Source organism: Oryctolagus cuniculus, chromosome 2 (genome assembly GCF_051225735.1).
Source record: "Oryctolagus cuniculus isolate XC-2025 breed Fujian yellow rabbit chromosome 2, ASM5122573v1, whole genome shotgun sequence".
NCBI lineage: Eukaryota > Metazoa > Chordata > Mammalia > Lagomorpha > Leporidae > Oryctolagus > Oryctolagus cuniculus.
The window spans coordinates 85474808-85617673 of NC_142868.1; the positions used below are offsets into that span (position 1 = coordinate 85474808).

The 142866-nt window shown below is 45.2% G+C and overlaps 3 protein-coding genes, 1 long non-coding RNA gene and 1 other non-coding gene across 11 annotated transcripts in view; 3 read left to right on the top strand and 2 right to left on the bottom strand.

Annotated features, from left to right (window-relative positions):
* Positions 1-7247: 7247 nt before the first annotated feature.
* POFUT3 (protein O-fucosyltransferase 3) lies at positions 7248-111046 on the bottom strand. 3 transcript variants are annotated; one of them, XM_051842612.3, is made up of 5 exons: positions 110904-111039; positions 99626-99976; positions 92248-92542; positions 51160-51995; positions 7248-11891 (listed from the first exon to the last, which is right to left on the bottom strand). In XM_051842612.3, the coding sequence occupies exons 2-5, from the start codon at positions 99704-99706 to the stop codon at positions 11838-11840; spliced, it is 1266 nt and encodes a 421-aa protein (XP_051698572.2). In that variant the 5' UTR covers positions 99707-99976; positions 110904-111039; the 3' UTR covers positions 7248-11837. The 3 variants fall into 3 exon arrangements, with proteins under 3 accessions (XP_051698572.2, XP_002709589.3, XP_051698573.2); XM_002709543.6 differs by lacking the exon at positions 7248-11891 and adding an exon at positions 20979-23362 and having other exon boundaries at positions 110904-111046; XM_051842613.3 differs by lacking the exon at positions 7248-11891 and adding an exon at positions 36458-36532.
* A 9377-nt stretch (positions 111047-120423) lies between these two features.
* On the top strand, positions 120424-133232 carry MAK16 (MAK16 homolog). Of its 2 annotated transcripts, XM_089327346.1 has the most exons (11): positions 120464-120566; positions 121034-121201; positions 122534-122583; positions 122674-122783; positions 122891-122955; positions 123148-123299; positions 125505-125559; positions 128782-128856; positions 129643-129756; positions 130144-130209; positions 130357-133232. In XM_089327346.1, exons 5-11 carry the CDS (start codon positions 122908-122910, stop codon positions 130549-130551), a joined length of 705 nt encoding a protein of 234 aa, XP_089183472.1. In that variant the 5' UTR covers positions 120464-120566; positions 121034-121201; positions 122534-122583; positions 122674-122783; positions 122891-122907; the 3' UTR covers positions 130552-133232. The 2 variants fall into 2 exon arrangements, with proteins under 2 accessions (XP_002709588.1, XP_089183472.1); XM_002709542.6 differs by lacking the exon at positions 121034-121201 and having other exon boundaries at positions 120424-120566.
* On the bottom strand, positions 129236-141447 carry TTI2 (TELO2 interacting protein 2). Of its 3 annotated transcripts, XR_007918141.2 has the most exons (8): positions 140426-141432; positions 138890-139076; positions 137312-137404; positions 135212-135399; positions 134992-135135; positions 131948-132110; positions 130966-131142; positions 129236-129687 (listed from the first exon to the last, which is right to left on the bottom strand). XR_007918141.2 is itself a non-coding variant. In XM_002709536.5 (7 exons), the coding sequence occupies exons 1-7, from the start codon at positions 141019-141021 to the stop codon at positions 131038-131040; spliced, it is 1476 nt and encodes a 491-aa protein (XP_002709582.1). In that variant the 5' UTR covers positions 141022-141447; the 3' UTR covers positions 129236-131037. The 3 variants fall into 3 exon arrangements, 1 of the variants encoding a protein (XP_002709582.1); XM_002709536.5 differs by having other exon boundaries at positions 129236-131142; positions 140426-141447; XR_007918142.2 differs by lacking the exons at positions 129236-129687; positions 130966-131142 and adding an exon at positions 134386-134567 and having other exon boundaries at positions 131910-132110.
* Positions 141371-142866, top strand: part of LOC138848507 (uncharacterized) — a 1953-nt gene continuing 457 nt past the window's right edge. The window contains exon 1 of one of the 2 annotated variants that reach the window (XR_011386359.2): positions 141371-141508. This is a non-coding gene — a long non-coding RNA (uncharacterized LOC138848507). Of the gene's footprint in view, positions 141624-142866 lie in introns of both variants that reach the window. The other variant, XR_016230015.1, reaches the window with a different exon arrangement.
* Positions 141734-141840, top strand: LOC127490471 (small nucleolar RNA U13). The gene has a single exon (XR_007918418.1). It is a non-coding gene; the product is annotated as a small nucleolar RNA U13 (small nucleolar RNA).

Here is a 142866-nt window from a genome sequence, read left to right on the forward strand (position 1 = left end):
TCCCTTGCTCAGTAAAAGTTAGCAGTACAATTTACCTTCCTACATGGATAAGTTGCTCTGTACCTAAAGATAATTTCATTCATGGCCTGGTTTTATGACATTTTTATAGCCATGACACTCTATATGGGTCCCAGAAATAAATAGAGCTGAATAATAAGAGGCATCAAAGTAGAGATTTAATGTGCAAGTGTCTAATGCAATTGGGACTCATGATACAACCAACAGGACATATTGTTGATGCGTATTCTGTTGCTCCAGTAGGTTTCTTAAGAACAAATGCAGTTTGTATTAAAAACACATTAGCAGTTGATTCAAGAGAGACGACGCTCGTGACATCAACCTATTTTATTTAAACAGATACAATTAAAAACATATATGGGGTAGCTTCATCTTTTCATTAAATTACCCTGGAGAGGAGAGCCATGCTACCATAAGGTGATTAAGACAGTAAAGCACAAAGATATTTCAGAGTGAGACAAATTGGACTAACACCACAGGTCTGTGATCAAGTCCCTGAGTGATTTTTGTGTGTGTGGATGACAGTTAATGATCAGGTCTGACATACTTTAATGTTTTTATACTCCGTTTCCACAGGATGGAATCTGTGACAATCTCAAAGAGGTACAATTACCTCTTTGAGTAGGGAGTAGAAAGAGGGAAGAAGACAGTAATAAGGCAATTACAGAACTTGTTATTTACTAAAATTTTAAACAATGGCCCTCCATTTAGGGCAGGATAAAGGAAAACAGAAAACTGAGAGGCACACAGGTTGCCTAAGGGTAAACTAAATTCTTTGGACAAACTTGTAGATCAATGCATACTCAATCGTCTTCTACCATCTGAGAGTTTCATTCACACTGTCAGGAAACAAGCCCTTCTCGACCCTGAACCAATTAACAGTGGAGCCTTAAATTACATATTTCATGGATGACCACAGTACAATTGATATAGTATCAAATGACATGAAAAAAATAAACCAAGTCCATGGCTCAAAATGCTGGCTCCCCACTTCATTTTGTCAGCTAAAAGGCCACAAGGTATATCCTTTGGAATAAATATTTTACAAAAACTATACTGCAGAATGGCCATGAACTTTGCTCTAAATCTGGACTCTGCCACTTATTTGGCACATAAATTTGGATGTTACATGATACTCTGCATCTGTTTTCTGACTGCAGAAAATCATAAAGATAATATTTCTACCTTGCAGGGTTGTTCTGAGGCTCAAGTCACATCACAGCCATATGTAAAAGTGTTTGGAACATAGCATAGATATATTAGCTACAGAGAATTAAAAGAAAGGCATGAAACCCCAGGACAAGATAATCTAGTAGGTGAGATAAAATTTGGGATTATCCAAAGGCATCATATAAAGGTGTAATATAAATATAGAGAATAGAAATGTCCCACCTGAATGTTACAGTTAGTCACAGCAAGCAAAGGGTCATCATGGGGAGGTCATTCAGACAACGTATCCCAGAGACTTTAGCCCCTGAAGGAAGCACGATGTCTCCATAAAATCTTAAATTATAGTACACTGTTGCCATTTGTAAGGTGCATGTGTCTCCCAAGGACTTCCTAAATGCTCTACCTGCTCCTGACACTTAGCAATACCCATTGCTCAAAATGTTGATCAGAAACCTCCAGCTGTTCCCTCTCCTGTGCCTGTCACCATCTGCACAGAAACAAGAGAACCTCTCCAGCCTCTTCCCTCCCAGAGGAAAACAAGCAGCCCCACCTTGCTCTGCAGTCAGGCTCCTAGCTGACACTTAGCTTCCTTTTGCAGGGCTCATGAAAAAAGGCATGTGTGGTTTCACTGCATTGTCTCTGTTAGTTTACTGTCTTTCCTTTCAGTGTACCAGAGGTTCTCCAATTATTCTTGTACCAATGCATTACACCACCAGCAAAGGTTGTCTTTAAACTCTATTTTAAAACATATTGCATTGAATTATAGCCATTAGCACGTGAAAATATTGCCTGTGCTTATTACAAATTTTATTTTTAAGACATATTTATTTATTTGAAAGAGGGTGGAGACAGAGATAGTGTGCAAGCAATATCTTCTATCTACTGGGTGACTCCCTAAATGACTGCAACAGCCAGGTTTGTGCCAGGGCAAACCCAGAAGCCAGGAACTCCATTCTGATCTCCCACATGGGTGGAAGGGAACTAATTGAGCTATTTTCTGATGCCTTTCCAAGAGCATTAGCATGAAGCTGGGTCAGAAGCCAGGATTCCAAACAGCACACTGATAGGGGAAGCCACCCAGTGCCACAAGTGTCGACAACCCACTGTGCCAATACAATGTCCCCTATCACCAATTTTAAATGGGAAAATGTTTTTAAAAATTTTTTTGACAGGCAGAGTTATAGACAGTGAGAGAGAGAGACAGAGAGAAAGGTCTTCCTTCCGTTGGTTCACCCCCAAAATGGCCGCTACGGCAGGCGCTCTGCACCGATCCGAAGCCAGGAGCCAGGTGCTTCTTCCTGGTCTCCCATGCAGGTGCAGGGCCCAAGCACTTGGGCCATCCTCCACTGCACTACTGGGCCACAGCAGAGAGCTGGACTGGAAGAGGGGCAACCGGGACAGAATCAGGCGCCCCAACCGGGACTAGAACCCGGGGTGTCGGCACCGCAGGCAGAGGGTTAGTCAAGTGAGCTGTGGTGCCGGCCTTTAAATTTTCATTTAGTTATTTATTTGAGAGGTAGTGTTACAGACAGAGAGAAAGAGAGACAGAAAGGTTTTCCATCTGCTGGTTCCCTCCCCCAATGGCCTCAATGGCCGGAGCTGGGCCAGTCCAAAGCCAGGAGCCAGGAGCTTCTTCTGGGTCTTCCATGTGTGTATAGGGGCCCAAGCACCTGTGCCATCTTTTACTGCTTTCCCAGGCCATGCCAGAGAGCTAGATCAGAAGAGGAACAGCTGGGACATGAACCAGTGCCTTTATAGGATACTGGCACTACAGGCAGAGGCTTAGCCTCCTACGCCCCAGCCCCAACCCTGAAAAAATGAATTAAATTCAAACATATTTGTAGATATACAAACATATTTTCATTTACTCAGGAGCAGGTTTTTAGCTAAGACAAAATATGCTATTAATATTAACCAATAACTTTGCTAATAAAAGTATAGGCAGGGGGCCGGCACCGTGGTGCAGTAGGTTAATCTTCCGCCTGCTGCACTGGCATCCCATATGGGCGCCGGTTCTAGTCCTGGCTGCTCTTCTTCTAATCCAGCTCTCTGCTATGGCCTGGGAAAGCAGTAGAGGATGGTCCAAGTCCTTGGGCCCCTGCACTCACGTGGGCGACCTGGAAGAAGCTCCTGGCTCCTGGCTTTGGATCGGTGCAGCTCCGGCCGTTGCAGCCATCTGAGGAGTGAACCAACGGAAGGAAGACCTCTCTCTCTTTCTCTGCCTCTCACTGTCTGTAACTCTACCTCTCAAATAAATAAAATCTTAAAAAAAAAAAGTATAGGCAGGACTCAAATTCATATATTCACTCATTGATTAATTCTGGAAGGCTTGTGATAGACACTGAGGGTGAACAGAAAAGAAGATACCATCCAATCTCCAAGGAGCCCAGTTTGTAGGAGACAAACATAAACAGAGTCTAAATATTACAACATGATGAATTATTTTATAGACATTACAGGATCAGTTTTCCTTATCACACCTTTCTCCAGATGCCAGGTGCATATTAGACTAGCATAAGAGGGGAAAACAGGAGACAGACGATATTTTAGTGAAGATAATCTATAGAACATGCCTATGGTATTACAGATGCTCCCTAGTCCAAAATTCTGGGGACAATGAACCTACTGGTACAGAATGAACAAAAGAAACCAAATAAAGAGAAATGAGTGGAATTTCTAAAAATTCCTGAATTTCCAACTCCTTGTTAAAATTCTTAAAGAGGGGCGGGTGCTCTGGCTTAGCCGGAAAAAAATCTGCCGCCTGCAATGCCAGCATCCTGTATGTTTTGAGTCCCAGCTGCTCCACTTCTAATCCAGCTCCCTGCTAACAGCCTGGGGAAACAGTGGAGGATGGCCTAAGTGTTTGGGCCCTGCACCCACGTGGGAGACCCACAAGAGGCTCCTGGTTCCTGGCTGCAGCTAGGCCCATCTCTGAGTGTTATGGCCATTTGAGGAGTGAACTAGTAGATAGAAGATCTCTCTCTCCCTCTCTCTCTCTCTCTCTCTTTCAAATAAATAAATATTTTTTTAAAAATGTGGAAAATGAGCCTGTGCTGCGGCTCACTAGGTTAATCCTCCGCCTGCGGTGCCAGCACCCCAGGTTCCAGTCCCGGTCGGGGTGCCGGATTCTGTCCCGGTTGCTCCTCTTCCAGTCCAGCTCTCTGCTGTGGCCCGTGAAGGTAGTGGAGGATGGCTCAAGTGCTTGGGCCCTGCACCCGCATAGGAGACCAGGGGAAGCACCTGGCTCCTGGCTTCGGATCAGCGCAGTACGCTGGCCGCAGTGCGCCGGCCACAGCGCACTGGCCGCAGCGGCCCAATATTGTGGGGTGAACCAACGGAAACAGGAAGACCTTTCTCTCTCTCTCTCTCTCTCACTGTCCACTCTGCCTGTCAAAAAAAAATGTGGAAAATGCAATTAAAAATAAATACATTTAGAAAAAAAAATTCCTAAAGAGCCAGAATGCAGAATCGTAACCAAAAGTCAAAGGGCGTTGCTATGGTTTTCCCCCTCCCTAAAGGTTCATGTGCTGCAAGCTTGATTCTCATTGTGGTGATGTTGAAGTAGAGGAACCTCTAAGAGGTGGAGCCTTGTGGGAGGTGATTACATCATGGGCACTGCCCTGGATGGGATTCATTCTGGTCTCACAAGAGCAGGTTGTTGTTAAAAGAGTGATCTTGGCCCCTCCCTGATCTCACCACCCTGCTTGCACGTGTCACTTCTGCACATGGCCATTTCCCTTTCAACCTCTTTACTAAGGTTGTGATGCAGCCCAGGGGGTCCTCAGCAGAACATCAGCACCAGGCATTGGAAACTTCAAGTCACCAGAATCGTGAGCCAGACCAACCTCTTTACTTATAAAGCATCAAGCCTTCGGTATTTTTTTTTTTTTTGACAGGCAGAGTGGACAGTGAGAGAGAGAGACAGAGAGAAAGGTCTTTCTTTGCCGTTGGTTCACCCCACAATGGCCACTGCGGCCGGCGCATCGCGCTGATCCAAAGCCAGGAGCCAGGTGCTTCTCCTGGTCTCCCATGCAGGTGCAGGGCCCAAGCACTTGGGCCATCCTCCACTGCACTCCCAGGCTACAGCAGAGAGCTGGACTGGAAGAGGAGCAGCCGGGACAGAATCCGGCACCCCAACCCAACTGGGACTAGAACCCGGGGTGCAGGTGCCACAGGTGGAGGATTAGCCTTTTGAGCCGAGGCGCCAGCCGCCTCCTGTATTTTTTTATAGCAACACAAAGCAGACTAAGGCATGTGTTTATGCTCTTCCTTGTTCCTTGTGTGTGGATGTACACATGAGTGAGGATGAACACATGCACTTTGCCGTTAATTGGTAAGACCATTTGGGGATTGGATTGTACAGCTCCCTGCTTTTCTCAAATGGAGAATAACTGGGTGATCACAACAGAAAAATATGGAAAAATGTGCAATGCAAGAGAAGAGCGAGTATTAGGGCAAACATCATCAAGAAAATCATTTATTTTGTTTAAGTTTGTATTTATTTATTTATTTATTTGAGAAGCAGAGAGAGAGAGAGACAGAGAGTGAGCATCCGGTGGTTCACCCTCCAAATGCCCAATGGCTCCGTCTAGGCCAGGCTGACATTGGGAATGCATCCAGTTCTCCCATATGGCAGGAAGCACTTACTGCTGCTTCCCTGTGTGAACATCAGCAAAAAGCCGGAACTGGGAATAGAGCAGAGGTTGTGACATTGGATGTAGGCATCTTAAACACTAGACTAATCACTCCTCAGAAAACTATTTGAAGTGAGTGTTATGGGTTAAATAGAGATCATTAAGCTGCTGTTCTAGGGGCCGGCTGTGGTGCAGCGGGTTAACGCCCTGGCCTGAAGCACCGGCATCCCATAAGGACTCCAGTTCTGGTCCCAGCTGCTCCACTTCCAATCCAGCTCTCTGCTATGGCCTGGGAAAGCAGTGGAAGATAGCGTAAGTCCTTGGACCCCTGCATCCCTGTAGGAGACCCAGAGGAAGCTCCTGGCTCCTGGCTTCGGATTGGCGCAGCTCCAGCTGTTGCGGCCAATTGGAGAGTGAACCAGCGGATGGAAGACCTCTCTCTCTCTTTCTGCCTCTCCTCTCTATATGTAACTCTGACTCTCAAGTAGAAAATAAATAAATCTTTAAAAAAAAACTGCAGTTCTAGGCAGAGGAAATAAAATTGCATATGCAAGGATGTAGAGGTATGAAGAAATCATCACTAGTTCAGACCACATGTCATTTTGTCCAGCCAAAGCACAGGGGCAGCCTAACAGGGAGAAGTAGCAGATGAGCTGGGAAAGTCAAATAAGGGCTGCATTAAAACATCTTTCTCCTACAAGGGATGAGTGGTTCTTGAAGATTATTAACCTAGGAGGTGTTTAATTTGCAAAAGAGAAGTCCTGTTGAAAGCAAGGCTCTGAAGTGAGCAGAATAGAAGGGATATTAAAAAAGTTCATGGGAAATATTTATTATGAAAAAAAGCTGCATGGATTTCAGCGTTTTTTACCAAAATAAACTTCTCTTTTAATTCTAGTTTTCCACAAACACTTTGAAATATCTTTGTAGGAAATGTATACTGTTTTAGTGCATTGAGAAAAGGCTATACAAAGGTCACCTGTGCTGGGAGCCAGAAGGGTGTGGACATGACCTTGGAAGAGATCTGTGGAGCTTTATGCATAGACTGTGCATTGAGGGAAACCCAAGGAAAGGAACAGCTCAGTGTCAAGAGACCACCCACTGCATGGGCCACCAGTGCCAAGTCACCGAAAGATGAGCCAGTGGGTGCACACCACTTGTCACCACTCGTGAATGTGCCCCTTCCCCTGGGCAGGTGCCACACCAGCCTCTCTTCCCCTTGGGCCTTCCTTTGACTGCTCCTTGCATGCTACTTCTGGATCATTCTGTAAATGTGGGATTCATCTGGGTCTGAGGGTTTACTGAGCCTCATCTGAAATGATCCAGGTGGCCACACCGTTTTCTAAAGCCCTGAGTTCTCATACACTCCTGGAAACAGAAGGGACTCAAAAGCTACTATGTGAGAATTGGGTTTTTTTGTTGTTACGATTTTTTTTAAATGTATACATGACAGCATTTATTGCTCACAGTTCTGGAGTTAGAAAGTGCCCTTGTCCCTTTGAAAGAAACAAGATGTGCACCACTAAGCCTGAGAATGAGGAAGCCACTTTGTGGTCGTGATCATTTGGCCTGGTGGTTAAGAATGCCTGCACCCCAGATCCAGCTCCTGGGTTCGATTCCCAGTTCTGGCTCCTGATTCCAGATGCCTGCCAACACAGACCTTGGGAGGCAGAGGTGATGGCTCAAGAAATCATGTTCCTGCCATCCATGTGGGAGACTGGATTGCATTTCTGACTCCCAGCTTCTGCCCCTGCCCAAACCAGGTATTGTGAGCATTTGAAGATTGAACTAGTGGATAGGAGTTCTCTGTCTCTGTCTCTGGTTTTTCTTTCTCTTTCCTTCTCAAAGAAAGAAAGAAGAATTTTCAAAATAAACATCAACAAAGCAGGGCATTTTTCCTGCTGTGATGAAGACATGTCCCGCATATTTCCCAGGGACTTTCTGACAAATCAAACAAATGAACTTGTTTGCAAGCCAGTGAAAATTAAGAAAGAAGAAATGTTGGAGAAGGTATTTCACAATTTATTAAGCCAAGTTTCCATTTTTTAAATGAACTCACATAAGTGTGCTTCTACTTACAGTGAGGAAAAAAATGAAAAGTTGACTCCATCAGTGAATATCTAACAGATGGAACCAGAAACATGTAGAGGAGAGGAAATAGAGACAAATATGGTTGTCATGGTTTCTTCAAGAGGCAGTAAACACAGGGGCCCAAATGGACAATGAAATCCCCCACCAGGAAAAGCCACATGTCACTCCTTGCTTTCTTAGTGAGATAATTGCCAAGCTCACTTTGAAAGTCTGGAGTCAGTGGGAGATGAGCAAGTAGAGACATTGTCACTCACCCCTGGCTATTCTCAAACTAGATTTACCCAGGGGTCATCCCATCCTCCTTATGACAGACATCAAACAATTAATGACCACCTCAGATTAATCGGTTATCCCAGTGGGCAGTGCCCGGAGGAATATGGGACACATGTGAACACCAGAGAGACTGAGGCAGAACTCGGTGATTCTCGGGGAAGCGGCAAGCACACAGAAGGAGAGTGACGTTTCAGAAGATTTGTAATCCTGATGAACACATGCAAACTCTGAGTCCCTAGTCATCTTCCCAGTCATCTCTGAATTCATCCAACTCTACCCTACTGCATCCCGGTTAATCTGTGAATGGTATCACCGTGTGACATATCTGCACTGTGGAACGTTTGCTCATAATTGGTTTGAATGGTGTTAGGAGAGGAGGGGGTAGGAGTCGGGCAGGACTCCTCCATAACAGCTTTTTTTTAAGAGTAAAACTGAAGCCCAGTGCTGCAAAGAATGTGCCTGCATGATGTCAAACAGGCAAATGTTGGAAACACTCAGTTTGGCTGAACCTGCGTGTTTTGTCTGGAGGTTCTGATCAAGTTGACACAGACTAAAAAGTCTTTTCCAAGGTCATCCAGAGGCTGCCAGGGCTGAGATCACTGTGGAAACCCTGAGTTCTCCAGCATCCCTGCCCCCTGCTACCACGGACACAGATTCCCTGCCGTCCACAGAGGCGAGGGCGTGCTTGCTCCTTGTTCTCTGTGCCCTTCCTGAATGGTCCTCCAGGTTGCTGAAGCGCTGTACACCTGCAGCAGCGGTCCTTCAAGGACACGGATGGGGAAGCTGATTGTGTTGATGTAAGCACGACAGGCAGTTAGCTCCCGGGCAGTGGAACCAGCTGCACTCAGAGGGAGAGAGGAAGGGTGGCTCCACCCTGGCTCCACTACATGTCCTCAGAAGCCAAGAAATCATCCAATAATTTTTTTAGGTTGTTGAAATTTATCTCTCTCATGAGTCTATCCCCAAAGCCCAAAGCTTGCAACATCTTATTTCCTGTTTGGGGATTTCCTGAAACCGAAACTCAGACTTTGGCCTCTGTAAAGAACCCCATGGAAACCCTCCTCTCCGGAAGCAAGACTGTATGCACCAGCTTCACCAGACAGCTCTGCCTCAGCGTGTTGGCACTATTTTTATGTCTGCTCAGAGGCTCATTTCTCACTCTTTTTTCTCCACTACCAGTACCTCTGTACTCCCTGCTATTGTCATGGTCGCTTCTAATTTTTTGAACATATGAAAGCCTGTTACTATACAGATAGTCTCTGATTTTTGATGGTTCCCACCTACAATTTTTCAACTTTACAATGGCATGAAAGCAATACTTATCCAGAAGAAAAGTGTATTTCCAGTTCTGATGTTCGCTGTTTTCCCAGGCTAGCGCTGTGCAGCCCAATCCTTTCTTGTGATGCTAAGCAGCAAGTGCAACTCCCAGCTGGGCCCATGATCATGAGGAGGAAAGAATTGATTCTCTACAGTGTGCTGTGTTGCTGAGTATATTAGCTGTAGTCAATGCATTTTTGATTAATGATGCCTTAAACTAAATATGAATATATTTTATATAACCCCATTCTAAATTGAGGGGTAGCTGTATAAGAAAGACAGGGCAGAATAAAAAATTTTTGGAAAAATCAAGGTCATAGAGTAGAGTTCTCCAGAAAAACAGAACCAACAGGTGATAAATGAAACAGAGCTAGAAAAAAGCAAGTGAGTGAGAGAGAGAGAGAGAGAGAGAGATAAATGGAGAGAGAGAAAGAGAGATAGATGGAGAGAGAAAGAGACATAGATAGTGATAGATGGAAAGAGAAAGAGGAGGAAATTTTTTATGAAAATTGGTTCATGTGATTAACAGAAGCCAGGAAGTTCTGCCGTCTGTCAGCTGCAAGCTGGAGAACCAGGGAGCTGATGCTGCAAATCCTGATCCAAATCCAAGGACCTGGGAAAGGTGACCCCAAGTCTAAGTCCAGAGGCTCAAGTACCCATGTACAAGGTCAGGAGAAGCAGAGGCCTTCAGTCAAGAAAAGAGAGAAGTGTTCCCTCCTTGGTTTTGTTTGCTGGTTTGTTTTTGGTTTTGTAGTTTTTGGGAACACACAATTGAATGTGCCTGCCCACATTGGTGACAGTGATCTTTGTTATTCAGTGAACTGATTCAAATGCTAATCTCTTCTGGAAATGTCCTCATAGACATGTCCAGAAACAACATTTTACCAGCTATTTAGCTCTCCCTTATCCTACTCAAGTTGACAAATAAAATTAACCCTCACACATTATTGTAAACAATCTTGTTGTTGAGAATTGGACCTGTCACTCATTAATTGCCTAACACTGAATAAATTATATATATATAATTCATATGTCCTACTTCATTAGGTTACATGATAAAGTCACAGTTCTTCTAATATAAGCTTCTGCCTTTCCTGTCTCAAAAAGGTTTTCGTCTTCCTTTTTAACACTCCTGATAAATCTTAGCACTTAGGGGCCTATTAAAGCAAGGAGTTGTTCTTGGTTATAATAACCTCACAGGAAGAAAACTGGAAAAATTAAATTGTGTACTAGAAGGCCCCATTCACTATCAGCATTACTTTCTTGATATCATATATCTGTTTTTTTCAGTACCTTCTTCACTAGCTTTGTTTCTTCCCTGTACTCCTTTTCCTCCTAATTCTTACCTTCTCAGTCTCAAAACATAACACACACACACACACACACACACACACACACACACACACGACTACAGAGAGCTAGCATTCTTCCAGACGAAGGTCAAGCCTGAGTTGCAATCCCAGACTCCCTTTCACCACATCGGGACTCTCCTCTTGGGGGCCACAGCCGTGTTCTCTGACAGGTGGCCTCAATCAGAGTCTTTTCGATCCATCAGAGTTTTCCTGCTAGGGTTAACTCTCCAAAGAGAAGGAGTCCCTGAATCTAATCAGACAAATCTATGGTATATTCCACTAAATAAATGGTTTGACTCTTCACAAACGTCAGGATCTACTGCTCAGCAAACAAGGCAATCAACAGAGCAAAAAAATCTACAGAATGGGAGAAAATATTTGCATGCAATACACCTAACAAAAAGTTAATCACCAGAGTGTATAAGGAATTCAACTCAATAACAACAACAACCATACACCCAATTTTAAAATCAGTGATAGATCAGTGGATGTAAACAGAAATTTCTCAAAGGAAAGACAAAGAAAAAGAATGGCAAATAAGTACATGAGAAAATGCTCAACAGGACTAGGGGCTGGCATCGTGGTACAGCAGTTTAAGCCACTGCCTGTGACCCCAGCATTCCATGCTGGAGTTGAGATTTCAGATCCCAAAAGCAGGAAGCAGAAGGCCTCTGCGATGAAACGTTGGTGCTTATGGACGCTCATCTAAACGACCCACGTCCTCTCACCCGAGCCGATTACTTCAGTGGTGAAATGAGCCCTCTTACTAATGATGTGTGCACTGCAGACACAGTGATTGAGTGCAGCTCCTAAGAGGAAGCTCCTCACCCTTTCTGAGGCACCGTGGCTAAGTAAATATTGACTCACTCCAGGCTCTCGACTTCAGGTGAACAGATGTCCATGGACCAGAGCGGAACCCCTTGCCCCAGTGGCTCACGGCCCTTCTTTCCGCTCCCCACGTTGCATTTCTTATTGTTGCCAGAAATCACCCACCGATGACAGCAGAAACGTCCCCTCTCCCAGGGAACAGGAATAAACCCTGGAGAAAGAACACAAGAGCAGAGAAAGGCTTTGCTTCCAGACTTGCCAACTCACTTCAAGTTTGAACTTTTAGTACTTTAAAAACATCTTGTTATTAGTACAGCCCATTTCATACACTCTATAAATATAATTCTTGTAGATCACATTTCATGTTCCAAAACAGAGTGGTGGGGATTCAGAAGGTAAGTTCCATCTCACGGGGCTCCTACAGAATAAAGAAGTCAAAGCTTCCTCAAAGCGGCTGGAGTTTTGCTAAAGCATTTTAGATTGTAAACTCTGATATCAGAGGTTTGGTCAGCTCCATTCATGGCTGTATCCTGGTCCATATTTAACTTCTCAATAAAAATGTGCGAAATACATGGATAAAGTCCAGGCTGTGTGACATTCTGAGTGACCCAAAATAATGATCATTTATTTGATCTTTTTTAAAGATGTATTTATTTATTTGAAAGTCAGAGAGAGAGAGAGAATCTTCCATCTGCTGCTTCCCTCCCCAGATGGCTGTCCAGGAGCTCAATCTGCATCTCCCTGTAGGTGACGGGGGTCCAAACACTGGGCTGTCTTCTACTGCTTTTCCCAAGCCATTAGCAGGGAACTGGATCTGAAGTGGAGCAGCTGGGACACTAACTGGTGCCTATATGGGATGTTAACATCACAGGTGGCAGCTTTACCCAATATGCCGCATGTTTTCCTTATTTATCAATTAAAAAAACAAAAAGATTATTTCCCCTCATGTATCCGCAAAAGTGACCTTAGCTCTGATTATCTCTTTTCTTATCCCAATTTCTAAATAACCAATAATGTTTAATTTTTTTATTTTTGATATAACCTGTCTTTAAATTTACATTAACAGGCTGGCGCCGCAGCTCACTAGGCTAATCCTCCACCAGCGGCACCGGTACCCCAGGTTCTAGTCCTGGTTGGGGTGCTAGGTACTAGTCCCAGTTGCTCCTCTTCCAGTCCAGCTCTCTGCTGTGGCCCAGGAAGGCAGTGAAGGAGGCCCAAGTCCTTGGGCCCTGCACCCGCATGGGAGACCAGGAGGAAGCACCTGGCTCCTGGCTTTGGATTGGCACAGTGCACCGGCCGTAGCAGCCATCTGGGGAGTGAACCAATGGAAGGAAGACTTTTCTCTCTGTCTCTCTCTCACTGTCTAACTCTGCCTGTCAAAAAAAAAAAAAAGTTACATTACAGTGAAAGCCTTAATGCTCCACTAAATAGAGTTCAACAAATGAAAACCAAAAAACCCTAGCATAGCAGGAATATAGGCAAGGATGAAAACATGTCAATTTCACTCATATACAGCACATTTTAAAATGGTCACAGATCATTAAAACTATAGCACTATATCATTTTTAACAATTCTTTGACAAAGGGTTAAGAGAAAGTTGGATAAACACTATATTTGCAGCAAAATTGATAAGCCTTCACTTACAGAACTCTTCAACTAAAATAACATTATTTCGTTTTTAAAAATTGTTCTTTTCGGCCGCCGCTGCGGCTCACTAGGCTAATCCTCTGCCTTGTGGCGCCGGCACACCGGGTTCTAGTCCCGGTCGGGGCACCGGATTCTGTCCCGGTTGCCCCTCTTCCAGGCCAGCTCTCTGCTGTGGCCAGGAGTGCAGTGGAGGATGGCCCAAGTCCTTGGGCCCTGCACCCCATGGGAGACCAGGAGAAGAACCTGGCTCCTGCCATCGGATCAGCGCTGTGCGCCAGCCGCAGCGCGCAGGCTGTGGCGGCCATTGGAGGGTGAACCAATGGCAAAAGGAAGACCTTTCTCTCTGTCTCTCTCTCTCACTGTCCACTCTGCCTGTCAAAAAATAAAAAAAAAAATTTAAAAAAATTGTTCTTTCCCTAGTACATAACACTATTTCTTCGTTCTTTAGAATTATAAAAACAAATGGTAATGCTACAACCATCCTGACACAGTGCCCCTACTTTGATTCAGTGTCAAAAGTAACACTCGTTAATATCATCACCAATTGTATCAGGAAAGTCTCTAAGTATTGGAAAGTTGTCAAGCCCAAAGTGGGGGATATTAGCTTTCAAAAACGTAATTTTCACTTGGAAGTTAAAAATTTATCACTGGCAGTGGATTCTACCAGTGACAGGCTCATTTTGTTTGTTTCCATGAAAATAATTGACAAAAATCCAAGACTGAATCATAGCAATTTGCCAGATGTTCTTTTGAGTAAAAAATGGTGTTCCATAGAAAAAGCAGCTAGTTAGCTCAAAACTCAGTCACACAAGTGCTTTCCCCAAATTCCTGTTATACTTCGGTGTGTAGCAGCAGTGTTTTGTGTGTTGTCACAGAATATTAAAAAGATATATATTGTGGGGTGGGCATTTGCCTGTGTTAAGCTCCAGCTGGGACACCCACATCCCATGTCGGAGTTCCTGTGCTCAGTTCCCCTTCCCTTCCTGCTCCTAATTCCAATTTCCTGATAATGCAGACCCTTGGTGATTAGGTTCCTGCCATTCCTATGGGAGTCCTGGACTGGGTTCTGGCTCCCAGCTTTGACCCCAGGACCATCTGGAGCGTTTGAGCGTGAAACAGCTGATGAGATGTCTCTGTGTGTGTGTGTGTGTGTGTGTGTGTCTTTCTCTACTTTTTTTTTGACAGGCAGAGTGGACAGTGAGAGAGAGAGAGAGACAGAGAGAAAGGTCTTCCTTTGCCGTTGGTTCATCCCCCAATGCCCGCTGCGGCCGGCGCACCGTGCTGATCTGAAGCCAGAAGCCAGAAGCCAGGTGCTTCTCCTGGTCTCCCATGGGTTGCAGGGCCCAAGGACCTGGGCAATCCTCCACTGCACTCTTGGGCCATAGCAGAGAGCTGGACTGGAAGAGGAGCAACCAGGACAGAATCCGGCACCCCGACCGGGACTAGAACCCGGGGTGCCGGCGCCGCAGGCGGAGGATTAGCCTATTGAGCCGCAGCGTCAGCCTCAAATGAATTTTTGAAACCCTACAAAACATACTCAAAGATCAAGAATTAATCAAACTAATCATTTTACCAAGGATACCCTTGCATGAAACTGGCTTCTTTTCCTTTTTTCTGTGGGTGGACTCATCACACAAATTTACTCTACATGTACTCATATAAAAAACAGCTTATGTTAGTTTCATTCCAAAATCTATTAGGCTAACTCCTCTAACTCACCCTTCACCCACAGGGATGGTCCTTAAATTTCTTAAATTATCAACCTATTTTGAATATTCATAATAACCTATTTAGACTTGTATAATCTCTCCCGGTAGGCTAGGTTAAATGAGGTGATCACAGTTTGAGTGGGAAATGTATTAAGGAATGAATTCTTGACCTAACGCCCTTGAAAGCATTAATCACCGTCTAGTTCTGATTCATTTGAGAAGACTCAGAGCTAATAATTAAACTGCAAATGTCACTACTGCAGAGGTACACAAAGGCACAAGGGGCGATACCAGGAAAGGAGCCCCCAGAAAGAAGACAGGAATATTTGCTGAGTAGGTTGGTGAGATCCTTTCATGGATACAGCCACATTTCTGACTGAACTCAGGCTCAGCTGTTGCACTCAATGAGTTAAGAGAAGAAAAACACTGGGCGGTCACATCTGCCTCTCCCACACCTCTGCCTCTTTCCAATAAACCGAGTAAGCTCTACCTCCAGCACAAGCAGCTTGCTGATTTAACAGGCAGGAGCCCAGCACATTGACGTAGTCTCATTTTTTGTCATAGAGGTACGATGATAAAAGCTTCTAAACATTTTATTCCATATTCTTGCATTCATATCCTATGAAAAGTAGGGGAGAGCTTCTCTCCTGGGAGAAGGCATGGTCAGGTTTCTCTTCTTTTTACTTTGAGCTTCAGTTAATGAATGAGCATGCTTAGTCATTTTTCTCTCCTTTCTCACTAAAGGCACATTGAACTGGCAGGTCTCAAGATTCATATCAGGGAAAAGTAAAGGCAACAAAAGGTCCTACATAGACTTCAAATCAAAATCCATGCTCAAATCACACTTTTATCGTAGATCAGTGCAGTCTCCCTTTCAAGTAAACTATGCATCAGTTAGAGTTTGCACAGATACTACCAACAGGTTGAGTGTGATATTAAGAACTTTATGCAAAATTCCAACAGAAATCTCACGGAGGGAGAGACAGAGAATGATTTAAACATTTCTCAATCCTTGGTTTTAATATCATAGTATCCCAGCACCCTTCACACCTTTCTCTCCCATATCTTATTCACATAAGCTATGGTATCTAAAATGATGCCTATGGAGCCAGCATTGTGGTGCAGAAGGTTAAGCCGGGATCCCATTTGGGAGCACTAGTTTGGGGTCTGGCTGCTCCACTTCTGATCCAGTTCCCTCCCTACATGGGAGACCTGGACGGAGTTCCTGACTCCTGGCTTCAGCCTGGCCCAGCCCTGTCCATTGCAGGCATTTTGGGAGTGAACCAGCAGATGGGCACTCTTTTCTCTCTGCCACTCTGCCTTTCAGATAAATGCTTTTAAATCCTTACATAAATATTTAAAAAGTTAAAACAATGCTTATCTTATAATACTCACTACATATGTATCAAATAAGTAGGGAACAAAAAGATATAACCCATGGTACTATCATTAATCTTTCCCCCTTTTCCCAGATAAATCTCAGTTAAGGTCTTTGAAAACAGAAGGAAAATGGAGACAAAAAAAACTATAACCACTACAGTCAGCATTTATTGAGCTTAGAATGAACATTAGCCTATTTAATCATCACAACCACCTCATGAGGTAGTTGAATATAAGTAATGTAATATTCATTTTACAGATAAGCAAAATTCCAAACGACTAAATAATTTGAAAAATATTAAAGACAGTACAAAGGGGCTTCAAAACAGTTCATGTAAAATGAGTATTCTTTTATTTAAACAATTCATGGATTTCAAAAATATTTTGCACTAAAATAAATTTACTGTTTAATTCTATTGTTCAACTTTTATTTTTAACAGACATAAAAATGTGCATATTTATGGGACAATATGTGATGTTTCATTACATGTATACATTATATAATATCCAATCAGTATAAATTTATTAATCCTTTCAAGCATTTAAAATTTTTATAGGGAAAACATCCAAAATCCTATCTTATAAGGCTTTTTAAATAGGGAAATACATTGTACACCATTATCTATAGCAACCCTAACTGTGAAATAGAATCCCAGAACTTTTTACTCCTATCTAGCTATAACTTAATACCTGTCAATCAATCTTCCTCCTTCTTTCCCTCTCCACCTACCACTCCAGACTCTGGTAACTACCATAATGCTTTTAATGTCTGAGATAACCTGTTTTTTGGACTCCATATGGGAGTGAGGTCATGTGATACTTGTCATTGTGTGATTGGCTTTCTTTACATAACAGAATGACCTCCATTTCCACCCATGGTGTTGCAAATGACAATATTTCATCTTTTTAATGGCTAATATTCCATTGTATATATGTACCACATTTTCTTCATCCATTCACTGGTGATGGACATCTAGGTTGTTCCATTTCTTGCTGTTGTGCATAGTGCTGCAATAAACATGGGAGTGCAGTTATCTCCTTAACATATAGATTTCATTTCCCTTGGGTGTATACCCAGTAATGTGATTATGGCTGGATCATACTGTAGATCTATTTTTAGCTTTTTGAAGGATCTCATATTGTTTCCCAAAACTGCTGTACTAGCTTAACTAAGAATGTAAAAAGATTTCTTTTTCTCCACATTCGTGACAACACTTTTTATTTGCTGTCTTTTGTTAACAGCAAATCTTAAAGGAGTAAAGTAATATCTCATTGTGCTTTTGATTTGCATTTCCTGATGATTGGTTATGCTGAGCATTTTTTGTGTACCTGTTGGCAATCTGTATTTCTATCTTTGAGAAATGTCTCTTTAGATCTAGTGTCCATTTTAAATTGAATTATCTGGAGGGGCTTTTTGATATTAAGTTGAAATCCTTATATATTCTCAATATTAATCTCTTGTCAGATGTGTAGCTTGCAAATGTTTTCTCCCATTTCATAGGTTTTGTCTTCATTCTGATCATTCTGATAATTGTTGTCTTTGCTGTGCAGAAGCTCCTTAATTTGGTGAAATCCCATTTCTTTATTTTTTTACTTTGATTTCCTGTGTTTTGGGGGTCTGATCTAGAAAATTCTTGCCAATTTCAATGTCCTGAAATGTTTGTCCTATATTTTCTTCTAATAGTCTCAGTTTCAGGTCTCATACTGAGGTCTTTAATCCATTTTTAGTTGATTTTTGCATATGGTGAGATATACAGGTCTGCTTTCATTCTTCTGTATGTGGCTAACCAATCTTCCCAGGATCACTTATTAAAAGGGCTTTCCTTTTTCCAGTGGATGTTCATAGCATGTTTGTCAAAGATCATTAGCTATTAATGTGTTAGTTTACCTGTAGGGTCTCTATTCTGCTCCATTTGTCTATGGGTCTATTTCTATACCAAACTACACTGTTTTAGTTACTGTAGCTTTGTAATATATTTTAAAGGTAGGTAATAAAATGCCTCCTTTGTTCTTTCTGTTCAAGATCACTTTGGCTACTTGGGCTCTTTTGTGGCTCCATACTACTTTTTGCAGTATTTCTCCTAGTTCTGTGAAAAATGCCTTTGGGATTTGATAGGATTACATTAAATCTGTAAATCACTTTGGATAGTGTGTGCATTTTAACAACACTGATTTTTCCAATCCATGAACAGAAGGTGTCTTTTCCATTTCTTTGTGTCCTCTTTGATTTCTTTTATCAATGACTTACAGCTTTTATTAGAGTGATCATTCACTTTTTTGGTTAAATTTATTTCCAAGTATTTTATTTGTGTGTTTGGGGGGGGGGGTATGGCAAATGACATTACTTTCTTGATTTCCTTTTCAGATGATTCACTATTGGTGTATAACTATGCAATCAATTTTTGTACATCAAATTTTGTTTGCCGAAACTGTGTTGAATTTGCTTATTAGTTCTAACACCTTTTTAGTGGAGTCTTTGGGGTTTTCTATGTAAAATATTATGTCATCTGCAAAGAGTGCCAATTTGACTAGCTCTTTACCAATTCAGAAGCCCTTCATTTCTTTCCCTTTCCTAGTTGCTCTGGCTAAGACCACCAGTTCTATGCTGAATAGAAGTGGTGAAAATGAGCATCCTTGCCTTGTTTTAGTTCTTGCAGAGAAAACTTTAAGTTTTCTACATTCAATATAATGTTAACTGTTTGCTTGTTAAATATGGTTATTATGTTGAAGTATGTTCTTTCTGTACATAAGGTGCTCAGAGTTTTTTAAATCATGAATGGATGCTTTATCTTATCAAATGTCTTTTCTGCATCTGTTGAGATGATCATATGATTTTTTTCCTTTGTTCTTTTGGTGTTGTATATCACATTTATTGATCTCAGTATGTTGAACCATCCTTGCATTCTTGTAAGAATCCCATTTGATCACATTAAATGATCTTTTTAACCTGATGTTGGATTCAGTTTGCTAGTGAAGCTCCAGTGACTTTTTTAGGAGGCATAATATTGTACCCAGCATTTCAAGATCAGGTCTATAGTGTGGCTGGATTCATACAGTACCCTATAGGTGCCGACTGGATTCTCTGATGGGCACTACACAGTGTGACAAGATAAATGATGCTCATTTGTGCCCACATATCTTGTTTTTGAGTAGTGTAGGGCACACTAAATGCATTCAGTAACTAACAAGTATAATGATTTCAGTTGATATTATAGTTGTTAGAATCTAGTCCTTAAGAGCAACAAATAAGCCAGGCAGCATTCAGATTCTGAAATGCAGTTGCTGTATGATCAAAGGTCAAAACTACCTCCATTTTCTGGTGAAGAAGTGAGGACTGTTGATGAGTACTGCTAATTACTTTCTCCCAACATTTCTGAAAATGTTTTTTGTTCATTTTATCATTGTTTGAAAATTAGTCTTGAAGAACAAAGCAAAGTGTACTGATGCACTAATGAGAATGTTGCATTGTACCAAGTCCTTCACAGCCATAGTCATTCCTCACAACAGTTCTGGGAAGTAGGTTACTTTTTTTATGATAATGGGAAAAGTGCAGAATGATGGAATCAACATTAGCCAAGTGGTATTATAGAAATATATGCTATGCAAAAAATAAATAAATTCACAAATCTGTGAGTACTAAGAGTTCCAAGGAACTCTAATTTATTTTCTTTGAAATCCACTCAATTTCCCTACCAGGGAATTCCCCCTTCTCCAGCCTCCTCTGCACACACAAAACCTTCACAGTGCATTAAACCTGCAATGATTTTAGTTCATGAATATATCCTTCAGAAAAGTTTAGGGAGAATGCTACCTGTGTGCTCTTGATTAAGAACTCAGAACAAGATCACATGGTACTTTGAGGATTTCTTTTAAAAAAATATTTATTTATTTATTTATTTGAGAGCAGTTATAGACAGAGGCAGAGAGAGAGAGGTCTTCCATTCACTGACTTGCTCCCCAAATGGCTGCAACAGCTGGAGGTGGGCCGATCCAAAGCCAGGAGCCAGGAGATTCTTCTGGGTCTCCCACGTGGATACAGGGGCCCAAGCACTTGAGGCATCTTTCACTGCTTTCCCAGGCCATTAACAGGGAGCTGGATTGGAAGTGGAGCAGACGGGACTGGAACTGGCACCCATATGGGATGCCGACACCACATGCAGTGGCTTAGCCTAGTATGCCACAGCACCAGCCCCCACATACGAGGTTTAGGACATACAGGCAGCATAATAAGCAGTGGGCATCTGTTTCAGGCATTTAGGCAGAAGAACCAAAGCTCACATGACATCTTACCAGTGGCAAAATCAATCTCTTGGGCTTTATTTTGAGGGTTCAAAAAAAATCCCACTTCATTTAGTATATAATTTAAAACATTGCCTTTAACAAACAAACTTCTTACTACTTGAATAGTATCAGATAAAATGGCAGAAAGACCAAGTTCCCTCTGCCTCGATACTATCCAAAAAGAATGCTCTTCCTTCCAGAGAACATACTTCCCTGAATAACACAGTAGCTCTCAAAGAGTTTGTTACTGCCTTGATAAAAACACTTATAAAAGTAAACGTTTTCTTTAAAGATTTATTTTTATTTATTTGAAAATCAGGGTTTCAAAAGAGGGAAAGAAAAAGAGAAAGATCTTCCATTCACTGGTACATTCCCCAGATGGCTGCCATAGCCAGGGCTGGGTCAAGCCAAAGCCAAGAGTCAGGAGTTTCATTCAGGTCTCCCACATGGGTGGCAGGGACCCAAGCACTTGGGCCACCATCTGCTGCTTTTCCCAAGCCATTAGCAGGGAGCTGGATCGAAAGTGGAAGAGCCAGGACTCCCAGCAGCACCCATATGGTAAGCATAATGGCATCATGGGTGACAGCTTTACCTGCTTTACCACAGCCCAGCCCCAAAAGTCAACTTCTTAATTTTTGATAAATAATCAATGTTACATAGAAAACAGCCCCCAAGACCAGCTCAATCACTTTTTTTAGATGGAAAAATAATGCTCAAAGAGGGTGGGAGATTTGTCCTCATTTCTCAAACACTGGCTGCCACTGCCAGAGAGAGTGCTCTGTGAAGAGGACATTGATTTATTTTTAAGACTTATTTATTTATTTGAAAGTCAGAGTTACACAGAGAGAGGAGAGGCAGAGAGAGAGAGAGAGAGAGGTCTTTCATCTGATGGTTCACTCCCCAGATGGCCGCAACAGCTGGGGCTGTGCCCATCCAAAGCCAGGAGCCAGGAGCCTCTTCCTGGTCTCCCACGTGGGTGCAGGGGCCCAAGGACCTCAGCCATCCTCCACTGCTTTCCCAGGCCAGAGCAGAGAGCTGGACAGGAAGTGGAGCAGCCAGGTCTCGAACTGTGGTGCTGGCACTTCAGACCAGGGCGTTAGCCCACTGTGCCACAGTGCCAGCCCTGAAGAAGGCATTGATTTCTGCCAGACACAATGGCACTGCAATAAGAGGGGCACTGATACCATAGGAGCTCTCTAAGTTTCCACTTTGCACCACATCATGGACTTGAATGTCAGACTCTTCCTGGACACTGGTACCAATAAAGAATTCAGAAGCCACCCCACCCTTACATGGAAATAAAATGTTAGCCGGCCTTGTTTCCTCCTCCTTTTGTGGAGCTCCAAGAGACACCCTAGACAAGATAGCTGAACCTACTCTGTGACCAGAGCACAAAGGACAGGCAGTGCTGACAAACCAAATGCCTGTGGTTGCCCAGCACAACAGGCTGTATATCACCCCAAGACATTTCAGCTGCAGCACAGCTGGAGGGGCTGGGGGTGTTCATTTTTGCAGTCATGTTGTTCAGTCTGAATCACACAAGTCTCATTGTTATTCTGTTCAGCAGTTAAGGAGCAATAACTTCATCTGATCAAAACACACAAGGAAGAGTCACATCTTTGCAAGACATTTCACTTTGAAGGGGCAATGTGGGAAGGCCACTAGCAAGCTGAAGACTTAAAAAGATTGGAGAGGTGATGGAGATTACAGAGAAGGTAAACATGCCTGTGTTCTTGTTTTTTTTTTTTTTTTTAAGATTTATTTATTTATTTGAAAGGCAGAGTGAGGTCTTCCATCCACTGGTTCACTCCCCAGATGGCCACAACTGCTAGAGATGTGATGATCCGAAGCCAGGAGCCAGGAGTCAGGAGCTTCCTCCAGGTCTCCCACGCAGGTGCAGGGGTCCAAGAGCTTGGGCCATCTTCTACTGCTTTCCCAGGCCATAGCAGAGAGCAGGATCGGAATAGGAGCAGCCAGGACTAGAACCGGCGCCCATGCCTGTGTTCTTTTGAAGAGTGGTGGACAGCAGATAAACTTGGCACAGTGTTTAGTATTTACATCCCTGGAAGCGAACAGATGGTCTGTCTCATTGCCAAGTTCCGATGTGTTTCATGCCCACATTGAGCATCAGTCCACTCATGTACATCGGAGGAGTCACTACCAAGGAACTGAGTATGGGTCCAGATGAGGGAACTGAAGAGGACCAGAGTCTGTGAGATGCACTGACTTTCTTAGTATAAAAAATACGGCGGCAACCCCTAAGGGAGGTTCAAATCTATGACTCGACTGAGCTCATGATGAGTACAGCAGCAATTAATTCTTCCCCTTAATGATAGTCAACATGATAGCTATCATACCCAACTATTAAGGCAACCTAGAAAAGAAACCCCAACAAGGCTCTGTTCTGTGTCATTCCGACACTTTCTGAAATTAGTCCTTGAACACTAAGGCCCAAAACTCTTGAGTTGAAAAGTTTTGATTCCTATCCACCAGCCACCGCAATGCCTGGGCTTCTCTCTTCGACTGCCGGAAGCTTGGGATCCACATCTCCCGCAAAGAGCGCCGCCGCGGAGCCTGAGGAGTCACAGGCGAGAAGGCAAACACGGTAGGCTCTGGGCAGCTCAGGTGGCTGACTTCTGCCTTCCAGCTTTTGGGTGGCAAGCCCTGTATCAAGAGAAAGGAGAAAAGGAATTAAAAACGTGTGATTTTTATTCAGGCGGCCTGGAAGATGGCGGCTACTCAGACTGAGCATGCGTACCAGAAGCAGCCGGGCAGCTTTCCAAACCAGAGAAGTTGGCAAGGAGAAGCTCCTGCGCTCCCAGTAGAACATCAGTCTGGATTCCAGACACCGGAAGAGGCTACTGAGGGCGCTACGAGGAATGCTCCTTCACCGGAAACGTCTCCATCCGAGGGAGGGTCCTGTCTGGCAAGGTGACCAAGATGAACATGCAGAAACTCATCGTCATCTGCCAGGACTACCTCTACTACAGACGCAAGTGCAGCAGCTTTGAGAAGCAACACAAGAGCGTGTGCACCTGGCCCCCTGCTTCAGCGATGTCCAGATTCGAGGCATAGTCACCCTGAGCAAGCAGGCAGCTTCAACGTGTTCAAGGTCACCAAGCAAAACTGGCACCAGACAGCATTTCCAGAAATTCTGACACTCGGTGCCTACCCACTCCCCAGAATGAAATAGTTACTTCGCCATTCACAAACAAACAAAAATTAGGACTAGAAAGCCTCATTCCCAATATGCCACTTCACAATAATAGAACCCAGTACAGACTTCCCCTGTAGCAAATACCTTAACTCCACAGAGTATCAATAGTTATGTTGTGGGATAGTTGAAAGGCTAAGAAAGCATGTAACATATATTGAGAATATTCTTCGTATCAGACAATGCTAGGCGTTTTGCTTTGTCTCACTGAATTCTTATGTCAAGCATAAGTAGGCACTGTCCCCCACACACACTTCTTACAGAGATTCTCAAGTTTTCTTCTTGCTGTTTGTTGGTTCAATCATTTATTTGCTCCTGTATCCCACTATTCCTGCCCTCAACCTGAAAGGAAAACTTGTTTTTTAAGATTTATTTTATTTATTTGAAAGACAGAGTTACAAAGAGAGGTAGAGACACAGAGAGAGGCCTTCCATCCACTAGTTCACTCCCCAGATGGCCACAACAGCCAAAGCTGTGCCAATCCGAAGCCAGGATCCAGGAGCTTCTTCAGGTCTCCCACATGGGTGCAGGGGCCTAAGGACTTGGGCCATCTTCTACTGCTTTCCCAGGCCATAGCAGAGAGCTGGGTTAATAGTGGAGCAGCTGAGAATCAAATTGGCACCCATATGGGATGCCGGCGCTTGAGGCCAGGGCTTTAACCCGCTGCACCACAGTGCCGGTCCCAAAAGGAAAACTTTAACGCGTTTAATATAGTTCTTGGTATTTAAGTATCTTGTTGAAAAGATATCTTCCCATTTCCTGGGCACTTATTTTTAATTTGCTTTTATGTTATTATCTTATATATCTATTCCCATTTGCTAACTTTTACACCAAGCATCATCATTTTACAACTACCCACACTGTCACATATACATTCAATTCCTTGTTTTTCATTGAGTCTAAGCACTGCACTCAGTTGTCCCTGACACTGGCAGGTTTCCACCAAACAATGACTCCTGCCATTAGTGTACTACATCCAAGTTTCAATTCCATGGACCTCATGCTCAGTCCATGCTCTCTTTGTGTCCATGGTCTCTAATTAGTCCTCCAATTCCACTCTTGATCCACTGCAAGCTATACTCAGCATCTCCTCTCATTCCAGGTTACAATCCAACATCAGAACGTGGCCCTTTAATAATTTCTAAGAGAGGTAGGAAGGAAGGGAAGGAGAAAGGAAAGAAAGAGAGCAACAGACAGATTTCAGAATGGCAAACTGAACACACACACCTAATTTTTTTCCCTCCTGAAATGCCATTAAAATGAGAGTAAAAAAGATTGCTCTCAAAACGTAGGAATTGAGAGAATGGGAGGGGCTGGAAAAACAGGAAAGTGCTAGAGCCTGGAAATCAGGTGTAAAAGCAATAAAGCATTTTTAGAAAATAAACTGAATGATAAGGTAGCAGTGGGGTGAACTGAGAGGTCATCTATTTTATATTGCTGAACTCCAGGGATTGATAGGCACCAGATACTCCTGGAAGTGAGAGAGGGGAGACAAAATGAGACAATTTAATAGAAAGTCTATTTAAGGAACTGTTTCCCAGATCTCTTCTACTCTTCATGGCCAGGTGTCAGCCTCTTCTGCAACTAAAAAAAGGCTTATTCTCTGCCGAAGTGAAACACAAGATTTTTTTTTTTTAATTTATTTGACAGGCAGTTAGACAGTGAGAGAGATAGACAGAGAGAAAGGTCTTCCTTCCATTGGTTCACTCCCCAAATGGTTGCTACGGCCAGCGCGCTGCACCGATCCGAAGCCAGGAGCCAGGAGCCAGGTGCTTCCTCCTGGTCTCCCATGGGGTGCAGGGGCCCAAGCACCTGGGCCATCCTCCACTTCCCTGGGCCACAGCAGAGAGCTGGACTGGAAGAAGAGCAACTGGGACTAGAACCCGGCACCCATATGGGATGCCAGTGCTGCAGGCAGAGGATTAACCAAGTGAGCCACGGCGCCGGTCCCAACAGAAGATTTCTGACCCAGAGAACAAGAGTCAAAGTTGGAGGCAGAAGTGCAGCACCAAGCACAGAAAATTCAGTGAGTTCATGAATGTTGAGGGTTGGGATTCTTGCCATCTTCCTGCAATCCATGCCTACAACACTGGAAGCTAGAGCCTCAGCACACAGGCAAAAGAGGTGTCTACATAAAAAGAAAAAGGAAAGTGTCTCACAGGAACGGGGAAGGGAGAGCTCAGGCTGATGGTCCATGCCAAGTGAAGAGGGAAACCAGCATGCACAGGAGAGGGTGAGGCTCCAGGAGAGAGCTCTCTGGCAAGATGAAATCAACTGGATGCCTCAGATACCTGCCTTTGAAGGAGATTTATTTGTATTTGTTAGCCTTAATTTGCAATGAGTTTTTAACAGATTCAATGTGCTTTGTAGACACAACTCTAAGAATATGATGATAATCCCTCCTTCCCTGCCTCCCTCCTCCTCTCTCCCTACCACTCTCTTTCCTTCTCCCTTTTTTTGTTTTTGATATAACATATTTTAAATTTATATTACAGTAAAAAGATGTTTAATGAGTAAAAAGCAAAAAGAATCTAGTTTAATGGGAATATACACAATGGCTATAAACAATAATTGAATGGAAAAATGACCATTTCACCCATATACAGTAAATTCTAAACTAATCACAGATCATTAAAACTCTAGTAGTAAAACATTCTTAACCATTTGTTTGACAAAGGTATAAAATAAGGGTCTTGGAAAATTCTATTTGCAGCAATACTGATCCACAGACATGTCTTCTTTTTTTGCTTTTTAAATTTTAGCCCCCAGAAATAAGGGAAAATATGTGTTATTTCTCTTTCTGGGTCTGGCTTATTTGACTCAATAAGATGTCCTCCAGTTGCATCCATTTTGCTGCAGCTAATATCCCATTGTGTATATATACCACATTTTCTTTATCAATTCATCTGATGATGGACACTTGGTTGATTCCAAATCAGTGCTACTATGAACATGGTGGTGCAGGTATCTCTTCAATACATTGTGTTCAAGTCTTTGGGGTATATACCCAGCAGCGGGATTATTGGATCATATGGCAAGAATATTTCTAGTTCTTAAAGAAATCCCCACACTGTTTTCCGCAGTGGCTGCACTAATTTACATTCCCACCAACAGTGTGCAAGTGTTCCCCATTGTCCACATCCTTGCCAGCATTTGTTACTCTCTGTGTTTTGTATTTTAGCCATTCTGACAGGAGTGAGGTGATATCTCATTTTGGTTTTGATTTGCATTTCTCTGATGGCTAGTGATGTTGAGCATTTTTTCATATATTTGTTGGCAATTTGTATTTCTCCTTTTGAGAACTATTAAAGTCCTGTGCCCATTTCTCAACTGGATTGTTTGTGTTGTTGTTGAGTTTTTTGAGTTGCTGATATGTTTGGGATATTAATCCTTTGTCAGATAGATGGTTTGCAAATATTTTCTCCCATCCTATTGGATGTTTTTTCACTACTGATCATTTCCTTTGCTATAAAAAGTTTCTGAGTTTGATATAGTCCCATTTGTTTAGTTTTGCTTTTTTTGCCTAAGCTTTGGTGGTATTGTCCCAGAAGTCATCCCCTCCACCAATGTCTTGGAGTACTTCCTCAACATTTTCTTCCAGCAAATTCGTAGTCTGAGTTTTTAAATTTAGGTCAGGTCTTTGATCCATCGTGAGTTGTTTTTTGTATATGGTGAGAGATATGGACCTAATTTCTTATTTTTTTTTCAGGAGCATACACATTAGCAGGGAGTTGGATCAGAAGTGGAGCAGCTAAGACTCAAACCAGCATCCATATGGGATGCCAGCATTACAGGCAATGGCTTTAACCAGCTGAACCACAGTGCTGGTCCTGGCATGGATATAATTTCATTTTTCTACATATACAAATCCAGTTTTGCCAGCACCATTTGTTGAAGAGACTATCCTTACTCCACTGTATGGTCTGAGCTCTTTTGTAAAAAATCATGTATGTTCATGGATTAATATCTGGGTTCTCTATTCAGTTCCACTGATCTATTTATTGGTTTTTAAGCCAGTACCATGCTGTTTTAATTAGTATTGTTTTGTAGCATATCTTTGAAATCAAGTATTGTGATGTCTACAGCTTTATTTTTCCTGTTCAGGATTGCTTTGGCTATTCTGGGTCTTTTGCAATTCCATATGAATTTTACAATTGCTTTTTATAGTTCTGTAAGGAATGCCATTGGTATTTTGATAGGGATTACACTGACTCTGTAGATTGCTTTTGGTAGTAAAGACATTTAATGATATTGATTTTTTCAATCCAAGAGCAAGGAATACCTTTCCATTTTTTGTGTCCTTGATGAGCTCTTTCAGAATATTTGATAATTTTCATTGTAGAGATCCTTCATTCTTTGGTTAAATTTATTCTTAAAAATTTGATTTTTCTGTGGCTATTATGAATAGGATTTCTTTCTTCATTCCTCCTTCTGTGATTTCATATTAGCATACAAAAAAAGCTACTGGTTTTTGTGTGTTTATCTTGTAACCTGCAACTTTAGTCAACTGATTTATCAATTCTAGCAGCTTTGGGGGATTTTCAATGTACAACATCATGTCATCTGCCAACATGGATAATTTGACTTCCTCTTTTCTAATTTGATGTCCTTACTTTCTCCTACCTAAATGCTCTCACTAAAACTTCAGTACTATATTGAATAAGAGTGGTGAAAGTGGACATCCTTTTCTTGTTCCAGATCTGAGGGGTAATGCTTTCAGTTTTTCCCCATTCAGTATAATATTGGCTGTTGGTTTGCTATATATAACCTTTATAATTTGGAGGAATGTTCCTTCAATACCTAATTTCTGGAAGGTTTTTATCATGAAGGGGTGTTGAATAGTCAAATGCTTTCTCTGCATTTATTGAGAGCTTGTTTGGAGGTTCTAGCAGGGGAGTGCAGCTGCTCGTATACCCTTGACCGAAGACCAGTCCTCCTCTAGTGGGGAAGGTCATCCTCTTCAACCAAGAGTGCAACTTTGGGAGGGACGCACATGGAGCGGTAAGGGAGGAAGGGGACACCTGCCTAGGCAGCCAGATAAGCCGAATCAACCCTGGAGATCAATGGGGTGACAGATGTCGCAGCCAGATCACCCTCACATCCTCTCTGTATTTATTGAGATGACCATATGGCTTTTGTTCAGTCTATTGATGGGATTTAGGACATTTATTGGTTTGCTAATGTTGAGCCTCTCTTGAATTTCTGGGATGAATCTCATTTGATCATGATGAATGCCCTTTTTGATAAGATTTTATATTTGATTTGCTAGTATTTTGTTGAGAATATTTGCACCTGTGTTCATTAAAGATATAGGTCTGTAATGTTCTTTTCATGCCTTGTCTGTGTTTGGTTTTGGGATCAAAGTAATGCTGACCTCATAAAAAGAGTTTGGCAGAGTTCCATCCTTTACAATATTTTGGAATTATCTAAAGAGTACTGGAGTTACTTCCTCTTGTAATGTTTTGTAGAATTCAACAGTAAAGCCATTAGGTCCCAGACTTTTCTTTGGTGGAAGATGTTTGATTACTGTTCAATCATTGCTTCTTATGAGTCTCTTTAGGTTGCCTTGAGTTAATCTTGGTAGGTTATCTGTATCCAGGAATTTATCCACTTCTTTGAGGTGTTCCAGTTTATTAGCATACAGTTCTTCATAGTAGTTTCTTATGATCTTTTGTGTATTTCAGTGGTGTCAGCTGTAATGTCTCCTTTTACATCTCTAATTTTATTTTGGTTTTTATCTCTTTTTTTCTTTGTTAGTCTGGCTAGAGGTTTATCTATTTTGTCTTCTCTAAAAGCTAACTTTTTGCTTTGTTGATCTTTTGTATTTTTTTTTAGTTTGAATTTCATTTATTTCTGCTCTGATCCTTATTATTTCTTGTCTACTGCTGATTGTGGGGTTTGGCTTGTTCTTGTTTTTCTAAGTCTTCAAGATGCTTCATTAGATCTTTAATTTGAGACATTTCTCTTTTTTATTATAAGTTCAATGATATAAACTTCCCTCTTAATGCTGCTTTTGCTGTATCCCACAGGTTTTGATATGTTGTGTTTTCATTTTCATTTCTTTCAACAAAGTTTTTGACTTCCTTTTTAATCTCTTCAACGACCTAGTGATTATTTGGTAACATGTTGTTTAATTTTGAAGTATTTTACGAGTGTTCTATTTCCCTAATTGTTGATTTCTAGTTTTATTCCTTTATGGTCTGAGAAGATACATGATGTGACTTCAATCTTTTTTAAATTTGCTGAGACTTGATTTGTGCCCTAATATGTAGTCTATCCTAGAAAGTGTTCTATGTGGTAATGAGAATGTGTATTCTGTAGCTGCTGAAATGTCCTGTAAATGTCTGTTAGGTCCATTTGCTCTATAGTATGTTTCAACTTCAATGTATCTTTATTGATTTTCTGCCTGCCCATTAATGAGAGGGAGGTGTTGAAGTCACCTACTATTATTATATTGGAGTTTATCTCTCTCCTTAGGTCTAAAAGTATTTTCTGTATATGTCTGGATAGTCTTTCACTGGGGTATGTGTGTGTGTGTGTTTATATATATATATATATATATACATATATATGGTGAATATATATATATGGTGAATATATATATATATGGTGAATATATATATGGTGAATATATATATGGTGAATATATATATATTGGTAAATAGAAACTTTTATCAAAGTATAATGTCCTGCTTTATTTCTTTTTACAGTTTTTGATTTAAAGTCTGTTTTATCTGATATCAGTATAGCTACGCTTGCTCACTTTTGGTTTCCATTTGTCTGGTATATCTTTCCAACCTTTCACTTTCAGTCTGTGTGTATCTTTGTGAAGTGGGCTTCTTGAGGGCAGCATATAGTGAGGTCATGGTTTTTTATCCATTAAGCCAATTTAAGTCTTTTGGTTGTTAAATTTAATCCATTTACATTCAAGGTTAGTATTGATAGATAAGAACTAAGACCTGTCATTTTGTTGATCAGATAATAATTCTACCTGTTCTGTTACTGAGTTTGGTGGTGATGTCATGTGCTGCATGTTTTCTTCTCATGCAGGACACCCTTCAGAATTTCTTGTAAAGCTTGGTCTGGTGCTGGTGAATTCTTTGTTTTTGTTTAACTGGAAAATATTTCTTTCTCCTTCACTTTTTTTTTTTTTTTTGGACAGGCAGAGTTAGACAGTGAGAGAGAGAGAGACAGAGAGAAAGGTCTTCCTTCCACTGGTTCACCCCCCAAATGGTCGCTATGGCTGGTGCGCTGCTCCGATCCGAAGCCAGGAGCCAGGTGCTTCCTCCTGGTCTCCCATGCGGGTGCAAAGCCCAAGGACCTGAGCCATCCTCCACTGCCTTCCCAGGCCACAGCAGAGAGCTGGACTGGAAGAGGAGCAACCGGGACAGAATCCGGCACCCCAACCGGGACTAGAACCTGGGGTGCTGGCACTGCAGGTGGAGGATTAGCCAAGTGAGCCGTGGCACCAGCCAGAAATAATATTCTTGCTTAGAAGTTTTTATTTTTCTTTTAAGATCTTGAATATATCATACCACTCTCTTATGGCCTATAGGGGTCCACTGAGAAGTCTGATGCTTTCCTTTATATGTAACTTGATGTTTTTCTTTATTATCTTTAGGCTAATTTTTTTGTTTTTAACTTTTGACAATTTGACAGCCATATGTCTTGGAGAAGACCTTTTTGGGTTGAATCTCCTTGGGGTTCCATGAGTTTTTGCATCTGGATGTCGATGTCTCTTCTAAGACCTGGGAAGTTTTCAACTATAATTTCATTTAGCAGGTTCTCAACACTTTTTTCCATTTCTTCTCCTTCAGGAATACCTATAATATAAATATTTGGTCATTTAATGGTACCCCATGTTTCACATAGACCTTCTTCATTCTTTTTTTTTTAATTCTTTCCTCTTTATTTTTGTCTGACTGGGCTATTTCAAAATTCTTGTCCCTCAAGGTCAGAAATTCTTTCTTCCACTTTGTCTTTTCTGTTGTTAAAGTTCTCAATTACATTTTTATTTAACTGATTGAGGATTTCATCTCCAAAATTTCTATTTAGTTCTTCTTAATGAGTTCTAGCTCCTTAGTAATGATTTAATTCATGTCACTCATTGACTTCCTCATTTCTTTAAATCTGTCCATATAATCTTGCATCTTGTTGAGTTTCCTTACACTCAGTATTTTGAATTCTATATCTGTCACTTCATAGACTTCCTTCAATTCAGGGAATTCTGGAGGAGTATTATATTATTTTGGAGGCATCAAGCTACCTTGCTTCTTCATGTCTCCTGCATCCCTACATTGATGTCTATCCATCTGGTGTATTTGTCCCTACTTTTGTATGGAGTGGGTTTTATTGTAAAAGAGTTTATAGTTGAGCTGGACTGCAGGGTATCACTTGGCTTGTTGCTTTGGCTTTAGTTTTAGATGAGCCCAGGAGTGTAGCCTCTGAGTGATTTCTTTTGTCTTAGTCAATGTCAGCTGTGTCTAAAAGTAACACAGTGGTTATAGGGATAGAAGTGTGGCTTTGAGATGAGTAAGTGTTTCCTTGGGTTGAGTATCTTTTTCCCACAGAGAGTTCATTGTCAGTCTCCCTGGTGACTGTGTTAGCCAGGGCCTTGTTCTTGGTGCTGAGGGAGACAAGCATAGCTGCCCCCTTGTCCTATTGGCAAGCCTGAATGATGCTGGGGTTCTGGCACCAACTGCTGTGGCTCTAGGACTGTGTGATTTGGATGAACCCTTCCTTAGGTCCTGCTAGAAGACTATGTGATACAGAAGGACCTTTCCTCAGGTCCAGCTGATGCTGTGGCTTATAATACCAAGATCCTTAGTCCTAAGACTAGGCTATGTGAAGAGAATCCTGTTCCAATCCTACAGGGTGACTACAAGGTATACAAGGAAATTTTACTGTGGAGGATATGAGTCCAGAGAGGGGGAATGTGGGTAAGTTCTTCCCTATGTCCACTGGGTAGATGCCAGTGGCAATGAGAAATTTAGAATGAATTGCTACAGTCCTGGTATTGCAGGGTATAGTGGAGTCATTACCCAGATCTTCCAGGTGGGAGTGGATTTTTTTTATGGGCTGCTTCTGGTGTTAACCCCCAGAAGCTTAGGTGAATGGCCCAGCTCCCATGGAGTGCATGAGCATAGCCTTGAGGCTAATGCGTAAAACTGCCACAGTTAAAGGATGTAGGGATCTGTCCTTTGCCCCACACATTGCCCTGACTATAACTACAATGCTGGTAGAAGTAGAATAGAGGTATATTGCTTGGCTTTTTGCAGCTGAGTATGGCATTCTGTTTGGATGGTGAGGGGGAGGGAAGGAAAGCAAAGTGGCTTCCATGCTCTAAGCCGGGCAGTTGCTCAGATCCCAGTCAGCTCTCCAGGCTGAAAGTAAGTCAGTGTGTGACTGTGGAATTCCCTCTCAGTTAAAACTGCAAGAGGCAGGGCACATGGCAGTTTCTTCCTACCTTAGGGTGGTAAGATGGTAGCTCACAGCCAGCAGCTGGCTGTGTCACATGGCTGGCTGTGCAATGTCTCTGTATTCTCTCCTCTTGTTTCACAGAGTCTTCGAGTCCTAGTTGGTTTTTGTTTTTTCACTTCTTTACCAAAGGTTTCTGTCATTCAGACCCCTGGAGATGAAATCTTTTCTTTGTTCTTTCCATATTCCAAAGCAGCTTGTTGGTGAGGCTATGCCCTATTTAGCATTTTGGATCCTCCTTAAAGGAGATATAAATCATCAACAAAGACTGAATGAATTATGTAGGGAAAGAATCAAATATGGTTATTAACTAGGCGAGAACAAAAGGTTGTATAGGTAAAAGAAAAACTCAGTATACTACAAGGCTCAATAAGTTACAGAGCCACAACTACATAAACATTGAGCATTAAGAAACAGTGTATGAACATGTTATTTAGAAATATCAAGTATGTATAAACATCTAAATTACTAAATAGTTAGCTACACACTGTGGTTGCACCTGGGGAGGAGGGAAAGGAAGCAGAAGATGACTGATTCATTAACTGAGTAGAACTATTTGAGGCCGGCGCCGTGGCTCACTAGGCTAATCCTCCGCCTTGCGGCGCCGGCACACCGGGTTCTAGTCCCGGTCGGGGCGCCGGATTCTGTCCCGGTTGCCCCTCTTCCAGGCCAGCTCTCTGCTGTGGCCAGGGAGTACAGTGGAGGATGGCCCCAGTGCTTGGGCCCTGCACCCCATGGGAGACCAGGAGAAGCACCTGGAAGACCTTTCTGTCTATCTCTATCACTGTCCACTCTGCCTGTCAAAAAAAAAAAAAAAAAGAACTATTTGATTCTTTAATGTATAAAGTCTGGCTTCCAAAGGTCTAGAAAAAGTACAGGGATTTTTTTTTAATTCAAGATAACATTGAGCACAGAAAACCAGGATACAAATCCAAACTGAAACTTTTGAGTCAACTGCTCACTTTTCTTGGCTGTTAGGTACAGATGCCAAACTGTACCCTGCTGAACAGAATATCAGAAGCAGATAGCTACAGACTATAGATAGGGAAGTCTGGAATCAATATAAAGAACTATGTAACTAAGGCTGGCACTGTGGTTTAGAAGCCTCCACCTGCAGTGCTGGCATCCAACATGGGTGTCAGTTCGAGTCCCAGCTGCTCCACTTTCGATCTAGCACTCAGCTATGGCCTGGGAAAGCAGTAGAAGATGGCCCAAGTCCTTGGGCCCCTGCACCTGCGTGGGAGACCCAGAAGAAGCTCCTGGCTCCTGGCTTCAGATCAGCCCAGCTCCAGCCATTGTGGCCATTTGGGGAATGAATCAGCTGATGGAAGACTTTGCTCTCTCTCTACCTCTGCCTCTTGTAACTCTGCCTTTCAAGTAAATAAATAAATCTTTAAAAAAAAAGAGATGGTATGCCTGTTTATAATACCATACACTGTCATGTGCTAACATGAAGGATCTTGCTTTAAAAAAATTTAATTGCCAGTACTGTAAATGTCCTGGCACAAATTAAGGACAACTTCTTCATGATACTTAATTACCAATCATCTGGTAGCTATATTGATCCCTTAACTTTCAATGACCTGCCCAACTCTGACTGTTTTATATGAGAAAAATCAGTAATCAAGCCTATTTCCTTGCCTACCAGCTGTAGAGTCCATTCAACAGTCTGAAAGTGACATCACAGAGAAAAGAACCTTGCAAAATAGAATCTTTTAACTGTAATGTTCCACCAGAAGTACTTCAGAGTATAATCTGAGGAAAGTGTGTCTGATGAAATAGTTATGGCTTTTTTAGAAATAACTAAGTTTCAGCGTCCCGTTCTAATTTGAAGTATTGGGCGGAAAAAAAAAGAAAAAAAAAAAAACAAGCTATTTCTGACCTATGGTTTCAAAATATTTTGCTTCCAAAGACAACATGGCTCCAGTTTAACAATGAGGAAAAAACAGGTAATCTTTACATTGACAACTTTTCTTGAGTCTGACAGGGAACTGAATTCTAATGAGTGACAAGCCTTTTGAAGCAGAGGTTGACACCTGATCTATTTTACTCTTGGCAGAACTCAGGAGAAAGGTGGCCACCACACAAACACATAACAAGAAATCAGTTAATACCTTAACAAAGTCTTGAAGGTGAAGTATGGACTTACTATGTCAGCTTGGAGCAGCTGGGAATGTCAGGTATGAAAGGGGAGTTCAAATTCACCCAACAGCTCTACCATGTACCACCACTGGAGGCCCAAAAAGAAGACTGAGGGCAGCACAGGGAACGAGAAAGAGTCCCCAGCCTTGGTGCTGAGTGAAGGAGGTGGGGCTGGTGATCAGCTTCTGCTGCGGGACATTCATGAAGACCCTCCACCGTCCACAGACCCTTACCTTATAAAGAGCAGAAGCCTTAAACCACCATAGGGGCAACTGCAAACCCTTCCCCCCAAATCCAAGAAAAAAAAATCTATTAATTCTGGGAGTAAAAGGAGCAGCACACTCATCTTTTTCATTATGGAGGGCAGCCTGGAAAGGATTTTGAGTCTTGGATCCAACAACCAAAGTTCACCTACCGCTGGTGGGAGACACTAAACTCTCTCCTATTCAAATCAACCACAAATACAAGGCAGAGTTTGGCTACCCTGGGAAGGAAACACAAGAACACTGGAAAAGCCTCCCCCAAGATCCAGAAATTCAGAACCTGTCTAAGCCTGAGGCTGCCAAGAAAACAAAGAACCCACCCTACACTCAACTTGGGACTACTGCTAAGCAACAAGCAAGAGAAGTTTACAGATGGAAGAGGAGCAAGGACATGGAGAAGACACAATATCTGTGGCATTATAATGCAGGAGAAATACCAAGCAAAACTCTTTAGCATACTGCTCTAAGCATAACAGTGCTTATATACTGAATAATTATTATTAATGGAAAAACTTGAAGGCTAGGGAGCACAGAACATAGCAACAGCCACACAAAACCCAAAGCTAGTTCAACTTCTGATGAGTCTGACTCAATGCACACAGATTAGCAGTCTGACAGAAAAAGAGGTATGTCCATTTCCACATGTAAATGCTATTTACCTCAGGCTCTGTGGCTTTGCACAGCATGTCCACCAATCCATCAAAAATCATAAGACACATAAAAAGCAGGGAAGGGATTCTGTCAGGAGATAAAGAAATCAACAGAATCAGACTCAGAAATGACTCAGATAATGGAAATACCGGGTGAGAACTTTAAAAACAACTACCACTATCATGTTAAAGTATGCTGTGGAAAAGTTAGGCAATGTGCATGATCATAAGGAAAGTTTCAGCAGAAAGCTGTAATATGAAACAAGAGTCAAATGGAAATGCTGGGCTTCAGTAGCTTAGCAGATGTTGAATTAGGTGAGTGCTAAATTCACTTCCAACTCTGATATTCTGTGATTCTAATACCACCACTTTAAGAAGCTAAGAGAAAGAAGCTAACTGATAGAATTAAAAAGCAGAGAATGATCCAACATGGGAAGCGAGATACACAGCAGACTTATAGAATGGCAGATGTCCTAAACAGCACTCTGGCCTCAGAATCAGCCAATAAGGCATTCGGATCCAGCTAAAAAGCCCATGAGAGTATTTCAGGCTTGGAAAGCCAAAACACTCTTGCAAAAAAAAAAAAAAAAAAAAAAAAAAAAACTAAATGAAAGATCTCTGTGAGTGAGATCCCAGCAGAAAGAACAGGCCATCAAAGGAGGTACCTTTATCTGAAGGGAGGAGAGAACTTCCACTTTGACTATGACCTTGTCTAAATAGGATCGGAGTTGGCAAACTCAAGAGGCTTCCATAGTCTTGGCAATTCATGACAAGAGCCTCGGGTGATTACTGACGCCATAAATGAGAGTGTCAATTTGTTAAATCAACAACAGGAGTCACTGTGCACTTACCCCCCATGTAGGATCTCTGTCCTTAATGTGTTATACTATGTGAATTAACATTATAACTAGTACTCAAACAGCACTTTATACTTTGTGTTTCTGTGTGGGTGCAAACTGTTGAAATCTTTACTTAGTATATACTAAATTGATCTTCTGTATATGAAGAGAATTGAAAATGAATCTTGATGTGAAAGGGATGGGAGAGGAAGTGGGAGATGGGATGGTTGCGGTTGGGAGGGAGGTTAGGGGGGAAAGCCGCAATAATCCAAAAGTTGTACTTTAGAAATTTATATTTATTAAATAAAAGTTAAAAATAAAGAAGCTAAGAGAAGAAAACTCAAAATAAGGACATGAAGGGCTTATATGTAGGAAACATAAGGTAACAAATTATCTCCCACTTGGAATTATCCCCTCATACTTTTCATTTAAAACAGAAAAAGCAAGGAAAAATTAACACAGGCATCTTGGCTTAGAAAATAAATTCTGGGCCGGCGCCGCGGCTCACTAGGCTAATCCTCCACCTTGCGGCGCTGGCACACTGGGTTCTAGTCCCGGTCGGGGCGCCGGATTCTGTCCCGGTTGCCCCTCTTCCAGGCCAGCTCTCTGCTATGGCCCGGGAGTGCAGTGGAGGATGGCCCAAGTGCTTGGGCCCTGCACCCCATGGGAGACCAGGAGAAGCACCTGGCTCCTGCCTTCGGATCAGCGCGGTGTGCCAGCCGCAGCGCGCCAGTCACAACGGCCATTGGAGGGTGAACCAACGGCAAAGGAAGACCTTTCTCTCTGTCTCTCTCACTGTCCACTCTGCCTGTCAAAAATAAATAAAGAAAAAAAAAGAAAATAAATTCTATTAACCATAAAACAGATTGTCAGCTTTGTTCAGTTTAAACTTAAATAAGACATCTCTAAATTGCCTTATCTTTTTAGGGTCTTGGCATACTGAATCCTTTTTTCCAAGAAATCTTTCCCATTTTCAGACCTTATTTATCATCCTAATCTCAAAAATTCATCCAAACTATTTGCAACATCATCTCTAATCTTTTTTTAAGATTTTGAGAGTTAGTTATAGACAGTGAGAGGAAGAGACAGAAAGAAAGGTCTTCCTTCCATTGGTTCACTCCCCAAATGGCCTCAACAGCTGGAACTGTGCCGATCCGAAGCTAGGAGCCAGGTGCTTCCTCCTTGTCTCCCATGCAGGTGCAGGGGACAAGCACTTGGGCCATCCTCCACTGCACTCCCGGGCCAAAGCAGAGAGCTGGACTGGAAGAGGGGCAACCGGGACAGTATCCAGTGCCCCGACCGGGACTAGAACCTGGTGTGCCAGTGCCGCAGCGAAGGATTAGCCTAGTGAGCCGTGGCGCCGGCCATGTTGGGTAACTTTTAACAACTGATTTCTGTGACACAGCATAAAGTCTTACATTTAGTAGTTATCAGGTTAAAAAAAAAGTTCAAAGGAAGAAAATATAAAGCAATTCATTCTCTCCTGGCAATGTTCCATTTGATGATTCAAGACTTTCCCAGTGGCAATTCAATACCAAAGGGAACACTATGCCAGAACACTTTAAGATGAGAAAGCATTTATAAGCATCTTGGTTACCACCGTCATAACTTGGTAGCTTATGGAACCACTGTAACAGCCATAGCCCTCAACACTCTGCAGCAGTACTGACAACTGGCTCTCCATGACTGGGAATCTTTGGAAGATTGTCGTAGAATTTTTACTATAAACATTCAGGTCTCCAATTTTAGAGAACCCTTCCTTCACAGTGCACATCAGTGTTTCTATCTATGGTTATTGATTACTGTCTATCTCAATCATAAGCTCTATGATAAAGGACCATGTCTCATTGTTCACCACTGCCTGGTTCAATCATATCAGAAACAATGTACACCCTGTATTAAAAAATTTTCAATAAATTTGTTCAATATATAAAATGAATGGAGACTTCCAGATTAAAATTATTGACTAGAAAGAAAATTTTATTCCCTCTTGGAACTCCACAAAGTGACTTCATTATTAAGACAAAGATTCACAAGGGAACCAAAATCAATAAAACAGCAATGAAAGTTTGGGAGTTGCAGAAGTTAAGAGACAGGTGGCAAGTGACTTAGTTGACCTGAGAAAGCTGAGTTTGAAGAAGTGGTGGCAAAGCAGAAAAGCAACTCAACGTACACTGTAGAGTGCCCAACACATCCAGACATCTGGTGGCATAAAGAATCCGTGAGGCCGGTGCCACGACTCACTAGGCTAATCCTCTGCCTGCGGCGCTGGCACACCGGGTACTAGTCCCAGTCGGGGCACCGGATTCTGTCCCGGTTGCCCCTCTTCCAGGCCAGCTCTCTGCTGTGGCCAGGGAGTGCAGTGGAGGATGGCCCAAGTGCTGGGGCCCTGCACCCCATGGGAGACCAGGAGAAGCACCTGGCTCCTGCCTTCGGATCAGCGTGGTGCGCTGGCCGCGGCACACCGGCCGCGGCGGCCACTGGAGGGTGAACCAACGGCAAAAGGAAGACCTTTCTCTCTGTCTCTCTCTCACTGTCCACTCTGCCTGTCAAAAAAAATTTAAATTAAAAAAAAATCTGTGGGGGCACCAGAGCTGTGGCATCACAGGTAGAGCTGCCACCTGCAGTGCCAGCATCCCATATAGGTGCTGGTTCAAGTCCCAGCTGCTCCATTTCCAATCAAGCTCTCTGTTATGGCTTGGGAAAGCAGTAGAAGATGGCCCAAGGTCTTGGACCCCTGAACTGACCTGGGACACCTAGAAGAAGCTCCTGGCTCTTGGCTTCAGATCAGCTCAGTTCTGGCTATTGCAGTCCATTGGAGATTGAACCAGCAGATAGAAGATTCAATCAATCTCTCTCTCTCTCTCTCTCTCTGTCTCTCACTCTCCCCCCTCTCTCTCTGTCTCTTCCTCTGTCTCTCTCTCTCTCTCCCCCTCCCTCCCTTCCTCTGCCTCTCTGTAATTCTGTCTTTCAAATAAATAAATGATTCTTTAAAAAAAATCTGTGGAAGTAGGCATAAAGATGGTGCTAAAAACAAGAGTTTCTTCTCATTTTAGTAGGAAGCAGCTGAAACCCCAGATAACTATTCTGCACAAATGGAAGACATACTCTCCCATCCCAGCAAAAATTAAGGTGTGTCCTTTAAAGAAACTTGAGGGCCGGCGCCGCGGCTCAATAGGCTAATCCTCCACCTTGCGGCGCCGGCACACCGGGTTCTAGTCCCGGTCGGGGCGCCGGATTCTGTCCCGGTTGCCCCTCTTCCAGGCCAGCTCTCTGCTATGGCCAGGGAGTGCAGTGGAGGATGGCCCAAGTGCTTGGGCCCTGCACCCCATGGGAGACCAGGAAAAGCACCTGGATCCTGGCTCCTGCCATCGGATCAGCGCGGTGCGCCCGGCTGCAGCGGCGGCCATTGGAGGGTGAACCAGCGGCAAAAGGAAGACCTTTCTCTCTCTGTCTCTCTCTCACTGTCCACTCTGCCTGCCAAAAAAAAAAAAAAAAAAAAGAAACTTGAATGGTCTTTTTGTTAAAAATTTTTATTTAAGGTATACAAATTTCGATTCAGGAATATAGTGATACTTTTCACCCTACCCTCCCTCCTGCCCACACTCCCAACCTTTTTCCTTTTCCCTCTACAATTCCCATTCTTATTTTTTATAAAGATATATTTTCAGTTAACTTTATAATCCTACACTAAGTAGAGAGTTCAACAAATAGTATGAAAGAGAAAAAATATGTTCCTCAACAGTTGAGATAAGGGCTGTTAAAAATCATTGCATCTCAATTGTTGAAATCTTTACTTAGTATATACTAAGTTGATCTTCTGTATTTAAAGATAATAAAAATGAAACTTAATGAAGAATGGGATGGGAGAGGGAGTAGGAGATGGGATGGTTTGAGGGTGGGAGGGTGGTTATGGGGGAGAAACTGCTATAATCCAAAAGTTGTACTTTTCTAAAAAAAAAAAAAATCATTGCATCTCAAAGTGTCAATTTCACTCCTATAGAGTATCTTTTAGGTACTCTTATTAGTTACCACACATCAGGGAGATCATATGGTATCTGTCTTTTGGGGACTGGCTTATTCCACTAAGTATAATAGTTTCCAGTTGCATCCATTTTGTTGCAAAAGACAGGGTTTTTGTTTTGTTTTTTTTTTACCACTGTGTAATATTTCACAGTGTATATATATCATAATTTCTTTATCCAGTCAGTTGATAGATATCTGTGTTGATCATATATCTTAGCTATTGTGAGTTGAGCTACAGTGAATGGGGTGGGGGATGATGGGGGTACAGAGAACTCTTTCATATGCTGATTTCTTTTGGCTTAGGTAAATTCCCAGAAGTGGGATAGCTGGAACATATGGTAGGTCTATATTCAGATTTCTGAGGTATCTCCATACTGTCTTCCACAGTGGCTGTACCAGTTTACATTCCCACCAACATGGATTAGGGTACCTTTTTGCCCACATCCTTGCCAGTATTTGTTGTTTGTTGATTTCTGTATGAGAGCCATTCTAACTAGGGTGAGGAGAAAACTCATTGTGGTTTTGATTTGCATTTCCCTGATTGCTAGTGATCCTAAGCATTTTTTCAAGTGTCTGTTGGCCATCTGAATTTCTTCTCTTGAAAAATGTCTGTTCAAGTCCTTTGCCCATTTCTTAATTGGATTGTTTGTTGAACAGTATTTAGACTCAGAGAGCATAGGCATAGGGGAGGGTAAAGGTAATGTACCCTAACAGAAGCCTCTCAACCTCACCTATGTCTTATTCCAGCTATGTAGGGCTGTGGCCAAGTAAACATCTCACCTCCTTCCATGTGATTCTCTCTTCCTGCCCTAGAATTCAACTGTTGATGTCACTGTGGAACTCTTCTCAGGATCTACATCACACATGTACAAGCAGAAAATGAGGTGGGGGTGGGGTTTGTTTTAACCCAGTGGGGCAAATTTTTGACCAAAAAGAGAATAAAGCCAATGGATAAATTCTCTCCCTTTCCTTATCCTGAAAGAATGGGATATGTGTATGTGTCTCAGGGGTAACATCCTAAGGAGTCCCACTTAGAAGCACTTAGCTCAATGACATCCTCATGGTTTCCTTCCTTTCTATATTGTTTCATTTATCTGTCCCTCTATCCTCCCCCTCAGATTCTTCTCCCTAAAAATATCATAGCACATATGCCTCTGCTTCCATTTCTGTTTTCTATGGGACCTAGGTTAAGATCATTGGTATCAGGAGTCACCCTAAAAATATTAGTCATACGATGGCAATAAAGTCCCCATCTTTAAAATGAGCAAGGTAATCATCTGTTTATCACCAGCATTTAGCATGTAAGTGAGAAAGCAGAGTCCCTGCCCTGAGAGGAAATAGTTCATGTACCAAAAGATGCATCTGGAGGACCCAGATGGGATGTGCTGGAGGACCAGGGGAAGCGTGTGTAGGAGTGTGTCACCAAGGAGGAACATGAGGTTAAAACCAGAAGATTTTATTGACCTGGAGGGACTTGCTTATGGTATTGTACCTGAAAATGGTCCTAATGATTTGTCAAATGGCTCCATGAACATGTGAGATGGTTTTGGACATTGTGATAGTCCATTGTAAATATAACAGGGATGAAGCTGGCATGGATTTACCATGAAAGATCTAGAACCACCTTCCCAGCAATGTTTCCAAGAGGGCCAAGAGCACACTTCCTTTACAGTATCAACACAGACAGCACTGGCAAATGAAGGAGGAACACAGATTATAGGTACTCCTGTAGAACTAGGGTCCCTAAAGTAACAGCAACTACAAAATGGGTAAAGATCAGATATCAGCACTTAAAGGCAAGGAGGAATTAACTACCAGAATGGGTAGCAATGCCAAACAGGTAGAGCCTCAACTCTCAGGAATCACAGCATTTCTACAAGTGAGATAGATGAGCAAGATAAGTAGACTGCTGCTCAACCGTACAACTGAAAGGGAGAGGCTGCAAAGAGAAAAGTCATGGCAATTGCCATAGTGGACATTCCAGCCCTCACTCTAAAATTAAATCAGTGCACACTGCAGACCTCATTAATTAAGGGGGCCATTTTGATTGAATTGTTCACTGGATAAGGAAAACAAAACATTCAGATTTTTCAAATACTATAAGACAGAGGGTCCGAGTTGACATAGTTAACAGGGGCTCAAAACTCCACCGCAGTCCTCTGGGTAGAGTGGGAGTACACGTGACAAATGGTGTGTTCACCTATTTCTAGTGCCTTTAATGTGTCTACAAAGCCACCAGTGTCTCCTTGGTTTGCAGCTAGGAGAAGCCTTATAAAGTTCCCTGATCTCTTGCCTAAGAAAAATCAAGTCAGATCCCTTAAAACCTAACCCTCAGCCAGATAGTAAGTCTGAGTCAACATCAGAGCCTTAAAACATTGCAAAGATCAATGCCCCTATCAGACTGGGAGCTTTCTGATTCAAAACCCCACCACCAAACTAATTTTATTAACGTGTTTGCCCCTGACACAAACAAGATCAATCGTGACAGAAGATGGGGGATTACCATGAACTTAACTTGACAGTAGACCCAACTGCAGCTGCCTTACTGAATATGGAATCAGCACTGCTCCAGTTAACATCTAACCTCTGATGGCAATATCCGCTAATAGGTCCCTACAGAGAGGAAGCTCACAACATGCAGGTATGTAGTATGATTTGTTCTTGAATGTCAGCCAGCCTCTCCCCTCTGTCACCTCACTGCTAATTCCATGGGCTCATGAACAGAGAAGACATTATAGCAAAGGCAGAGGCTACGCATGAACCACAAAGCCTTGTCACCTATTCATAAAGGCAGAATCCATTACTGCCACTCCTGAATACTGAACATACCAGCAATGAAGATAAGTCTGAGCCTTTTGCTATGGCCCCATTCCTTAAGGAGATCACCTAGTCTCTAAATGAGAGACTAACATCCATTCACTCTAGAAAGACCAGAGATTTGTCCTTGCTGGACAGACGTTTGACTTCCTCATCCTCCATTCCTCTGTCATGACTTAACATTCAGGGGTCACACAACACTTTCCTCAGCAACATAACATCCTACACCACATTAACACACACCTGTGGACTCACTGCACGGTGAAGGAAACATCAAAATGGACACATGACACTGTGACAACAGATAATGTAATCGTGGACACAGGATTTACTGGTTTTTTTATGTACCCCATCACTCAGAAGAAGCTAGCCTTAAAGAATTGTGGAATATCGTATGAGTGGCCCAGTTCAAGTACCAATGCAAGGACAATGTTCTACGGGTTTATTAAATCAGTAAACCATATTCGGGACTGTACTCTCATAAACAACTAGACTAGTTACAGCAACTAAGCATTAAAGTAGGATTGACTAATCTCACCATCATGCCCACTGATCCTGTTGCTTATTTTGTGTTTCTCATCCATGAAACCTTAAGCTTTCCTAGGTTCCTGGGCAGTAGAAAAGTACCCACAGAGAGGAAGCTCATAACAAGCAGGTGCAAGGCATGACTTGTTCTCCAATGTCAGCCAGCAGGACTCTTTTCCACCAGGAGCCCAGGAAGATTCCCAATAAACTTAATCTACACAACTACAGCTGTTACCTAGTCACTTTGAGTTCTTCATGCCAGTAGATGAACAGGAAGATAAAGGACTAATGAAGAGTTAACATTACTGCTGCACAGTAGATTCAAATTGGGTATGTCAGGGACTACGCAACATGCACGCAGGAATCACAGCCTGAGGTGGGCGAGGCAATACTGACTCCCAAGAGGAGAAGATGTGGCTTGCCCGACCAAGAAGCAACCAAGACCAAGCCACTGACCAAGAGTGATGGGAATGAAGAACAGGTTGAAAAGTGGGAAAACAATGTGTGTCAGTCACTGCTTTTACACCAGCAGCAGTGGGGTCAGGAACATGTGTTGTCAGCCCTCTTATAGGAAGTTGTTCAGAGACTTGGGCTGACCACATTTTCGAGAAAATTCTGTGACTAACTGGACTTGGGGGAACAAAACAATGGCATCTCCTCTCATAACTATTAAATACTGGAGCCTAAGACCTGGATATAATGGGAAAGTGGGAATCTGGGTGCATCAGCATAGATGGCCTCTTGTCTAGCTCTGCATGGGGTCTGACAGACATCACACAAACATAACCTGACACAACATCACCTCCTGGCTGCACCCGTGCCTTCCATCTCCTGCCCTAAGGTTTCCATATGCAACATGTTTCTTGCACTCTTGCTAGGACCTTGTATATTAAACTGTCTTGCACATTTTGTGTTACCCAGGCTTAAACAATTAGAAGCCATCAAACTCCAAGCAGTACTTCAGAGAACACCTCTGAAAAAACCCACATTCTACCGGGACCCTTAGATTGACCTCTAGAAGAACACCCTGCTTCTGTTTCCCCAGCGACTCCCCTTTTCAGAATAAAGCAGCCAGAGCAGTCATCTTCCAGTCCCCCCAACAGAAGTTAGGGTTCCATTCTTCTTTGTGGGGAATCTGAGGCGTCAAAGGGTTAATGGGGGCCGGCGCCGCGGCTCACTAGGCTAATCCTCCACCTGCAGCACCAGCACACTGGGTTCTAGTCCTGGTTGGGGCGCCGGATTCTGTCCTGGTTGTTCCTCTTGCAGTCCAGCTCTGCTGTGGCCTGGAAGTGCAGTGGAGGATGGCCCAAGTGCTTGGGCCCTGCACTCCATGGGAGACCAGGAGAAGCACCTGGCTCCTGCCTTCGGATCAGCACGGTGCGCCGGCCGTGGCGGCCATTGGAGGGTGAACCAACGGCAAAGGAAGACCTTTCTCTCTGTCTCTCTCTCACTATCCACTCTGCCTGTCAAAAAAAAGGGGGGGTTATTGGGGGGAACCCGACATACTGGAGGAAAGAGGCAAAGAAGGAAAAGAGAGAGAAGGAGAACATAAGAGAGAGAGACAGAGGTCAGGAGACAGAGAGAAAGAGAGAGAGAGAGAGAAACACGTGTTCAGTAACAGGTCCTTTTAAAATTTGCCAGGGCAGGCAGGGAAGTAGGAGCAGCGAATCCCATTAGGACGGGGGTGGGGCTCACACCGGTGGTTGGGCCATGTGGCCACCTGGCTTCCAGCAATGGCGGCGGGGGCTAGAGCCTAGGATGGTGTCAGGGTGTAGATGGAGCCATAGATAAGACTACGCCATTTTACTAACAATCTATATAATAGCCCCAAACAGGAAACAACTCCAATGTCTATCAACAGGCAGGCAGATAAACAAATTTTGAACATTTAAATCTGTTCATAAATGAAACACCGATACACAAAGCATTGTGGATAAGTGTCAACACTATCATAGCATTGCATGCTATACTTGGATGACTCTATTTATGAAAAGTTCTAGAAAACTGTCTGGGCTTCTTGGTAAAAAGCAGCACAGGGCAGATGGGTGGTTGCTTGACAAAAGGGAGGGAGGGGGGCCAGCACTGAGGTGCAGTAGGCTAAGCCTCTGTCTGTGGTGCCAGCACCCAAATGGGTACCAGTTCATGTCCCAGCTGCCCCTGTCCAATCCAGCTCTTTGCTATGGCCTGGGAAAGCAGCATAAGTTGGCCCAAGCGCTTGGGCCCCTGTACCCATGTGGAATACTCAGATGAAGCTCCTGGCTCCTGACTTTGGATCAGTCCAGCTAAGGCTGTTGTGGTCATTTGGGGAGTGAACCAGCAGATGGAAGACCTTTCTCTCTGTCTCTCCCTCTCTCTGTCTGTAACTCTACTTCTCAAATAAATAAATAAAATCTTTTAAAAAAGGGGTGGGGTGGGGTGGAAAGGGATTGTATTACAAAGGAACCTGAGGAAGTTTGGGGGCAGGGGATAGAAATGTGGTGATGCTTTCACAGATGTATTCTTATGTCATAACCAATCAAAATGGGCAGTTATTATATACCAGTTACACTTCAATAAAGCTAATTTTTTTGTTTATCCCAATAACATAAGGTTAGATTTCTGATCATTACATGATATCTCCCCTATTATAGCCTCTTTGAAGACAGGATTACTTATCAAAAATACTCTTTAACTAACTAAAATGGGTGGCCTCTTCAATACTGAAAGACTTTGTGGAGCTGGTGCAGTGGCATATGGAGGCATCAATATCCCATATTGGGGTGCCAGTTCCAAACCTGGCTGCTCTATTTCTGATCCAGTGCCTGCTAATGTGCCTAGGAAAGTAGCGGAAGATGGCCCAAGTGCTTGGGTCCCTGCCACCCATGTGTGAGACCTGGATGGAGTTCCAAGCTCCTGCCTTGAGTAGGGCCCAACCTTGGCTATTGTGGCCATTGGGGTAGTCAACCAGTGGATGGAAGATCTGTGTGTGTGTGTGTGTGTGTGTGTGTGTGTATCCTCTCTCTGAAACTCTGCCTTTCAAAAAAATAAATATTAGCAGACACTAGTCTTGTTTATGTGATCCCTTTGACTCTTAATCCTTTCATTATGGTCAATTATGAACTGAAACTGATCACTTTGACTAGTGAGATGGCATTGGTACATGCCACCTTGATGGGATTGTATTGGAATCCCTGGCACGTTTCTAACTCTACCGTTTGGGGCAAATCCGGTTGAGCATGTGCTAAACTGTACATCTCCTCTCTCTCTCTCTTATTCCCAATGTTATATTTAACAGGGATCACTTTTCAGTTAAATTTAAACACCTAAGAATAATTGTGTGTTAATTAAAGAGTTCAACTAATGGTATTAAGTAGAACAAAAAATACTAAAAGGAGCTGTGAGGTGAGAAATGTATGTCATTGGAGGCCACGATTATTGCGGTAATATTGTTACACAGCAACAGATAACTAATACACTAGATCCATGATTTATGAGAGAGAGAGGAGGGGAGAAGTAGAGAAATGGGAAGCACACTTGATGTTCTAACAGGATTTTCTATATCCAAATATAACAACTTAAACTATTGTCAACTGCAAGATAAAAATAATCAGATTTAGAGGGAGTGGATTGTTTTTTTATTCTTTGACTAAAACTGAAAAAAGTCCATGTTTAAGTATCATACGTAGGATACAGTAAGTACCACATACATGCATATTTAATTGCCACATATAAGTTATAACAACTCTTGTAAAATAAATGCAAATGAAAACAACTGGTCTAATACCAGTTACTTGCATGGTATCTCCTATTCTATGAGCACATTAGCATACGCACATTAGCATGTTGGATTGTGACTGGTCACTGAAGTGGAAGCACCCTGGAGGAAGGCCTGCTCTGCCTACCCTGTCCTGTTTCCTCGGAGAAGAGACTCAGTCACACTGCACTAAGGCACTCCGGACTACCACAGTCAGGGAGCGCTTTCTGCTGGAAACATAGGGATGGATGTGTCCTGCATCTTCTGAAGTTGTTGACCAGTGCCATTCATTACACCCTCTCTCTAGTCCCCCATTATCATTCCAATAGGGTTTCTGTGAATATAATCTCCAAGCCAAGAAAGGATCTTGAAAGAACAGCCAGGAAAATCTTCACTCTGAGAAATTCTGCTCTCTATCTTGACATATTTCGAGAATAAACAGCCAAAGGGCCATAACAGGGTCTCTGTACTCTCATGTGGTGTGTCTGTGATGTGGATTTTACTTTCTGCTGTAAGTTGCCCTATAACTTAGATCATAGAGGAGGTTATATAAAAGCAAATAAAAGAATTTAAATTTTCACAATTGTTTGTTTTAAGTGTTATAAACTTATCTAAACGTAAAATATTTAGTATATGAAAGCCCAATGGAGCCCAATATAGGATACACATAATACACAAACACAAAATTTCACATATTGTTCAGGCTTATAATTAACCTGAAATTAATGATAGCTAAAATAGGCATTTAAATATTTAACAAAAATTGCCTGCCTTCAGAGAATTTAGACAAAATATTTTGTATATATGGATTCAGGCAAAGGCATGATGGGTGACAGGTATGGGTCACCTCGGTTTTCTAAAAATCTCAGGAAGTTGAAACTAATCTTTCTTTTTCTTTCAATAAACTTCCTTTTAACAAAGCCAGTTATACATAAAGTGGGACCATTGCCATTATCAATTAACAAACAAACACATCAAGAGAAATCTAGAGATTGAGAACCATTGCTGGGGCCAGCGCCATGGCTCACTTGGTTAATCCTCCACCTGTGGCACTAGCATCCCATATGGGCACCAGGTTCTAGTCTCGGCTGCTCCTCTTCCAGTCCAGCTCTCTGCTGTGGCCCAGGAAGGCAGTAGAGGATGGCCCAAGTGCTTGGGCCCCTGCACCTGCATGGGAGACCAGGAAGAAGCACCTGGCTCCTGGCTTCAGATGGGCACAGCGCCGGCCGTAGCATCCATTTGGGGAGTGAACCAATGGGAAAAAGACCTTTCTCTCTGTCTCTCTCTCTCTCACTGTCAAATAAATTTAAAAAAAGAGAGAGAGAAACAGTGCTAAGAAATTTAATGAAAATAATTCAAAAAAGTTTTTTAAGGATTTTCCCCATCATGATTTGAACAGTCTCTGTACATACAGGCTCAGCATCCCTAATCCAAAAATTGGAAAAGTCCAAAATCCACATTTTTTGAGCACTGACACGATGTGCTCAAAACACACGCAGGTTTTGGAAGATTTTGGATTTCAGATTTTCAGATTAGGAATGCTCAATTAGAAAGTCTGTGAATATTCTAAAATCTTAAAAACTCCAAAATGTGAAATATTTTGGTTCCAAGTATTTTGCATAAAGGATAATCGACCTTTATCAACAAGCAGTGTATGTGCCACCGAGAGAAAGAGCAAGAATGAGAGGGGCTGGTGTTGTGGCACAGACTGAGCTGTGCTCTGCAATGCCATCATCCCATACTGCAGCACTAGCGTCCTGGCTGCTCTGCTTCAGATCTAACTCCCTGCTGATGCACCTGGGAAACCAGCAGGTGATAGCCCAAGTGCGTGGCACCCTGACCCTCACACAGAAACCCAGATGGAGTTTCAGGTTCCTGGCTTCAGCCTGGCCCAAACCTGACGGCTGCAGCCATTTGGGGAGTGAATCAGTGGCTGGAGGATCTTTCCTGTCCCCCACCCCCATCACTCTGCCTTTCAAATAAATCTTTAAAAAGAGAAAGGAATGAGAGAGAGTATGTGTGTGTGTGTGTTCTGTACATGAAATGAAAATGAGCTTCAAAATGTGGGCCTGACCGTAAAGGGCCTGGAAGAATTGACCTTACTCCTTTGCCACAGCATTGATGGAGAGATTAAATGGCTGCCCGTAGTGTAATGGGTAAAGTTTCTACCTACGACACCGGTATCCCATATGGGTGCCTGTTGGAGTCCTGGCTATTCTACTTTCGATCCAGCTCCCTGCTAATGGCCTGGGAAAAGTAGCAGCAGATGGCCCAAGTGCTTGGGCCCCTGTCAGCCATGTGGGAGACACACAAGAAGCTCCTGGCTTCGGCCTGGCCTAGCCCTGGTCGTCACAGCCACCTGGGGAGTGAACCAGCGGATGGAAGATCTCTCTCTCTCTCTCTCCCCATCTCTCCCTCTCTCTCCCATCTAAGTACTAATCAGGCAGGGTAGTATGGAAATAGTCTCCCTCTCCCTCTCTCTGTAACTCTTTCAAATAAATAAATACATCTTAACCCAAAAAAGGGGTGCAGATGATACGCAGAACTCTTAGATTTTGATCCTGGGGCCTTCTTCTGTCCTTCTGCAGCACAGGTGTTCCCCAGAGGAAGCAGAGCAGGAGCACCGAAGCACTCACTGATGTGTACACTTCATGACCATCCAGGAGACGCTAACAAAAAGTCTGGCCTCTGACAGGACAGCGATGGAGAGGTAGCAGCCACAGAGCACAGCGGAGAGCAGCAGGCCGACAGCCGGGCAGACCCCGACCTGCTTACCTTTTGCTGAAGCCTCATGTTGTCCCACACCTTGCTGCACACCATGCACTCAAAGGCTTCGATGTAATTGTCCTGGGTGACGTCCTGCACGCCCCACTGCCGCTCCCTGAGGGCTGCCAGGAGCCGCTGGTTAGAGATCTCCCCCTTGAGCTTCCACTCTGTGTAGGCCGTGTACAACCCGTCATCAGAATCCAGCCGCCTGATGTAACTCGCCAGCTCTCTGGGGTGAGGAAACTCGGAGACGAGAACAGCGCTGCGGCTGCTGGGGAGCCAGTCCGCGATGCTGGGGGAGCCGTAATACACGGGGACCACTCCCAGTTTCAGGGGTCTCCAGAGCTTCTCTGTGATGTAGTCGTCGCAGACCGCATTCTCAAAGGCAAGGATAAACTTGTACTGCGCGATGATCCTGTAAAAGCCGTCCGCGTCCATGGAAGCTGGGTTTCCCAGGGACTGAGGGAGATGCTGGTTTCGTAAACATTCGCCATAGGAGTCGACCTCGATGTAGGTCATCAGCTCGCGGACATAGCTGTCCCTGTCGGATGGCGGGTCGCAGTCCGACTGCACGTAGGCCAGGGGAGCAAGTCTCTTCCGAAGGTCGTTCTTGGTCTGCAGAGGAACGAGGAAACGGAGTGACGTCAGGGCTTCTACGCCCTCCAGGTACTGGGTTGTCAGCGGCAGGTGGGAGTGCCGGCTGAAGGTGGCGGTGTAGTTGAATAAGGTGATGACTGGCTTATGAAACAGTTTGTAGTTGTTTTTCGGGGACTCTTCGTGGAAAAGGGCCCAGTCGTGGTGGGCTTTCCGAGGCAGAGGTAGGCTGTCTATGTTAAAGTCGGTACCTAGGAAAAGAAAGTGAAATGTTGTTACGGGAATTTGAGTTGGCTCTTTGTCTCGCAGCGATCAACTATGATGCAGCCAAAAGCAAGAGAGGAGATTTTATTGAAAAAAAAAAAAAAAAACATAGACTCCTGCTACCCAAGAGGAGACCCAAAGAGCGTTCCATCAAGGTCTGGGTATAGGGAGCTGATTTGGGGAGTGCATATCGACTGATCAATAAATTCTACATGGTTTCGACAGTCAGGGGTCCGCTTTGGGTTTTTTTTTTTTTTTTTTTTTTTTTTTTTTTGACAGGCAGAGTGGACAGTGAGAGAGAGAGAGACAGAGAGAAAGGTCTTCCTTTGCCGTTGGTTCACCCTCCAATGGCCGCCGCGGCCAGCGCACCGCGCTGATCCGATGGCAGGAGCCAGGAGCCAGGTGCTTCTCCTGGTCTCCCATGGGATGCAGGGCCCAAGCACCTGGGCCATCCTCCACTGCACTCCCGGGCCACAGCAGAGAGCTGGCCTGGAAGAGGGGCAACCGGGACAGAATCCGGCGCCCCGACCGGGACTAGAACCCGCTGTGCCGGCGCCGCTAGGTGGAGGATTAGCCTAGTGAGCCGCGGCGCCGGCCCCGCTTTGTTTTTTCTGTCTCTCAGAGGTGGACATGGCTCCTGACCAGTTAACAAATACTACCTTGCCGACCACTTGAGAAATGTGACAGCTGAAAACCCTGCTTTGCAGTGTGTTCTGGTCAATTGCCTATGGGAATGAGACACCCTATCTTTTTATTTTCTTGGGGCAATGTCTTTTGTCTAATCAGTGGGATGACAGGTTTCATACAAACACCTGCTTCCTTATTCCCACTGCCGATTAACCCATGCAACTCCTTGCAATATTAATTAGTAAGTCCAAGAGAACTTAAGTGTCTAAGTTTGAGTCCACCTGTAAGCTTAGCACACCAGTGTCTGTTGCTGTAAATAAGAAGCAGGTTAGAGTCCTGCAAAGCATCAGGCTTTCACCCCAGAAACTTCTCAGGGACAGGACTGCCAAGTGGGAGGACCACCCTTTTCATTTTATGAAAAAGGAGACAGGAGTATGTCTGGCCAGGTCTAAAGGAAAATTTATTCCACTGCCTCCTGCAATCGGCTTTCCTTCTCGGAGGTGCTGTGCTTGAGACAGGGCAAGAGAAATAAAGAGGTCAAGATCGACAGTTTAAAAAGAAAAGAAGGAAAGGAAAGGAAACAGTAAGCAAAAGGAAACCAAAATGGGAAATGCAACTGGGTTGGCAGATTAATTGGGAAATATTTTTTAAAAAAGCAAAATCATGCAAAAGTAGCTGGAAGAAATATATGGGATAGATTTTTAAAAAATACAAAAAGTTCGATTTCAACAAAGTGCAGTTCATCAATCTTAGTCAAAGTGGTAGACAAGAGGCTCTTAAAGACGAAAGAGCTGGTAATAGCACAATATCACAGACCACGGCAGGGTGGACATGAATTAACAAGCACATCAAGAAATAAAGGAGGCTTAACAGGATTATAATCATGAGTGATTCTAGCTTCCTCGGGATTAACTGGAAAACCTTTGAAACATGATAATGTGCAGACAGAAGTGATGGATGTGGGTGGGGAGCCGACCAGGAAGAATTTATTTCTGTAACTGAGAAGGAAGAATTAAGAAAACACCACCATAGGTGAAACAGAATTGCTGAAGTGCTCCTGACAATGATGATTTTGCGAACCCTGATTGAGTTTGTGAGAACTGGGGCAGGCATTTGGCACAGCAGGTTAAACTGCTGCTTGAGACACCTACATCCCATCAGAGTACTTGGGTTCAAGTCCCAGCTCTGCTCTCCATTCCAGCTTTCCGGTAATGCACACCCTGGGAGGCAGCAGCTGATGGGTCCCTGACACCTCCATGGAGACCCGGATGGAGTTCTGAGATCCTGGTTTCCACTGGCCCAGACGTGGTAATGTGGGCATTTGAGAAGTGAAAGACATTTGAGAGACATTGTGTGTGTGTGTGGGTGGGTGTGTGCAAGCATGTCATTTAAATAAATTTTTAAATTTAAGAAAATAAAAATAAATAAGAAAATGGGAGGAAAAAATGCATTTTTACCACCTACTGGAAAAAGATAAATACCTACAGCAGAGTAAAACACATTCTCTGGAATAGCTCATGAAAATTAATCTTGCCAGTGCACATTCTCTCAAATAAATATAAACTCTTTGGTGCCAACAATACATCAATGAGAAATGAATTGATCAAACAAGGCTTTTAAACAATTAAAGATCAGATATGATCGTGTCAGAGGATATGTAGGAAGCAAAGAGAAATTGCAGAAGAAAGTTCCTCTGTCTTGATAACAGGCTTTTACTCCCAATCATCAGCAATGAACACACTAAAAAATGGGCATACACTGTACTCCTTGGCTGGGCATTTGCTGTCTTTGACCTTGAACATCAATAAAGAATCCTTACACACCTGACACTGAATGGCACATAGAGCTGGATGGCTGGCAAAGGTTAATAATTAATAATCCTTACAGAGAAACGTAAGGACATCAAATAGAATATGAGAAGAAAGGCAATTTATCACACTGAAGTAGCTGCTGCTCAGAAAGTGTCCCGGCTGGTCTGGTGGCCAAAGATGGGAACTGGAACTCATGAGTTGGAACATAAAGCTTCCAGCCGAGGCATAGCAGAGAACCCAGGCCCTTTACCTGAGAGAGGAAAGACCAAGGGCCAATCCACAGGATCACAGGCAAGGACCAGAGCTGCAGGAAGACAGAGACTGGAGAAGACACAACTAAACAAAGATAGGCCCAAGATTAACTGGGGGATTAGGCACAGGAGTTTTGAGGCGGTGACTCAAACACCATTGCTGGAATGCACACTGGCGACTCTTACTCTGGCTCATGGCTCTGCACCACAGCAAAGACTAAAGTGCAGAGCCATGAAGCAGAAAGACATAGAGCCTACTTCAGGGCCTCAGAGAGTGGACAGGGCCTGTGTTGTACTTCTGCTCATCTCCATCGGTAAAGGAGGAACGACCAATGGCTGTGTCTAGACTCTTCATGGCCACTAGGTAGGTCTGTGCAGGTGGTGAGAAATGGCCTTATAACCTGCATCAGGGCTGGTGCTGTGGCATAGTAGGTTAAGCCTCCACCTGTGACACTGGCATCCCATATGGGTGCCAGCTCGAGTCCTGGAAAGCAGTGGAAGATGGCCACTTGGCTTGGGCCACTGTACTCAAGTAGGAGACCCAGACAAAGCTCCTGGCTCCTGGCTTCAAATCAGATCAACCCACCTCCCATCACTGTGGCCATTTGGAGAGTGAACCAGCTAATGGAAGATCTCTCTCCATTCTTTCTCTCTCTCTCTCTCTCTGTAACTCTGCCTCTCAAATAAATAAATCTTAAAAAAAAAAAAAAAACTGCACCAGTTAGAATGAGCCTGTCACTCTTAATAGCTGTAACACAGTAGTTACAGGGTCATTCTACCCCCAGACATACTGCAACTAGGAATCTGATGTAGGAAGAAAAGGGAGGAGGACCGGGTCCCTCACACATGCAATCTATGCAGTAAAAAAGTCTGCAGAATCTAAACAAGAAATATTTATATTTGTGTATTATAAAGCACACACCTGCGGCAGGCACTTGATGCAGCAGTACCTGAGGGGCTGGCATGGCACAGAGGGTTAGGTTGTAGCCTGCAATGCCAGGCATCCCATACAGGCACTGGTTCAAGTCCTGCCTGTTCCATTTCCGATCCAAGTCCCTGCTAACGTGCCTGGTAAAGCAGCAGAACATACTCTCAAGTATTTGGGAACCTGCGATCCATATGGGAGACCCAGATGAAGTTCCTGGCTCCTGGCTTTGACATGGCCCAGCCCCAGCCATTGCAGCCACCTGGGGAGTAAATCCCTGGATGGAAGATCTCTCTCTCTCTCTCTCTCTCTGTAATTGTACTTTTCAAATAAATTAATAAATAAATCTTTAAAAAAAAAAAAAAAAGATCCCTTTTGGAACACTCACATCCCCTGCAGGGTGATAGGTTCAAGTCTTGGCTCTACTTTGATTCCAGCTTCCTGCTAATGTGCATCCTGAGAGGTGATGGTTTAAGTACTTGGGTCTCTGTCACACATGTGAGAGACCTAGACTGAATTCCAAGCTCCTGGCTTGGGTCTGGCCCAACCTTGGCCATTATAAGTATTTGGGAAGTGAAACTACAGATAATAGATTTCTCTCTCTCTCTCTCTCTCTCTCTCTCTCTTTCTCTCTCTCTCTTCAAATAACTAGATAAGGGTTTAGAAATAAAAGGAGGCATATACACTTTTACAAACGAGAGTGTGAGGGCACAGCATTGTGGTGCAGCAGGTTAAGGCACTACCTGTGATGCCAACATCCCACATGGTCACCAATTCAAGTCCCAGCTATTCCACTTCTGATCCAGCTCCCTGCCAACGTGCCTGGGAGAGCAAGCACTTGGGCCTCTACCACCCATGTAGAAGATGCAGGTGGAATTCCATGCTTCTGACTTCAGCCTAGCCCAGCCCAGCCCCAGGCTTTGCAGCCATTTGGGGAGTGGGCCAGCGGATGGAAGATCTCTCCATTTCTCTGTCTCTCTGTCTCTCTGTCTCTCTCTGTAACTGCCTTTCAAATAAATAAAATAAATCTTAAAAAAAAAAACCATGAGAGTGTGAAGTCTGGTTTAGTTTGTTGGTGTGGGGCCTGTGTAATGGACAGAATGTTAAAGAAACCTAACTTTCTAGAACTATTTCCCACATCTACTTTATGGAAATGCATTTCCTAATAACTTCCCTGCAAAACACACACACACACACACACACACACACAAGAAGGTTTTCTGTTAGACACTTTAAAATTCTCCAGGGAAGATTTTAAAGATATCATTTTGTCCTTTGTGCTCCTCTTCTAAGCCCAGAGCTCCTCAGCATGGTATACACTAAAGAACTGAAATCAGAACCAGGACAGACCTAAATGACCTCACTGGGGACACCATGGCCTGGGATATAGGTGTCAAGGTAGAGCAACTGCTAAAAGGATTTGATGTGTCTCAACAAACAACCAGCTTATTTTGCTCCCCTCAACTGCAGGGCAATGCCTACTCCAGCAAGAATTGGAACTGAGGTCTTTAAAGAAAACAGAAATCATTCAGTCCATGGTAAATCTAAAAACACAACCATGTGCATGTGGTTGTTTGATGCAGTCATTTCCCCCTGCCTCTTACATTTAACAACTTCAGAGTCACACTTTCACTTCCCTGTGTTTACTGAATACTGACAAGTTTATTTGATCCTTTAAACAACAGTTGACAAACAGATCTTAAGCAGTAAAGCACACAGTACAGGGAACTGAGATTCCGAAAACAAACGGAATTAGAACGAATGCTGCCAAATGATGCCAGACTGCTGACGACGCAGGCGGAATCTGCAGCAGCAGCAAAGCAGAGGAGCAGTTAACGCTTTGTGGGCAGTGTCTGGGTGCCTGTCTCCCCTTCTGCAGGGCCTTGTGCCCTTCTTCCATGGCTCCCACACAAACTGGGGCAGATGGAGGGCAGAAGGTATCGTTCACCCCACTTAACTGAGTTAGAACCACTTTTCTAGAGCTGAAAACCCCAGGTGGGGACCAGAATTTCAGATTGGCAACTAGTAAAGGAACAGAGGGATCACTGGGTCTGCTACGGTGTGGGTTCTACTGAATGAAAACTCAGTCCTGGCATTCTCCAGTGCAACCACAAAAACACAACAGCCAGCGCTAGCACAGTGATGATGTGGAGACCCCCATATGCATCATTACTTTGCAGCTGGAACTCACATTCTGAACCAAACAGGGGCTTTGTGTGCAGCTGTTGACTCCTTAAAGCCAGGGCACAGGTTCAGATTTAAAATCCTTGAGCAACTACATCGGATGTGGCTAGGCGGGGTGAGGGACAGCAGGGCTGACTACTTCCCTTTGGGGCATTCTCCCAAAGGGACTCCTTTCCAGTGACCGATGGATTGTAAGGTAAATCACTGACCACGCCCACATGACCATGCTTCTACTCCCACTCAGGTTTTAACTAAATCTAGTTACTGAGAGATCCTAAAGGTATACTCCAGACCATTCCCTGGAGCTCCACCCTCCTGAGGAAATGTCTACCTGGACATGGCACAGCCAAGCACAAAACACTGACCATGCCCAGACTAAACCAGTCATCCTCCTCCCAAACCCAATCCTTTCCCTGTCTCATTCTTCTCCACTGACCTCAGCACCAGAGTTGATGTGAACCCCTCGGATAAGCTGGGTGCTCCACCTCTGAGTGGACCTCTTCCTTCCTTTCGGTTTTCCCTTTTTCAAACACAGCCATGTGGCCGCATCATGACATTTCAGTCAAAGACAGACCACAGCCGGCGCCGCGGCTCACTAGGCTAATCCTCCGCCTTGCGGCGCTGGCACACGGGGTTCTAGTCCCGGTTGGGGCGCCAGATTCTGTCCCGGTTGCCCCTCTTCCAGGCCAGCTCTCTGCTGTGGCCCGGGAGTGCAGTGGAGGATGGCCCAAGTACTTGGGCCCTGCACCCCATGGGAGACCAGGAGAAGCACCTGGCTCCTGCCATCGGATCAGCACGGTGCGCCGGCCGCAGCGCGCCGGCCGCGGCGGCCATTGGAGGGTGAACCAACGGCAAAGGAAGACCTTTCTCTCTGTCTCTCTCTCTCACTGACCACTCTGCCTGTCAAAAAATAAATAAATAAAAAATAAAAAAAAAACAGACCACATATGCAACAGTGATCCCATAAGGTGATCTCGCCTAGTGACATCATAGCCGTCTGAGCTTGTTTAAGTTTGCCCCCAACAATGAAACCACCTGATGCATTTCTCAGACAGCGTCCCCAGTCATTAAGTGACCCATGACTGTGGATCTCAGGTGCACAGCATCGGGGGTGACCAAAATTCTTGCTAGAGGACATAGTCGCTTCAATGGAGCAAGTATAAACCTGCTGGAATTCTAGTCATTCACCTCTTCTTACTCTCCATTCACCTGACTCCAGACCATATAAGGATAAAGGGGCTGCCACTTAAGAGACACTGTCTCCAAGATCTGTGCAATCCCTCAGGCTTTCCCATGCTGGACCTGATGCTTTTATGTCTTTCCTAGAATGATCTGAAATAGACCATTCCAAATTCCTATGAGAAACAAAATATTATGTACCAGAAAGATTTTGCTCTTTAAAAAAACAAACTCCACCAAAATGAATCAAAGCATCAATGCTTTACGAAAATTCATTGCTAAGAATTTAAAGCAAAGAGACCTTCTTTCTGGTGGAGACTAATTTCTTCCAGATACACCAGTAACCCGCAACACACCTTCCTTTGGGATTCCAAACTCCAAGCTAAGTGCTGCAATGGTCTTTTGCCTGAGATTACAGTACTTTCGGCTAAAGCCGGGCTCATAAAGAGCACAGAGTGACTTCAGCCCCTTTCTCTCACAGGAGGCTGCAGGAGCTGTCAGCTCTGCTCCATTCTAACCCTGCTGTGCTATGCGCTGTTCTGCGTGGGGCTGAGACCTTGCAAATGTCCTTTCTCAGGCTCCCTGGACAACCGGCTCACAATGAAGTGCTGCCAGTATGGAGCCCGGAAGGTGAGAGCCGGGAAGAACCTCTGCTTAAGGCTGCTGGTGCAGTAGAGCCAGCAGCAGCACAGGTGACCACCTACCACCCCAGGCTTCTGTGGTCCCACCAGAAAATCGCCTTCCTGTTCATTTTTCTCCTACCCGGTGAGAATGTGGAAGCAGAACATGCCAGCCTCTGATTTAAGGAGGGAAAATTCAACACTGGAAAATGAGATTCCCTTAAGAAAGGAATCATCAAATTACTAGAAAGTGAGAACACATTCTCCACCCAGTACGGTGCTGTAAATTCCTTCTCTGAGCCGTGAATTAAATATACCAATTTCTGAGACCCCAGCAACTACAGAGAGAAATCAGGAGGAGGGGAAGGTCCCCAGTCAAACTATGCATGGCCACATCCTCAGTTTTATCACAATGACTAATGCCCGCCACTGTGTTTCTTGACACTAAAAAAACAAAACAAAAAAAAAAAAACAAAACCACAGACTTCCTTGTTCCTAAAATGTTTTACTACACAGGCTTTTGCCCATCTGAAATGAAATTTGTATGGCTAAAAGATGTTAAAAGCATAAGAAATAGCTGGCAAAATACAACGATGGGAGGAGAGAGCAGGAGTTCACCTATTGTTAGTCACCTCTGCTGTAACTAAACTCACAGCGACCTAAGTGTTTCCTCCTTGCCTTCCTTGGATTGGATCATTGGTCTCACAAAGCTCAAATCACTTCCAGTGTTTGCAATATCGACTGGAAGTGCCACCTCCATGTTACAGCTGTCTACATTAAGCTGAAGGCAAATGAAAGTGCTTCTGGAATCCAAACACAAATAAAATCCAGTTTCTCCCTGATAATTAGAAGTGAGAAGATGAGAATCAGGTGTTGTGAAAAGGAAACGTTTGGGAGAGAGCACATAGAAAACAGAGCAGCCGTGATCACGTCCAGGGCAGCCATGGCCCTGCCCTCCACAGGGTGAGACAGGCACTGAGACAGCAGCAAGCCCTTGGCCATGATGTTCTGCTGAAACTGAGATGTGAAACTTGCAAGACAATGCCAACCCCATGGAGGATCTGTGACTCCCTCTCAATGCATGTGAAGAACTGAGTAAAAGCCATGTTAAGGTGTTCCTAGGTAGCACGTTCTGTTACTCCACTGAGTCAACCTAGCTGGAGACAAGAAACCACCAACTCAAAAATGCATAGTCATTCTCAAAAAGCAGGGCTCTCCGCTGAGTCCTGCCATCTAGAAGGCATTATGCAGGGAACCCACAGGCTTCGAAGATGAACCAGGTAAGCCCCAAGGGACCTTGGGATTCTGAACGCCAATGTTAAACCACTAGCTGACACTCAAACTGGAATTAACACAAACTCAAAGGGTGATGCAGGAGAAAGGAAAGAGTAATTACTTCTGACTGGTCAAGAGTCCGGGGCTGAATTACTGATCAGGACATAGAAATCTCGGCAATTAAAAAGATAGGATCCAATTATTATCTCAGGGCAAACAAGAAAAGTAATCAGTGCACTGTCTGGTTCAACTATGAATGTTATTTGCATAGACATAATGATGTGCACAGTGAAAACTGACCTATCCAACATGATAATGAAACTCCAAGTGTGTAGTGGCATTCAGGGAGGGTGTGCATGTGTCAAATGCAGAAGAGTGAAAGAGCAAATCCTCATCTTCCAACAGAGAGTCAACAGATAACGCTTATTACGGAAAACTCAGGAAACAACTTCAACGTGTTACTTACAGATCTGATATCAACCAGAAGAATCAGACAAACATCTTGAAAGTGATAATCTCAAGATAACTTCTTGCTATTTAAACTTGGAAAGTAACTTTGATTAAAAATAAAATAAGCTGAACAAAGGACTTCATGAAAAAAGTAAGTCCTCGTCCCTATATCCCAGCCACCTAGGTCCATTCTCTGTTAACAGTTTCTTATATATGTTCTGCATATAATGGCTGTCGTAGCCATTTGGGAGTGAACCAAACGATGGAAGAGATATCTCTTCTTCCCCTCTCTCTATATACTGCTTAGGGAATGACGACAAGAAAAAAGTCTGTACTTTGCGGTAGGTTGGGGGAAGCAGATATTTTCTTTTTTTTTTTTTTTTTTTTTTTGATTTTTTTTTGACAGGCAGAGTGGACAGTGAGAGAGAGAGAGAGAAAGGTCTTCCTTTCGCCGTTGGTTCACCCTCCAATGGCCGCCGCAGCCGGTATGATCCGAAGGCCGCACCGTGCTGATCTGAAGGCAGGAGCCAGGTGCTTATCCTGGTGGGAGCAGATATTTTCAATCAATGGTTGGTTGAATCCTTGAATGTGAAACCTGTGGGTACACAGAGCTAATCTTGGAGCAGTTTTAATTAATTATAATAATACTCCATGCTTGAGTAGGAAGTGACACTACCACCTCATAAAAAAAAACATAATGGAGCCTTAGCAACACTTTGGTACCCTGTTATTAATTCCTTGTGAAAAGCAATTTTTTGGACTCAACAATTCAAGAATTATAAGACTAGAAAATGAGATATTAAGAAAATGCAAAAGAATTAGACTCTTAACCTGAGCTTTGTTCTGGGAGATCTTTCAGTTGGATTATTCAGTAATCTTTCAGTAATTTCTTTATTCCACTCTGACTGCATTTTCACTAGTGTCTGTCATGTGGAAAGATCTCAGCAGCTGATCATATGGAAACAATAAGATTCACTCCAATTCCAAGTTCATATGAAGCCATGAAATTATAACAGGCAATAAATCAATAAGGCAATGTCTTTGGCTTTTCTGAAGATCTTTATATAAATGAAATGTATGTGTATAAATAAATAAAAATGTTGTTATAAGAAGAGCAAATTCCCAATTTGCTATTTTGAGCCATGTTAACTACAATTTTGTACTTGGTTTCAAAGTTTCCACAAGTTAAAAAATTCGAACCTGGAGTTGGGGGGGAGGCATTGATATAGTCTTTCCAAATGCCAATTTGACAGTACACAGCAAAATTTCAATTTGATTTACCCACTGACATGGCAACTCCATTCCTAGGTTGTCTACAGAACCAACAGCACGCATGAGCAGAGACACGCAAGTTCACAGGAACCTAACAGAAAATATAAATAACCTAAATAACCGCTAGCAGGGGAATGGTTAAATAAATTTGGATTTATCCATCCTACAGAGCCAACGGAGCTTTAAAAATAATGAAGTAAACTGATATATCCCAATATGAAAAAACTACTTAAACATGTTTAAATGCTAAAAGCTATACAGTATCTCTCTATGGTATGTTTCATTTTAAGGGGAAAAAAGGTAAAACTCCAGGCTGAATTCAGCTGCACATAAATATTACAGGATGAAGAGTGAGAAAATAAAAATCACATTTCATTTTTTTTCTATTTTCTTTGTTTTCCTTGATGCACTTATTTAAATTTTGCAATGATGATATAGTCTCATCTATGATTTGCATAACTGTTAAAAAACAGAAAATTAAACAAAAGAAACAGAGACATCTCTCTGCAAAGAAGCACAGAAGAGTCTCACGCCCTCGGTAAGGCAGGCGCAGGCTCGCAGATGCACTCCAGAGCTGCCACGTCCTCGGAGGGGCACTCAGGCAACGCTGCCCTTGGCCTCCCGCCTGCAGCTCAGAGTATCGCCTTTCAGAACCTAAGCGGCACGGTGCACTGTCAGGGACTCCATCTGTCACAAGAGCAGAGCTGGCAGATTATGGCTCGCTTGAACATTCGCAGGTGATGTGTTCTGCTAACATCCGGCTCGAGAATAACTCCAGAAGTCAATGGCAGCTCAGCACACACCCTCTGAGCAGCCCTGTCAGAACAATGCCTGGAACGTCAGCTTCCAAATCAGCTGGGTATTACAAATTAAACTGCCATCAAAATCGTCAAGCTGGGCTCTGTCAAAGCAAGCACTATGAAATAATAACACTCGTTCATTTGTTAATCTTAGTGCTTTCAAATTTGTACTTCATAATCTTGGTGACATTGAAGAACATTAAGTGTTGGCATTGTTAAGGGCTCTTAAAACAGTATTCTGGAAGGCAGAAAAGTAATAAAACATAATATGTCCTTAATAAAATATGAAACCAAACCATAAAGAATGTGAAAAGCATTACTTTTAAAACTCAATAGAAATAAGGTAAGTGACGCAGGGCCCCAGCAACCTCTCTAGCTGGCTTTGGCTTCCAGAGTGGCTCCCCCAGAATTGGGTCCCTTAGAGCTCACAGCCTCAAGGTAAAGAAACATAAGATGGGCGAGTTTTTCTTACCCTCTCCTTATTTGTTAGAACCTCCCACCCCAACGCCCTAATGTCTTTCTATATCCTTTCTACGGGGCTAGGGTGACCAACTTGTCCCTATCTGTCTAGGATCTGTCTGGTTTTGTTGTTGAAAATCCCTTATCTAAGGAACCCCCTGAGTCCTGGGCATCTCGGGACAGGTACTCACTCCCCTGGCCCCATGCCTATCACAAAGAAAAACCCATTCATGCCCTTCAAAAGCCTCAGAAAAGTCAGAAGACTTATGCAACTATGCCCAGCCACGCCCTGCTCCTTGTCATACAAGGTGACAACATAGGCTGAAAATCAGAATTTAGTCTCTTGATTGGCAAACAGAAGAATCTCAAAAATGGACAAAAAAGTGTAAATTCAATTTACATCAAGTTACATAAAGTTTATAAAGTGGCAGAACAAGCCTGCAGGGACAGAAACTAGAGCAGTGGTCACCAGGAATGGCGGGAGTAAAGGAAGGTGAACTTATAGAGGGCACAAGGACACTTCCTGGAGTGAGAGAAATGCTATCTTATTTGGAGTTATGATTATGTGACACACTTGTCAAACCACCAATTGCAGGGGCCAGCATCAGGGCACAGTGGGTTAAGCTGCCACCAGCAACGCCAGCATACCATATGAGTGTCAGTTCAAGTCCTGGCTGCTGCATTTCCGATCCAACTCCCTACTAATGTGCCTGGGAAAGCAGCAGAGGATGGCCCAAGTACTTTGGCCCCTGCCACCCACGTAGAAAACCCAGATGGAGTTCCAGGCTCCTGGCTTCAGCCTGGCCCAGCCCCAGCTATTGCAGTTATTTTGGGAGTAAACGAGTAGATGGAACATCTCTCTCTTTCAAATAAATAAAACTTTTTTGAAAATCCTCCAATTGCAAAGTGAAAAATGCATGTACTTATTATATGTAAACTTCAAAGAGACCTTCCATCACCAGATTCAGGAATGACTGCAGCACATCTTCTCGGAGTACACTGGCAGGATTCCCAAATCAGGCAGGGACTTGGGTGCACCAAAGAGCTGCAGTCACTTTCAACACCCCCTTCCCAGGATTCCAAGGAGGCAGCACTTAGCCAGCTCCTTTATCTAAAACAAGCTCAAAATTCACTCAGAATGTGTGCAGTCCTTCATCAAGAGACATCATACAGACCCCTTCTCTGGAAAGAGCTGAAGAAATGCTTAGCTGGGGCCGGCGCTGTGGCGCAGCAGGTTAATGCCCTGGCCTGAAGTGCCGGCATCCCACATGGGCACCGGTTCAAGACCCGGCTGCTCCTCTTCCGATCCAGCTCTCTGCTATGGCCTGGGAAAGCAGTGGAAGATGGCCCAAGTCCTTGGGCCCCTGCACCTGCATGGGAGACCCAAAAGAAGCTCCTGGCTCCTGGCTCCTGGCTTCGGATCGGCGCAGCTCTGGCCATTGCAGCCAATTGGAGAGTGAACCAGCGGATAGAAGACCTCTCTCTCTCTCTCTCTCTCTTTCTCTTTCTCTCTGCCTCTCCTCTCTCTGTGTAACTCTGACTTTCAAATAAATCTTAAAAAAAAAAAAAGAAATGCTTAGCTGATGTTCCCCCACCCCCATTTCATATTGTTTTGTTGCTGTTTTAACTTTGAGTTGATCAAAAGACTGTGAGACCAGAGGCACAACAGCAGGGGAGACTTGGGTGACCTTCAACAACGCAGAGGGCAGCTCACACACACAGCGCCTAGTCCAGAGACAATCCCAGCCGTGGGGGCCCAACCGCATAGAAAAGTGTAAAGGCCTTTGGACCGGGAGTGCTCTCCACTCTCCTCTTCACGCTTTATTTACTGACATCAAAGGACAGCCTAAGATTTGGCTATTATTGACTGGGGAAGAGTTTTAGGAGGGATGTACCCGGAAGGGGCTGAGAGAGGGACCCAAACCAGGGTCCTTCAAGGCACCAAATGACCCTTCCATAGGGAGACAGTACTTGAATTTTAGAGTGTTAGCTTGCCCTCATCCAAGGAAACCATTCCCCTTCAGTTTCCTGCCTCTTACACGATTCTTTTTTTTTTTAAGATTTATTTATTTATTTAAAGGCAGAGGGAGGTATTCCATCCACTGGTTCACTCCCCAAATGGCCACAACCGCTGGAGCTGTGCTGACCCAAAGCCAGGGGACAGGAGCTTCTTCCAGGTATCCCATGCAGGTGCAGGGGCCCAAGCTCTTGGGCCATTTCCACTGCTTGCTTTTTGTTGTTGTTGTTGTTGTTGTTGTTGTTACAGGCAGAGTGGACGGTGAGAGAGACAGAGAGAAAGGTCTTCCTTTTCTGTTAGTTCACCCCCCAATGGCTGCCAGAGCCAGCGCACTGCGGCCGGCGCACCACGCTGATCCAAAGCCAGGAGCCAGGTACTTATCCTGGTCTCCCATGGGGTGCAGGGCCCAAGTGCTTGGGCCATCCTCCACTGCACTCCCTGGCCACAGCAGAGAGCTGGCCTGGAAGAGGGCAACCGGGACAGAATCCGGCGCCCTGACCGGGACTAGAACCGGGTGTGCCGGTGCCGTAGGCGGAGGATTAGCCTAGTGAGCCGTGGCGCCCACCTCCACTGCTTTCTAAGGCCACAGCAGAGAGCTGGATTGGAAGAGGAGCAGCCGGGACTCAACCAGTGGCCATAAGGGATGCCAACACTGCAGGCGGTGGCTTTACCGTCTACTCCAGGATGCCGGCCCCTCTCTTGCACAGTTCTAACGCTGCAGAGGATTGGTGTGCACTGCAAATAGTGGGCACGTAAGTCTGGGACTGCTGCCATCTGCTGCTGTCAAGCAGCCCAGCAACAGGAGTGGCAGCACAGAGAGGGGGCGCTGCCCTGCTGGTGGTGACAGTGGGAGAAGCAGCGGCCCAATCTTGCATCTGCCCATGGAGAACCTTCTTTGAGCCGAGCCTGCACTGGAAATTTCTAAGGTGGAGAGTCAGCGAGCCTCCCACATAATACATATTTGGCGAGGGATAGGACTCCTGAGCTTTTAGGCGTAATGCATACACTACATTTTCACATGCCAAATGTCGGCCGGTTCCTGTTGGCCAGTTAAGCAAGATCTTCGCATGGCTCCCAGAGCCAAACACCTTCCCAGAATCGTTTCCCAGTGGGGAAATGGGAAGTGACTGGGTTGACTCCTCCAGCTGATGGTCGGTAATAAGGACCTGGAGCTCCTGGCCCAGTAAAGCAGCAGAGCCCACGCTCTCCTCTGCAGCCCGGGAGCTGAGCTGGCACACGCGGACCGCAGCGCCGCACCGCGCAGACCCACACCAGACCCCTCGCAAGGCGCCTGCGCCTGATGGCCACCCCAACAGCCATTTCTCTCAGGTTTCCTACCAGATCTGCAGGTCCCCTCTGTCTAATAACGAGCGTCAGAGCCGCTGGGTGTTATGGTCCAGGCCATTCAGATGCCAAACCCTGAAAATAAATCCTCCCCCGGTAACTCGGAGCTAGTGCTCAGGAAAAATAATGGCACCACAGAGATATCATTGAGCTTGCATGAAAGGAATTAGAGGATTAAAATTGGTGAATGACGTTATGAGAAAAATAGCACATTCACTGATCCAAGGTAAGAAAATTAAGATAGAATAACACAAAAGCAGGATGAAGGGGTGAGACAGGGAAATGCTGAAGGGGTTTTAATCTATGGTGCGGCTGGAACTAGTCCAAAATGAACCATGGAGTCATATTCTTATGTTCTATTAATCTGTTCCCTAGCAGATATGCGGAAGAAGATGTGCTGATGTCAACTTTATTGAATGGCTCAATCTCAAAATAAAAAAATCGCCAAGTACCATTAGTTAATAAGAAAACAGATTCCAATTTTTTTAAAAAAAAATCTTCATTTTTGAATTTAAAACAAGAAGCCACAGCAAGAGGGAGGAAGGCAGAACACATCTTGGGAGCAGCTCTAACCGAAGCATCCATGAAGTTCACTGAGCAGCATCCGAGAGCTCTGAAGTTCAAAAGCTCTTTGCTGAACTACCCCGGCATCCGCCACTGGCAGTTTGGAGCAGGCACTCCACAATTCCCAAGTTTTCATTCACATTTCCCCGAGTACATTGCACAGGCAGTACAAGACTCGGCACAGTTAACATTCGAGCACTAATGAAAGAACACTGCACTGTATCCATTTTTCAGTGTTTTTTAAAAGATTCATTCACTTATGCAAGAGGCAGCGCTAGAGAGAAAGAGAGAGAGAATCTTCCATCCACTGGTTCACTCCCCAAATGCCTGCAACAGCCAGGGCTGGGCCAGGCCGAAGCCGGGAGCCAGGAGCTCCGTCCAGGTCTCCCATGTGAGCGGCAGGGGCCCAGGTACTTGCACCATCCTCTGCTTTCTCAAGCGCATTAGCAGGGAGCTGGATCAGAAGCAGAGGACTCGGGACTTGAACCGGTGCTCTGATATGCGATGCTGATGTTGCAAGCGGCAGCTTAACCCGCTGCATCACGACACCAGCCCCCTGAACTGTACTGAAAGCCCATGCCTACGGAACCCCTGAAATGGCCCACATTAACTGTGCTGATACTTAATGGTCCCCCAAGCAACCCACGTATATCAAAGCTTCTCTCCCCTGAAGTTTCTTATCAGCTTGTTAAAGTTTTTTTTAAATATTTTTAAAGATTTATTTATTTATCTGAAAGGTAGAGTTACAGAGAGGCAGACACACACACACACACACACAGAGAGAGAGAGAGAGAGAGAGGTTTTCCATCTACTGGTTCACTCCCTAAATGGCCTCAATGGCCGGAGCTGGGCCGATTCGAAGCCAGGAGCCAGGAAGTTCTTCTTGGTCTCCCATGCAGGTACAGGGGTCCAAGGACTTGGGCCATCTTCCACTGCTTTCCTAGGCCATAGCAGAGAGCTGGTTCAGAAGTGGAGCATCAGGACTCAAACCGGCACCCATATAGGATGTCAGCAATGCAGGCAGCAACTTTACCCACTATGCCACAGCAACAGCCCAGTTTGGTAATGTTTTAGCCCAAAATAAAAACAAAGATCAATAGACAATGAGAAATGAACATCTAACACAATCTAGAGAGAATTTATTAAGAAATGGGAATGTAGGGAAAAATTATTTTTTAAGTATTATAATTAATTCCATCAAAGAGATGTTGCAATATTGCCTCCACAAAAAAAAAAAATGGTAAAAGAAAGACTATATTAAAAACAGTATAAGAGGCCAGCGCCGTGGCTCACTAGACTAATCCTCCACCTGCGGCACCAGCATCCTGGCTTCTAGTCCCAGTTGGGGCACCGGATTCTGTCCCGGTTGCCCCTCTTCCAGTCCAGCTCTCTGCTGTGGCCTGGGAGTGCAGTGGAGGATGGCCCAGGTCCTTGGGCCCTGCACCCACATGTGAGACCAAGAGGAAGCACCTGGTTCTTGGCTTCGGATCAGCCGCAATGCACTGGCTGTAGCGGCCACTTTGGGGTGAACCAATGGAAAAAGGAAGACCTTTCTTTCTGTCTGTCTCTAACTATCTAACTCTACCTGTCAAAAAAAAAAAAAAACCGTATAACAAAAGGTTTAAGTGTAATTGAAAGTTGGAAAATAAAACAGAAATTCAACAGAAAGCAGAATAAATGGCAAAGTGATGGAGAAGAGATAGAAATAAAAATGTAGGGCATTTATCCAGAAGAGCAGATCAGAGAAAAGGGTGTGATTCAGAAAAATTATGCGAGGGGCAGGCATTTGGCAGAGCAGTTAAGATGTCCACATCTGTACCAGAGTGCCGGGCTCACTCCTGTCTCCTCTGCTTCCAATCCAGCTCCCTGGTGCCACACCCTGGAGGCAGCAGGTGATGGCTCGGATAACTGGGTCCCCACCAACTCTGTGGGAGACCCAGATGAAGTTCCAGGCTCTTGGCTTCAGCTTGTCCCAGCTGTGGCAGGCATCTGGAAAGTAAATCAGGAGATGGAAGATCTCTCCTTTTGAATAAAATGAAAATGAGTAAAAATTACTTAAAGAGAAAACAGCACAAGACAGATTTCAGAGCCCAGTGACTCTTCCCCAGACAGTGTTACCAGCTGCCTGTCCCCGGGGAAGACAAAGATCTACACCAAGCCCCACCAGCATGAGGTTTCCAGAAAACTGTTTGTTTATAAAGGAGTGGGAAACAAAATACTATGAGACAGAAAGAGTAATCACCTGATCTAAAATCCACCCAATTCCAGATTCCAGTGTTCTGCAGTCAGTTAACACAGTTCCCTAACTTCAGAGAAATAGAGGAGTCACGAACCCTTCGCAATAATCTCATGCATGTCCCTTTACTGCACTGGCCTGTGACTCACAAAGGGCACGGAATCAGAATGGGGTCAGACTTTCAGGAGACGGAGCAAAGCCTGTGGCATTCCCAGGGAAGGTGCCGGCCAGCCGGGATCCCCCACGCCCTCTTACCCTTCCCAGGAAACATCTCTGAGATGGGCTACAGCCACTCGAGGGTGTTGATCATAGAGGAGAGAAGCCATCAAAAAGAAGGCAGAAAAGAAGAAGGAAATCACATGGGGTCACTGAAGCTCCTGCACGAAAATATCCAAGATCATTCAGCAGGGTCACGGAGCAGCACGTTTGTTTTAAGAAGAAGGGGCTAGGGGCTGCGCTGTGGCATGGAGGGTAAAGCCACCACCTGTGACTCCACCATCCCATGTGGGCCCAAAGTTCCAGTCCCAGCCACTCTACTGTCGATGCAGCTCCCTGCTAATGCACCTGGGAAAGCAGTGGAAGATGGCCCAAGTGTTTGGGCTCCTGCATCCACATGGGAAACCCAAAAGAAGCTCCTGGCTCTTGGCCCCTGGCTTTGGTCTGGCCCAGGCCTGGCCGTGGTGGCCATTTAGGGAGTGAACCACTGGATGGAAGATTCTCTCTCTCTCTCTCTCTCTCTCTGCCTCTCCCCCTCTCTTTGTAATTCTTTCAAAATAAGCAAATAAGTCTTTAAAAAAAAAAAACTAAAATGGTGGGAGTGGTTGGAGGATGCTAAACAATTGTCCCCTGGGAGAAAAATAAAATTGATAGAAAATGAGCATTTATTTAAATGTTATCCATTTAAAATACATTTCTATACACATGAGGATGCGTGTATACATAGATGTATGTGTGTGCTTGATTTAGCTAATGGAACATTATTAAAATAAAACTAATGGCTAGTAATGAATAAAACAAATAAAATTTTTAAAAGGCAACTATTAACTCTAGGTAAATAAAGTATACAAAAAAAAGGAGTGTAACTACTGGCTCCATGTCGCTCAATATCTTAATAGTAATAACAATAAAGCAATGCTGGCAAAATGATATGGTGTTTTGAATTTATTTGAAGTATTGAGGGGGATGGGGGAGTGTGAAGTGTATCCAGGGGACATCAAACCCAAACAAGAGAAAGCGGACAGTCCTCGAAGCTGAGTGAGGAGTATATGGGCACTCCTCATTCCATCTGTTCTTGTCTGCATATGAAAATTGCCATGATAAAAAGTTAAAATTACAGCAATTATACTGGAAACAATGATTTCTGATGCAATAAGGTTTGACTATATTAGATTTGGGGGGGCAGAAATATATCTGGGGAAATTCATTAAAAATAAAGCAGGGGCAGGTGTTTGGCACAGTGGTTAAGACGCTGCCTGGGCACCTACAGTTCACATCAGAGTGCCTGGGTTGCAGTCCTGGCTCCACTCCTAATTCCAGCTTCCTGCTAATGTGTGTCCTGAGAGGCAGCAGGTGATAGTTCAGGTAGTTGCATTGCTGCCACCCACAGAGGACAGCTGGCTCCTGATGTGGGCCTGGCCCAGCCCAGTGGTCTTGGGCATTTGAGGAATGAACCAGTGGATGGGACACATCTCTCTCTGGGTGTCTCTGTCTCTCTTATTTAAATAAATAAACTAAATAATCACTTTGATCAAGAAATAAAACCATGTGGGGGCTGGCGCAGTGGCATAATGGTAAAGCCACCGCCTGCAGTGTCAACATCCCAAATGGGCGCTGATTCAAGTCCTGGCTGCTACACTTCTGATCCGGCTCTCTGCTGTGGCCTGGGAAAGCAGTGGAAGACGGCCCAGGTCCTTGGGCCCCTGCACCCTCATGGGAGACCCAGAAGAATCTCCTGGCTCCTGGCTCCAGATCGGCACAGCTCCAGCCATTGCAGCCAATTGGGGAGTGAACCAGCAGATGGAAGACCTCTCTCTCTCTCTGCTTCTCCTCTCTGTGCAACTCTTTCAAATAAATAAATAAATCTTTAAGAAAAAAACATGCAGATAGTATTTAAAATAAAAACATAAATCAGAATAAAACACAAGGATAGAGAAGTGTGGAGAGGAGGGACTTTTTCATTTAAAAAAAAAACAATGCTATTTGATTTTTTGTAATTTAAATGTTACTTTGATTTAAAAATGTATTTAAATTCTTCATCTTCTTAAGGTACTTTTGCTACAATGGCATATAATTCCAATGTGTTAGACTTGCTCTTATTTGTGCAATGAAATGAAAAATTAATATGTGATATGTAAACAATTCCAAAAAAGCATAATTGGAAGTAAGAATTCAGTAACCGGCTCCATGTCAAGGTTTTGCTGTGCCTACTGCCCTCTAGTGTCCTTTCCTGGAAAAGCATCTTGAATTGTGTAAATCAGACATGAAGTTTGTTCTTCCGATGTCACATTCTCCCTGCCACTTGGAGTCTCCATCATCTCCAATGCTTAGTCCCCATTTCGAGAACCCAGAAGTCAGCCTGGTTTTATAGTGCAATTTCATCCTGAACTCAAAATGGTTCAATGAATAGGGAAATGTGTTCTGAGTTCCAAAGAACTGTTTATTCAGTTGGGGAAAATAAGCCTTGGTTTGCCCTCGGCTCCTTTAAGAGTTGGTGACTCCAGATTTACACACGGTGCTGGAAAAAATCTTGACACACGGTGGCTGCTCAAGGGGCCCTGAGTCCAGCAACGACCAGTTCCAGCACTGTGTGTGATATTTGTTGGCAATGGCAAGCATTCTTGTAAATGCCAGAGTGCCATACAGAATCATGACCGTCCTATCATTAGTGTCTGCTCACACCCAATTACCTAAATATGGACAAGGCAACACAGTTAACATAATCTAAGTCATTCCTGGAGAGCGAAGTGGAGAGATGAGATGACAGATGTTTCATCTCCACGTCTTCCACCCCTTCCCAAAAGGGGGAAAAAAAAAAGAAAAAGAAAAAGTCAAAATAGAGAGAAAACACACACGCACACACTTTTCGCCATATTCTTGTCTTTGCAATAAGAACGTACTTTCTTCCTAAGCATTATTTAATATTTGATAAAACCACGCATCTCCCCGCCAAAACTTGGACACGTGTTCAGTTCCAAGGTTTCTTATCCTCTGCTGTTAAATAGAGTGTGTGTGCTCCCTTGACTCCAACAGGTTTCTGATTCCAGAGCTGCTGCTGCCCAACCCCAGGCCAAGACCCCCCCATCCCATGCTTGCTCTGCTGAAGACAAGAGATGGGCTTGGGCGGCCAATCCCCACAACAAGGATTTGCTCTCCACTGAGAGGTGCATTCTTAGAGGATTTCACGCGAGTTTTCCATTCTGCCAGGTACTATATTTAAAGTCAGAAGTTCTATCATGCACTCTAAGGTGGTTCTGGTTTTGGCACAGAACGGTGGGCAGTGGTCCTGCCCCCTATCCTTGGAATTCGTGTGCCGAACACTCTAAGAAAACCTCAGTGAGTTTGCATCCTTTGGTATAAAACCAGGATGACAGTTCCTGCAGTTTCTGACCCTCACAAAGGTTCCTTCACACCTGTGGTATTTCACGTTCTGAGACCTTGCTGGCAACCACGGGTTATAAACCACCAGCCTAAAAGGCGGCATATTTCATTTATGGCACTCTGGGTTTCCCAAGAGTCAACAAGTCTATAAAACAGAGATAACAGGTGATGGTTTGAGTCCACCAAAAAGCACATCAATGCTAAGGACATACCATCAGCCCTCCATGTACAGGTGCCCCACATTCATGGAGGCAACCAACAGAAGCCAGAAAATACCGGGGGAAAAATGCATTTGTGGGCTGGTAAAGCTGCCTCCTGCCAACACCGACATCACACGTGGCCACCAGTGTGTGTCCAGCAGTTCCACATCCGATCCAGCTCCCTGCTGATGGCCTGGCAAAACAGCAGCCAAGCAAAAATGTGCTTGGGCCCCTGCCACCCACGTGGGAGACCCGGAAGAAGCTCCTGGCTCCTGGCTTCGACCTGGCCCAGCCTTGGCCATTACAGGGGATGAACCAGGGAGGATAGGAGACCTCTGTCTGTCCCTCTCTACATATAAGTCTGAGTGTTAAATATAATAAATAAGTCTTTTTTAAAACATGCATCCGTACAGAACAGGAAGAGATTTTATTTCCTGTCCTCATTCCCTAAACAATACGGTATAACTATTTACGTGGCATTCACACTGCATCAGGGGTGACTGAGGTGTGAGCATAAGCAAATACTATGGTGTTTTTATATAAGGGACATCCACAGACGCTGGCATCCACAGTACTTCTGGAATGCCCAGACATGACTGTATTGCTCTTTGGCTCCATTAGGCACCATCATCACCAAATCCTGAAGTCACCAGAAAACAAGGTAAAGGCCATGGGATTTTTTTTTGACCCAAGAGAGTTAGGCTTAAAAACTCAGTTTGGCTATGATGATGATTTGGGACATATGAGGGTACTTCAAACAGCTTATGGAAAATGGAACAAAAGGTGTTTATTTCTTGTGCAAAAAAAAAAAAAAAAGTTTAAATGCAGGCCTAGCTTTTTGGCAACACGCAATTTCCGTGAACTTTTTGCAGACCCCATGGATTACTGTAACTTTGAAATGAGGAAAACTTTGACGTCATCGGGCCAGTAGGAACCTGTAACCCAGGCAGCGCTGGTTTCGGTCCCTGGCCCTGGGAACTCGCCGCTGCCCGCAGGACCCGGCAGACCAAACCCTGGACTCCGGCAGCTCTCTGCTGCCCTCTCTCGTCAGCAAGTGGAACGGGGCAGGGCGCGGGCCACACACACCTGGGCGGATCCAGGAAGGCACCGCACAGATGGAGGACTCCTGCCCCTCAGGCACTGTGGGCCGGGGACTGCGCGCCGCCCTGGGGAAGCGCCCTGCGCTCCTGGAGCTCGCGGCCCGTGAGATGTGGAGGCTTGCATCAAATAACGGTAACACAGAGCCCCAGTGTGTCAGGACAGTTCTGAGGACGTAGTTATACTGGCCTTGTCGAGAGAGCAGAGAGAGCTTCCTGGAGGTGGTGACACAGCCTGGGCCTGCAGGGTGAGTGGGATCCACAGATCCAGCAGGCAGGAGTGGGCGGGCCTTGGGGCGCAGTGGGTTAAGCTGCCGCCCGGGACACCTGCGTCCCACATCAGAGTGCCGGCTGGAGTCTGGCTGCTCCTCTGGTGATCCGTCTCCCTGCCTGCACGGTGCTCTGCTGCCAGTCTACAATGCAGAGCACTCACAGGCACAACCCCGGCTCATCCCACACACAGGCTCAGTGCTTGGCTACTTCATTGTCTCTTCCACATGCCCAAGCACACACACATCAAAATCCTCATCAAACATAAGTTATTTCCCTTTATATGACAGATAAGGCATTTTATATATTTTTTCTTTAATTGAAAATTTTATAAGAAGTGGACATTTAGGACAGGCATTGTGATGCAGTGAGTTAAGCCACCACCTGTGACGCCAGCACCCCATATGGGCATCGGTTCAAGTCCCAGCAGCTCCACTTCCAGTCCAGTTCTCTGCTGACGGTGTCTGGGAAAGCAGCAGAAGAGGGCACACGTGCTTGGGGCCCTGTCACCCATGTGGGAGATCTGGATAGGATTCTGGGCTCCTGACTTCTGCTTGGCCAAGCCCTAACTATTGTGGGCATTTGGGGAGTGAGCCAGCAGATGGAAAATCTCTCTCTCTCTCTCTCTCTCTCTTGCTGCTGCTCTCGCTCTAACTCTGCCTTTCAAATAAATAAATAAATAAATCTCTTCTTAAAAAAAAAAAAAAAAAGTGGGCATTTAGGCTGATGGGATCATGAAATGCCAGACCATGTGGGAGACCCAGAAGAAGCTCCTGGCTCCTGGATCAGTGCAGCTCCGGCCGTGGCAGCCAATTGGAGAGTGAACCAGCGGATGGAAGACCTCTCTCTTTGCCTCTTCTTCTCTGTGTAACTTTTTTTTTTTTTTTTTTGACAGGCAGAGTGGATAGTGTGAGAGAGAGAGACAGAGAGGAAGGTCTTCCTTTTGCCGTTGGTTCACCCTCCAATGGCCGCCATGGCCGGCGTGCTGCAGCCGACGAACCCTGCTGATCCGAAGCCAGGAGCCAGGTGCCTCTCCTGGTCTCCCATGGGGTGCAGGGCCCAAGCACTTGGGCCATCCTCCACTGCACTCCCAGGCCACAGCAGAGAGCTGGCCTGGAAGAGGGGCAACCGGGACAGAATCCGGTGCCCCGACCGGGACTAGAACCCGGTGTGCCGGCGCTGCAAGGCGGAGGATTAGCCTATTGAGCCGCGGCGCCAACCTGTGTAACTCTTTCAAATAAATAAATAAATCTTTAAAAAAAAAATCAGTCTGACCCCAAAGCAGGATCTGGAGTTGGCAAGGGCAAGGAGAAAGCACTGGCCACCACCTTTCTCCGCTTCTTCTCTGCCCTGGTTCTCATCCCCCCACATGTGGACCAGAAGGCCTGGGTCTCCCCCCGCACCCCCACCCCTTCCTTTTACTATACAGGATCAAGGACTGTGACCAAGATAGAAGGAACATGTCCTTGGCAGGAGAAAATCTACAAGCTGCATTCCAGTCTGCGTTCTTGTTATTTTAGCAGGGCAAGTAAAGAAATCTGGAAAATCCTCTCAACAGAATGTCTAACTTTAGAAGTCCATTACTACCTGACAAGCAATATCCCAGTGTGAATGTCAAAGCTGAATATGAGTGATAGTGCGGTTCTTCCTGGAAACAGAAGGACGCCTTGGACCAACAAAGGAGAGTGTGTCCCACTCAAAAAATCATGTTAACGGGGCCAGCGCTGTAGCACAGAGGGTTAAGCCACCTCCTGTGGTGCCAGCATCTCGTGGGCACCAGTTTGATTCTTGACTACTCCACTTATGATCCTGCTCCCGGCTAATGACCTGGGAAAGCAGCAGCAGATGGCCAGCATCCCATGTGGGCGTCAGTTCGAGTCCCGACTCCTCCACTTCCGATCCAGCTCTCTGCTATGGCTTGGAAAAGCAGTAGAGGATGGCCCAGGTCCTTAGGCCCCTGCACCCAGATGAGAGACCTAGAGGAAGCTCCTGGCTCCTGGCTTCAGATCGGTGCAGCTCCGGCCATTGCGGCCAAATGGGGAGTGAACCAGCAGATGGAAGACCTCTCTGCCTCCCCTTCTTGCTCTGTGTAACTCTGACTTTTGAATAAATAAATAAACCTTTAAAAAAAAAAAGGCAATATAGTGCCAACTCACAGAACTAACAAGCAGTAGAGAGGAATCAGCCCAGTGCCCACTGACACCCCCAGGTGTTTCCATTACCCAGAGCTTCTCAAGGAATGTGTGGAACAGAGCTTAGTTATGGCTTGCCACACCCACTTCTCTCCCTGCCAAATAAATAAATAATAAATGCACCCATTGTCTCTGCAAAGTACGGAAATGCATAAAATTAGACCTGCCTTTGTTTATCAAAAAAAAAAAAGCAGCTCTTTCTGTCAGAGTATTCAATAATAGTGTGACTAATGTAAAACATCTTTAAGCTGCTTGCTCCCAAGGAACGATGTGAAATAAAATACAGCATGATAGGACGTAACAAAGAAGACAGGTATTTTCCATAACTCATGACAAAAATGCATGAAGCAATGGGGGAGTTAGGAAGTTGAGAAACTCCCCACCTGCACACCACCACCATTACCAACCCCCACTTCACGCCGTGACGGGGGCTGAGAAAACAACCACTTCTATGAGCCCCACGGCATCCTGCGAGTCAACATCAGTGTTATCCCTGGAGACGGAGCGGTGGCCAAGGGGAGCAAAGGCACGGGATAAGCAAACAGCTGGCTGCCTCAACACCTGGCTGCCTCAACACCTGGCTGCCTCAGCCCCTCCATTTATAGGTGGTACAGCAAGTGGGGGTTTGGAAAACGGAACTTAGCAGCTGAAGGTAGGCAACCTGAGAAGTTACAGCTCACCTTCCCTTCGAACCGTGGGATCCTTTCACCGGGAGCTTGCAGATTGCTGTACAGCACGTACACGTATAAAAAACAGTGTTCAGGTGCCTTGAGAATAAAAAGAACATGGATCACCAAAGACTCCAGTCAAAGAAAATATGTCGAAGACTGCAGTCCTGGAAACTAAGTGCTCCACAGTCCCTGACCACAGGGGAACTGAAAGAGATTGCCATAAAGGCCACTAGGACTATTACTCAGCCACAAAAAAGAATGAGATCCCTACATCTGCAACAAAATGGTTCCAACTAGACTCCGTTACACTAAATAAGCCAGACCCAAAAAGAAAAATAACACATTTTCTCTTATCTGTGGTAGTTAATATACAGAAAGGATAAAAAATTGTGTGGATGTCAGACCATTTTGGCATATAGTGACAAATACTGCTTCAGTGAGTCATACCATGTAAATGACAATATATTCTCCTTTCACATAGAAAAAAAAAGGAAATGGAGGGGGGAGGACCAGTGAGGATTCAGGGTACTAGTAATGCTTTCTTTTACATTTAGATATTGATTATGAGTGTGAACAGATGACTAAAACAAAACTCATTGATGTGTACATTTATACATATATATGCACATAATACACATAAACACCATATACACATACACATTTATATACATAAATACCATATACATTTATACACATAAATACCATATACATATACATATACCATTTCTTGGTATGTATACTGTATTTTAATGCTTTAAAAAAAATAAAGGCAACTAGTATCATGTGCACCATAGCAAGACAGCTATATGAAATGGCCCCATAGTCCCCTTCAGCCTCCATCGTTTTACAGTTTCATAGCCACCTGTGCCATTATCCCTGGAGACTGCATTCCAGGTGTGGGTGCAGCTGGGGAGAAGCAGTAGTGAGGATTTCTGTCCGTCCATCCATCCTGGCCACTGCTTGAGCTCATCATCAGCTAGTTGTAAGAGTCTTACTCTTGACAAAGGCAGCACCAGATGTTGTACTGGTCCAATGACTAAGTGCCTGTTTGGTTAAAAGGATTCTCTAATTGCATAATTCCTTTGAAGGAATTACCAAAATTCACATTTCCAGTTATGGTTTTCCAATTTCAACACAGAGCCTTCTTGGGAAATTCTGTCACAAGGCAAATGTCTTAAAGGGGATTTTATTTTCCCAAGGACGTGGTTACTACCCAAAGCTGAGTACCATATGAATCACAGGCGAATGTGAGCAACAACAGGCGATAAAACCAAAGATGCACAAAAACGTCCCAAGATGAAACTCAGAGATTTTGTATTGTGCTAAAAGGTTAGAGGTAGGAGCTCCCTCAGAGAATCATCGAGGAGGTGACGCTAGCACCCCCCCACCCTCCACCACACACACAACATAAAACAGCCACACCACTATCTCCTGGGAAGCTTCACAAAGAGCAGATTCCCAAGGATGATGATTTGATAAGGAGTAGGAAACAAAATGCTGACTTTTTTTTTCCTTTAAATCTTTCCAGATTACTCCAATTTGGATCTGGAAACTTCCACTTCAGGCTGGCTAAATGAATTGTTCAAAGTTGCATGCCTAGTGTCAGAATCAGATCTCAAACCTGGGTCTTTGACTTATAGAACAATGTTCTGTCCACATCACAGCACCTGCTACCCTGAAATTCTTAACAGTCTGCTTATACAAATGCCTTGATAAATTAAAAATCAGTAGGAGTGGCCATTTGGCTTAGCAGTTAAGATGTCCACATCCATGTCTCAAAGCAGTCCACACACAGACACATAGAATGACAATCACTCTAAGTAGTGCTCTGACCTCAGAATCAGCCCTTAAGGCATTCTGTTCTGGCTGAAAAGCCCAATGAGAGCATTTCATGCATGGAAAACCAAGACACTGTGGCAAAAAAATGTCCTACATGAAGGACCTCGGGGGATGAAACCCCAGTGGAAAGAAGGGGCCACCAAAGAAGGAGGTACCTTACTCTGAAGGGAGGAGAGAACTTCCACTTTGCTTATAGCCTTTCTAAATACTGATCGAGTTTGTGGATTCAAAGACTTCCATAGCCTAGGCAGCTCACGTGAAGAGCCTCAGGTGGTCACTAATTCACGAGTGTTAATTGTTAAACTAACAACAGGAGTCACTGTGCACTAACTCCCCATGAAGGACCTCTATCCTCAAAGAGCTATATTATGAGAGTTAACAGTAAACCTCGCTATTAAGGACTTACTTTCTTTTAATGTATTAAGTGGAGGATATTCTTATGTCTCATAAGTTTTAGTTATGCCTAAGTGTCCAACTCCATTGCTTGTTTTCTTGGGCACTTCCTTAATTAATGATAAAACTCATTCTCAAGGACTTACTTTCTTTTAATGTATTAAGTGGAGGCTATTCTTTTGTCTCATAAATTATAGTTATGTCTAAGTGTTCGCAAAAGATGTATCATTCTTGGGTGCTTCTTTAGAGTTAATTAAGTTTCTAAAAAAAAAAGTGAAATTAACTTTGAGATGCAATGACTTTGAACAGCCCTTGTCTCAACTGTTGAGGGACAGTTTTTTTTTTTCTGTGCAAATTATTGAACTCTTAGTATAGAGTTGGTCTTCTGTGTATAAAGTTAATTGAAAATGGATCTTAGTGGAGAATAGGACTGGGGAGGGGAGGGGAGAGGGAGGAGGAGGAGGGGTGTGAGTGTAGATGGGAGGGCAGGTATGGTGGGAAGAATCACTATATTCCTAAAGTTGTACTTATGAAATGCATGCAGTGTGCATTCCTTAAATAAAAGGTTTATTTGGGGGAAAAAAAGAGGTGACCACGTCCCACATTAAAATACCTCTGTTCAATTCCTGGACCTAGTTCCTGAATACAGCATCTTGCCAATGCAGACCCTGGGAGGCAGTGACGATGCCTCCAGTGATCGGGCTCCTGCCACCCATGTAGGACACCTAGATTGCATTCCCAGCTTCTGGCTTCCATATTAGCTGGGTGGGGGTGGAAGCAGGCCTTTGGGGAGTGAACCAGTGAATAGGATTGATCTCACTCTCTCTCCCACCCGTACTCTTTCTCCCTCCAATTAACTAATTTAAAAACATAATACTGGAATAAATTAAGAAGTACGGCCTATTAAAAAGTTACCCAAATAGTAACACTTACCTATTACAAACACAAATTAAAATATTTTAACTAATTCCATTTGCATTTTTAAAGTATAAAAGGATGATAAATAGAATAAACAAGTTTCTAAGCCCTTCAAAGGAAAGTTGCACTGCTCTTTTAAGTTTTGATAAATTTCCTGGTAGCATAAACAAAGAATTAAACTCACTCATTGATCATTCCCTCCAAAAATTGCCCTGCAGCAGGTCCACATTGCTAACTGGAGCCTCCTGAGTCTGATGCTCTCATTCATCTCATCTTGCTCTTCCTGGTTACTTTTGCCCTCCATCCCTAACCAAGGCACCCCTGCACCCCCAGACCCCAAAACCATCAAGGGGAGAGAAACCACAGCAGGCAGCATGTTGGGTGGTGCAGACAGAAAGGCAAGGCTGCTTATCAGGGGAAAAACAATTTCAGGGAAATCCCAGCACATGCACAGTAACACAAAGACCTTGCAAGGCGGATGCTGGCAGATGTGCACACCCATCTCCCCAAAGACCCTCATCCTTGAACCTGTGCCCTCCAACAACCCAGATGAGGTGGTATCAGACTGTGAATGTGAAATCTGTGGGACAAAGTGTCTGCTGCCCTCACTCAGTGGTTGAGGTTCTTTTCTCTGCCTTTGGTAAGACATCTGCACCAGGGTATCTGGGTTCAACTCCAGGTCCCAGCTCCTGACTCCAGCTTCCTGCTGATGCAGACCCTGGGAGGCAGCAGCGATGGCCCAAGTAATTGGCAGGCCTGGTTGGAGTTCCCAGCTCAGGACTTCAGCCTGGCCCACTCCCAACCTCTGTGGGCATTTGGGGAATGAATCAGCAGATGGGGGATTTTGATCTTGATATCACTCTTTCTCCTCCTCCACTCCCCTCTCCCTGCCACACCCCCCATAAATAAATAAAATTATTTTTTAAAAGAGCAAAGAGAAGCACGTTCACCAATGCTGCACAGTTTCTCTCTGCATACCTATGAGAGATGCATTTGTCTGCTCTGAACAACGGAGCTGCCCATTTGTCTCAGGGCATTTCTGGATGCCAGCATCCCCAGTGGCCCAAACTGCTGAAGCTGAGTCACAAAAATCTGTCCACTGCCCCCTAAGGGGATCTAGAAGGTCAATGCTTGACTTTCGGCACTTGGCACTTCTGCGCTGAGTTTTAAGATTGATCTGAGGGGCCAGCACTGTGTCACAGCAGGTAAAGCCACCGCCTGCAGTGCCGGCATCCCATATGGGCACTGGTTCAAGTCCCAGCTGCTCCACTTCTGATCCAGCTCTCTGCTGATGTGCCTGGGAAAGCAGTGGAAGATGGTCCAAGTTGTTTGGGCCCTTGCACCCTTGTTGGGGACCCAGAAGAAGCTCCTGGCTCTTGGTTTTGGATTGGCTAAGCTCCAGCCATTGAGACCATTTGCAGAGTGAACCAGCGGATGGAAGACCTCTCCCATTCTCTCTCTGCCTCTGCCTCTCTGTAACACTGCCTTCCAAATAAATAAATAAATCTTAAAAAAAAGAAAAAAAGAAAAAACATTTGACCTGAGAGATGTTGTCGTATTATCAGCCCTTTTGCTCTTTTTGATCTTCACAGCCTCATATGCTATGCATACACAGAGAGGGGAATGAAAGGAAGGGAGAGACTACATCAGAAACAGGGCTCACAGAGCTCCTGGCCCTCACTGGTCAACCCCTAAAATGAATCACTAGATCCTCTGTCCTCACATGAAACTAAATCTAGAAAAACTCTATTTTTTATCTAGAAAAACTAAATATCAAGTAATACTAATATATAATCTTTCCATAGAAGGAAATGAGTGCCTTAGCCGTAAGACATATTAAAGTCTTTACAAAATTAACATTTTTCCCCAAAGGGTACCTTATAAAGCAAAAAAATGCTGAGGAATTATGTTAGTAATCATTTTTGTTACTATCTTTTGCCCATATCTTATGACAAAACCTCTTTTTAATTAAGTTTTTATTTATAGCAAATGAATATCTGCAAAGAGCTTTAAAAGTGAATAATCAGGGCTGGCACCGTGGTGCAGCAGCTAAAGCTACAGCCTGCAGCTCCAGCATCCCACATGGACACCAGTTCAAGTCCTGGCTGCTCCACTTCTGATCCAGCTCCCTGTTAATGTGCCTGGAAAATCAGTGGAAGATGGCCCAAATGCATGGGCTCCTGCACCCATGGGGAAGGCTGCAAGAAGCTCCTGGCTCCTGGTTTTGGTTTGGCTCAGCTCCAGCTGGTATGACCATTTGAAGAGTGAACATCAGATAGAAGATTTCTCTCTCTCTCTCTCTCTCTGCTCCTCTATAACTCTACCTTTCAAATAAATAAAAAAAAAACAATCTTTTTTTAAAAAATAGTGAATAGTTATATATAGTTGTATTAGACCCACAAAACAAAGGTGGTGGCCGCCCCCATCCCTCTTCCTTATCTCTACATGCTAGAGTTAACCTCCAGTTGCTCGTCTGTATTTACACTTCAGAAGTATCTAAATAACATGCTATTCCTTGAGTTCTCGGTTTCACAAGTTCTTAAGTCTTTCTGCTATGGCAGATGCAGATTTAACTCTTCCATATCACCCTTTCCTGTACACAATGTCTTCCTCCCTCTCCATTTTTGATTAAGTCTATATCCACGGCTTGCATTATTACAAAGATAAATTTTGTTTACTGCTGAGCCAACCCAGGGCATTAGGGTTCTATTTCCTTTCTTCAAAATCTGTTTTCAAATCCCCAGCTAGCTCCTCCCGCTCCTTCCAAAGGCTCTGTGAAAGGTTTCTCAAGCCAGTCTGCCCCAGGGAAAACTGACCTGTGTTTGACCCATTATGAGACTTCCACACCTGAGATTCTGAAAGAGTGAGTCTGCAGTGGGGCTCATGGAACTCAGTTTTTCACCCTGTGAGCTCAGGATGAGCTACGACTGGAAACCATTCACATGAAGCAACATCAGTACTCTCACACACTGCAGTCTTAGAAATTCAAATGGCAAAGAATGTTGTTTTATTCTCTCTACTGTCCTAACATCTCTTGCAGAAACTTTCTAGCTATGGGAATGAATTGCATACAAGATGAAGGAATAATCCACGCTGTCTATCACATGAGCAATCCACACAAGTCATCACGATACCCACGAAAAGCATCCGAGATTAGACTGATGTTTTGGTTTTATCACTTTCCCACCAAGCACCCTGGCACAAAGCAAATACTGTGTTTGCATCTGCTTCCTGTTGGGTACAATACTTTATGATGCCCTTCTACCCATGACAGCCTTTTACTTGAGTTATTATCCTTGGCTGCCAGGTGACACCCAGTTGAGATGACAATCAATCAGCTTCCACTGATTACCTAAAGGCTGCAACACAGCTGTCCCCACAGTGGCCACACTGACGTTCTGCAGCCTGGTGCCAGGCACGTGGCTTCCAAGCTGCAGATCCAAATCTTCCTCCTTCTCCAAGACTTAAGATTTGAGCCTAATTCATGCCTTCTAGGTTCTGTGTCAGACAAATCATGAAGAAACATAGGTCTGCCGTGAAAGATGATGGATTGTTCACTTAAATGATAGTAAAGAGATATATTTCTTAGGGCATAAAACCAAAGAAACAGGAGATGACTAGATGTAGTGACCACAGGACAGATAGTGATGAGAGCTTCTGACACACAGCCTCAAGGATGGATCCAAAACCTAGAGCAGGAAGGACAGTGGGTGACCTAATCCATCTACAAGTCCCTTCCACCCACCCCTGCCCCCACCACCAGGATGCTCAAGAATGTGACAGTATTAGGTGTGTCCAAAGGCAATATGAAGATGAAACTAAATGCAGAGAACTGTTTAAAAGTCAGCTTAGAAGAGAGTTAAAAACACAGATCCTGGGACCAGCACTATGGTAGAATAGACTAAGCCTCTACCTACAGCACTGGCATCCCATACAGGCGCCGGTTCAAGTCCTTGCTACTTCATTTCCAATCCAGCTCTCTGCTATGGCCTGGGAAAGCAGTAGAAGATGGCCCAAGTCCTTGAGCCCCTGCACCCTGTGGGAGACCCGGAAGAAGCTCATGGCTCCTGGCTTCGGATCAGCCCAGCTCCCAGCCCCCACAGCCATTTGTGGAGTGAACCTGTGATGGAAGACTTTTCTCTCTGCCTCTCCCTCTCTCTGTCTGTAACTCTGCCTCTCAAATAAATTTAAATAAAAAAAAGAAAGAAACATATCCCTTTCTTCCATGCAGATGAACAACTGCTCATCTCTACCCTGGGAGAGACCTGTAGCTTTTCATTCTCAAGAGGAAAACCCAAGAGTTTGTTGGCTGCAGGTAGAGGGTCTAGCTGAGGTCAGGGGCATCACATTGGAAAAAAAAAAATCCAGTCAGTTTGCAGTCTGGGGATTGGGAAGCTCAGTTGTCTTCTTCCCCGACTCAGCTCCCTTCAAAAGTCTGCATCTCCATTATGACCTCCAGGGCAGGAAATGAAAGAGGAAAAAGCCTCCAAAATGCTGACATGGAAGAGGGCGACCACACTGCCAAGCCGAGCTGTGGACTACAATAATGCCAGGTGTGAAGAGGCAGACACGGAGTCCCAGTAGCCTTGGTCAGAACACACCCTTGTTGTTAAGCAATGCATGACACCACACATGAACACATATGACAAAATGTAAGCTATGTAAAACAGAGTTTTAGCTCTCAGGCCTAATGCACTCACTGAAAGTGAATGCCAGGCACAACATGGATACATGAATAATTTATACAATATCTTAAGATCCAGTAAAAAAATAAAATCATCAGTGTACTAATTTTCTCCTCAATAATATGTGAGGACAGGGCCAGCTTCATGGACTCAATCGTTCGTTGATCCACAATGCAGCTCTGGGGGGAGGGAGATGGGGAGCGGGGGAAGGGTTGTGCTTGGCAGCTGCTCAAGGATGCCAAAGGATACAGCTATGCTTGCTCAGAGCCTGGATTCCACCCGGGACTGGACATCCCGTGACCAAGTCTGAACCGTGTCTGCGATTTTAAGTGACCACAGGATTACTAACCCCATAAGAGTGTCCAACAGCTGACAACCGGATCAAGAAACCGTGGTGTGTACACACAATGGAGTATCACTCAGCCGGAAAGAAAGAATAAAATCCGGACACCTGCAGCAAAGTTGGTGGAACTGGAGATCATTTCGCTAAGCGAAATAAGCCAGACCCATGAAGACAAATGTCATGTCTTCTCTTATGTGTGGAAGTTCACATACATTGATTATAAAAACTGAGAATATCATATTTGGTATATAGTTACAAGTATTGTTTCACTGCATCATACCATGCACATGACAAGGCACTCTTCTTTCCCTACTTCATGATCATTGTTATGAAACCTACATTTTGTGGTATTAATAACCCTTTTTTCAAGAAAAATAGTCTATATGACATATATAATATCTATATAGGAAATGAATATGGCCTGCACTGTGGTGTAGAAGGTTAAGCTTCTGTCTGCCATGCCAGCATCCCATATGGGCGCTGGTTGGAGTCCTGGCTGCTCTACTTCTGATCCAGCTCTCTGCTATGGCCTGGGAAAGCAGTGGAGGATGACCCAAGTCCTTGGGCCCCTGCACCTGTGTGGGAGACCCGGAAGAAGCTCCTGGCTCCTGGCTTCATATCAGCACAGCTCCGGACATTGCAGCCATCTGGGAGGTGAACCATCGGATGGAAGACCTCTCTCTCTCCCTCTGTGTGTGTGCGTGTGTGTGTGTGTATGTGTGTAACTCTTACTTTCGAGTAAATAAATAGATCTTTAAAAAAAAGAAAGGTGGAAAGACTCAGAGGGGTGTTTTGCAATCACTAAGGTAATGGTCCCTAAGACTCACTTCAGTTCCTCTATGGACATTTGGTCTAAAAATGGTAATTTACCCATTTGTGATTGGTTAATTTGTGTTTCAGAGAATTGTTCCTGGAGCAAAATCCTTGCATTTCTCAGATAGCTCAAGTCAAACACACCATTTGCTATATTTCAACAGTGAGAATCTTTTAACTGTTATCTTCAGAAATGTGTTTCTATTAAATAAATGAATCACCTCTAGAAAGAAAAAAAAAGAGAGTAGCTTACAAAGATAATAAGCAAAATAAAAAATGTTCAGGTTTACCAAAGCTTCAGGTTTACTCTCCTTTCAATTAGGTCAGCTTTTGATACCTCGATCGTTTGTCTTTCTTTTTCAATCCTGCTGCACCAGAGTCCCATTTGCAGTCTAAGTGAACTACTTAATTAGAATTTGGAACCAGCAGACACAAAAGCATGTTGTCTCCATTCTGTTTTACTCAACAGACCTTATTACTGAAAAGAACTTCTAATTCAGTTTATTAAAAACCAGGCACCTTGCGCAATTCCAAATCCCAAATAAATGGGTCTAATTATGCTCATGAGTGTCTACTCCAATATGGTCTATGTGAAACAGCACCAGTCGGGTTCCCTGACTAAGCAGAGCCTAAGCACAGCCCTGGTACACCCCTAGGCCCCCCGAGCATCAGGCGTCTCACCTCCACCAGGTACAAAGCCCTGCACTGCATACTAGGGGTGGGAAGAAGTACAATGAACAGATGTCACTCTATCACAGAGAACAAGAAGGCCATATGGATGCTACAGTGTCTACAATTGAATAGGATAAAGGCTTTGAACTTGTGCAGGACGTTAAACCCCACAAGTCATAATTAATGCACTATGAGGATGGAAACTTCACCCAATGATGGCGTTTAGGAGGTGGGGCCCAGAGGGGGTCCTTAGTTCACTGGGGGCGTGTCCTCAAAAGATAGCTCTCGGGAAAGGGTTGGTTTGTAAATGCCTGAGTAGGCCCAGCTCATGCCTCTGCTTCCTGGCTTGCCACACAGTCCTTCCTCTGCACACACTCCCACAGCACCACCCATCACCCTCATCAGAGACCAGACCAGTGGAGCTGCCCACTCTTGGACGGGAACCCCCAAAACCACGAGCTAAAGAGACTTTTGCTCTTCATAAAGTTAGTGGCCTCAGGTGTTTCGCTGCAGTGAGGAAAAGCTGTCCAACAGACAGCAGGAGACCAGATGCTACGGTTACTTTATCTTCTCTACTTCTCACAACTGGCATGGCGCCTAGCATACAGCGGATGCTCAGTAAGTGACATAAAAGAGACAAAAATGTCCAGTGGGCTTGGCAAGAAGACCGGGCAATCGGGGTGGTCCAGAAGTCTTATATTCGAGTTGACTTTTCACAGGCTCTTCTACTTTGAGTGACTCCCTGACACCATTCCCTACCGATGTAAAATCATATGCCAACACCCAAGGTCCTCCATGCTCTGGTCCCAACATATCCTTCAGTCCGTGTCTGCGTTACACAGAGAAATGCCACAGCCCACCAATCTCCATGCTGCATGCTGCCCTGCAGATCCCGTCCCCATTCACTCTTTTTCAAGCCACAGCATCTCCCAACCCCCACAATCCAACGCCATGATCCCTCAAGGCCCACTTCTGGTGCCTCCTGCTTTAGGAAGGAGGACTCAGGAAGCCTTTCCTGATCCCTCCAACCACACGTGTGCCCTCTCCCATCTCTGAGAACCCACAAGACTTGCTGACTTTTTCCTTGCAGTATATACCTTATACGGCCCTGTACTGCAGCCAAGCGATGTCTTTGCCATTAGAAACTATATCCCTCATCTCATTGTCAAAACAAATGGTTCAGCAGATTATTCTGACAGGGCAAAGACCAAAAGCATACTCTGGGACATAGAAACGGAGTGAACAATGGTGCTAGGTTAAGAAGCCTCAAACGGCAACTATTCCACTTTGACTTGTGCACATAAGGTTTAGCTGGCAGAATCAGAGGGTAAGCTTGGTAGGCAGGTGGCAGTAAGATTACACAGAGCCTCCAATGCCAAGCTATACACATGGCGTAGATCCCGTTCTCAGTGAGATTCGCCGGTGGCCTGGCACACTGGAGAGTGAGAGGCTCTGAAGTCTGAGAACACACCAGAGCATTGTGGCTGACACGCCAGTCTCCCGAGAACTTGGCTGGAGATGAGTCCATCCCTGAGAGAAAAATCAATCTCCAGTATATTGACAACATTAAGTGCAGGAACCTGTAGCTCTGCGAGTACTGGAAAAGTCACTGTGTCGAATACTGTGTGGGCAGCAAGTCGTTTGCATTGCCACCACACTAAAAGGAACGAGACACCCAAGCAATCATTACTAAACTCCCAAACTGGTGAGAAAGAAAAGATTCTGTACTCTTCTGGAGAGGGAAAAGGGGAGCAGAACCGCACACTGCACACACTACTCACAAAGGATGAGGATGTGTGGCAGGTTTGTGTGTGTGCATGTATATGTGTATACGTGTGTGTGTGTGCACACCTTGTTGGTTTCCCTGGAGTAGCAGCAGATATTCTCAAACAAATTCCTCCTAGAGATTCCTGACATGACCATAAACAACACATACCTTTGCACATCTGAAAGCTGCACACTTATGTGATATGGTGACTTTCTATTGCCACTTTGGTTTTTGAGATTTATCAAAGTCGCAGGCTCATTGCTCTAGTTTGTCCATTTTCACCATGTGCAGTATTCCATTGCATTTTATATTGTACTTCATTCAACCATTTTCTCACTGCTGGGCACTTTGGTTACTTTAAAAGCCTTATTTATGGTTAGTGATAATAATAATAATATAAGCAATCCAAGTAAATGTGTGAGATTTCATGAGGTTATACACCTAGTATTGGGATTATTTTCCATGCATTCAATTATTAGATATTGTCAAACCAACATCCAAAGTGGTCATATCACAGTGCTATCATTTAAATATTTTTAAAGTTTATTGAGTTATACAAGCATTAAAAAAAAAAAGGACCAGCATTCTGGCATATTAGGTTAAGCTACCACCTGCAACACCAGCATCCCATATGGGTGCCAGTTCAAGTCCTAGTTGCTCCATTTCTGATCCACCTCCCTGATAACACCCCTAGGAAAGTAGCAGAAGATATCCCAAGTGTTTGGGCCCCTGCCACCCACATGGGAGACCCAGATGAAGCTCCTGGCTCCTGGCTTCAGCCTAACAAAGCCCTGGCCTTTGCAGCCATTTGGGGAGTGAACCAGGAGACGGACGATATCTCTGTCTCTCTCTCTCCCCCTCTCTCTCTAACTCTGCCTTTCAAGTAAATAAAAAATAAATCTTAAAAAAATCAGATTATTGAGCATTTTAGTAGGGTGTCTGAATACAATACCATCAGCTGCAATATTACACCTTCAGGGGGATCTGGGACCAAATGACGTCAAAATCAGCAGTGGGCACTACTCGGGCTGTTGCTCTCCTCTCTGGACAAAGAACGACTCACCCTCAGAGCTATGTGGGTTCCTTTCCAGAACAGAGGTGCAAAGCAAGTGGACCAGCAGGCCTTTGGGCAACTTGGCCAGGATCTGGAGTTTTAAGTACCTGGAGCTTGTCTAGATTTTTAAGTAGCTAAAACATCCCTGAATGCTTACCAGCCCCTGCCCACTGCTCTGCAGTCCTGGCCAGCTTGTGGACATATAGACCACCTCATTCCTTCTCTGCTTCATGTGAGCTGTTATGAGGCAGAACCCTGAGCATGACTCAGCTCTGTATCACAGCTTCAGTTCCGCCTCCAAAGCCAGCACTAGGCTTACACACAAATATACACACCCATACCCACTCTAAAGCATGCTGTCCTTCACCGATCTTGCCTGTATTTACTCAGTTGACTAATGTGTGCCAACTCGCCCCCATCACTCAGCTTCCAGGAGCCATGTCTTTCATTTTTTTTAAAGATTTATTTTATGTATTTGAAAGACAGAATTACAGAGAGAGGTAGAGACAGAAAAAGAGGTCTTCCATCTGCTGGTTCACTCCCCAGATGGCCGCAACAGCTGGAGCTGAGCTGATCCAAAGCCAGGAGCCAGGAGCTTCTTCCGGGTCTCCCACACGACTGCAGGGGCCCAAGGACTTGGGCCATCTTCTACTGCTTTCCCAGGCAATAGCAGAGAGCTGGATCGAAAGTGGAGCAGCCAGGACTTGAACCAGTGCCCATGTGGGAGGCCAGTGCTTCAGGCCAGGGTTTTAACCTGCTGCACCACAGCACTGCCCGCCCCCCAAATTTCTTTTTTTTTTATTTATGTATTTATTTTTTTATTTTTGACAGGCAGAGTGAGAGAGAGAGAGAGAGAGACAGAGAGACAGAAAGAAAGGTCTTCCTTTGCCGTTGGTTCACCCTCCAATGGCCACTGCGGCCGGCGCGCTGCAGCCTGCGCACCGCGCTGATCCGATGGCAGGAGCCAGGTGCTTCTCCTGGTTTCCCATGCGGGTGCAGGGCCCAAGGACCTGGACCATCCTCCACTGCATTCCTGGGCCACAGCAGAGAGCTGGACTGGAAGGGAGGCAACGGGGACGGAATCCGGCACCCCGACAGGGACTAGAACCCGGTGTGCCGGCGCTGCAAGGCGGAGGATTAGCCTATTGAGCCGCGGCGCCGGCCCCGCCCCCCATCTTTCTAACTGCCACTGGCACACTGCCAACTCCACCTGTCTGGCTTCACTTGCCTTGCAATCCCTGCACAACACACAAACGGCTTCAAGAGGGATGAGTACCAACTTGCTCTTGAAAAACTGAAGCTGAATACCCTGTTTATTTTTATTTCTGATTAACCTGACATCCAAGACATAAAGAGCATCAAGCTTGGCTTATGTCCAATTCGACATCTGCCATGGTAATCCAAAGCACCAAGTGAAGTTCCAAGTTATCTGAGCGGTGTATGCAACACTCCATTCCCTGAACATCAAATTCACCGTGCACAGCACCTAACCGTGGAAAAGTGAGAAGCAGCACCTCACTCTCCCTGTAAATACGAAGGGGCCCAGCCATCCCCCTCTATGCGAGTCAGGCTTGTTGGTTTGCTGCATTAGCTGAATGCTCAGGCCTTCCACTGAGCAGACACAGGGTCTTCAAGGGGCGCCCACCACCTCTTTCCTGGGAGGCAGCAGCAACTCGGCTTTGGAGGAGGAGGGAAAGCAGACACGCTGCTTACCGTAGAAGAGGAACGCCTTGGTCATGGGGTGATCCACGTAGGTCCGGTTGACGGTGAAGAAGCAGGCGTCCGCCCCACACTGGCCCAGCCGCCCTGCCTCCCCAGTCAGTGGGGTCCACCAGAGCATGACCGGGAAGCCATCCACCTCCACTTTATTTGTCCGAGTCAAGGTCAGTTCTTCTTTCTTGAGGAATGGATGGAGGTGTTCAGGCTCTTCCTCCATTTCCACATGTCCGTCTTGCAACTTGGGATTTTTAAACTTCTTGCTTTCAAATTTCCCCAGCTCCACCACCACCTAAAAGAGAGGAAGACGATTATCAGAGTCAGACGGTTTAATTTCCTTTTGCACATCTCCCATTCATCTTGGGGACTGAGCGTCTCATTATTAGTTTCCTCTTGCTGCTGTAACAAATTACCATGAACTCAGTGATTTAAAACAACACACATTCATCACTGCGCAGTTCCGGAGGTGGAAGTCTGAAATGGCCTCAGTGGGACAGAATTAGAGGATCAGCAGGGCTGAGTTCCCTCCCAGAGACTCCAGGGGAGAATCCATTTTCTTTTTTTCTTTTTTTTTTAAGAGCCCACCATAATTCCAGGCTCCTGGACCTTCCCTTCCATCTTCAAATTTAGCAACATTGCATCTCTCTGACCAGAGGCAGGAAAGGCTTTCTCCTTTTTTATTTATTTATTTTTTAAGATTTATTTTGTTTATTTGAAAGGTAGAGTGACAGAGGCAGATAGAGATCTTCCATCCACTGGTTTACTCCCCAGATGATGGCAAAAACTGGGGCTGGGCCAGACCAAAGCCAAGAACCAGGAACTCCTTCTGGGCCTCCCATGTGGCTGGCAGGGACCTAAGCACTTGAGCCACATTCCCCTGCTCTTCCCAGGTACACTAGCAGGGAGCTGAACTGGAAGTGGGGCAGCCAGGACTGGAACCAGGGCTCGGATATGAAACGCCGGTATTTCAAGCGGCAGTTTAACCTGCTGCAGCAGAACGCCAGCCCTGGCCTCTACTTGTAAGGACTCTGGTGATTACCCTGGGCCCAGAGAAATAACTCAGGATGATGTCCTGTCTCCGTCCATCTTGGCCAGCTATAACAAAGCCCTCTACACGGAGTGATTCATTGAAAAAAATTTACTCATATTTCTTCTGTTCTAGAGGCTGGGAAGTTCAAGGCCAAGGGGCCCACATCTGGCAAGGGCCTTTCTGCTACAACATCCCACGGCAGAAGGGCAGGAGAGTATGAAAGAAAAAGAGGGACAGAGTGGGCAGAATGCATCCTTTTGTCCGGAACCCACTGCATTGATGAATGACACTGACCCACCCCTGGGAGCACAGCTCTCCAGACCCCACCACCTCTTAATGTTCCCACCGCTCAACACAGTTGCGCTGCGGGTTCAGTTTCCAACCCATGAACTTTGGGAACCACATTCAAACCATAACATCTCCCACCTCAAGGGGACTCAGGCAAATCCCACCTGCAAAGCCCCTTTACTATGAACAGTAACGTATTCCATAGGTTCGTGGGATTAGGGCGTGGACACTGCCTCCAAGATATCTACCAACAAGCATGTTTAATAATTCTACCAAACAAACTCCTCCATCTCATGAGCATATATAGTTTCCAGAAATAGCTGTGTTTCTTAATGAAACCTGTGTTGGAGTTATTCCCTGACAACGACCAGAGACTCGACTCTAGGGAAAATCAGTTCTAAAGTAGCAGCTGGCTTCTTTTTCTAACTAAAGGAGTCACAACGTGGATGCTGTATGTCTAATTACACCTACTATCTCATTGAGACTGCAAAGTAACAGCCAAAGACAAAACTCCCCCAAGTCCGTGTGACCGGCATAGTGGACCCAGAGCAGTGGGCTTCCACTCCCTTCCATTTACAACCATGTTTATTTTATTAGTTCCAGGATAGTCTAATTCTGGGGCATTGACAGCCAGGCCATCAGCAACAATCACCTGAAAGGCAGGGCAGGTGCAGTGCAAAGTTCTCAAAAGGGCTGCCTTTTTACCACACTTTAGGATGTGATGATGGGGGCCGGTGCCGTGGCTCACTAGGCTAATCCTCCGCCTTGCGGTGCCGGCGCACCGGATTCTAGTCCCGGTTGCCCCTCTTCCAGGCCAGCTCTCTGCTGTGGCCAGGGAGTACAGTGGAGGATGGCCCAAGTCGTTGGGCCCTGCACCTGCATGGGAGACCAGGAGAAGTACTTGGCTCCTGCCTTCGGATCAGCGCAATGCGCCGGCCGCGGCAGCTATTAGAGGGTGAACCAACGGCAAAAGGAAGACCTTTCTCTCTCTCTCTCTCTCACTGTCCACTCTGCCTGTCCAAAAAAAAAAAAAAAAAAGATCTGATGATGGGGCTGGCGCTGTGGTACAGAGAGTTGAGCTGCCACCTGTGACACCGGCATCCCATATCTGAGCAGCTGTTCAAGTCACGGCTGCTCTGTTTCCAATCCAGCTCCTCACTCATGCATCAGGGAAAGCAGCAGAAGATGGCCCAATTGCTTGGGCCCCTGCCACTCATGTGGGAGACCTGGATGGAGTTCTAGGCTCCTAGTTTTGACCTGGCCCAGCCGCCGCCATTTGATATGTGAATCAGCAGATGGCAGATCTCTTTTTCTGTGTCTCTCCCTCTCTCTATAGCTCTGCCTTTCAAATAAATAAAATAATTCTATAAAAAAATTTTTATATTGAGGGGCCAGCGTTGTGGTTCACTGAGTTAAGCTGCCTCTTGTAATATCTGGGATCCCATATCAGAGTGCCAGTTCAAGTCCTGGCTACTGTGTTTCCAATCCAGCTCCCTGCTAACGTGCTAGGGAAAAGTGCCTGGGCCCCTGATAATGTGCCAGGGAAAGTGCTTGGGCCCTGCCTTCCCACATGAGAGACCTGGCACCTAGCTTTAGACTGACTTAGCTGGGGCCACTGCAGCCCAGCTGGGGAATAAACCAGAGGATTAGTATTATTATCATCATTATCATTATTATTATTATTACTATCATTATTATCGCATTCTCCCTTACCTCATCGTTCTGCCTTCCAAATAAATAAATAATTCTCTTTAAAAAAAAAAAGGGAAAAGGAAGAAATTACTAAGTAAAAACCAAGTGGTACTCCAATAGGAATAAGGAATTACATTAGCTTTAAAAAAAAATAGAGTTTGCCTGTGACACCCAAGGCAGCATTAGGGCAGAAAAACAGTCACTGAAAACTGAGGTGTCCCCTTTGCCAACTGCGTTCTCAGTTCTTCTACAATACAATGATGTGATTCTTCCCCAGTGGCTTCCTGGAATGAAGCTGACTTCTAACCCCAAACTATCTTTTCAACCAAGTTTCCCCTTCTATCGTCCAACTAGCAACTTGAAAGAAGGGCTTTTAGAAAGCCAGGGGATGTAACTTCAAAAGTGAACTCTGTTCTACACTTCTGAGTGAGGCCTAAGATCACTTACAAATAACAAGGGATCGTTTTAAGGAAGAGTTTTTCTTCAAACAGCTTTTTAAAAAGTATTTAACCTCAGATACTGCTGCTAGGTTGTGGTAAGTATGGCAGACAGAGACATATTAAACAGAACCATCAAGGTAAAACTCAGCCAAAGCCACAACCTAGGAGACTCAAAAGGATTCAGTTTCTTCAACAAACCTGTGACCGGGAGTAAAAGGTAGGGCAAAAGAAATGTTTACAGAAAACAACTACAACACACACACACACACACACACCCTGAGATATACAAGGAATGCAAATGTATAGGATTTAATCATTCCAGATACAACTGCACCTACTACAAAGACTTTCTTGAGACAATCAGGAAAAATTTCACAAGGCCTAGGATGTAGAAGGTTCTGAATAACTGCTATTCATTTTATTGTGGTATAGTAGTAACGTTGTTATAGTAAATTTGTGTAAGTTCCTATCTATTAGAGAATCATACTAACATATATCCAGGTAAAATGATATGATGTCCAGGATTTGCTTTTAAAATACTCCAGATGTATTTATGAATTATTTGTGTAACTGGAAAGTAAATAAAATTCAAAAATAGAGATGCATGTACACCCAAAGAATTTACATGGACCATAATCATATATACAAAACACTTGCATAGTTACATGTAAATGGAAAACAAGGTCTAAGATGAATGATTTCCTCTGAGAACTGCAGTGTTTTAACTGACCTGTAGGTAGGCATAACGTTTTCACATCTAGATAATACTTAATGAAATACTTTATTTTAGAACCTGTGGGGCTGAACTGTGATCCCAAACAGTTGTTTGTTAAAGTCCTAAGTCCCAGTACCTTAGAACATGACTATGTTTGGAAAAAAGGATCTTAAAGAGGTAATTAAGTTGGGGCTGGCGCTGTGGCATGCAGCAGGTAAAGCTGCCACCTATGGTGCCGGTTCAAGTCCCAGCTACCCCACTGCTGATCCAGCTCCCTGCTAATCTCCTTGGGAAGGCAATGGAAGACGGCCCAAGTGCTTGGGCCCCTGCATCCATGTGGGAAACCGGGAAGGAGCTCCTGCCTCCAGACCGGCCCAGCTCCAGCCATTGTGACATCTGGGGAGTAAAACAGAAGATGGAATATCTCTCCCTCTCTTGCTTTCTCTTTGTGTAACTCTGCCTTTCAAATAAATAAATATTTTTTAAAAAGAGGTAGTTAAGTTAAAATAACATCACTAGGGTGGGCCAACCCAGCATGATGGGTGTCCTCATAAAAAGGGTGAGATCTGGACACAGACAAGGACAGAAGGAGTTTGGGAAGGCCTGGGGGGAGCCAGCTACAAGCTAGGGACCTCAGAGGAAGTAAGCTTGCTCAACAGTAAGGCATTACATCTCTGTTGTTAAGGCATCTAGCCTTCTAACACCTTGCTTCAGCAGTCTGGAAAGGCTGATACAAGATCTCATTATTTTTTATTTATCCTTCATCTACCATACTTACAAAGGAAATCATTTCAAATCTGCCTAGCCTAGAAACCAGTAAACACAAGAATAGTTCTGAATGAACAGCACTCTATGGGTTTCGTTTACGGTGTTTTTTTTTAATGGTATTACCACCGCAGTGAACACTGAAGCCTGCAATGAGGACTGGGAAATAGCCCAAACCAACAGAGAGAGGATGAGGGTTTGGCTCCAGCCGTCAGACCACCGCACACGCTCTGGACACTGACAAGTGACATGCACATCCAACACCTGGCAATTTATTCTGAGGGCTGGTGCCGTGGCATAGCAGGTAAAGCTGCTGTCTGCAGTGCTGGCATCCCATATGGGCACCGCTTTGAGTCCTGGTTGCTCCACTTCCCATCCATCTCCCTGCTAATGTGCTGGGAAAATAGAAGAAGATGGTCCAAGTGCTTGGGCCCCTGCACCCACATGGAAGACCCAGAAGAAGCTCCTGGCTTCAGAATGGTGCAGTTCCAGATGTTGCAGCCAATTGGGGAGTGAACCAGCAGATGGAAGATCTCTCTGCCTCTCAGTAACTCTGCCTTTCAAATAAATAAATAAATCTTTTAAAAAAATTTATTCTGACATCCAAAGGAAAATTCTTAGCTTCGAGGCAGGCATTCCTCATGACTGGAAGAAGAGCCCCAGTCAATGCCTTGGAAGATCAAAGCCCTCTCGTAACTTTGCAGAGAGTGGAGGAGAACCCTGCAGCCCCTCCTGCCCAGCAGGTCCTGGACAAGACGGACAAGAAAGCAGTCAGAGGTTTCCTCTGAGCAGAATCCCAATCTGGCAGCAGAAGGCGGCAGAAGCAGGGCACCAGATTTGCACCACAGTGTTTTTGTAAGCATCGTCTCCTTCAACCCCAACCAGGAGACAGGAGAGCCTGCAGGGTCCAGACACCCAGAAAACACCCACGTTTGCACCACTCCCACATCTGAACTACTCACATCCATAAACAATCTTTAAAAGTCACTCAGATTTTAAGCCAACAGCTTAGCATCTGCGTGGGTGTAAAATACACCCGAGCTCAGAGCTGTGCTTCTACTACCCTGGAATGAATCAGTACTTCTCTGTTGCTGTAACAAAATACCTGAGGTTGGAGACTTGAAATAGAGAGGTTTGTTTAGCTCACAGTCTTAAGAGGCCCAAAGTACAATGTTCAGCGACACCAATGCTTTTGGCCTTTGGTGGCTGCATCACAACGTAGTAGATGCATCCAAGTGGGAAGTGTGCAAGAGGGAGAGAGAAGCCACATGGCAAGAAAGGAAGCCACAGAGACTGAGGGGCCAGGCTTAGTCTTTTCATCACAACTTGCTCTCCTGGGAACTGACTGGGGTTCCCTGAGAGCCACATCCATCTCTTCCAGTGACTTAATCACCTGCCACTCGGCCCTGCCTCTTACAGGCTGCACCCCCTCAGCATTGCTATGCTTGGGGCCAAGCACAAGAACCTCAGGAGCACACACTCAGACACAGCCAAACCACAACACTGTTCAATTTTCATTTTAATTCAAACTCTGCAAAGGAAACTCAGAGTAACTGACAGACAGAAACAAGCCGAGGAGTAAAGAAACCTTTCACCTTCATCTCCCCCCAACACAGTCCTTGGTGTAGCTGCAGCTGTGAGGAAACTCATGCACACAGAAATATCCCACAATTCCTGCAGGGCCACACTGCCTTGTTTTCAGAACAGCCTTTGCTTATTCAACGCAGGTAATGACGGGAGAGTAGTGAAGCCATCCAACTTTGACCCAGGAAGACAGAGTGAGCTTTTTTTTTTTTTAATAAGTTTTATTTATTTTTGAGGCAGAGTGACACAGAGAGAGACAGAGAAAGAGAGAGAGAGAGAGAGAGAAATAGAGAGAGAGAGAGATCAATCTTCCCTCCACCAGTTCACTCCCCCAAATGGCCAGGATGGTCAGGACTGATTCAGGTTGAAGCCAAGAGCCAAGAAATGCATCCAGATCTCCCATATGGGTGGCACGGGCCCAAACACGTGGGGCACCTCCCGCTGCCTTCCCAGTAGCATTGGCAGGGAGCAGGATTGCAAATGCCGCAGTGGAGACCAGAACCAGCACTTGGGATATGGGATGCTGGCACTGCACGCTGTGGCTTAGTCTGCTGGCCCTGGCAGACCAAGCTTTACTTTTCTATCTCCCTGACACCAGGACCCTGCAGGCTGACCCTACGCTGACACCAGGACCCTACGCTGACCGCCTAGCTCAACGACTCGGTTTCTACCCGGCCCACTCAATCACTAAACCTCAAATTCATCTTTTTAAAGTGATTTCCCTTACTTAAGACATAGAAAACCCCTTATCTTGAAAGATTAAGCAAAAAGTACTTGGAGCTCTGAGAGAATGGAGTTGGGGAACGGGAGAGAGATGGCAAAAGCTAGAATCGTATGCCCTGCAACCCAAACTCTTCGTACCTGGAGTGTGACGAGCAGAAAGACGGTCGCGGCGACACACAAGCAAGATGCCAGCAGCTTCCTCCTCTGAACCCGCACCATGCTGCCCTGCCCTGGGTGACTGACAGGGGGCCAGGCTGGGCACCAGGTGTTCTCGCATCAGCCCATTGCCTAAGACAACTTCCCACAGAGGAACCATCTGGGTGCCAATTTCCAGCCCTGCCATTCCTGCTGGGACCTGGTATCCATGAAGGAGAGAGATCCAAGGTTCTGAGTGGGCCTGGCTGGGCATGGGGCGGCAACAGCGTGCGGTCTTCTTAAGCTACCATCAGAGCAGCTGGAGAGTCTTCAAACAATAAGGCAACCAAAAATCTGTAACAAATGAACAGATGATCTTTTAGCCATCATGCAGAACATACAATAAATGTAATCTTGCAGGGTTATTATGTAGAAACACCAAAGCTTTTAAAAAAAAAAAAGATTTGTTTTATTTATTTGAAAGGCAGAGTGACAGAGAGAAAGAAGGAGATACAGAGAGAGAGCTTCCATCCAGTGTTTCACTCTCCAGACAGCCAGGGCTGGGCCAGACCAAAGTCAAGAGCTAGGAGTTTCTTCCAGGTCTCGCACATGGGTGCAGGGGCCCAGACACATTAGCAGGCAGCTGAATTGGAAGTAGAACACCTGGGATATGAACAGGCACTCACATGGGATGAAGGCACTGTAGATGGTGGTTTAACCTGCTACACCACAGCACTGGCCCTAGAAATGCTGAAGTTTTAAGCTGAAAAAGAACTTCTGAGATCATGGAGTCCTAATACCTCCCCACTCATAGACCAGGAAATCAAGACCAGAGAGGTGAAGTAACTTGCTCAAGGCCACACAGCCCACCCATGGAGAATGCCAAATCTGCAATTCCATTCCTACTTATTTCTCACTGCCATCAGAGAAGTGAATTCCAGAAGTCATTTACATGAAGTACCTTCCTGCTAACTGCACTTCAAAGGAGTAGAGACATAAGGCAGCAATGATCCGGACTACCTATCCACTCCTGCAAGAAGTAGAAAAACAAATAAGTAAAAGATCCAGGCTCTGACCAAAAATGGACAAAGGTGGCCAGTGCCGCCAATCACTAGGCTAATCCTCCATCTGCGGCTCCGGCACACCGGGTTCTAGTCCCGGTCAGGGCGCCGGATTCTGTCCCGGTTGCCCCTCTTCCAGTCCAGCTCTCTGCTGTGGCCCGGGAGTGCAGTGGAGGATGGTCCAAGTCCTTGGGCCCTGCACCTGCATGGGAGACCAGAAGTACCTGGCTCCTGGCTTCAGATCGGCGCAGTGTGCCGGGCACAGCGCACTGGCCACGGCGGCCATTGGAGGGTGAACCAACGGTAAAGGAAGAGCTTTCTCTCTGTCTCTCTCTCTCACTGTCCACTCTGCCTGTCAAAAAAAAAAAAATGGACAAAGGTAATCATTTGGCCTAGTGATTAAGACGTCTGCATCCCATACTGAAGACCCTAGGTTTGAGTCCTGCCTCTGCTCCCGATTCCAATGTCCTGCTCATGTAAACCCTAAGAGGCAGCAGAGACAGCTGAAGTAGTTGAGGTTCTTCCACTCACATGGAATACCTGGACTGAGTTCCTGGCTCCCAGTTTTGGCCAGCTTACGTGGCATCTGGAGAGTGAACTAGTAAACAGGTGCACTCTGTCTCTCAAATGATTTTTTTTTTTGGGTCCCAGTGTCCCCTAAGAAAACCAACTTTAGCCACAGCCAAAGAATTCTGATTACTTATTTGTTAAGTCTTTTGTGGCAAGTGCAATAGACCAATAGAAAATAAGATTTTCACCTATTAGAAAAATGGATCTTTACAAAAAGCTTCTAAAAGGAACTACATGGTACTGTGGAATTTCTTTCTCTCCAAGATCCTAGGAAGTCCAGTGTCCTGGGCAGGTGGCTCTGCAGAGTTCAGAACAAGGATCAACATTCTGGGGAAGTGAAGGGAAGGGCTGCTTCACAGAGCCCATAAGATCCACTTCTAAGTCAGAACTACAGATCTCCAAGATAACTGAAAACAGACAGGGGCTGGTGCTGTAGCATAGCAGGTAAGGCTGCCACCTGTAGTGCCAGCATCCCATATGGACACCAGTTTGTCCCAGCTGCCCCACTTCATATCCAGCTCTCTACTATGGCCTGGGAAAGCAGTAGAAGATGGCCCAAATCACTGGGTCCCTGTACCTGTGTGGGAGACCTGGAAGAAGCTCCTGGCCCCTGGCTTCAGATCGGTGCAGCTCCATCCATTGCAGCCATTTGGGGAATGAACCAGCGGATGGAAGACTTTCTCTCTCTCTCTCTCTCTCTCTCTCTCTCTCTCTCTCTCTAACTCTGCCTTTCAAATAAATAAATAAATCTTAAAAAAAAAAAAAAGATAGAGGGAGGCTGGCATTGTGGGGCAGTGAATTAAGCAGCTGCCTGCAACTCCAGCATCTCGTAAGAATACTGGTTGAAGTTCTGCTGCTGCACTTCCAATCCAGCTCCCTGCTAATGTACGTGGAAAAGCAGAGGAAGATGGCCCAAGTGCTTGGGCCCCTGCACCCCCATGGGAGACTCAGCTGGAAATTCAGGCTCCTGGCTTCAGCCTGGCCCAGTTTCAGGCATTGCAGTCATCTGGACAGTGAACTAACAGATAGAAGATTTTTCTCCCTTTCTCTCTCTCTCTCTCTCTCTGTCTCTCTCACTTTTCCTTTCAAGTAAATAAATAAATCTTAAAAAAAAATAAAAAGGAGAAATGTTCACTTTGCCAAGGAAAAGGAGCCCACCAGCATTTGCTGAGTAACCTATTTCAAACAAGGCCTTTCTAAGTGCTCAGCATGCATCAGCTCCTCCATCCTTCCAACAGGCCATGAAGGAGCAAGGACTGGCTTCATTTTAAAGGAGAAAAAACAGAGTTTCAAGGTAACCTGCCCAGGTCTGTCACTTGGCTAAGTGCTACAACCGAAAACAAGTCAGACACTGAAGTTTAGGTTTTTTTTTTATTTTTTATTTTATTTATTTATTTTTTTGACAGGCAGAGTGGACAGTGAGAGAGAGAGACAGAGAGAAAGGTCTTCCTTTGCCGTTGGTTCACCCTCCAATGGCCGCCGCGGCCGGCGCACCGCGCTGATCTGATGGCAGGAGCCAGGTGCTTCTCCTGGTCTCCCATGGGGTGCAGGGCCCAAGCACTTGGGCCATCCTCCACTGCACTCCCAGGCCATAGCAGAGAGCTGGCCTGGAAGAGGGGCAACCGGGACAGAATCCGGCGCCCCGACCGGGACTAGAACCTGGTGTGCCGGCGCCGCAAGGCGGAGGATTAGCCTAGTGAGCTGCGGCACAGGCCAGTTCAGGTATTCTTTTATAAACGTTTTTAACGATAATAGTAGAATCCCTTCCAGATAAAGCTAACACTCACAGGTTATCAGAAAATAAAACCTTTTTTAGAACAGCTGACTGTCTGCTGGTATACCAGAGAAAAAAGTAACAAAAATCTCTCAGAACCTGAAAAGCACTTTTCCTTCAAACTTGAAAGAGGCCAGCAGCTATTAGCATGTAAAGTGTGGAGCTGGCAATCTGGGTTCCAATCCTGTTTCTGTCACTCATATATCAATTTCAATAAGTGATTGAATCTTTCCAAGCCTTTCTTCGTAATAAATAATAAACATTAATCATTACTATTTCTTTGCCTTGCACAACAGAAAGATTATCACATTTCCACTTTATGTGCAAAAGCAATTCATTATGGCTATAATTAATGCAACTCAAACTAGGTAGTGAAATAATATTACCATGTTAAATGGGCATAAATCTACATTGTTTCCAAAAGACATTTAGATATTGCTCTACTCAATCTTAGTTCTAACCACTTTTGTAAACTAGCAAGGTCGGTGTTACTTACTATTTCCAATGGCAAGTTGAAGCGATTTGCCCAGGATTCTCTGTTTTAAACACAGAAGTGGATACAGCAATCAGATCACCTGACTTAAGATCAGTGGGAAGGAAGGAGATGGGGGAAGCAGTGAAGAGTATAAAAAGAACTCAACAATTTTTTAAGCATATAAAAAGAACCAGAAATAAAAGGAAACAAAAAGATGGAGAGAGAATCTGAAAACAAAGTTTTGGGTATTTTCATAGCCACCAAGTCATTTTCAGGATCTCCATGTGGCTGTATACCTATGGCAGGAGAATTTAAGGATACAGATTTCCTTGCATCACCACTTATATAATACTCCCAAAACTAAAAGGATCGTAGAGTCTCAAGGATCAAGCTGTTTAGTATCCACCGCTACAGAACACAGCCCAGACAGGGTGGAGAGTATTTTGATTTGTAGCAGGCAATGACCAACCAGGCCACAGGAGACATTGCAACAGTAACAGGTAAGCAAATATATGGTATTAATCCCCTAGGAACCTGTCCGCATGTGAACAGTACCCACACGGGTAGCACAGATGGGCTTCCAGAGAGTACCGTGAGACCAACAAGCTCCAATTCTGCTGGACTCAAACATCACAGGGTGAAATCTCAGAGTCCCACCAGAGGGTGCCCAGAACACTCCCTTCTGGGACAGAACAAAGTGTTCCCTAGGAGGACCATGGTGGGTAACATCTCAAATGCTCTCACTAAGCTGCCCTCTTGACTTGAGGAGCTGAGCTTCTGCAATGCATTGCATGCCTGCTGTGCACTGTCCAGGGCTGGCCATCTGCTGTCCAGACAGGGGTCTGGAGCTGAGGGTGACTCCCTCATACTCCTGCAAGTGGCATTCCATCAAAAGCAGCAGCTTTTTTCCAATTTATTTTGCATTAAGATAAACAGAAGAAAGACTGAGAATGTTAAAGGGAGTTAGCAGTCAGAGGCTGCCAGCTTCAAATTTTGGTCATGCAGGAACAGTTTAAGGTTTAGGTTAAGAGTCTAAGAAATGCAACCAAGAGATGATTCCAGTCCTACATCTGACCAGGAAATGAGAAACCAACTCTGAGTGATGCACTCCAAGCCAGGAGCTTTCAGATCCTGACAGCATGTGTCTCCCCCCGCCACACACACACTGGTAAGAGAAAGTGGTGTGGCAGAGGGCAGGGAACACTGGGAAGGTGCTTTAGCTCATCTCTCCTCTGGTAACTGGGGAGGCAGTTGGCTTAATAAATGAAGAACTTGACTGAGCTGAAGGTGATCCCGGGGAGAGATTTTAGAAGGAATCTAATTCCCTAAACTGAAATTCTGAAAGTCTCCAGAACACCCAATCAATGGCAGCTGTCCACAGAAATGGATGATGAGATGGCTGACGGCAGGATGTCTTCAGGAACTTTCACCAAAAGCCCTCCTCATTGCTTCCTACCTGGTTACTCCAAAAACCCAATGCTGGCATTCTTCCCAGCCTGACCCTCTGCCATCTCCAAGCTACCCAAAGATGCTCCTAGGATGCTGATTGGGTATCTCTCCTCTCAGTCAAATCCTCACTGGCTTCCCAAAGATCTGAGATGAAGAGGAAACTGTTAGCTTAGAAAACAAGACAATGTAGGCTCTGCCTTACTTTTCTCTTTTTTTAAGATTTATTTATTTATTTATTTGAAAGTCAGAGTTACACAGAGAGAGGAAAGGCAGAGAGAGAGAGAGAGAGAGAGAGAGAGAGAGGTCTTCCATCCGATGGTTCACTCCCCAATTGGCCACAACGGCCGGAGCTACAACGGCCGGAGCTGCACTGATCCGAAGCCACGAGCCAGGAGCTTCTTCCGGGTCTCCCACGTGGGTGCAGGGCCCAAGCACTTGGACCATCTTCTACTGCTTTCCCAGGCCTTGGCAGAGAGCTGGATTGGAAGTGGAGCAGCGTCCACATGGGATGCCAGCGCTTCAGGCCACGGTGTTAACCCTCTGCACCACAGCACTGGCCCCTGTCCTACTTTTCTAACTTCCTTTCCTGGTCTCCACACAGTCCTTTTATATTATTACTAATTTTATTTATTTTTCACTTTATTTGAAAGGCAGAGACACAGAGAGAGAAATCTTCCATCTGCTGGTTCACTCCCCAAATGCCCATCACAGCCAGGGCAGGACCAGGCTAAAGCCAGGAGCCCACAACTCAATCCAGATCTCCCACCGTGCACATTAGCAGGAAGCTGGCTCAGAAATGGAAGAGCCAGTACTCAAACCAAGCACTCCAATACAGGATGTGGGCATCTGAAGCCTGATCATAACCACTGCACCCAAACGCCTTTCTCCACACACGGCCCTTGCTACTCCAGCTTCTAGAATGCAGCTTCCTAGTCTGTGCTCTTGAACTGACCTAGAATACTTGTACCTGTTCAACAGGCTTAGCCGTTCTCCAACACTCTGGGAAGCTTTACCCCTCCCAAACCAAGTCAGTGTATATAAGGCCCATAGTTCCCTGTGCTTGTCTCTATCAAAGCAACAGAGACAGTGCAGGAACTTTAAATCTGCTCTATTGGGTGCATTGACAACAGGTGTTTAACAGTAAAACACTGCCCTATTTTGTTAACTTGCAGAAGATGGCTTCCTGAGCGCATGTGACAGTCCCTTGAGCACCAAATGAATGTGATGTGACGGTGCCACAGCTTCTACTTTTCCCCAATTTTGCATAGTAACATTTAATTGCATTTGTGTATTCTTGACTCTTTTGTGAAGGTCCTCTTTGCTGGGCATGCCTCGGGTTGCAGATGTCTAGTTGGGAAGGTCATCTTCTTCAACCAAGCATGTTTCAGACAAGCACACCAGAGAACAGGAAGGGACAAAGGGAGACTGGCAGCCACGGAAGTCGGGGCTGGTGATGCATGGGGGTACAGATGATGTAGCCAATTCTGCAACATTTCTGTTGCAGAAGTGAGAGTGACGCCACTCTTCAAAGACACACTTGTCAGCACTGTTACGCAGTGTTAACAATACAATCGCATAGAAATGGGTATGTACTGACATAGAAACTACATAAAAACATACCAGGGGCAGGCAGTGGCCTAGCAGTGAAGACACCGCTCTGGATACTTGCATCCTGTATCACAGTGCCTAGGTTCAAGTTCCCGGTCCTCTCCTGAGTTCAGCTTTCTGGTAATGAGCACTCCAGGAGGCAGCAGCGATGACTCCAGTTGTCGGGTCCCTTACACCCATCTGAAAGACCCCGATTAAGTTCCCAGTTCCTGCTTCCGCCAGGCCCAGCCCCAGCTTTTACAAAGGGTATAGGAATGCTCACACAGAGTTCCAACAGCAGTAGGATTATATCATTAGCACTGCACAATGTGTTTGGAATTTAAGAATGGCATCTCCCCCAGTGCTACAATAGAAATGTGAGGGTCCTCTGGTTATACTTTTATTTATGTGTTCATTTATGTATCCGAAAGGCAGAGTGACAGAGAGAGAGAGAGCAGGAGAGATACAGAGATATCTTCCTTCCTTCAACGGCAACTACGAGGGTGTGGCCAGGCTGAAGCCAGGAGCCAAGAACTTGCATTCTGGTCCCCCAAGTCTGGCAGGAACCCAAGTACTTGGCCTATTATCTGCTGCTCCTCAGATGCATTTGGCAGGGAGGTGGATCAGAAGTGGAGTAGCTGAGTCTTGAACTGGAGCTCAGATATGGGCCATGGGCGTTCCAAGCAGTAGCTTTACCTTCTTCACAACACCCATCCAGACTACACTTTGTATGCCCCATCAATCACCAGTCTCGATTTAGAAAGGGAGTCGAGTCCACGTGTTACACTAGGAACTGAGGCAACTCCTCAAAAGCAGGGATTTTTTTTTTTCAAATCTGTTTTTCCAGTGAAGTCTTTTCAGCAACTATGCTGTCTCCAAAAGATTATATATTACTTTGTGGGTTTTTTTTCCCCTAGCTGTCAGATCTGATTTTACGAATCCCTCATCTGCTGGCATTGTGACACAGTGGGTCAAGCTGCTACCTGAGATGCTGGCATCCCATATGAGCACTGGTTCAAGTCCTAGCTGTTCCACTTCCTGATCCAGCTCCCTGTTAATGAGCCTGGGAAAGCAGAAGGTGGTCCAAGTACTTGGGCCCCTACCACATACAGGAGAGACCTGGATGGATTTCTGAACTCCTGGCATTGGCCTGGCCCACTCCCAGCTGTTACAGACATTTGGTGAGTGAAGATCTCTCTCTCTCTCTCTGTCTCTCCCTCTCTGTAAGTGTGTGTCTCTACCTTTCAAATCAATACATACATCTTTTTTTTTTTTTTTTTGGACAGGCAGAGTGGACAGTGAGAGAGAGAGAGGCAGAAAGAAAGGTCTTCCTTTGCCATTGGTTCACCCTCCAATGGCCACCCCGGCCGGCACGCTGCAGCCGGCGCACCACGCTGATCCGAAGGCAGGAGCCAGGTGCCTCTCCTGGTCTCCCATGCGGTGCAGGGCCCAGGCACTTGGGCCATCCTCCACTGCACTCCCGGGCCACAGCAGAGAGCTGGCCTGGAAGAGGGGCAACTGGGACAGAATCCGGCGCCCCGACTGGGACTAGAATCCGGTGTGCCAGGGCCGCAAGGCAGAGGATTAGCCTGTTGAGCCGCAGCGCCAGCCAATACATACATCTTAAAAGGTTAGCAAGCATAAAAAAATAAACTCCCTCATCTGCTTCTATCACTACATAATCGTGAAGGAGGAATGGGTGAAGGCACACTGACAAAATGTGGCTAATAATTCCTGTGCCTAAAGACACGGGGCTGGATCTGAAGTTTCATTCCAATAACAAGCTCTGATTCCATGAATAGTGTCCAGGAGCAAAACAAAACCTAATCCATAGATGAAATATTATTTAGATAAAAAGACAGTAATCTAGACAATTGAAGAGTTCTGGATGGTGGTCAGCACTGTTGCATAACGGGTAAAACTGCTGCCTATGGCTCCAGCATCCCATATGGGCACTGGTTCACATCCCAGCTGCTCCATTTCCAATCCAGCTCCCTGTCAATGAACCTGGGAAAGCAGCAGTGGATATCCCAAGTGCTTGGGCCCCTGCACCTACATGGGAGACATGGGAAAAGCTCCTGGATTTGACCTGGCCCAGCTCTGGCCCTTGCAGCCATTAGGGCAGTGAACCAACCAAGGGAAGATCTCCCTCTCTGTCTTTCTCTCTGTCTCTCTCTCTCTCTATATATATATATATATACAACTTGGCCTTTCAAATAAATAAATAAATCTTTAAAATAAAAGAGTTCTGGAAATATCAAGCAAAAATATTTGTATTTAACAAGTTTAGGATTACATGATTTTTGTTTTTCCTATTTAGAAAATTCAACCTCACCTCTTAAAAACATAAATTTTATTCTCAAGGAAAAAAAAAGGTGCTGTAAAGATAACTAAGTTAATTTTTACTTTTCAAAAACCCATGTTCAGAAAGATGAATACTTATTGTAGAATGCTGGGAGTTGAATCAGATACTGAATTTCTTCCTGAAGTCAACTCTTTCCATTCCAAATACAAACACTTTTAAACATGGGTAGGTGGTGGGTGCTGCGGTGCCACGAGGTGAGCCACCATCTGGGACTCCCACAGCCCGCAGCAGTTCCAGTGCTGACCACTGGGCTTCCTACCCAGCCCCGCCGCCAAAGCATCCAGGGAGGAAGCAGAGGATGATCAAGTGCCGCCGCCCACATGGGAATCTGAATGCAGATCCTGGTTTCTATTCCAGCCTGGCCAAGCCCTGGCTGTTTGAGGAGTGAACCAGTGGATGGAAGATATCTCTCTCTGTGTGTCACTCTGCCTTTCAAATTGATGAAAATAAACATTTAATGAATAAATACAAATCAAGTGTTTGCAACACTATACATATATGAATAACACTACTGTTTGTCCGATCTATATCCCTTTCCTTAATTGCCTAAATTTAACACATCTGAATTTTTTAAAAAATGCTTGTAGGATAAAACTGTACTTCTTATTTTCTTATTGAACAACAGACAAGCAGCAATCACACCCTAACAGCCGAGGTTGTGCATTTAATTCACTGTTGCACACTGCCATCTAGCAGGAAGACGGGCAAGGAAGAGCTAGGACAGGAATTTCAAACGGGAGCCGACCTTCAGGCTCATCTGCCTTTGGGAAACCTCAGCGTGCAAACACCTGGGCTCCTTCATCAGTGCACACGGCCGGGCCCCACCAAATGACCTCCCATTTGAGACCGCAGTGGGTCACTGAGCAGCAAGGTCCTGGCCATGCGGTGACATCCCCAGCAAGCCCAGGGTGGGTCATGAGACACAGATGTGTAAGGCAGATCCGATGAAGACCAACTTGCCTCACTCACATTGTACCGAGCTGAATATTATAGTTAGCAGGGCATTAAGCCCGTGGCTGTGGAGTAGACTGATATTATGAAAAAGTTTAAAATAAGAAAGGAAGGGGAGGGGGATTGAGGGAGGGAGGGATGGAACTACAGTTGTCTCCTTGCAATTGTACCTATGAAATGCATGAGGTCTGTTCTCTTTAATAAAAATGTAAAAAAAAAAAAAAAATTGTGCCCAGCCAGAGTTGCATCCATTCCACAAATGAACTTAACAATCTCTACCCAAGTATTTCAGGGAGGGAGGCGACGCAGGGCGCAGGGAGCAGCCTGTCCCGCTGAGGAGTTTAGAGTTTAGGCACTTATCTTGCATGGCATTTGCTCTATAAAGCATCACTAAAAGGTCCCCCAGAAAATCCCGAGATCACAGCAATGTCATTTCTCTCTCTCTCTCTCTCTCTCACACACACACACACACACACACCCCGAGTTCTTTCCTGAGGGCACTCATCTCAGGCACACAAACACCTAGGAAAAGGCTTTGGGGCTGAGGGCCGGGGCGGGGCGGGGTGGGGCAGGGGTAGGGCTTCTCCCGGCGCCTGCTCTCCATCCTCTACACCCGGCCAGGTCGGAACCGCTACGGCTCCAGCACAGGTTTCTAGCAACAAGTGATTCTCTGGGAGGAGGACGCAGACCGCAGCGCAGGAAGACACGGGTGCGAGCCTGGCCCCGGCGCCGCGGGCTCGGGCCGGCCAGGGCCGGGCATCTCTCCTCCCGGGACCCCCGCACGCTCTCGCCCGTCCGCAGCCTCCCGCCGGCGCCGGCTCAGCGGCCTCGCCGCCCGAGGTCTCAGGCACGGCTGCCGGCGCCGCCGCCCACGGTCGCCACGTCCCCCAGAGAGGGTTCTTCTTGCGCACACAACTCCGTCTTCCTCCCGCGGCACAGAGAGGGGCTGTCCATCGGCTGCGACTCCACAGAAGTCTCTTGAGGGGGGGTCTCAGCCCCGACCGGGCTGTCACTCAAGGCGGAAAAGCCCCCAGGGCACCCCCACTCACCTGTCCCCGCCGGCGGCGGCCGCCGCTTCTCACTTTCAGTTTGCGCCCCCGCGCGAGCTCAGCGGAAGCCCGGGAAAGGAGAGGTTGGAATGGCGGAGGCGGGGATAACCCGGGCAGCGCTCTGGCCGAGTTTTCCGGGATCCAGGCTTTCGCCCTGCTGGTGGAAACAAGCGGGACTCGCGGTCCAGGGGCACTGGCGCGCCCTGCACTGGTGAGCCTGACCCCGCAAGAGACCCTCTGCTGAGAAAGTCACAGGAAACTTTTTTTTTTTTAAATATTTATTTAGATTTATTTGAAAGGCAGAGTGTCGGAGAGGAAGAGAGAGAGCGAGCGAGGGAATTCATTCTCCGAAGGGCCCCAACAGCCAGGGCTGGGCCAAGCCAAACCCAGGAGCCTGTCAGGAGCTTCCTCCAGGTCAACCATGTGGGTGCAGGGGCGCAAGCACTTGAACCATCCTCTGTTGCTTTGCCAGGTGCGCTAACAACCAGGACTCAAACCCGCCCTGGGAGATGGGATGCTGGCCTCCCTAGTGCCGGCCTGGGCCCTCCCATCACCCCCGCTCCCACCCAACCCCTGGGTGCTTCTCAAACAACTCGGCCTGGCGCACAAATTCACGCGTTCAGGAACTTGGAGCGCCTTAAAGCTGAGCCAAGGGTGGGTTGTTTAATGTCTGCTCACAAGGTTTAGTAGACGTTAGTGTTAGGATTGTAGGGTTTGAAGAAGAAAGCGAAGAGGCAACCAGCTACAGCAGGAAAGAATTTTACTGAAGACAGGACAGCGTGGTAAGGGGAAAGGTGGGGTGGGTGTCTGAGAAGAGATTCAGCCCGCCAGGCAGTGGGCAATAGCCTGTTTATGCTGTTAGGAGGGGCTCCACTCCGTAAGGTGGGTTTGAGTGGCCGGAACATCCCTTGTTTGCTGTGTAGGATCAGGTCAGTTTGATATGTCCCCAAAGAGATGCTCGCAGAAGTTGGAGCTGGCCCCCACAGGGAACCGAGCAGTAAAATGTCAGGTTGGGGACGAACTATTTGTGCCCATTTTACCAGGAGTTTTGGAATTAACTAATTAATTAATTAACTAATTAGTTGTGTTTCAGTGGCCTAGCCTATCCAAACAGTAGACCAAACAGGATCTTTTAGTTTAATTGTATTGTTTGTGATGGTTTGAATTTTCCCGTCATCCCCAAATTCCCATGTCGAAACTGGTATTGGAAAGTGTGGCAGCTGGAAGTTGATTAGGTCATGAGCATGGAGCCCTCATGGATGGGCCTTAGAAAAAGGCCAGAGTTTCTGCCATATGAGGACACATATGAGGCTATTTCAAAAAGTTTGTGGAAACAGGCAATGAAAATATAAGTTGGGGTTTGAGCGTTTAGTGCAGTGTGGTAAGACGCTGCTTAGGAAGCCTACATCCCAGATCAGAGTGCTGAGGTTTGAGTCCTGCATTGGTTCCCAATCCCAGTTTCCTGCTGATTCACACCCTGGGAGGCAGAAGGTGTACTTGGGTCCTTGCCACCCACGTGGGAGACCTGGATGAAGTGCCTGTTCTGGGCTTCTGACTCCACCCTGGCCAGCCTCCGCTGTTACAGGCATTTGAGGCGTGAGTCAGAAGATGGAAGATCTTTTTGTATATCTGTGTGTGTGTGTGTGTGTATGCACACACCTGCCTGCTTTTTAAGTGAAAATATCTAAGTATTTTTTAAAAAACAGATAAGTCTATTTTGGTGCAAAAATTTTTGAAATTCATTTAGTTTATTTAAAATATGTATTTTCTGCAAATTTTTTGAAGAAGATTCCTTGTCTGCCTCAATTTCTTTTTTTTTTTTTAAGATTTATTTGTTTATTGAAAGGGTGAGAAAAACAGAGAGATCTTCCATCCACTGGTTCACTCCACAAATGGCTGCAATGGCCAGGACTGGTCAGGCCAAAGCCAGGAGTCCAGAGCCCCACCTGGGTCTTTCATGCATGTATCAGAGGCCCAAATATTTGGGCTTCCTTCCCAGACACATCAAGAGGGAGCTGCATGAGGAGCTGAGCAGCTGGGATTTGAACTGGTGCGCTGATCTGGGATGCCACTGCTTGTAGCCCTCTGCACTACAACACTGGCCCCTGTCTTCATGGATTTCATTGTTTGTTTGCATCAAAGCAAACTTATCTTTTAATTCCAATCTCCATGAACCTTTTGAAATACCCTTGTACAAGTCACTCTCGATGAGGCACTGACCCACATCAGACACCAAATCTGCTGGCACCTTCATCTCCGACTTCCCAGCCTGCAGAACTGTGAACAATACACTTCTGCTGTGTACAAGTTACCCAGTGCTACAGTCTGAATGTGTCCCTCAAGTGTAAGGTGTTGCAAACTTCATCTCCAGTTTCATAAGTTGGTAGTATTTGCATTGGGGCTTTGGGGAGGTGACTGGTTCATGTGAGCTGTGCCCTCAGGAATGGATTCATCTATTAATAGTTAATGGGTTACTGAAGGGGTGGCTTTGTTATAAAAGCAGTATCTTTCTGGCATGCCTGCCCTGCCGTGTTACTATGCAGCAAAGAGGCCCTCATCAGACTTGCTCTTTACTTCCCCATCCCCGAACTGTTGCAAATAATTTTTTTTCTTTATGAATTATTTGGTCTCAGGTACTCAGGTAAGGTACAGCAACAGAAAGTAAACTAAGACATCTAAAGTATTTTGTTAAAGCAGCACAAATGTACTATAGCACTGTGAGGAAGTGGCCTAAATAGAACTATTTTGCTCTAGTCTAGGAGGTGATAAACCTAGGGAGGTAATTCAAGATTTTGGGAGGGCTGGGACTTTGGTAAGGCAAATGAGGCACATAGGACTAAAACTTTGAGGAAGCGCTAATTCTCTCCTGAGTGCTGACTGCTCCTGCAACACCCAGAGAGTGAGCTGCTGTCCTGAGTCTGCCTCACTCAAGTGCTGGCCCTGCAGGGCTTCAGTGCCAAGCACTTTGATTAACTTCTCATTCAAAATCTGATTTTGCCGGCGTTGTGGTGAAGCTGGTTAAGCCACTGCGTGCAATGCTCGCATCCCATATGGTCACCAGTTTGAGTCCCGCTGCTCTGCTTCTGATCCAGTTCCCTGCTGATGCACCTGGGAAGGAAGCAGAAGATGGCCCAAGTGCTTGGGGCCCTGCCACTCCAAGTGCATGAGGCCCTGTTCCTAGCTTTGTCCTGGCCTAGCCCTGGTCATTGTGGCCATTTGGGTAATAAACCAGTGGTTGGAAGATCTCTTTCTGTCTCTCCATCTCTCTGCAACTCTGCTTTCAAATAAATAAATAAATTTTAAAACAAAATGAGGGGCTGGTGTTGTGCATTTTTAAAGATTTATTTATTTAAAAGGCAGAGTTAGAGAGAGAAGGAGGAAGAGGCAGAGAGAGAGAGAGAGATCGTGCATCCACTGGTCCACTCCCCAAATGGCCACAATGGCCAGAGCTGGGCTGATCTGAAGCCAGGAACTTCTTCTGGGTCTCCCACATGGCTGCAGGGGCCCAAGCGTCTCCTAGGCACATTAGCAGGGAGCTGTATCAAAGTGGAGCAGCTGGGACTCAAACCAGTGCCCAGATGGGATGTTGGTGCCACAGGCAGCAGCTTTACTTGCTGCACCATGGTGTTGGTCCCTGCTCCGCTTCTGATCCAGCTGTCTGCTAATGGGCCTGGGAAACAGTGGAGGATAGCCCAGGTGCTTGGGCCCCTGCACCTACATGGGAGATCCACTTGAAGCTCCTGGCTCCTGGCTTTCGCCTGGCCCAGCCCCAGCCATTGCATGCAATTGGGGAGTGAACCAGAAGATAGATCTCTCTCTGTAAATCTGTCTATCATATAAATAAATAAATCTTTATAAAAACTAAACCTTATATCAAATATGAGAGGCCTTCAAAAACATAGGAAATGTATATTATGAAACATCTGGCTGGCGCCACAGCTCAGTAGGCTAATCCTCTGCCTGTGGCACCAACATCCCGGGTTCTAGTCCCGGTTGGGGCGCCGGATTCTGTCCCGGTTGCTCCTCTTCCAGGCCAGCTCTCTGCTGTGCCTGGGAGGGAAGTGGAGGATGGCCCAGGTGCTTGGGCCCTGCACCCCATGGGAGACCAGGAGAAGCACCTGGCTCCTGGTTTCGGATCTGCACAGTGCGCTGGCAGTGGCAGCCACTTGGGGGTGAACCAACGAAAAAAGGAAGACCTTTCTGTCTCTCTCTCTCTCTTACTGTCTAACTCTGCCTGTCAAAAAAAAAAAAAAAAAAAGAAACATCTATACATAGATTTTAAAATATATTTTTATACCAAAATATTCTTTTATTTTTTTAAATTTATTTGGGAGAAGAGAGAAAGAAACACCACAGAGAGAGACCTATCACTCACCCCCGCTTCACTCCCCAGATGCCCAGAACAACCAAGACTGGGCTGAGGCTGAACTAGGAGCAGGAAACTCCTTCCAGGTCTTCCACGTTGGTGACAAGGACCCCCCTCCTTGAGCCATCACCCTTGCCTCCCTGCCTTAGCAGGAAGATGGGAGTCAGGAGCTGGAGCTGGAGCTGTGACTAGAATCCAGGCGTTCCAATGTGCAACGTGGGCTGTTTAATCACTAGATTCAATGCCTGATCCCTAAACTTATTTTCAATCCCATTTTTCATGACCTTTTTGATGTTCCCTCACATATTGTCTATTTCAGTTGCTGCAGACAGATCAGAAGCAGGTAGCCCTAGGTTGAACACCCACTCCCCTTGAGAGTGGACCTGTGACTTGATCCAACCCACAGAATATGGCAAAGGTGATGAACAGTCACTCCCATTATTACACTGATGAGATTCTGTCTTAGCAAGTTGAAGTGAGGGATTCTCATGGCTGGCTTGCTGATGTAAGTAGCCATGTTGAGGAAGCCATGTGGCAGGAGCTACAGACAGCGTCCAGGGCCTGAGGGCAGCCTCCAGGTCACAGCCTACAAAATGCTGGGGTCCCATCACACAGGAAATAATAGCTGCCAGTTCTGAATGAACTTGGAAGCAGATGTTTTCCCAGTCAAGCCTACATGCTCCCTCTTGCCTATACAGTCTTGAGGAACCCTGAGCCCAGCATAGCAGACCACCTGATCTGGGCCTGGAATCCTGACCATAGAAACACTAAGGGAGGGGCCTGCACTGTGGTGCAGTAGCTCAAGCCGCTGCCAGCAGAGCTGGCATCCTATGTGACCACTGGTTCAAAACCCAGCTGCTGCATTTCTGAACCAGCTCTCTGCTATGGCCCAAGTCCTTGAGCCCCTGCAGCAGCATGGGAGACCTGGGAGAAGCTCCTGGCTCCTGGCTTTGGAAGGGCCCAGGTCCAGCTGTTGCGGCCATTCGGGGAATGAACCAGCAGATGGAAGACCTTCTCTCTGTCTCTACCTCTCTCTGTAATTCTTCCTCTCAAATAAGCATTAATGAATAAATAAATCTTTTTAAAAAACTGTAAGGGAATAAATATATGTAGGATTTGAAACTGCTACATTTGTGGGTTGTTTCACACAGTGATAAACAAATACAGTTTCCACTTGTAATTAATTTCTCTCCCTGATGATCAGGATTTGGGGATTTATCTGTGTTGGCACTATGCATCTGTCATTCATTTTCACTGCTCCAGTATTTTCCACCGTATGCCAGTGATACAATTGACATTCATTTTTCTATTGAGGACTTTTAGATTCTTATGTTTGTTGTGCTTCTTTAAACATTCCTATGCATGTCTTTTTGTAGGTAGATGTGAACATTTCTCTAGGGTATGTATCTGGAAGTAGGACTACAAGGCTGTAGGATAAGAAGACGTGTTTTAGGTGATTTTCCTAAATGACCTTGTAAAGTGAGTCATTGCACACCCTCCAACGGGCGACGAGAGTTGCTGCTGGTTTACATCCTTATACTAGCAGTAGTACTAGTTGTACTGTCAGAGTGCTCTGGGAGTCGAGAGTAGACAGGTGAGGACCAGGTACAAGTTCTTTTTGTTTTATTTTATTTTATTTTATTTTATTTTATTTTATTTTATTTTATTTTATATTTTTTTGACAGGAAGAGTTAGACAGTGAGAGAGAGAGAGACAGAGAGAAAGGTCTTCCTTTCTCCATTGGTTCACCCCCTAGATGGCCGCCATGGCCAGCTGGCATGCTGTGCCGATCTGAAGCCAGGAGCCAGGTGCCTCCTTCTGGTCTCCCATGCGGGTGCAGGGCCCAAGCACTTGGGCCATCTTCCACTGCCTTCCCGGGCCACAGCAGAGAGCTGGACTGGAAGAGGAGCAACCGGGACAGAATCTGGCACCCCAACCAGGACTAGAACCTGGGGTGCTGGTGCCACAGGCGGAGGATTAGCTTATTGAGCCGTGGCACCCACCAGTTTTTTTTAAATAAGAACTTTTATTTAATAAATATAAATTTTAAAAGTACAACTTTTGGATTATAGTGGTTCTTTCCCCCATAACCACCCTCCCACCCGCCAACCATCCCATCTCCTACTCCCTCTCTCATCCCATTCTTCATTAAGATTCATTTTGAATTATCTTTATATACAGAAGATCAACTCTATACTAAGTAAACATTTCAACAGTTTGCACCCACACAGACACACGAAGTATAAAGCACTGTTTGAAGACTAGTTTTACTGTTATCTCATAGTACAAGACATTAAGGACAGCTCCTACATGGGGAGCAAGTGCACAGTGACTCCTGTTGTTGACTTGACAATTGACACTCTTATTTATGACATCAGTAATCACCCAAGGCTCTTGTCATGAGCTGCCAAGGCTATGGAAGCCTCTTGAGTTCGCCAACTCTTCTTATTTAGACAAGGCCATAATCAAAGTGGAAGTTCTCTTCTCCCTTCAGAGAAAGGTACCTCCTTCTTTGATATCCCCATCCCAGGTACAGGTTCTTTTGAACCTAGGACATGGAATTGAATGAAGCTCACACAGAAAATAAGTATAACAGCAAAGGTGCATTACAGGAAAAGAAAATACACTTAAGAGAGGGGCCAGTGCTGTGGCACAGTAGGTTAATCCTCTGCCCGCGGCGTTGGCATCCCATTTGTGCACCGGTTCTAATCCCAGCTGCTCCTCTTTCAATCCAGCTCTCTGCTGTGGCCTGGGAAAGCAGTAGAAGATGGCCCAAGTCCTTGGGCCCCTGCACCCACGTGAGACCCGAAAGAGGCTCCTGGCTCCTTGTCGCTCCCCCTCTTCGTGGAGGAACGACACAGGACCCTGCGCTGTTCTTTTGTCTGCTTGGCCCTCCCCGGGTTTGCTGCTGGTTCTTCCCGGGTTGGCTACCGTCCCTTCCACCTCCGTGGAAGGGCGGTTCCCCCTGGCCACTTTACCCACTTCCGCGGGGGAGCGGCACACCGCCGGCCGGCTCTCTAGGGGGCTGCACAGGTGTTCCCTCAGATGTTCCTCTTAGATGTTCCCGGTGCATGGTGTCTCTCTCCTCCTTTATAGTCCTCTTCCACCAATCCCAACTCTGCTACCCACACGCCAAGTACGCTGCGCTCCTCCAATCAGGAGCAAGATCAGCTCCTGCAGCTCAGTCAATCAAATTGGCGAGAGGCAGCTGCGTAGAAGTTGTTACTCCCTTCTCAGCACCATATTGTGGGAGAGCAGATGCATAGAATAAGTCTTAATTCCCAGTAACTTAGTCTAGTCCGAGTTGCTCCCCACAGCTCCTGGCTTTGGATCGGCACAGCTCTGGCCATTGCAGCCAATTGGGGAGTGAACCAGCGGATGGAAGACCTCTCTCTCTCTCTCTGCCTCTGCCTTTCAAATAAATAAAGAAATCTTAAAAAAAAAAAAGAAGAAGAAGAAGAATACAGAGATCCTGAGTGCCATTTACCTAGCTTCCCTCAGGGTAACATCTTGCAGAAGCCTAGTACAATGACCCAAGAAGGGTATTGACATTTGTGCTGTTATGATACATGAGTTTCTACCACAGCCACACCTGTTTCCCTCTTGGCTCCATCCCTTCCTTAGACACAATCATTAGCCCATTCTCCATTTCTACAATTTTGTCTTTCAAGAATGTTACATAGGAGCTTGCTCGTGGTGTAGAAGATTAAGCGTCCTCCTACAGTGTAGGCATTCACTCCCCAAATGACCCGAGTGACCAGGGTTAGGCCAGACATAAGCCAGAAGCCAGGAGCTTCATTCGGGTCTCTCACATGGGCTCAGGGGCCCAAGCACTTGGGCCATCTTCCACTGCTTTACCAGGCACATTAGCAGGGAGCTGGATCAAAAGTAGAGCAGCCAGGACTCTGACCAGCAACCATACAGGATGAGGGCATCGCAGGCGGGGCTCAACCCACTAAGCCGAAGTGTCAGCCCATTTTCAAGATTTTTTAGAAGTTTTAGATGTTTAATGAGGATCTGCTTTAGTATGGATTTCCTTGGGGTTTTCCACACCAATGACCTAACTTAGGCATCATTCATCCACTCTCCACTAATCTGCAATTCCACTGTGTCACACACCATGGTTTCTGGTTCTCTATTCTGGTCTGCTCGTTAATAGGGAACTAAGTGGTGTGGTCAGAACAATCACAGCTGCCTTTTCCAAGCCATTTTTTTAAACTTTTAAAAATTAATTTATTTGACAGAGTTAGTTAGACAGCTACAGCTGTAGCTACGCTGATCTGAAGCCAGGAGCCAGGTGCTTTCTCCCGGTCTCCCATGAGGGTGCAGGGCCCAAGCACTTGGGCCATCCTCCACTGCCTTCCCGGGCCACAGCAGAGAGCTGGACTGGAAGAGGAGCAACCGGGACTAGAACCCGGTGCCCACATGGGATTCTGGTGCCACAGGCCAAGGATTAGCCAAGTGAGCCACGATGCTGGCCCTCGAAGCCATTTTTAAAAAAAACTATGCATTTAATGTGCCTCTAGTTCTCACATTGCTCCACTTTTCCAAACAGGGCAGCTGGTGATAAATGGTGACTTGCCTGGATTTAATGCATAGCAGTGGCCTTTTATAATCTAAATTCAGCTGTGTGCTACATCAACGGTTCTTAATCATGGTTTTCGCCTGCATGTAACAAAAAAAAAGTTATTTATGACATCTTGGATTATTTCATAACATGATAGGCATTCAAGTTAAAAGTTTGTCCTTATCAGGAGGAGCCTGTGCCTTTTTCCTCCTTTGGTATTCAAATGGTCTTTCTTTTTGTAAAACCACATAACCTGCAGTACAGGTTTTCTTTCTCAGCTAGCGAAATAAAAAGTAATAAGGCGTTGTTGACCCTTGAGATTTTTAAAGAAATGTTATCTGACCCGTAAACGCCAAAAATCAGGCCCCAGCACCGCAGCAAACACGAGTCCCTGGAAGGCAGAGTAGAAAGGACGGACTCGGAACCCGGCAGAGGGCCGCACACTCGCGCCCGGCCCGGCCGGTGCGGCGCCTCGCCCGGCTCTAACACTTGGGGGACAGCCCCGGGCCGAGCGACGTCTGAGTGCACCTGCCCGCCCCGCCCCCGCACGGCGAGGCGCACGCGGAACTTAGACCGCCAGGGGCCGCTGCGCCTCGCCCAGAGTCTCGGAGTTTCTCGCGATGGCAGAGGTCGGGCTTTCCGGAAGTGATTCCCCGGAAGGCGTGTACGTGCTTCCCGGATCCGGCCAGGCGCCGCACGCTGAGCGGCCGGCACCATGCAGTCGGACGATGTGAGTCTTGTCCCGTTGCTCTGCCACCACCGGGGTTTGCGTGGGTTGTTATTTTTTTACTCATTTAAGGAGACATTGTATACTGAGGTGGTTTGTGTGCTTCCTGAACCCCAGATTTGATAATTAGGGTCCTCATGCTTGCCTACCCCTGGTCTCCAGGGTTTAAGGGGCCAGCACGGAGCCACCTGAGTCCACGGGGTCTGCGTTTCCAGTGCGTGGTGCCCGGCCCTGAAGGACTCCGTGCCGTAGGGCTCCTCGGGGCTTTGGGCCGGCGGGGTGAGCGCCAGGGGAGTGTGGCGAAAGTTAGACTTCCGAGTTAAGGACACTCACGCAAGTGCACGTTCGCTTTTCATTCCGCCTTTCCTGTGTCGGGTTTTTATTCACATTTGCTCTTCTGTGCGCCCGAGTCGTCATCTTGCAGGCATCCGATATTAAGTTCTTTGCTTACGGTGTGTTCGGCTTTGTAGGGATCGCTGGGACTTTGGTGTTAAGGAGCAGGACCAAGTACTCTTGCGGGGGAATCAGAGAGTAGAAAGCGAGGAAATTGCCGGGTGCAGCGCCGTGAGGGAAGGAAGACGTGGCTTGTGGTTCAGAGACCACTTCAGGGAGAGTCTGGGAACAGAGTTGGAGCTGAGGTGGGAACAGCCATCCAGGCGGCACTCTCATGCGCCTCTCCGTGGCTGTTTCACTGTTATTCTGTGATGCTTTGTTTGTGTAACTGGTCCCCTAATTAGATAAAACTTTAAGGACTCTTCTGCAGGAGCGGCCATTGTGCTGCAGCAGAGTAAGCACCCCACTTGGGATGCCACAGCCAGCTTCCCACTGATGGGTGATGGCGCAAGTGCTTGGGCCTCTACCTCCCACATAGGAGACCCAGATGGAGCTCTGGGCTCCTCGATGTTGCAGACATCTAGGGAGTGAACCAGCACATGAAAGGTCTCTTAATCTATCTTTCTCCTTTCCAAGTATTTGAAGAGTAAGACATTAAAAAAACAAACTATCCTTTCATTCAACAAATACTTGAGTATCTACAGCGTGTCAGGAGATGTCAGTGTCTTAATAAGCTAAGTATGGGGGCATATGGATATAGGTTTGAGTCCCGGCTGCTCCACTTCCAATCCAGCTCCCTGCTAATGTGCCTGGGAAAGCAGTGGAAGATGGCCCAAATGCTTGGACCCCTGCACCAAGAAGTTCCTGGCTCCTGGCTTTGGACCGGCCGAGCTCTACCCACTGCAGCTATTTGGGAGTGAACCAGCAGATGGAAGATACCCTCCCACCCCCCAATTCTGCCTTTCAAATAAAATAAACACATCTTAAAAAAAAAGTTACATATATAATTAATGCTGATTGAATAAAGAGTACATTAGTGGAGAAAAAATAGATAATTTTCCTTGCCCTCAAAGAAACAAAGTTGTGGTATGTATATCCAAACGTTAGTACTGTGCTGCCTTTAACAGTGGGTAATGAACATTCTAAGTGAAAAGGGGAAATTGCTAGGTATATATAATATCTTGTTTTTGTTAAAGATATACACATAGACATAAGCATTTCTTCCTCATTCCTTAATTCCTCTTTTTTAATTTTTTTATTTGAGAGTTACAGAGAGAAAGTCTTCCATACGCTGGTTCACTCCCCAAATAGCTGCAACGAACGGCCAGAGCTGGGTGGATCCAAAGCCGAGAGCCTGGAGCTTCCTCCATTCTCCCACATGGGTTCAGGGGCTCAGGGACATGGGCCATCCCCCACAGCTTTCCCAGGCACATCAGCAGGGAGCTGGATCAAAAGTGGAGCAGCTGGGCCTTCAGCTGGCACCCATATGGGATGTGGGCACTGCAGGCCGGAGCTTCAACCCGCTGCACCACAGTGCTGGCCCTGAACTCCTCTTAAGGCAGGTGCCTTGTCTTTTTGACTAAATGTAGCAACTGTTCCATCAGAGCAACTGAAATGGGCTTCACTTTGTCTCACAGGTTATCTGGGATACACTAGGAAACAGGCAGTTTTGTTCCTTCAAAATAAGGTGAGTAGATTTGGGAACACAGACTACAATTTCTTGCATTCCCTCCTTGGTGACCACCTTGTAATCTTTGTTTTGTTCCTCCCGTTCTAGAACCAAGACTCAGGGCTTTTGCCGAAATGAATACAGCCTGACTGGACTGTGCAACCGGTCATCCTGCCCCCTGGCAAACAGTCAGTATGCCACCATCAAAGAAGAGAAAGGTAACTCCCTAGGTTTAGCTCCCCTGAGAACTACTCAGCAGCTTTTAAAAAGATGTTTCTTAGTCTCTTGGTAAAGAGTAGTAACGATGTTTCACTTTACTCTTCAGGACAGTGCTACTTGTATATGAAGGTGATAGAACGAGCAGCTTTTCCAAGGCGTATGTGGGAACGGGTAAGACTTCAGGCAGAACTACAGTGACTTGATTTCAAGATCAGAAGTGCCACGTGCTTTTTCCGCTTCCTTGGCCCTCTCCAGGTTAAACTTTTGAAGCCACCCTCCTTAGGGCAGAGAACTGTCCCTAACAGTGAAGACCTAATAAGTTATTTACCCTTGCCCCTTAAACTTCCTTTTTCTGTTTGGTAGGTTCGGCTCAGTAAGAACTATGAGAAAGCACTGGAGCAAATAGATGAAAATCTAATCTACTGGCCCCGTTTCATTCGACACAAATGTAAGCAGAGATTCACCAAGATAACCCAGTACCTAATTCGAATTAGAAAACTTACACTAAAACGACAGTAAGTATTTGGATTGTTAATTTTACATCTTGTCTTTCATAGCTTTATAACATGCTGTATGGTATGAACCTGAGACTGTGAAACCTCTTAATAATGTTTTCTAAGAAATTCAACTTTGTGTAATTTATTTGACAAGCAGAGGGACAGACAGGGAGAGTCAGAGAGAGGTCCTCTATCCGCTGTTCACTCCCCAAATAGCTGCCGTGGCCAGGCCAAAGCCAGGAGCCTAGAACTCCATCTGGGTCTCCACAGGGTGGCAGGGGCCCAAAAACTTTGGCCATCAACTGCTGCTTTCCCAGGTGCATTAGCAAGGAGCCTGATGGGAAGCAGAATAGGCAGGGTTTGGCCCTGCACACCAACACTTTGTCAGTATTGCGAGCAGTGACTTCAGCTGCTGCACCATAACAATGGCTCCTTGTAGGCTTTTAAAAATAATAGAGTACAATTTGATTGTCTTCCTCCCTGCCTAAAAATCTTCTTCAGAAAATTTCCTCAGCTCTCAGAGAATCTTAACATTACAGATCGGAAATTACCCAAAAAAATAAATAGGAATGTAAAAACTTTAATCTGGATTTATTGAAACTTATTTTAACAAGTGATAAGAAACTAGCTGAATGAATAGAATCCATTTTTAAGGAGTGTTAGTCCTTAATGCTTTTTTTTTTTTTTTTTTTAAGATTTATTTATTTATTTGAAAGAGTTGGTGGGGGGGACAGAAAGAGAGTCATTCTATCCGCTGGTTCACTCCCCAGTTGGCCACAAGGCCAGAGCTGGGCTGATCTGAAGCCAGGAGCCAGAAGCTTCTTCCTGGTCTCCCATGCGAGTGCAGGGGCCCAAGGACTTGGGCCATCTTCTACTGCTTTCCTAGGCCATAGCAGAGATGAGATCAGAAGTGGAGCAGCCTAGGCCGGCACCGCGGCTCACTAGACTAATCCTCCACCTGTGGTGCCAACACTTTGGGTTCTAATCCTGGTTGGGGTGCCGGATTCTGTCCCAGTTGCTCCTCTTCCAGTCCAGCTCTCTGCTGTAGCCCAGGAAGTCAGTGGAGGATGGCCCAAGTGGTTGGGCCCTGCACCCGCATGGGAGACCAGGAGGAAGCACCTGGCTCCTGGCTTCGGATCAGCGCAGTGTGCTGGCCATTTGGGGGGGTGAACCAATGGAAAAAGGAAGACCTTTCTTTCTCTCTCACTGTCTAATTCTGCCTGTCAAAAAAAAAAAAAAAAAAAAAGTGGAGCAAGCGGGACTCAAACCGATGCCCATATGGGATACCAGCACTGCAGTTGGCGGCTTTATCTGCTATGCCACAGCGCTGGCCCCCTAATGCCTTTTAATTGTGACGTAAATGCTAATGTTCATCTTCCAATAGCTAATTCCTTTTTTCTTCACATAAACATTACTCTTAGCATAGTGAATGCCTAAAGACAAAAAAGGCACATTGAAAATATATTTTACTCCGGCGCCGCGGCTCACTAGGCTAATCCTCCGCCTTGCAGCGCCGGCACACCGGGTTCTAGTCCCGGTCGGGGCGCCGGATTCTGTCCCGGTTGACCCTCTTCCAGGCCAGCTCTCTCCTGTGGCCAGGGAGTACAGTGGAGGATGGCCCGGGGCGGCCATTGGAGGGTGAACCAACGGCAAAAAGGAAGACCTTCCTCTCTCTCTCTCACTGTCCACTCCGTCTGTCAAAATATATATATATATTTTAAAAAGTCTGATTTGGGCCAGCGCCATGGCTTACTTGGTTAATCCTCCACCTGAGGTGCCAGCATCCCATATGGGTGCTGGGTTCTAGTCCCGGTTGCTCCTCTTCCAGTCCAGCTCTGCTGTGGCCCGGAAGGGCAGTGGAGGATGGCCCAAGTGCTTGGTCCCTGCATCCGCATGGGAGACCAGGAAGAAGCACCTGGCTCCTGGCTTCGGATCGGCACAGCGCCAGCTGTTGCAGCCATTTGGGGAGTGAACCAATAGAGGGAAGACCTTTCTCTCTCTCTCTCTCTCTCTCTCTCTGTCTATAACTCACCTGTGAAATAAAAAAAATTTTTTTTTTAAAGTCTGATTTGTAAGATTAAATTTTTAGAAACTTCCAAGTACATTTGTTATATATATAGCTGAGTCCTACAAAACTGATACCACTCTTTTTTCATTACCTTTTAAAAGGAATGCATAACTCATGAACCTGAATTTTCTGATAATGTGTTTTATTTTCTGTAGGAGGAAACTTGTACCTTTGAGTAAGAAGGTGGAACGTAGGGAGAAAAGAAGAGAGGTAACTTATTCTGTTATTCATTGCTTCTGTATTTTCACTGGGGAGGGCTATGCAGGTAGGATTCTAAGATTTGGTCACCATCTTCTGTGTAGACGGTCAGGTCCGGACAGTGTTCGCTAATGGATAACAGTATTAATTGCCCAAAAGCATCTGATTTTATCTTAAGATTATGACTTTGAAGGCAGGTTATAACCTGGGTGCTTTGGAGATATGCGTAATCAAGGGCAGAAAGAATATCGTAAGTTGAAGTCCGTATCTCCTTAAATGAAATTCTTGAGGTCAGATGTTACAGAATTCAAATTCTGCCTCTCTTACACATATTACCCTCAGCAGAGTTTGAGCATTCTAATCAAATACACCAATGTTTCTGAAGTAAAATATAACGTTCACACAAGTATGTTTTTCTTTAATGCTTTTAAGTAGCCTCATATCTGTTACAGTCATAGCTGCTAATTTGAGTTTGGGAATATTAAAAGTTCTGGTAAAGAACTGGAAACTCTGTTTTGGTCTAGGACTATTTGCTCCTTTGTAGTAAACTAGACAGTTTGTTAGTAATACATATTGTTGGTAATGTTATCCATTGAAAATATACTCTAGTCAGCGATCTCCAACCTCTGTCTCAGAGCAGTCTGCCTCACTTGCCCCTCACTCAGCCTGGATTTTCTTATGCTTCAAAACCCAGAATCAGCTGTCCCTGATAAGTTCGAATTTTTAGCCACTCTTGGTATTTGCTTTGCTTGCCTCCCTTTCACCAATAGGTGTTTATTTGCCAGATAGTTTGTCATATTGTGCTGAGAAATAGCTTTAATAATATTTGGTATTTTGTTCTCATTATTTACAGGGTTTTGTATCTCAAATCTGTCTTACTGTTGACTTTCAAACTTCTTTATTTACCTCATCAATATTTTTGAACACCCACCCCCTCAATATTATACTTTGTACACTTTCACTTTATGTATGTTATAAATAATAGTTTGTGGTGTAGCAGAACACAGTTCTCGTTCTTAGCTGGGTATAAATTTGTCTTTAAAGGCTCTCCTAAACAAAGACATCTCAGAGAGAAGTCATGTTAGATTGCATTAAATATTTGCTAGTTAGTTTTTCATTCTCTTCTACCTGTTAGCACAGGCTTTTGTTCAAGTACAGTTAGTTTTCATTTTCTGATTGTCAAATAGTGTTCTTACAACCATTTCAGAAAAAATTAATTTTTCTGTTTTTACCAATGAGGTTGAAGCCTTCTGAAAAACACAGATGTGTAAGATTTTTACAATTTTTAAGTTGGAAAACTGTTTCCAAAAATTTTTTTTGACAGGCAGAGTGGACAGTGAGAGAGAAAGAGACAGAGAGAAAGGTCTTCCTTTGCCGTTGGTTCACCCTCCAATGGCTCTTGCCGCCAGCACACCACGCTGAACCGATGGCAGGAGCCAGGTGCTTCTGCTGGTCTCCCATGCGGGTGCAGGGCCCAAGCACTTGGGCCATCCTCCACTGCACTCCCGGGCCACAGCAGAGAGCTGGCCTGGAAGAGGGGCAACCAGGACAGAATCCGGCACCCCGACCAGGACTAGAACCCGGTGTGCCGGCGCCACAAGGTGGAGGATTAGCCTAGTGAGCCGTGGCTCCGGCCTGTTTTTAAAGTGTGTGATTGCAGTTTTTACAGAGGACATGCCTTCAGCAATGCCACATATGGATATAATCTACTTTGCTTTTTAAGATTTTTTTAAGACTTATTTGTTTGCAAAGCAGAGTTGGAGAGGGGGAAAGATAGAGAAATTTTCCAACTGCTGGTTCACTCCCCAAAGGCTGCAACAGGTAGGGTTGGGCCATACCAAAGGCAGGGAGCTGGATACAAAGTAGAGCAGCCATGACTCAAACTGTGCCCATATGAGATGCCGACATTGTAGGAGGCAGCTAAATAATAAAATGTTGTCTTTGTCTTGAAGCATATATATTAAGTGTATTTACTCTTTAAAAACCATTAGATCATACCATATCTTTATAACTAGTCTGTATTTGCCAAATGTGTCATCAGGAAGTCCACGTAAGCAATCACACATGAACAGTTGTATGCTGGAATAGTATAAATAAAGGAGCGAGACCACCACTTTCAATATATCTTGCTCAATATATGTGACATTATATGCTTTATGGAGTCAAGGCACCAATGAGTATGCATGGGAATGTTAATGTACAAAATATAAACACACAGACATTTTGAGTATTTTCGTCTTACAGCTCTGTGGATCACTCTGGATGTGTGTGCACACTTCAGAGAATAATGTAGGTCCCTGTGGCCTCATAACTGATCCAGGTGCCGCCAGTCTACCCAGATTGTGATTTACCGCACTGTGTAGGTTGATCATTTGAACACAGCTTCCATATGTTAGCATTTAACACCCTCTCTGACTGTCAAAACAAAATCTTAGACTAGAGAAGGAGGTTGAAGTTAGATTTTCCTGTTTTGGTGGTGAGCTGCTACAGATTCATATCATGGATCAGATGTTATGAGATCATTGGAGGCACAGATATTCATCTGTATTTCATTTCCATCAACCACGTGGAGTCTCACATGGTTTTAGAAAATGTAACTGGATGAAGGTCTCTGCTCCCTTTCCTCAGCTTTTATAAAGTTGTATTTCAGGGTTGTTAATTTTCTGATACTTAAACGCTTCCCACGTAGGTACCAGGGACCTAAGTCCTTGAGTCACCATCTGCTACCCTCCAAGGTGGCTTCTGGGGTTGGGGCTGTGGCTGTGGCTGTGGCATAGTGGGTTAAGCTACCATGTGGGATATACCCATGATGTGCCTGTAATTCCACATCAGAGTGCCAGTTTGAATCTTGGCTATTCTGCTTCTGAGCCAGCTCCCTGCTAATGTACCTGAGAAAGCAGGCTCAAGTACCTGGGTCCCTGCCAACCATTTAGGAGACCCTATAGAGTTCCTGGCTCCTGGCTCATGCCTGGACCAGCCCCGGCTATCATGGCCATTTTCAGGAGTGACCCAGCATGGAAAATCCCTTTGTCTCTCCCTCTGTCACTCTGCCCAAGAGGAAAAGCCAGGACTGAAACCCAGGTACTCCAGTATGAAATGCAGGCATCTAAGCAGTATCTTAACTGCTCCACCAAATGCCCATCCCTATATCATCCTTAAAAAAGGGGGAAAAAAAAGTTTCTTTTTATGATGGACTAACCACTAATGAAATAAATGGGTTTTTGTCTCTTACAGGAAAAGGCATTAATAGCTGCTCAGTTGGACAATGCCATTGAAAAAGAATTACTGGAAAGACTGAAACAAGATACGGTGAGAGAGCTAGTAGCTTTGGGGTACTATGATGCTAGGTACTTTTTCAGTTGGGGTACTATGATGCTAGGTACTTTTTCAGTTGGTACTATGATGCTAGGAAATGTGAGAACTATATTTTATACTTAAAGATTCTAGAATGACCCCTCATTTTTATATTTTTCTTCAGAGTAAGTACAGGCCTGGCTTCCTCATTTTAATTAATTAATGCAAGTGGATAAAATGCCATGGTTTCCCTTGCTAATCCAGTCACTCTAAGAAAGCTTTCCCTTTTTGCCATTAATTCTTCCCAGTTCTTGTTCCTGTTCCCAAATGCAGCGATTCCAGATATCTGTATAAAAGCCTTAGGGTTTAGCTCCTCCTACATACCACTCCAGTCTTTTAAAGTTCTTTAAAATTATTTTTATTCTTTTTTTAAAAATTAGCTTCAAAATTTACATAGACAACATGATCAGAATATAGTTTTTCCTTATTTCAGCCTTGTCAGAAAAATCCATTTGTTTCAATGTGTGGGTTTCATAGACTACTAGATTTTAAATAATCAGATTCCATCCTCCATAGAAGTGATATATTTTATTATTTTATCTAGTGGTTGTTTCAGATTTCAAAAATAGATTTAAGACACTGTCAGCTCTGAGCTTATAAATAATGTAGAAATACAGCTCAGTAAGCTAAATAGTCTCATTTAAATCACTGAGGAAAAAAATAGTATGCTCGTAGGACAGTGGAACTTCAAGTGTTAATGTCCAGATGTGATGAAAGGCCATTTGTGTTCATATTCTCCAGTACGGCGACATCTACAACTTCCCCATTCATGCCTTCGACAAAGCCCTAGAACAACAGGAGGCAGAGAGCGACTCTTCAGATGAGGAGAAAGATGATGAAGATGATGATGACGACGTAAGTTTTTGGTTTGGTTTGTCAAACAGTAACTAATAAAACAGGATATATTTTGTGTCATCGAGAGACCCTTAACCAAAACTAATTTGATCATCTTTTTTCTGATATGCATATTTTGATTTGGCAGTGGCTGCCTTGTTCTGTAGGTGAAACCAACAAACTAAAAACAGTTTTAGTCTTACTGAGTGACATTCTAAAATTTCTCCTACAAGGTTCAAGTCACTGCTTGTGTATAGATTTTAACCAACTAAAATAAAGATGTGAAGTCTTTTAAATTCAGAAGTATTAAACGTGGGAATAACTAAACCTTGGTGGCATACTATACTGAAGGGTAAAACTAGATGTCTAAAGTGCTGTTTTGAACCTAACAGTCATGCTTTATTTTAGGATGTGGGAAAAAGAGAATTTGTGGAAGATGAGGAGGTAGATGAGAGTGACATAAGTGACTTTGAGGTGAGTTCAAAACAACAACAAAAAAGGGGGGAGGGTTCCTGAGCATGCAAACTAATCTCTACTTTGTTCTACCTTGAGGGAATAACTAAGGGAGTTTGAAGAAAGCTAGCATTTCCTTTCTTTTTGACCCTTTCTCTCCCTCTACAGGATATGGACAAATTGGATGCCAGCAGTGATGAAGACCAGGATGGTAAATCCTCCAGTGAAGAGGAAGAAAAGTCCTTTAATGCGAAACACAAAGGCAAAACACCCTTGAAAGGACCTCTGCGGAGAAAACGAGCCTATGTAGAGATAGAGTATGAGCAGGAAACAGAGCCTACGGCCAAGGCCAAAACCACCTGAAGTCCCGTAGGCAGTTGGGAAACAGGACTGACAGGACTGAACGTGCTGAACTTTTATCTTAAACACACTTCCAGTTTTTGTTCTTTCATATTGTATATAACACAATATTTGTGTTTTTAATATTTATGCCACTTAAGTGGGCAAGACATCTGTAGTCAGTGGAAGAATGCCTTAATTTGGGAACAGAGTATTTTTATAGCACATGTGTTGAATAACAGTTCAAGCCCACAAAGCTTAAAAAGATCAGTTCTTGAAGCTGGGATGAGACTGAGTGTAAATAGTTCGAGATGTTCAATGCTGAATTCCTTAGTGTCATTTTTCCTACCAAAGCAGGACTTCCATTTTCTCTTGTTCTCTTCCCCAGTCCTCTGGGGGTACAAGGAAACAAAAAAGGAAGAAGAGCCTCTGACTTACAACGTTTAGTGTAAGAGACTCCACTTGTGCCACATGAGATAGGAAGAAAATCCTTTCCTCTTGAGGAACATCTCAAGTTCCATCGTAGTGAGCACCTTCGGGAGCCTGCTGCACTTTCCTGAGGCAGTTTACCACCCTGCTGTCTTCACAGCTTTGGAGAATTTTGGCCAGGAGATCCTGAAACAAGAAACCGAACAGGCTTTGACTTGTTCTCCCACTCCAACCCCTTTCACCTGGAGTTCTTGGCTCTTAACACTCAAGAAGGAAAGTGTAGATGATACCAAGTCAACAGGTGTTACTTTAAAAATTGTTAACATGCTTGTAAACGTCCTGCTCACTCATAAAGCTGTTTCACGCCAGCCAAGGCAAATTAAATTGGATATAAAGCTTAACTGTCTAAGACTTAAAGAACCAGGATGAAATCTGATAAACAGCAAACCCTGTACTAGCTCCAAATATCTGTAGTCATGATGCCTTCGGTCTTTGAACTGAATTAGTTCTCACAGCGCACCCCTTGGGATGCTTCAAGGCCCGGCTCCACCCTAGTCCAGCTTCCTGCTGATGGGCACTTTAGGAGCTCCTGGCTTCAGCCTGGCCCAGCACTGGCTGTTGCAGGCATTTGTTATTACTCCTTGGTGGCTTATAGGTTATTATTTCTCCATTTTAAATTCAGAAGAATGTAAAAAAAAATACAGAATGTATTTTTACCACCTCTTCATCATGATGCTTTTGCCCATTATCTCTTATCTTAACTGCAGTGACATCTGCTGATCCTCTTTTTGTCTGAATGGTTCTGAATAACTTTAAAAAATAAAGTATTTTGTCAAAGTCTGCTGAGGGCTAGAGGGCACAAAGGTAGAGACCTAAAACCCTCTTGTGTTCATTTCCTGACTTGGTCAGGCTCATGAACAATAAACCACAGTACATCACAGGAATTACCTAATGGGGCCCAACCAAAACCAAGCTGTAGCCTCTGTCTTACCTTCACCTGTCCTTGAGAGCAGTGGTCCAGGGTAATCAGGCAGTCTGTGGCCTCCTGCAGTAAGGCATTCTTAACAGGTTCAGGTGTAAGGGTTGGGTCCCTTGCTACATCGCATATGAGTTTCAAGAGAGCCTTCAGAAAGACCACAAGTCTGCACGGAATTCTGGAATCAAGAAAAACAGAGCTAGAAACCAAATGAGAGCAGACTCCAGATTTCTTAATGTCATTTCCACAGCTCGCTGGCTGTATACTGGCCTCCCTAGCAATACCCTTCCTTCCAGAAGCTCAGTTCTCCTATAAGGAAACAGCCACCTCATCAACTGAAAAGGGGATCCAAATCCCTCCTTACTAAAGAAAATTAGAAATAATGTGAGGGAAAGGTTAGTGTTGTGGCTTAGTGGATAAAGCCAGAACATGGTGTTGGCATCCCATATGGCCATCATTTCATGTCTCAGCTACTTCACTTCCAATCCAGCTTCCTGTTAATGGCCTGGGAAAAGCAGCAGCAGCAGATGGCCCAAGTGCTTGGGCCCCTTCCACCCATGTGGGAGACTCGGGTGAAGTTTTTGGCTCCTGGCTTTGGCCTGGCCCAGTGCAGGCTGTTAGGGCCATCTAGGGAGTGAACCAGCAAAAGGAATGTATCCCTTGGTAACTTTTTTTTTTTGACAGGCAGTTAGACAGTGAGAGAGACAGACAGAAAGGTCTTCCTTCCGTAGGTTCACCCCCCAAATGGCCACTGCGGCCGACATGCTGCACCGATCTGAAGCCAGGAGCCAGGTGCTTCCTCCTGGTCTTCCATGCAGGTGCAGGGCCCAGGGACTTGGGCCATCCTCCACGGCCTTCCTGGGCCACAGCTGGAAGCTGGACTGGAAGAGGAGCAACTGGGACAGAACCAGCGCCCCAATACAGAGTAGAACCCGGAGTGCTGGTGCCGCAGGCGGAGGATTAGCCTAGTGAGCCACGGTGCTGGCCATCCCTCGGTAACTCTTTCAAAATAAATAATGCAAGGGAGATAAGCTTGGCTTCTGTGACTGGGAAATTATTCATTTCAGATCCTACTTTACCGTCAGTCCAGCTTATTTCTAATTACTTACTATTTTAAAGGTTTTCATTGCCTTGAAAGAAGAGTTCTGGAAATGGATAGTGACGATGGTTGTGTAACATCATGACTTGTACACTTGAAAATACCAAGTTTTACACAGTTTTTTACTGCAATAAAAAACTTAAAGCTGGAATATCATTTAACTTATGTTAAAACACAGTAAACTGTATTTCTGGGCAAAAATGTTGGAAAAGTTTTCATTACTTCATCTAAAAATATTTGGCATTTTCCTGTGGTTGCTATGCCTTTCAGCATTCCATCTGTTATTTAATTTACAATCTGCTCTTTCACATGCTCTGCTCCTTCACACAAAGACAAAAAGACTAACCTCTCAACATTTATTCACCTCTTCCTTCGACTTGCCGCCTTGGTCTCTGTTGCTTATAGGCCTGACAGAATTTTTTTTTTTTTTAATATTTATTTCTTGATGTGAAAGTTGGAGTTACAGAGAGGGAGAGGCAGAGAACTCTTCCATCCACTGGTTCACTTCCCAGATGCTTGCAACGGCCGGAGCTGTGCTGATCCAAAGCCAGGAGCTTGTTCAGGTCTCCCATGCCGGTGCAGGGGCCCAAGGACATGCATCATCATCTCCTCTCCCAGGCCACAGCAGAGAGCTGGATTGGATTGGAGCAGCTGGGATGCCTGCACTGCAGGCGGTGGCTTTACCCACTATGCCATAGCGCCATCCCCTGACACAAATATTAATTCAGTTTCATTCATCCCTTCTATTCTAGTCCATTCATTCTTCAAGTATTTGTGTACCTAACACCAGGTACTGAGTATAGTTTTGGATACTGTAGCAGATGTAGTCTTGCATTCTCCTGGAGGTTACAGTTCAGTAAGGAGAAATATGGTAAGCAAACAAATGCATTCTAGTCACCAATGTGACTAAGCGAAAGACCCAGGAGCAAATGTTACTCTGGATTCCTTGTACATTTATAAAAGTGAGAAAATAGGAACCAGAAGATATTAAACATTGCTGGGGGAAGGGACTCTAGCTGAATTAAATTCACAATTAATTCAGGAAAGAAATCCTTTTCTGACTCAACAGTCTGGGCTCCAGTATAACCCTGACACCTACCTCAAGCCACAGCTGGAATCCCTTCTGGGCCAGCACAGCCTACATTAACACTGTCAGCACTGCTCCGCACATGTTAGATGATGTGCTGTGCGGTACTGCATTCTCAGTTACACTTAAGGAGCATTTAGATGAACAAAAGCTTGTCTTTATGTAGCACTTCTCTGAGGTCTTGAATATCCTAATATACCTTATAAATCTAGAAAGCTACACAACTTGTAAGCCTCCCCAACTTAGATATCATTCATAATAGAGTACCTGGGTGGATGTTCTTCAGAACACCAATCTAAGCCATCCATCGGATATTTGGGTTTAAAAGAAAAGAACTGGGGGCCAGTGCTGTGGTAGTCAGTTAAGCCTCCGCCTGCAGTGCCAGCATCCCATATAGGTGCCTATTCGAGTCCCAGCTGCTCCTCTTCTGAGCCAGTTCTGCTAATGGCCTGGGAAAACAATGGAAGATGGCCCAAGTGCTTGGGCCCCTGTGCCCACATGGTAGACCCAGAAGAACCTCCTGACTCCTGGCTTCAGATTGGCCCAGCTCCAGCCACTGCTACCATTACATTTGGGAAGTGAAACAGCGGATGGAAGACCTCTGTCTTTCACACACTCTGTTCACAACTCTGCCTCTCCAATCAATCAATCAAAAAAAAAAAAAAAAAAATTGGTATCCGAAGCATTCAAATATGAGTATTTGAAATAAGTAAATATTTCTAATGCCATTTTCTCTGTTCAAAGTCTACAGCTGTGTGAAAATGGGAGGTATTCAAATATATACCATATTTGTACTGATTATATATCTAGACTAAAGAGAAAATTGGCTGAGTTTTGCTCCACATAGCACAACCGTCTGCTTGACTACTATACCTGGGCCACGTGTACTGCATGAGAAGTTTTAGGGTTTCTAATATCTTCAATCTAGCCTCTTCCTCTGGTCCATCATAAACCTCCAGATAGCCAATAATGACTCGCTCCAGCCTTTTCATGTGCCGGACAGTTAGGATCCCCAACCTGAAAGCAAAAGAGAAAATAAGATACCAGCAGTGAAGTAGGGGAGTATGGCCAGGCCAGCAGCTTGGAGACTCACCTCTTGACGAACGCTGGCAGGTTTCTAGCATAGGTCCTGCGTAAGAGAATGCGGTGCTCTGGCTCCATGTGGGTCAAGATCAGCTGCAGGACCTCATCACAGTGTGTGGTGGGTCGTGCTGCATCTCCCTTCCAATGCAGGCCTTTCTCAAGGACAGGGAATAAATCCAGCAGACACAGGAGCACAGCCTGGGAGGAGGGAACAGGAAAGGAGTTTATTTGCATTCTTAACACTACTTATTTTTCTAAAGACTTCGATAATCTGTCCTTGGGGTCCATGCCACAGAATTGTAAAAGACACTAGCAAGTTAAGTGCAGATCGCTTGGTATTTTCAAACACTCTGTATTCTTTATCTCCATCTGATAGTCCCAAGTGAATACTTTCTCCTCAGGACTACTCTACTAATTTGTAGAATGAGAAGAATGGCAAAGCTGGGACCATAATCCAGACTTGAGGAATCAGTCTACTGTCACTAAGACATTAAGTCTAAGACTTAGTGATACATGTTTACCTGTGCTTGCTTCTGAACAGGGTCTAGATGGTACAAATCTGCATCAAATTTGACCACCCTATCTGAAGTTTCACTGTGTGGGTACTTCATTCTAGCTCTCCTGGGAGCTCTCGTTTTCTCTTCGTGTTCTGGGTTTCTTAAAATCTCTTTCCTCTATGGTCTTCAGAACCTAACCTTTTTAACTGTTATTCCCTGGATTCTCAGTACTCCATTAAAAAGGAAAAGAGAGGTAGCAGGGCAGAATAAGGGGAGAAGTAGGGAAGGTATAAAAACAGCGCAGTGGTTAGGATTCCATGTGGGATGCCTGTGTCCGTATTGGACTGAATGGCTTCAAGTCCTGGCTCTGCTGCTAATTCCAGCTTTCTGTTAATGTATACCCTGGGAGGCAACAGGTAATGTCTCGAATACTTGGGTCCCTGCCACCCACATGGGAGACTTGGTTTGAATTCCTGGTTTCTGGCTGTAGCCTGGTATAGCCCTGGCTATTGTGGACATTTGGGGAGTAAGTCAGCTAATGGACAACCTCTCCCTGTTTGTCTCCCTTTCAAAAAATTAATAACTAAATAATTAATAACCTCTAATTTTATATAACTTGATGGTTCTGACTTCAGAATATTCTTCACTTTCCTATGAAATTCCTAATCTGGGCTGGTGCTGTGGCACAGCAGGTTCAGCCGCCATCTGCAGCACTGGCATCCCAAGTGGAGGCCAGTTCAATTCTCAGCTGCTCTACTTCCGATCCAGCTCCCTGCTAATGTGCCTGGAAAAGCAGCAACAGATGGCCCAAGTGGTTGGGCCTCTGTAGCCATGTGGAAGACCTGGAAGAAGCTCCTGTCTCCTGGCTTTGGCCTTGCCCAGCCCTGGCCTTTGCAGCCATTAGGAGAATGAACCAGCAGATGCAAGATCAATCTCTCTGTAACTCAGCCTTTCAAATAAAATAAATAAATCTTAAAGAAAAAAAAAAAATTCCTATCCATCCTTCATAAGCAAGAAACACCCCTTTCCCAAAGCCTAATGAAACCCCACACCACCCCCAGCCTGCTTAGCGGTCACTGCTGGACACTTGCTGCACTCGGTACAAACCTCTTCACTGCAGCTTCACTCAGTGCTGCACCTATACATATAGAGATATATGTACATAGGATCACATATTTCAAAAACCTCTCTCCAGAGGGTTCCTTAAACCCACAGACCCAGACTGACCACCCTCAGAGCCACATGGCCACTGGCTCTCAGGAGGTACTCACTGTCTTTTGGATGAAGGAATAAATGACACTAAAATATCAACATACAGAGTTTTAAGTGTGTGGCAATGTAAGGCAGCACAGAAAGAAAAACATTTAAATTAATAAAAATGGAACTTTTTCTGACATAAAGCTACCCCCACGTGATGCAGAAGTGTCATTGACCCACTTGGAGCCAAAACCCAAGAATGTGCCCGCCTGCTGCCTGCTGAGAGAGTTGCAGCTTGCACAGCCATCAGTCCTCACCTTCACTTTCCTGGTCTCCCCCTCTCCTGTTCACACAATGCCACCCTGTGCTCATGCTCAGGGAACCCAAACACAGCTATGAGCAGATCTTACAGTCACCTGGATGAGGCTGTGCTCCGGCGTGTACAGGTGGTTGAAAAGCGCATGGTGTAGCACCTGGGCTCTGTTATACTGGAGCAGATCGGCAGCTGGCTGCAATGAGATGAATTTCCAATTAAAGGTGTCCCAAGACTGGCAAACGTTGAGAACTTCTGCAACTGGGTTACACAGGTACATGGAGGTTCATTACACGCTCTCTCCTTGTTTTGTGTGCACATACATTTTTAAAAATTACTTACTTGAAAGAGGGAAAAACATAGCAAGCTCTTATCTGCCCATTCGCTCCCCAAATGGCCACGATGGCTGAGGGGCCAAAGTCAACAGCCAGAACTCAATCCAGGTCTCCCACATGGGTGGCAGGAATCCAAATACTTGAGCCATCACTGCTGCTGCCCAAGGTCCACATTAGCAAGAAGCTGGGAGTTGAGCCCAGGCATCCTAACCATCTTCACTGCTGGGCCAAATATCCACCCCTACGGGTAGATTTCAACAGTTCCATAATACAAAGTCTAAAAAATAAACTTTCCTCCAGGCAACTGTTGTGGCATAGTGGTAAAGCCACCACCAGCAACACTGGCATCCCATATGGGCACCAGTGCATGCCGTGGCTGATTCACTTCTAATCCAGCTCCCTGCTCATGGCCTGTGAAAAGCAATGGAGGATGGCTCTAGTGCCTGGGCTCCTGCCACCCACATGGGAGACCCAGATGAAGTTTGTGGCTACTGGCTTCAGCCTAGCCCAGTCCTGGCCATTGCAGCCACATGGAGAGTAAGCCAGCAAATGGAAGATTTTTCTTTGTCTCTTTCTCTCTGTAACTCTTTCAAATAAACAAATAAATCTTTAAAGAAAAAAACAACCCACAATTTCCTTTAGTGATAGCTTGCACATTAGAACACTGGAATATAATCAAGTTTTGATTTTTCACCTTTCTAAAGTCAAATGTTAATTATTGAAGGTTTGTTTTTTCAGTTTGATAATTATTCATGCCTTTCTGTTTCTCCTATAATTATCCTAATAGTATATAACCTATGAGAGGGCCCCAGTAGTGTGATGGGGTGCGGTGGCTTAAGCTGCTATCCTCCATGCCAGCACCCCATATCAGAGTGTCATTTCAACCCATGGGTCTACTTTTTCCAATCCAGCCATCTGCAGAGAGAACCTGTAGATAGAAGATCTCTCTCTATCTCTGTTTCTCCCTCTGTCACTCTTCCTTTCAAATAGATGAATAAATCTTTCAAAACATTTTTTATTTATAAAAATGAACAAATTTCATATATTTCATATATATAGTTTTAAGAGCATACTGATACTTTCCACCATACCTTTCCTTCCTCCCGCCCACCCTCACCCCTACCCTAATGAATCTTTGTATTACCTATGAGATACAATTTCTAACAGGTTGGCTGAAGGAAAATAGAGAAAATATATAAATAAGTTATCTTAATGACTTAACAGTGTCATCAGAATGCCAGTTCATAAGATAGAAGCATAAGCAAAAATAAAGCAGTGATATCGTGAATGGGGACCAGCCTTGTCTGTCCCATCAGCACAGACGACAGAGGGCAGAAGTTTCTCACCACGTTGAGCACAATGTGGTGGAGGCAGTGGACACCCAGGATTTTGTTCTCAGTTTGATAATCATCTGAGATTAGCAGCGATGGGGGAAGCACCCTTTCCAAATGCTGGTTCAGCCAGGGCCGCGTGACCTGCTGCAGAGTCCAGAAGAAAACATGTTTGGTGGCTGGATTATTCTTCCAGGATTCCCTACATGGACATATGAAACCACATTAAATGACATGACATGTTAAGTAACAAAGAAATTTAACCAGTTCAAATAAATAATTACTTTCTTTGAAAAAAAAAAAATCCCTCTTAAGATAACTCTGGATTTTTTAGCATACATTGTAATATTTGGATTAAAATGACTTATACTAAGTACATTTAACAATCATTTCAGGGCTCTGAGGCTAAAGCTTATCCGATGAAGCTTCATAAAGGACCTGTGGTGGTGGTTACAGTGAAGATGTGTTAAGCATAAACAGAAGCAAATGAGGCCGGCATTGTGAATTAACTAGTGCTGCATCCCACATGGGCACCGGTTTGATTCTGGCTGCTCCACTTCAATCCAGCACCCTGCTCATGCACCTGAGAAAGCAGCAGAGGATGACCCAAGTCTTTAGGGCCCTGCACCTACGTGGGAGATCCAGATAAAACTCCTGGCTCTGGCCTGGCACAGCCCCAGCCATCGCAGCCATTTGGGGAGTAAACCAGAGGATGGAAGACCTCTCTCTCTCTCTCTTGCTCTCTGTCTCTCCCTTTCCCTGTCTGTAACTCTTCCTCTCAAATAAATAAAACTTTAAAAAAAAAAAAAGTAAAAGAAATCTCTCAGTATTATTATCATTTTAAAGGAGCAAATGAGTCAATATTTGAGCACTAATCTATAGCTTATAAACTGAGTGTACACACAGGTTAAGCCTCCAAAGAACAACTATGCAGTAGGCATAGTATCCTTGTAAATGAGATGGACAGTCAGAGAGGCTGTCTGACCTGGTTTTTCTCGGAGCACTAAAAAGAAACACCCGACTCAAAGCCAGGCCTTCCCACTCCAAGTTCCTGGTAAAATGACAGTTCTGAACATTCTCCCTCCTCACTCCAGTTCTCCAAACAAGAGCAGCAAGAGGAAACTCACAGAAAGTACATCTCAAACATCACTTCCCTACGTAGCACCCATCGCTGTGTGAGAGCTGGTGACGATAATGTCAAGACCCTTAAATTCAAACCACAAGTTCAACTTCCCATCTGCACCCCCGCCTAACTTAAGAAATAAACGAACAGGAAAGAATTTCCCATTTTGCAAGGCAGCTCTCACGAGGGCTGGAGAAAGTGCGAGAAAACTCTGCCTGAAGCCCGCAGTCCTCATCTCAGATCTGCCAACATCGAGCGACGCCCTGACCCACCCTGAGCCTTGGGGGCCAACATCGAGCGACGCCCTGACCCACCTGAGCCTTGGGGGTCAACATCGAGCGACGCCCTGACCCACCTGAGCCTTGGGGGTTCCCTTAAATCCTAGCATCCCCAGACGCGAGGCAGGGCTTGCGGCCGGCCGTACTCACTTGTTCAGGTCGGCTTTGAGAAAGCCCAGGATCCCAGCGAACCTGCCCTTGTCGTCTTCACTCTCTCCGCGCAGGAACCCCGCTACGGAGCCGCACTCGGTCACGCCCAGCAGCGAGGCGAGCACCTCCCCGGCCACGTGGCGGGACCTCGGGCTGCTCCATGGTCGCTCCGCGCTGTGCGTGATGGCAAACACGTAGATGGGTGCCGCCAAGTGCCGCAGGCCGGCCCTGCACGCCGGGGAGCCCGGCGAGCTCCTGGCAGCCCCCACTTTCCCCAAGAGCTTCAGGAACACCAGCCCGACCCGCGCCGCTCTCTCGGCCACCCCTCCGCCTGCCTCGTCCTTGGGTGGGGCTGCACACTTCTCCAGGGCTCGCGCCACCTGCCCCAGGATCGCGGGCACCCCGCCATCGCCCTCCAACAAGCGCTCACACGCCGGGGCTTCCAGGAGCGCGCTGAGCTCCGTCAGGGCCGCCTCGCTGGCGTCGCCACGCCGTGCCTGCTGGCCGGTGAGACGGTGCAGGATCCTGGAGAAAGCCTGTGCGAGGTCGCAGGGGGAGCCCTCCTCGGGCGAGTCCGGCCCGGAGGGCGGCTCCATTCCGCCGACCGCAGCCCGACCCGCTCGGGAGGGAAAGGAGAGCGCTGCAGGTCGCAAAAGAAGAGGACTAAAACAAAATCCTAGAAGGCGACCAGACGTCTTGGGGAAGGGACGAGTCTGACGGGGATACGAAAAAAGAGGAGGGGAAGGGAGCCGGAGAAGAGCGGAGGCGCCTCTGGTACTAGGAGGCTCACTTATAACCGGAAGTGGAGACTGCGCTGGTCTTCCTGGTGATTCTAAAGGGGGCGGGGGGCACAAAAACTAAAGAAACCAAGTCATCAACTGCCGAGCCATAGCAGGAACGCCACCTCCGGTCCCTGCCGCCTTTCCCGCCCAAGGTCCGCGCCTGGCAAGATCCGAACCGGGCGGACAGTGTTGCCGCAAAGCACAGGCTAGCTGCGCCACAAACTGCCGCAACACTACGTCACTTCCCGAAGTGCGGTCGTAAAGCAAATGAAGATCCGGGTTCGGAATCGACCTGCAATAGGTGGGGCTGTAAATGAATATATTTGCATAGGAAATAAGGCGTGCTAATTTTTGCTTCTGGTTTTATTTTTAGAGTAGAAACGAGAATTATCACGAATACCAATGTGCGTTTAAAGGTATACTGAGTTTTCTGTGTCAATGCACTTTCTGTCGCAATTCCGTGAGTCACTCTCTGTGTAAAATGAGTGGCGCATGCTTGGGGCTTTTTAACAAGTGCTAGACCTCGATCCTTTTCGTAGTTCATAAGCGTGATGATTGGGTTGTTCACGCAATTGCGTGAGATGTGCCACCCTCGAAACCTTGTTACGACGCCGGCACATGACCCGTCTGACGTGAACTCTGAGGATCTTTACGCTATCGTTGATTTTGAAAGTTTAGAAGGTTGTGAGGTTGTTTCAGTCCCTATTACAGGGGCCGCCCAGGAGTCAGCTCTTTGCCCGCACTTGTCAGGAGGTGGTCGCTTAGGCACCCTGGGGGGACCCGCAGTATTTGGTCCCACCTCCGAGAGCACGCAGTGTGGGTACAGTGGCTGCAAGGCCACTGTGTGCGCGATATTGGCTCCTTGGCTTTGGGTGTAAGTTGAGTAACCGCTCTTATGGGCGCCGGTTCGAGTCCCAGCTGCTCTGCTGTGCTCTGGGAAAGCCCAAGTCCTTGGGCCGTGCACCTGCGTGGGAGCCGTGGAAGAAGCTCCTGCCTTCGGATTGGCGCAGCTCTGACGTTGTGGCCAATTAGGGAGAGAACCCGTGGATGGAGGACCTCTCTCTCAGCCTCCCCTTCTCTCTCTGTGTAACTCTGACTTGCAAATAAATAAATAAATAAATCTTTTTTAAGGATCTTTACTGGTGGTGGTTGGGGTCTAGGTGAGAGCCCCTGCCTCATGGGACTGTTAGGAGTGATGAAGGAACTAGCCATACTTAAACTGCTGGGAACAGTGTGCGCTCAGAGTAAATCCAACGCCGTACACGGGCGTCACCTCCTGGCTTAGCTTAGCTTCCTGTTTCCAGGGTAGCCTTGTGGTCACCCTCCCCTTGGCCTCCTTGCTTTGGCTCTCCCTTCTCTGACCTATTGGGGGCACTCAAGATTTTCTTTCTTTCTCTCTCTCTCTCTCTTTTTTTTTTTTTTTTTTTTTTAAGATTTATTTATTTGAAAGTCAGAGTTACAAACAGAGAGAGAAGGAGAGGCAGAGAGAAAAAACGAGAGAGAGAGGTCTTCCATCTGCTGGTTCACTCCCCAAGCGGCCGCAACTGCTGGAGCTGCGCGATCAGGAGCCTCCACCCCCTCCACCCGGGTCGCCACGTGGGTGCAGGGGCCCAAGGACCTGGGCCATAGCAGAGAGCTGGATCGGAAGTGGAGCAGCCA

What these genes read in the sequence shown, in the direction of transcription:
- POFUT3 (XM_002709543.6), bottom strand. Translation starts at nt 99,706, where the DNA reads ATGGTGCGGGTTCAGAGGAGGAAGCTGCTGGCATCTTGCTTGTGTGTC. An exon ending in TTCTGCTCGTCACACTCCAG is followed by an intron (nt 92,543 to 99,625) that starts GTACGAAGAGTT and finishes CCTCTCTTTTAG; the next exon opens with GTGGTGGTGGAGCTGGGGAA. An exon ending in CAAGGCGTTCCTCTTCTACG is followed by an intron (nt 51,996 to 92,247) that starts GTAAGCAGCGTG and finishes TTCTTTTCCTAG; the next exon opens with GTACCGACTTTAACATAGAC.
- MAK16 (XM_002709542.6), top strand. An exon ending in TTTTGTTCCTTCAAAATAAG is followed by an intron (nt 122,584 to 122,673) that starts GTGAGTAGATTT and finishes CTCCCGTTCTAG; the next exon opens with AACCAAGACTCAGGGCTTTT. An exon ending in ATGAAGATGATGATGACGAC is followed by an intron (nt 129,757 to 130,143) that starts GTAAGTTTTTGG and finishes GCTTTATTTTAG; the next exon opens with GATGTGGGAAAAAGAGAATT.
- TTI2 (XM_002709536.5), bottom strand. Translation starts at nt 141,021, where the DNA reads ATGGAGCCGCCCTCCGGGCCGGACTCGCCCGAGGAGGGCTCCCCCTGC. An exon ending in CTCAAAGCCGACCTGAACAA is followed by an intron (nt 139,077 to 140,425) that starts GTGAGTACGGCC and finishes ATGTCCATGTAG; the next exon opens with GGAATCCTGGAAGAATAATC. An exon ending in ATGCAGTACACGTGGCCCAG is followed by an intron (nt 132,111 to 134,991) that starts GTATAGTAGTCA and finishes TCTTGATTCCAG; the next exon opens with AATTCCGTGCAGACTTGTGG.